Here is a 130,495-nt window from a genome sequence, read left to right as displayed (position 1 = left end):
AGATAAATCATATGGTTTAGAATAACAGAAAGATAAATCATATGGTTTAAATAAACAGAAAGAAACATGGTAGCTTGCTGCTAACTTTTTTGAATAATCTAAATTAGCAGGAATATCATTATTTATTTATGTAAGCGAATATATATAACATTGCCATGGCCACCAAAATTTTGTTTTTCAGAATCGTTACCGTAAGATAACAAAACAAACAAAACATAACTTCATAAATTTAGTACCAATATGAAACTTCAAAGCTTTTACCTTCCTATTGCCATCTTCATCTGTGTCTGCATAACATTTGTTTCGGTCACTGATGGTAAAGTTTTTATTATACTCAGTATTTTCTCTGTTCTCTTCTAATAATTCATTTTTTTTTTGGTTTTATATGTAACATATACTGCCTCGATAACTAGGGATATGATAGCAGGTACTAGGTGTAGACTTTGGGTAACAGATCAAAATAATAATCAAATAGCTGGTGATTATAATTACCACGAATGTGATCAACATACACAACTAAACATTACTTTTACTAATACACCTAATTATTGGATTCATGCAGAAGTACAAGGAAGTACCAGGCAAAAAAAAGACCGAGGTAATTTTAATGGAGATATCTGTTATCATATACATGGTGATGTTTTTAGTTGGTGGTTTGATCCAAACTGTCATTAAATTATTTTTCTTAATTATCTTTGTGACAATTTGTATGTATGGGAGCTTACATAACATAGGTTACTTAGTTAGTTTAGTTAGTTTAAATTACATGACTAATAGCCAATTAAATTTTAGTAGTAATCATTTGTTATCATTCTTTTTTTTTATCATTTTATTTTTTATTAATAATCTATTAAAATTATTTTTTAAACTGTTCTATAAATCAACCAAACTTGAAATTAATATATTTTAAAAACTTTTTATTATAAATGGTACTAAATCATCAGAGCAAGTACACTAAGTAATTGTATGAATGATGCAATCGCATCGATTCAAACAATCATTGTATTAGTCTTTTTTTAAGATTAGATATTATAGTCCTTTTGCTTTGGAGTATATAGATAATTATCCAACCCTACTTCATCAGGAAATTTTTTCCACTTAAATCCACATGTCCAATATTTTCCAAATACCCAGTGACGAAACACATGGTATTTTCGACGTAGATCCACAAAATTCTCCGTAGATCCACGTAGAATATATGGGAATCCACATATTTCTGAACTAATGCATCTACCTAAAAATTTCATGATGTTATCAGTACTATGACCATACTCAATAACTATATTATCCAGGTTATCCGACCCAACTGGCCTGACCCAACCTGAAAAAAAATATCAGATCGTTCCTAGAACGGACATTTTTATAAAAAGAGATCAACATTTTGCATGCCGTTTTAAAAAAAATGATGTCATTTTTTTGCAATAACTTTCACTTAAAGACCTTCTACTAGATATATGCCAAGCTCCCCATGGAAATGACCCCTTGTTATATGGAGACTATTCTAAACGGCAGATAAAACTTTTTTAGTAGATGATTATATTGTTACATTTTCCTTAACAAACAATTTGTTGGAAAATAAAATGTTGATAATAGAATTTAAGGAAATATATATCGTGAATATATTATTAAGTATCACACCTTTAAAAATTTTAATAGTTCTCTATTACTATAATAAATTATAAAAAATTCTAAATTCATCTAAATCCTTTTATGTATTTTTATTTCAATTTCTTTCCTATATATTTTTAATATTAAATTTTATTGGCAATTTTTTAATTGCATCTTTATTGAGGAATTGGAATTGATAGATCTTGAACTTTTCTTTTCAATTTTGTAAAGAGTAAAGAATTTAATATTTTCAATCTAATAAATTTAAAAATAATGTAACTGAGGATATATTTATAATGAAAATTGAGCAAGGTATATTTGCATATTGAATATTAATTTTTCAATTACATATTTATGTTATTTTTAAGTTTGATCGGATAGAAATCTGTGAATTCTGGTTTTGATAATTTACTTTTATTATTGTCTTATGAAAAAAATAGTAGTATTAAGTAAATTGTAATTTAATAAAATTATTGGCATAACAATAAGACTTAATGAGATTAAATGTTTGAAATAAAAAAGTAATCAATTCCTATAATACTTAAATCATTCAAAAGCTACTCATCACAAGATCGGAATCTTAAAAGAATCGCTACATTTAAAGAATATCAATTGTTGTTACGCAATTGTTGCACTTGAATCATCCAGACGTCTAACGGATCATCTAATAACTTCTAGTAACATAATACAGTAATCCAATAAACGAACTTTCAGAAGTTTTTGCTTCCATTTATATTTTATTCGTGTTTAGTATTAAATAATAACATGCAGATTGAGTTTGAAACTATGTCCTCAGATTTCCTAAATAAATGCAAGTTATACCTAAACTTTCAATTTATCTAAAATAATACGTATTAGATTAGGATAAAATGTTACAACGAAATATTATATTTTAATGCAATAAATAGTCGGACTAATGAAAAAATCAACATATTATTATACTTCTAAAGCAAAAAAGTTTCATATTTTTTTTTTTTGGATTAATTACTTTGTGCTACACTTAGTAGTATATTAATGATCTCTAATATATTTTTATTGTCATTTATTTTGTGCGTATTTGTTTATGGATATTTATTATTTTATTATATTGTTCTCTTGATTAAAAAGTTTTATTATATAAAAAAATTTATTTTTATTTTTATTTTTTCGCAATAAAATCAAGTATTTTTGTAAATCATTTTTCGTAATTTGAATTCGGGAAATTGCCATCATGTCGAGGCAATATCATGTCGGGAAAAGTTCTTTCCAGGAAAATGTCCATTCAAGAATTTGTCTTGTCGGGAAATTGTTATCGGGAAAAGGTTACATTTGAAAAATAGATGTCGGGAAATCATGCCATACTGAGCTAAGTAGCCTAAGCTTACTTTACTTAAAATTAACTGGATTTTTTTTTGGTATTGGTGGTGTTGTAGATCAAACCATCCGGAACCGACCTTAAACTATCATTTTGATGACCATTTTCGGTCCGAGGTGACCATCGCTATATCGCTATATATTAAGTTGTCTTGAAACCAGGATTCAATACAATAAATAGTATATATTAAAGCTAACATGTATGTGACACTAGACGATGTAATTAGTACCTTGTAAGACAAATTAAGCCTACTTTTAGCAAATTATTCTATCTCATTCAAGGTCTCTCTGGCGCTATGGGCTTTTTATGTAATCAGCAGATTAAGAAACCTTTTTGCTTGAAACTGTCTCATTCATTCCGAAATAATTGCAGAATGAGACTACGCTAAACAATTTTAGGTGATACTCAAAAAATTCAAAAGATGGTATTAAGGTAACACCTGTTATTTTGGTTTTGTTTACCGTATATGTAAAAAAAAGTAACAGCGTAAAGAATATTTATTTGTGTTCCACTTGATTTATTAAAGAAAATTTTTCTTTGTCATTCGTATAACATTCGTATAATTAAAACACAAGGTAACTGCATTAGGCCGATCATTTCGTTGTTTTAGCGTCTTTAATAAAAATAACGGTTTTTCCAATTAAATTTCTTTATTACGATGATGAAAAAAAGCTTTCTAATATAAACTTCTCAAAAAAATTTTTTTACACATTGAATACTTACAACAATTTATTATAACATGGATACTGACCCTATGAAAAAAAATCATCCAATTTTTGTACAATATTTGTTCAAGTCCGTGTGGAAATTGTACAATTATTGCAGATTTTTAGATAAAAATAGCTATGAAGTTTTTCAAAGCATATTAAAAGTATGCAATTTTTGTACAACTTAAATTTAAGATATAGAAAATGTTCAATTTTTGTGTGATTTTTATACAACTTAAATTTAGGATACAGAAAACATTCAATTTTTGTACAATAAAAATTGTGATTATTGTACAACTTGAAAATAGACTTAAATTTAGGATACAGAAAGCAATTTTTGGGTAATCCTACTATACTACTTTCCATCTTACCTGTATGGTTACATTTGACCACTTTTAGGGTCGAATAGACCACTTTTAACCATTACAAATAGATTTTCCTAAGTAAAGTGATTTATGCAGTAAGGTTACATAAAATTCAACTGCATATTTGCTTATAAATGGGCATCTTCTGGACCCATTGGTGAAATTTTTGTATCATCTTGTAACTAAAAAAAAGTCAAAAACTTTTTATTAGGTTACACAATTAGTTCTGACCGGAATTATAATTTGGCCAGAATTATGCGGTAAAAATCAACTCTTAAAATTATATATGATGATCACGTGATCTGATCGTCAAAATAAATATGACGACGCGAAATGTTTTTGTTTATGTTTTTTTAACCTTTTAACTTTTCTTCAACTTTCTTTTAAAATATCAGGTAAGAAAAACTTGTGTTCTTTATCTTTTTATTTTCCTAACTTTTTACATTTTAATGTTACTAACTTGCTTTCTTCACTAACTTCATACTTTTTTTTATTACTAATACTAATAATTTACTTTTTAACACTACTAATTTGCTTTCTTCACTAACTTCATACTTTTTTATTACTAACACTAATAATTTAGTACTTTTTAACACTACTAATTTGCTTTCTTCACTAACTTCATACTTTTTTATTTAATACTAATAATTTACTTACACTAATAATTTACTTTCTTCTTTGATAATACTAATTTACTTTCATGTTACTAACATACTTTATTTATTTTATTTTCTTACAATTTTTTATATTTATGATTATATCAAATTTAGTATTTTATTTATGAAATATTGTGTATATTTTTTATATTTTAAGTCAATAAAAAAAATTCATAATTTCACTTTATAAATTGCCTGTTATTACTGTAAAATTTAACCTATAATTCCTAAAATATGGCCTAAAAAAATTTGGCTCAAATATCACACAATAATTGTATAAATTCAGGTCAAAAATAGGATAATTATTGAATGAATTACCATGCAATAATTGTGTGATTTATTGCAATTTTTAGCACAATTATTGTATGGTCAAATATACAGAAATCGTAGTGAATTTAATTGAATGATTTTTCAACAAAAATCACACAAACTTTTTTCATAGGGTGATTGGTATTTCACTAAATATAACACTAAAATTTCTACTACTCGTAAAGAAATAATTCACGCTACTCTTTACAAAGCATTTTCATTAACAGATTATAACAATAAATTATGTGAACAACATCAATTTAGACAAAATTTAATTCTAGATGATAAAACTCTTACGGAAGATGAAAAATCTGAAACGATAAAAAGATTAGATGAAGGTTATGATTATCTTAAAATACTTTTTAATGAAGGAACAAAAAGATTATGTGAAAATTGTGAAAAAGAATGTTTAGCAACATTTTATTGTGAGAATTGTATGCGAAATTATTTAAAAGCTGATTTCCAAAATTGGACATCTGGAAATGATAATATTGATGCTTTAATACGAAAGTGTCAAGAGGAAACATTTTTTCCAATTTTGGTAGTTGAGTGGATACCATATGATCATTTACAAAATGTTACATATTTAACGAAAGGTGGGTGTTCTGAAATTTATGTAGCTGAATGGATAGAAGGAAGATATATTAAATGGGATGTCAAAGAAAATAAATTAATAAGATCAGGAAAACATAAGGTAATCCTTAAAAAATTAGAAAACATTGAAAGTGCGAACAGAAGTTGGTTTGAAGAGGTAAGTGATCAAAAAAAAACCATAAATTTATTTTTTTGAATAATTAATAAAAATTTTGAAAACATTTATATAGGCGGCATTACATTTGAACATATGTATCAAATGGGTAGAAGTAGCATTATGTTATGGTATAACGCGAAATCCACTAAATGATGCTCATTTTCTTGTAATGTCTTTAATGGATATGGATTTAAGAAAATATTTGCAACAAAATTTTAATAAACTTACGTGGAAGGGAAAGATTTTAATTACAATAAAAATAATTGATGCACTTAATAGTATTCACAACGAGAATGTGGCTCACAGAGATTTGCATTCCGGAAATATATTGTATTCACAATATAATAATTATTGGTATATCAGTGATCTCGGATTTTGTGGTCCTATTGATAAACCACTAGGAAGTATCTATGGTAATCTTCCTTATATGGCACCAGAAGTAATTATTGGAAAAGGGTTTACTCTTGCATCTGATATTTATAGTGTCTCAATGCTTATGTGGGAAATTTCATCCGGTAAACCACCCTTTTATTTTAATAGATATAAGGATTATGATCTGGCAATGAACATTGTAAATGGTATGAGACCAAAGATATTATCAGATACTCCTTTAGAATATAAAAATTTAATGATACAATGTTGGGATGCTGATCCAGTAAAAAGACCTAACGTTAGTAGGCTTTTGCGAAAAATAAGAGAAATTAGTACATTATTTTATCAAAATGAAGGAATAGAAAAACAAATAAATAATAGTAAAAATATAAATAATAATCAATTAAATACCAATTCCAGTGTAAGCTCAAGTTCAATTAATTCTTTTTCTGAAAATCTTAAAAGTAAAATATATAATTTTGAAATTTTATCTGAACCAAGAAATGCTACTGAAGGTAATGAATTTTGCTTTCTTTCATATTCATATTATTTCAAATTTTTATGAAATTTAATAATATTTTATATATTTTGTAGAAGAACTAGAAGGTAATAATAAAAATAAATTATATGCCATAATTAAACTAAATGTAACAAAATGGTTTATTATTAGCGTATCGAAGTGTCCAATTTGATCTTAGTATTCCAGAAAGTAAGTATTTATTAATACAGTATATGCACACTAATTGTTAATATTATTAAAATTTTATTTAATTATTTTAAGTTATTGCATCCAAACAAACGTCTGAACAGAAAAATTCTTTGAAATTAATTGGTAAGAATTTCAAATTTAATAAATATATACTAATAAATTCATGTATAACAAATTTATTTATTAATTTGTTTTTATTGTCTAAAATAGAAGACAAGCCTAAATCTAAAAAGTTATACAATAATAAAGGTAACTAGTACATAATTTTGATTTTAATAATAAATAAAAACTTTATTTCATAATCAATCTTTTTTTCTGTAAATTAATGTAAATTAGTAAATTATGATAATAATGAAGCTGAATTTCAATATATGCAAAGAAATTATATTAGAGACGATGATGATAGTAAGTAAATAATTTTTTTCCTTAATAATATTTATACTTACATAATCTTATTGGATAATAATTATATATAGATGATTATGAAACATATAATTCTTCAAACCTTCATTCAAAGGAACAGGACGAATTAGAAATTCCCGAGATTCTGATGAATTAAACATTAAAATAACGTATTTTTTTCATATAAAATATTTTTTTACTCAATTCTGAAAGTCAGAATAGTATTTATTTTTTTAACTACACACATATTAATAGTTTACTTATATTAATAAATATTTTATTGTAAAATTTATCTCACAATCTTGCAATTATTGAATAATTTTGCTAAATCTATATAACTAAAAAAATTTGTCTGCGAATAAATAATTTGAATTGTGTAACTTGAACATATAATTAAAACGCGTGACATGCCTCCGCCTAATCTATTTATGGTCTCGATCCGTGTGCATTCCAATCAACCAATCCAATTTCAGTTAAAATTTTACAAATTTTTTCTCCCTTTTTTTCTTTCGGTTTAGTTTTTTTTCCAAACCGAAAAATTTGATTTTTCTCATTCTTTTCTCGTTTAGATTTGATTTTTTTTCCCAAACTGAAAAATTATTATTAAATAATCTTATTGTTTCGGTCTTTTAAGACCGATTTTGTTTTATATTATTTTTTTTGAACTTTTTTTTTAGGCCGTATTGTTATTTTTTTAAAAAAAATTTATTTTTTTCACTCTTTTTGGACCGAATTATTGTCCTTTTTTTTCAGATTTTTTTTCGGTACTTATTTTTTTTTTCGGATTCCTTTTTTCTCGGAATTCCCTTTTTTTAAACCGGTTTCTTTCTTTACCTCTCAAATTTTTTTTTTATTTTTTTTTATTCTTAAATAAAGAAATAAAATATTATATTAAATATATTTACAAAATTATTATTTTTTAAAAAAAATGAATATAACATGTAGGAAAATTGACCGACGTTGATAGAAAGATAATTAAGATTTTTTTTAATTAAATTGAACGCTGGATAAATAGTTTGATTTTCAAATTCATAAAAATCAAAAAAAATTGATATTTTTACAATATTTTATAATTAATTAATTGAAAAAATTGTTAATTTAATAATAGATTCTTATAACCAAATCTATATTCAAAAATCTGGTGATTTAATATTTAGAGAATTTTGGATAAAGATTTTAATTCAAATGATTTAGTTAAATTAATAACTTATCGAGTAAAATGAGTATCAAAAGAATAATAATAAGTGAAATGAACAGATTCTAATACATTTAATTTTTCAAATATTTTTCCTAAGTCAGTTATAAGTTTAAGATTGTCGTAATATAAAATAATAAGAAATAATTATAAAAATTTATAATTAATTAATAAAAATATTTGTAGTATTTTCATAATATCAAAGTTTTTTCGAAAATACTTCTAAAAAATTAATCAATTTTTATTGATAATTATTTTTTCACAATTCTTTAATTAATCCGAATTTCATTCTACACTCGTCAAATCATTAATATAAATGGCTACATTATTGCAAATATAATTTTATACATATTATTTTATTATTTTTTGTTAACTAATTATTACCATATTAATTCCCCTAATTAAACAACGCAAAAAAAAACAAAAAAAAACAAAAAGGGGATTATAGCGATTATTATCTAAGGCTATGATTTTATTTCTTTGTTTAAATACCCTAATTAAAAAAATTGTTATTGTTTAATAAATTTTTATTCATCGTAATTTATTAATAATTGTTAAAATTGAAATTATGAAATCATAATAAATTAAATAAAATGAATTGATAAAAAAAAATGAGACAATAATAAATAAGTAGGTAACTCAAATATGAAAAATGATCTTTACATGAAGGATAATTTCATCCATAAATACTATAATTTATAAAAACAAGTTAAAAACAAGCGTTATGATTATAATAAGAATATTTTTGCAAAAAACAAATGATACATCAATTTTTTTAAATGCATTATTTTTGTTTACGACATTAGATATTTTATAACATAATAAAAATATTAATTCACTATAATTCTTTAAGTCCTATCCTTTTCTTTTCATTTGTTGCCAAGTAAGCATTTAAAATTTTAATATCCGAGAATTCCATAGTTGAAATAAAATAACGATATACCGAATTTACTAATTAAAGTCATTATTTATATCGTTGTATTTAAGAAAAAAAATCATCACTTTGAATTCTCATTATATGAATAAATTAAAAAGAAGTCGGATTTAATACAACAAATTATAAATTATATTGTATTATAAATTATATAATCACATTTACAGCTTTGACTGTGTCGTCAACAATTATTCCTTTCTGCACGTGATCTACCACATGAATTTTTATGATCTTGTTGATCGTATTGATGGTAATTTTTAATTTCGTGATTTAATTGTCACTAAATATATTTTATTAGTATTTATTATTTAGATATTAATAGAAAAATACGTTGTGAACGAATTGTTGATGGAAATTACAGCCATTAATTGATGTTATCAATTCATATATTAATAGTTATCAATGAGTTTCACGGCGCAATCTTGAAATAATTATTACTATTATCATAAAACTATTAATATACCTTTTTAACTAACAATAGACTTTTTATTCTAATAATAATAGACTTTTTATTAAATTTTTTTTTTATCCATCTTGTTTAAATATATAACATACGTGAGAATATTAATTTTTGAATGATTATTCATTTGTTCGTGGATAATTATTAATGATTTAAACAATTCCAAATTAAATTATATTTTAACTATTAAAAATTATCATAATAATATTTTATCATTGTTATCAGTTACGCCAACTATAATAAATTCGAGCTACTGTACCCCTTAATTAGTATTTATAAAGAAATCTTACGGTCTTCCATGATGTAATTGATTGCATGATTTTACGTTTTTTTAAATAATAATCAATTTTTAAATAATAATCAATTTTTTTATAATAATCAATTTTTTAAAATAATAATCAGTTTTTTAAAATAATAATCAGTTTTTTAAATAATCATTTTTTTTTTGAAAAAAAAAATTCCCAAGAAAAATATTTTTTTTTTTACAATTTGTCATTTCTCAACTGTTATAACCAATATGAAACTCCAATTTTCAGACACTGAAATACCAGCAATAGATATATTGCAAAATGTTATTCTACGTTTAAATACTGGTAATATTTCGCAAAAAAAAAGCAGGGAACGATTAATTGAAGAACATCAAAAATTAAAGTATTTTTATGATAAAAATAATTATATAGTTCATAACGTTCGCAGTCAACCCAATTTAAGTTTAAATCTTCAACATCGGGTATCCATAGCAAATTTACAAATTGATCATGAATTCCCCGAAAAATTTTTGTTATGTCGAGTGATAACCAAATTTATGAAAATAAGTGCTCTTTTAGCTCTTGTGGAAGATCCAGAGGGTAATGTGGAACGACTTGCTTTATACAATTGGACAAGATTACCAGAAAACAAAGAAGATCAGATGGCTAGTCGACCTATTGATCAATCATTTTTACCAGTAGGCACCAAACTCGTTATCAAAAACTTATCATATAAAGTTGCTGCAGATAGGAACACCATAATTAATTCAAATAATCCTGAAGATATTATTATCATTGATCATAATAATGACAAGTTATTTGGTAACTTAATATGGTCCTCCGACCTATTGGATAAGAAAGAAATTAAAGTAAAGATTGTTGATGAATTCCGTCGTCATGGGAATGATTATTTTGCTTCAAAGGATTACTCGGCAGCTATTGATGAGTATTCAGGTGGCATCGAATTGAATCCACAAAATGTCACATTGTTAGCCAACCGAGCAGAGGCATATCTGCGATTATTTCAATTTTATAATGCTCTAAATGATACAGAAGTTGTTCTTAAATATGAACCTAGTCATTTAAAAGCAGCTTTTCGCAAAGGTAAAGCTCTTTGTGGTCTTAAACGTTATGAAGAAGCCATTATTACACTTCAAGATTTGCATCAAAGTATAAAATCCAGTACAAATGATAGTATCTCTTCAATTAAGCAGAGTATAGAACAATTACTGAAACAAGCGGAAATTTTAGCTTCTGAAAATAAAAATGGGCAATATGATTATATAAGTATTCTCGATGAGTGTTGTGAAAGAGCTGAAATTAGAAAAGATAGTAAAGGTAATGACGAATGGGTCCATGAGGTAGGAGCAAGATTGGATCATGCTGATTTTTTATGCGAAGATATTGAAATTCGTTTGGTAGAAGGAAAAGGAAGAGGATGGGTTGCAAAACGGGATATTCCTGAAAATGCTTTATTGATGGTCTCTAAGGCATTTAGTATAGTATATAATCATGAAGTCCTTGGGTACTCTACGAAGAATAATATTCAAAATGACCTATATTCTGAGGAATTAATATACCGCATTACGCAGAAACTTATGGAAGAACCTTATCATTGTCAAGAAGTGTACAAACTTTACAATAGCTTAAATTTAGATAAAATTGACATGAACCCGGCAAATGTTGATATAATTGGAGGTATTGTCAGTTATAATTCTTTTAGTTTGGATGGCATTATAGTTGGAAATTCTAATTTGAGTGGTGAAGGATTATGGATTATGCCATCTTATTTTAATCATTCATGTGTTGATGATAATGTTACACAATATTTTCTTGGAGATTTAATGTTTATACGATCTCTTAGACCTATTTTACAAGGCGAAGAACTACTTCTTAATTACAGAAGAGGTGCACATGACTATGAGAACCGATCAATGTTTCTTAAATCAGTTGGTATAGATTGTCAATGTCGAGTTTGTAAGTTGGATAAATCTGAAACACCAGAGACGGCACATAAAAGAGCACAATTACTTAATACTGTTGAAAAATTACTCGAACTTGTAGCAGATGAACCTGAACCTGATCCTTCTCTTATTAAAAAATTAGAAAAGACTATTTTTGAATTACACAATCTTAGAAAAGAACATCCAGGACTTGAATTTGATACATTAGAACCCAGTAGAAGTCTATCAATTGCTTATCGTAAAAATGGAAACCTAAGAAAGGCAATTTCTATCCTAGAAGAGGTTTACAATTCATATAAAAATGTTTATCTAGGAATCATTAATTGGATTGTCCTTGATATCGTGTTATATTGCGTTAATCTCGAGCAGATGGAAAAAGCAAGAAAATGGGTTGACATATTATTGAAGAGGTCAGCAGTACCTTTATTAGGCAAATTTAAGGATGAAGATAAATGGAAAAAAGAAGCACTTTATTTGACGGAAAAAACTGTTCCATATATGGATTTGGTTATTAAAATTTTGTATAATAATAAAAATACAAAAAAAAATAGTGAAAAATAGTTTATAAGTAGTAATTAACAACACCATAAGTATCAAATAGTAAATTAGTAACAACAGTATATACAGTAAAACAATATAAGCAGTAATAACAACATTTTATCAATTATGTTCCTATTTTAAATAAATAAATGCAATATAAAATTTAGCAAGTATTATTAGTGCTTATTTAATTGCTTAAGTGACTTTTCATATTTTTAAATCGTAAGATAAAGTTTTTGGATATTAAATAAATACTGACGTTTTATTATGAAAAATCACGAAAATTGGATGATGAATTGACAATTTGGAGAATATATATTACCGTATAGCGCTGCATATAGTACCCGGTACTATTCAAGAAAGTCCGCTTAGATTGAATAGTACCCGGGGGGTACTATTAAAAGGGGGTATATTGGAAGGGGGTACATTTGATTTTATTACAATTAGATTAGTTTTTCAAGTCGGAATATGATTAGTATCCGGGTACTATTCAAAATCGAATTTTGATTAGTACCGGGGTATTTTTCAAAAATACCCGAATGTGAATCCCTGTAAAAAAAAAAATGTCCGGAAATTGTAGCTAAAAACATCCGGAAAATGTCCGTGTGTCCGGAAAACGTCCAGAAAATTGCAATATTCCGGGCACTTTCTGGACGCTGGGTCTAAACCCTCCTAGACATTTTCTGGACATTTTCTGGAAAATGGAAATTTTCCAACGTCCGGAATATTGCAATATTCCGGACATATTCCAGACAAATAAACATTTTCCGGACGTTTTTAGCTACAATTTCCGGACATTCTTTTTTTATTAGGAATTTGAATAATACCCCGGTACTATTTGAAGGGGTACTATTACAAGGGGGTACTATTACAAGGGGGTACTGTATGCAGCGCTATACGGTATTCCTATTTCAGACAATCAGGCAGGCTTGTACGATTGAAACAATAATATTTGGTAAGGTCAATAGAATTTTTGGTATTATAATGTAATAAACTTACGAAAATTAAATAATTTGTTCTTTTAATACTTCTTATAGAATTCCACTACTAGTAGAAAACACATTATTATAAAATTATAAAATTAAAGCAAAAAAACATCTTACAGTATTATTGGTTAATAATAAGTTTCATTTTTTACATATTACTTAAATCCATAATGATGATTAATATTTTTCAATAATTTTTTACGCTCCTTTACCTACGCTTTAAAGCATTAATTTTGGAAAAAATAATTTAATGTAGCTGTACATATAAAATGTTATTAAAACTGGTGTTTAATTATATGTGACAAGTGGCACGCGTCAGTAATTAAAGAGGAGAAAGGAGTTTATTTCTTCAAATTTTGAAGCAAAATTATGAAGGAGAAATACAATTTTCTATAACTTAAAACATAATCACTGTGATATTTTAATCATTAATATAATATTATATTTAAATATTTTGTTGAATAAATCTTTAATAATTGTTTTTTCCTTGAATTGTTTTATTATCTTATTCATATTCCTTATCAAAATTTTTTTTTCTTCAAGACCTTTTCGATCTATTTATATTATTTACTAACTTCATTGTTTTGTGATTTCTTTTTCTAAATGATACTTTATTAAAAATAGATTGTTTATAAGGGTCAAATATATCATCGGTCAAGACTTATAATTTTAAATATCAAAAATTCATTTTTTAATTTTTAAATTCCATGTGAACAAAGCCACGGTACAAAACATCAAAATTAAGTAAGTAATAATTCACGTGTTTGAAATTATTTACTTATTGCAGAACATTTCTAAAATAGAATTCCATTCCGCTGTACCACATACTTATGCAGTTACGCAACATCATGCATGACTACAGAATTCTTTGCATGATACGATTGTTACGTAGAATTCTCGCAAATATTTCTTAGAAAATCGTATTCCCATAGAAGACTTCTAGAAATTGTGTATAGAATTCGAAAAAAAGAATTTCTTGCTTAATTATTAAATTTAAAACGTATATATTAGACAACAGTTTTCCTTGACTCAAATTAAAAAACTCATTTTTTTTTATAAAAAAAAAACATGGAACAACTAACAAACTATAAACATAAAATTGACTTTTTATTATCGAGCAATACATCTTTAATTCAACCAACACAATCCATTGTTAAATCAAAATATAAAAAAATTAAATGCACCGAATGTAATAATACAAGGAAACCTTCAGATGAAAGTCATCAGATTTGTCATGTTTGTTACAAAATAAAGAGGGTATACAAGTACGGCTCAAGTGGAAACAAAATTATTGATGATTTTATCAGATATACACAAATTAATCTTGTTAAAAAAAACGGTAAAATGGAATATGTTCCTTATAAACAATTCATAAATATAGAATTTATTGCTGAAGGAGGTTTTAGTAAAATTTATAAAGCTACTTGGATTGATGGCCCGGTTATGGATTATAGTAAAAAAAGAAATATTCGTTCCCAAAATTATACAGTTGTTCTCAAAAAAATTAATGGTTCTAAAAACATCACATCTAAGGAGTTGAACGAGGTATAGTACATATTATGCTGTTTTAATCGACAATCCTTACCATTAATGAGATTCATAAATTAATAAGCTTTCTTCATTTTACTAGCTCAAGGTATTTTATGATATTTATAAGAAAGGTCATGAATATTATAGTTTGCAAATTTGCAATTACTTCGGAATTACTCAAGATCCTGATTCTCAAGATATCATGATTATCATGCCATATTATGATTCAGGTGATTTGGTACATTACATCACCAAAGATTTTTTTAATATTAACTGGGAAAAAAAGCTAGATAACTTATTAGATATAGTAGCTGGACTTAAACGAATACATCAATTAAATATTATTCACAGGGATTTTCATAGCGGGAATATCTTTTTTAATAAACAAACCGATCATTTTATTAGTGACAAAACAACAATAGGTGATCTTGGTATAAGTAAATCTGCAACTGAATCTGGAGATGATAATGAGAATTATGGTATTATTCCTTATATGGCTCCAGAGATTTTGCAAAGACAAAAATATACTAAAGCTTCAGACATATATAGTTTTGGAATGATTATGTGGGAGTTGATGACAGGTAGAAGACCTTTTTGGGATCGAAATCATGATACAGAACTTATTATTGATATTTGTGATGGTTTACGACCACCAATTGTCACAAATGCACCTGAAGGTTATATTAAATTAATGAAAGAATGCTGGCATTCTAATCCAAGTAAAAGACCAACAGCTACTGATATATGCGTGAGATTTAGTAGAATGCGTTCCAAGGAAAGAAATTTAAATTGGAAAAACAACCAAACTGTAATCATGATAGAGTCATCAGATATTGGACCTGTTCCAAAAAATAATCCAGGTGCCATTTATAAGAGTAGACCTTTAAGTGCCATGATTAGTTCTGCAATGTCTTTAAGGAGTTCAAAAAGTCAATCTATTAATTTAGAAAAATTAAAAAGAAGAGTTGAAGATGATTTAATTGAAGATAATAATGAATATGGTATGATATTTGTCGATTGCAAATAAATGTAATTAGTTGATAAACTTCAGTAAATCATTGTCTACTAATTATTTAGGTCGAAGTATTAAAAGAGAAAAATTATATGAAAATGAAGGTAATTACTTTTTGTAAATACATATCAAATTCATAATTTAACAAAATTATGTACATATTCTTTAGATTATCTTACAGAAGAAATCAACTTAGACATTGATGTAAATTTTAATAATAATGGTATGTAAAAATATTTTTAAATATACTATAAATGAAATCCTTAGTCAATATTATATGCCTAATATGTAATATTTTTAATTTAAATGTAGGATATATTACAAAGGAAATTAATTTCGATATTGATACTTTAAATTATCAAAATTTTAATAAAATTAATTTTTCTTTTTAATTATTGTCACTATTGACAATTGGTTAGTATATAATATCAAGTATTATGGTAAATTTATCAATTATAGTCTTACTTAAATTTATAACATAGTCTATTTATATTTTGGTTTTTTTTTGGTTTAAAACATGTATTGATTTTATTGTATCTTTTCTTTAAAATTTTTCTTTATTATATTTAAGAAATGAATTTATTTATAGCACTCATTATCTAAAAATTTTCACAGATTATTTAATAATGATAAATGAAGAAATTTCTTTTGGAAAAAAATGCGTGAACAGATTAAATCTAACATATGAACTAGATGAGCTAAATCAAAACTTTATGTAATTCATATGATTATTAAAAAGTAAAGGAATTATTTACATCCGAGTGCATCATTATTTAAAGATTATATCAAATGATTTTTACATTCCGATATTATCCAAGAATTTATTTGTAAGTTTCCAATAAACTTCGAAGTTGGTTATTTTACAAATTTGGGACTTGAATAAAAATTTGGACTAAAATACTGTCAAATATTTATTTAATTTGACATGACGGGCTAAGCCACAACAGATTTTGACTGTGCCAAGTGATCGACAAAACCTTAATGATTATTAACGACGTTAGTGACGTTACACACGGAAATCATCATTCCGAAAATTAATATAAATCGGGCTTAATAATAATAAAATATGATACACAAATACCCTTTTTGTTTTTCTTTCTTCGTTTACAATGTCATGTTCAAAAATATTTTCAGGAGATTTACCTGAATTAACATATGGAATTATAAAATATTTACAAAATGATTTTTTAACTTTACATTCATGCATTTTAGTTAACAGATTATGGTGTCGATTAACGATTCCATTATTATGGGAAAATCCATTTTCAATTCCTACAAAAAATTATAAATTTATTGAAATTTATTTACAAAATTTAAATGATAATGATTTTAAAACAAATTTAAACATATATAAAATTAATGATAATTTATTTTATTTAAATACACTTTTTAATTATACTAGTTTTATAAAAGATATAAATTTATTGAAGGTTATTACTTCTGTTGGGAAATGGTTTGAAGATTCTGTTAGGACTTTAAAACCCGGAAATAGATATTTTTTACAAAATTTAGATATACTTTCCGAATCTAATTTTAAAAGATTAATTTATATATCATTATTTAAAACATTCATTGAAAATGAAGTAAATTTAAATACTCTTAACATTGATATCTTCACTATTTATAGTTATGAACCATATTATGATGATATTATTGTATTAATTTTACAAAATTCAAATTTCATTCATAATATTAAAAATTTAAACCTTTATTTTGGTAGTAGCTCACCTAATATCTTATATCATAACAATAGTACTAGTGAATATAAATTACTTAAAAGTCAAATATTACAAGTAATTTATTTACATCAAAATCTTAAGAAAATTTTATTGGATAATAATAGTTTCCCTTATTATCAATCATTATTTTTATTAAAAGAATATAATTGTTCAAATACTTTAAATACGATCATACTACATCAAGTTAATTTTAATGGTATAATCAATTTAGACAAAATATTTGAACAATTAAATGTTTTAGAATCTGTTCATATCACTTATTGTTATTCTTTAAATAGTAACTTTATTCAACAAATTATTAATTTAACTAAACCATTTAAATTAAAGTCTTTATTTATAGAAGAGAGATTACAAATCAATTTATTAGAATTATTATTACAAAAATCTGGTGATTATTTGGAAAATTTCATTGTATTTGGATTCGATTATGATTTATCATCAAGACGACAATTATTAGAATTAATTACTAAATATTGTAATAATATCAAATTTCTTGGTTTATATGGATTTGTAAATCAGATTACTCATCTAGTATCAAATTTAATTGAAAGTATTAACCATAATCTTAATTATCTTTCAATTCACATCAAAGAAATTTATCAATTTAATTATAATGTTGATTATACTTCAACTATATTACAAAATTTAGGACAAATTCTCCCTTCTAAACTAGAATATTTAAGTTTATCTCTTTCTATTAAAAAAAGTGATTTTAAAATATTCTTAGAAAATTCTCAAAATATTTTTATTAATAGATTGTTAATAATGCAAAAAGGTAATGATGATATTTTATATTATATAAAGGAATTTATTATGAAAGAAAAAAGAGTCAAATATTTGGCTATTAAGAATTTTGGAAATATAGATTTGTCTACTTTAGAAGATGAAGTGAATGAATTTATGTTATATAATATTAAAGTTCTAAATTTTTGTGAATTATATTTAGCTATTAGAGCTTATGAATTCGTAAAGAATATTGATTATTATTTATAAATTACAATATTTGTAATCATTGTAATATTTGTAAATTATTACAATAAAATTATTTATTTATTTATTTTATCTATTATTGATATTTTATTGAGAAATACATGACAATTTTATAAATTTAAAAATTGAAATCCACTTTTAAGCTTCTTGAATTTTTTTAAAATAAAAACTAATGGTAGTATAACGCTATATTTGAAAAAGAATTGAATAATTATGGATCAATTAACAAATTATAAATATAAAAATTACTTTAAATAATACATTTTTAAATCAGTAACAAATACCGTCTATAATTGAGAAATGTAGCTAAATAATTAAAATGATTTTTATTAGAATCTAACTAAAATAAATTAGACTAATTATAAAACAGATATTGATAAGTAACAAATTTATCAAGTTAAATCTACTTAATTATCAAGTATTAATGATTTCTGTTTTAGTTTTAGTTAAATTAAAATTTATATTGACGCGAAGGTATTGTAAATAAATATTATACGTAAATAGATAACGTGCTTCGTGAATTTATATTTTAGGAGGGTGATTGTGAAATTTATACATTAAACTGAAATCATAATTCCCATTTGAAATGGATTTGCTACTTGATATTTCCTATATCAGTGCACTAAGTTATTATCATTTAGAAAACTATATAAAGTAATTTTGATATTTATTTAGATGCTTCATTATTCCTTTTTGATAAGCCAACGTCCGTCAACTTGATGGAATTTGATGAACCAATACATTACAAGAACGCTATTATAATGTATAAACAAAAGTTAAACTTTCATAGAACAGTCATGTTGCTTAATATTAAAAAAAAATATTACTAGGTCTCGATGAACTATTTTTTCGTCATATAGTCATAATATATTCTAAATTGTATTTATTATTCCAAGTAAGTTTATGGAAAGTTTTATTCAAATAGTCTCGAAAAGTGTCGCCATCAGCGTACTCCATTACCAATAAATGATTTTTTGTTTGTTCAAATAAAAATATCTAAAAAATTTTGTATACGTTAAAGTTTTCTATAGTAAAAATATGTCATTTTATAAAATTATTCAAAAAAAGATAATTTATCCTATAATAAATTATTTCAAATTCAATTCACCGTTTTAAAATTACGTCAGATGTTTTCATATTGAAATTTTCATATTGAAATAAACTGCAATTTATTGCAAGAATATAAAGGCTACGCCAATTTTTTTTTATTTTTCTGGAAAATCACACGTTAAGTTTTAATTAAAGGTAATTTGTTTTGAGAAAGAAGACTCGTATTGACTGCTATATTGAACATGTATTGTACGAATATAATATATTACTTCTCATTTATGTAATAAAGCCTGTATTAATAATAAATGTCATATACTCATCATTTATTCTAGAAATAAATGGATGTGGAAATAAAGTTTTTCAATATGAAAGTAGATTCGGATACATAAACAGTTTTTTATTAGAACTAATAGAAAAAATATTTATCACATTTCTCGTTATAACTCTTTATACTGATGAAAAATCATGTTTTAAAATTTTAAATAAGAAAATTATTATTATTAATATTAATAGATTATAGGCCGGAGAAAGCCAAATATAGTTGATTCTGGAAGATTTGCGACATTATAATGAGAATAAAAATGTGTGGATAAAGGTTTGTCGGTAAGAGGGTCACTGGCGAAACAATCAATGAAATCCTGATTGTGAAGGAATTGATGATTAATGGCATGTGAAGATCCCATGGTGTCAAATTGGTCGTTGAAGTCACAAAGTAAAACGACTTCAATTTTGTCTTTCTGGACAGTTTAAGTCGGTTAAGAAGTTCCGTTTGAGTATTAGGAAATTCCGTCTTATTTTCAAGAGAGTATGGCGGTAGGCGACAATTATCCTCCATTTAAGTGAGGTAATGTACAAATCGAGAGAGAGGATGCGACCGTTCTATGGGTCGACGTTTTGGACTTAGCGGGCTAAAAAATTGATTAAATACGCCATTAAGTTAGATGTCAATCATCCGACCAGATCAGACATAGATCGACTACGTCTCTTGACTGAATACATCATAATTTAATTCTGCACAAAAACTATGTCGATCATTTGGCTGGTTATAAATTCAAACATTTGGATACGATCTGCAAAAAAAACTTTATTTTCCGTTTCATTCATTATGTCAGATAATAAATTTTTACCAAAATTATCACAAAATTTACTCGAAATTTTAGGTGATGAAGAATTTTATGATGTTACAATAGAAGTTGGCAATGACCCTTATGTTAAAATTTTTCGTGCTCATATGGTCATTTTAAACTATCGTTCCTCTTATTTGAGAAAAATTTTATCAACAAATAAAAAGAAGAATGATGGAACGATTGGAACGTTAACACATATTAAATTATCAAATATTTCACCCGAAATTTTCCAAATAATTTTAAAGTAAGAACAGATTAAATTATAAATATTTATTTTAATATATAGTTTAAAAAAAACAATTTTTCTTTTTTTTTTTTAGGTATATTTATGGAGGAAAACTTTCCTTGGAAGAATTTGATGCTTCCTACATTGTTAAAATTTTGGTTGCTGCCAGTGAACTAAGTCTTCAGGAACTAATACCCCATACACAATCATTTTTGATTAATAACCAAGCAGACTGGATTGAACAAAATTTTATTCAAATATATCAAACTAGCTTTGAGAGTGATTCTTTCTTAGAACTTCAAAAGTTTTGTACGGAATTAATTTCTAAACAATCAGAAAAAATTTTTAATTCACCCGATTTTACTTCAATTTCAGAGAAAACTTTGATTTCTCTTATTCAACATGATGATCTTCAAATGAATGGAATTCAAGTCTGGGAACATGTTCTTAAATGGGGACTTGCTCAAAATCCCGATCTTCCTTCTGATCCTGCAAACTTTTCAAAAGATGATTTCAATGTTTTAAAGAATACCTTACAACAATGTATTTCTTTTATTAAGTTCTTTACTTTGTCCTCTAAAGAATTTATGGACAAGGTTTTACCTTATAAGAAAGTTTTACCAAAGGAATTATATAAGGAATTATTGAAAATTTTTTTGAATCATGATTATAGGCCAGTCGAACTTAAACCGATCAAAACAATCAGTTCAGAGAGCGTTAATTCAATAGTCAATTCAAACAAGCAGGCCGAATTTACTCCAAAAGTTGGTTCAATAAGTATAGATTCGATAATTATTAAAATTCAACATGCTGAATTAATCTCAAAATGGATTGATAGATTAGAAATTACAGATAAGGCAGAAAATTTGTACGAATTTAAATTGATTTATCGTGGATCTCGTGATGGATTTAATGCTTATAGATTTCATGATTATTGCGATAACAAATCTCATACTATAGCAATTTTAAAAGTGAAAGACAGAGATGAAATTCTTGGAGGATATAATCCGATTGAATGGAAGTCTGAGGGCTTTGGCGTTACTAACGATAGTTTTATATTTTCCTTTAAGAACAATGAAAATATTGAAGATTATCTTCTAAGTAGAGTGAAAGATAAAGAGCATGCCATAAATTATTCGGGGTTATTTGGTCCATCATTTGGTGAAAGTGATCTTACATTATTAGGAGTAACTTGCTATATATTTGATGGTAAAACATTTAATAAGTGTTATTGTAAAAAGTCATCCTATGAAAGATTTATCAGAAATTCTGAAGATGAGTTTTTAATAGAAGAATATGAAATATTTCAGATTAATATTTAAATATATGTTTTTTGTTTAAACTTGTTTTGACTTATTGGTATAATTCTTTTCTTCTTACATTCTTATAAATCTATTAGTCTAATTCCTATTACTAAGAAGTTTAGCTTAATAAATTGCGAAGCTTAAATTAATTATCACAATATACCATTATTGACATATAAGCCGAAATTTTCGTTCTACTTTTATCCTTTTATCTTTATTTTTTTCTAAAATAAATAAATAAGTAAATAAATAAAATAATAAAAATAAAAATAACGTAAATTTCAATGATTAATATCGATACCTTATAATTTACTTCATGTCCTTCCATCATCAGTTCTCTAGTCGATTTATCCCCTAAAAGTAACAATAATTAAAACAATTGCTTCCAAGCTGGTAAATCAAAAATGACAGAACCTATTCAGAATTATTATATTCCCACCCGTTATAAGATTTAAAATACAATTTTCACTATCATTAGATTATATCTAGCATTTTTTAAATTCTTCATATTTTCACATGATTGGATTATACCTCCAAGAATCTTGTCAACTGTTCTTCACTTAGTAAAATTGTTGCATCAGGATTAAATCCATCACGAGATCACGAAACATTAATCTGAATTCATGCAAAAAGCTTAATTTTAAAGAATTTAGTTTGAAGATTTTGATTTTAATGATTTTGAACTTTTATAATTATCCATTTTAAAATTAATTCAACATTTTGATTCGAAATAATTTTTGAATCAAAATTTCTTAGAAGGTTAATCTCGATCTTTTGAAGCCCGGATGATCTAAAGCCACACAAATTTGATTTTTCGGTTCACATCACCCGGCCGGGTCAGTTTTTGTAAAACTTCGAAAAAAATTTTATAATATGATTGTTTGTTATAAAATTTGCCAGGTGGATTTTTTTAAAACTGAAAATTTTTTTCAACGTACGTGAACCGAAAACTCAAATTAAACAACGAATATTTTAACCATTTTTAGATATAGAATAAGCGAGCGACAATATCATGCTTACCTAATTATTTATTAGTAGCAATACAAATTCACAGTTTCTTCTTTCATATTCAAAATGTATAAGTTAACTGTAGAAGGGATAACATACAGAAATAATTAAATAACAATTAACCGGTCTATTTATTTGAATTATTAAAAAAAAAATACTTGGATGGAGGCTTTATTCATAGGAGTGGGATAAATTAATTAAAATTATTTCTTTAATTAGAAAATTGCGTATTGGATTAGATTAGTGTCAGAAAAAAATGCTATATAATAAATTGTTTATAATTTTTAACATATATTCATCTATGTATATTAAACTACTAGTAATAGCATTAATTCGAAATAAAAATAATAAAATTCTAAGTTCCGGATATTACGTCGTAAACTGTATGCTAATAATTTTTTTATTTAAAAAAAAAAAAGGTTACTTTGTGAAATTAATAATTTTGAATTTATAAATTGATAAGCTTGTTGAAGAGTTCGTTTTAGTTTGTTAATAGTTTTATCATTTATCTTAATTCAATTTACTGTATATTTTTAATTTGTGAGCGAGACTTGCGATATTTTTGCCAGAATATTTGCTAATCTCTTGACAATTCCTATCTCCTAAATTATATATTCGGTAAACTGAGCTATTCAATACGCCATTAAGTTAGATGGTAATCACCAGAACTGCGGAAACGGGTCAGTCATAGATCGACTACGTCTCTTGACTGAATTAATAGAAAGGTCAGGTCCTAGTTATTTACTTAGAATGAGCTAAAAAAAAAAAAAATCATGTAGATCGTTTCCATTTGTGGATAATGCCGACCGGCATTACATAATTCCGGCCCTGAAGAAATTCGTAGAGCTAATAGTAAATGTGTGCCGATCTTCCCTGACCTATAATACTGTATATTAACTCGGGGTTCCAGTAAAGTAAATATAGTAAGGTAATGAGATTTGATAGTCAAAAAAACTATGTCGATCGTATGTGATACAGTCATACAGTAATATATTTGTATTCTTATAAATTCAAACATTCGGATACGATCTGCAAAAAAAAACTTTATTTTCTGTTTCATTCATTATGTCGGATAATAAATTTTTACCAAAATTATCACAAAATTTACTCGAAATTTTGAATGATGAAGAATATTATGATGTTACAATAGAAGTTGGTAATGACCCTTATGTTAAAATTTTTCGCGCTCATATGGTTATTTTGAACTATCGTTCTCTTTATTTGAGAAGAATTTTGTCAACAAATAAAAAGAAGAATGACGAAACGTTAACACATATTAAATTAACAAATATTTCACCTGAAATTTTCCAAATAATTTTGAAGTAAGAACGGATTAAATTATAATTACTTAATTTAATATATAGTTTACATATTTTGTGATTATTTCATTAAAAAAAATAATTTTTCTTTTTTTTTAGGTATATTTATGGAGGAAAACTTTCTTTGGAAGAATATGATGCCTCGCACGTTGTTAAAATTATGGTTGCTGCCAGTGAACTAAGTCTTCAGGAGCTAATACCCCATTCGCAATCATTTTTGATTGATAACCAAGCAAACTGGATTGAACAAAATTTTATTTCAATATATCAAACTAGTTTTGAGAGTGATTCTTTCTTAGAACTTCAAAAGTTTTGTACGGAATTAATATCTAAACAACCGGAAAAATTTTTAATTTACCCGATTTTACTTCAATTTCAGAGAAAACTTTGATTTCTCTTCTTCGACACGATAATCTTCAAATGAATGGAATTCAAGCCTGGGAACACGTTCTTAAATGGGGACTTGCTCAAAATCCTGAACTCCCTTCTGATCCTGCAAACTTTTCAAAAGATGATTTCAATGTTTTAAAGAATACCATACAACAATGTATTCCTTTTATTAAATTCTTTACTTTGTCCTCTAAAGAATTTCTGGGTAAAGTTTTACCTTATAAGAAAATTTTACCCAAGGAATTATATAAGGAATTATTGAAAATTTTTTTGAATCATGATTATAGGCCAGACGAACTTCAAATGATCAAAACAATCAGTTCAGAGAGCGTTAGTAATTCAACAGCCAATTCAAACAAGCAGGTCGAATTTACTCCAAAAGTTGATTCAATAAGTATAGATTCGATAATTATTAAAACTCAACATTCTGAATTAATCTCAAAATGGATTGATAGATTAGAAATTACAGATAAGGCAGAAAATTCGTACGAATTTAAATTGATTTATCGTGGATCTCGTGATGGATTTAATGCTCCTAGATTTCATGATTTTTGCGATAACAAATCTCATACTATAGCAATTTTAAAAGTAAAAGACAGTCATGAAATTCTTGGAGGATATAATCCGATTGAATGGAAGTCTGAGGGCTTGGGCGTTACTAATGATAGTTTTATATTTTCCTTTATGAACAATGAAAATGTTGAAGGTTATCTTCTAAGTAGAGTGATGGATAAAAAGCATGCCATAAATTATAAGAAGAAATTGGGTCCATCATTTGGTTATGGTGATCTTATATTATTGGGAAAAACTTGCTATGTATCTGATGGTAAAAAATTTAATAAGTGTTATTGTAAACAGTCATCCTATGAAAAACCTATCAGAAAATCTGAAGATAAGTTTTTTATAGAAGACTATGAAGTATTTCAGATTAATAGTTTTTGACTTATTAGTAGTATGATTGTTCTCCTTAGTCTAATTTCTATTACTAAAAAATTTAAGCTTGATTAAGTATTCCAATATACCATTATGACATATAAGTCGAAGTTTTCGTTCTACTTTTGTCTTTATTCTTTTCTAAATAAATGAATAAATAAAATAATAAAAATAAAAATAAAAATAACGTTTATTTCAAAAAAAAAATACCTTATAATTTACTTCATGTCTTACTATCACCAGTTCTCTAGTCAATTTATCCCCTAAAATAACAATAGTTAAACAATTGCTTCCTGGCCGGTGGGTCGGAAATGACAGAACGTATTCTATTCCCACCCGTTATACGATTTAAAACACAATTTTCACTATCATTAGACTATATCTAGCATTTTTTTAAATGATTCATGATTGGATTATGCCCTCCAAGAATCTTGTCACTGTTCTTCAGTTCACTTTAAAATTGTTGCATCAGGATTAAATCCATCACGAGATCACGAGGAATTAATTTGAATAACTTAATTTTAAAGAATTTAATTTCGAAGATTTTGATTTTAATTATTTTAATTATTTTGAAACTTCATAATTATTCATTTTAAAATTAATTCGACATTTTGATTTGAAATAATTTAATTTTTGAATCAAAATTTTAATCTCGACCATTTGAAGCTCGGATGATATAAAATTGAGATCCAAAAAAAATTAGTATACAAGGACCCCGAAATATACATAAAAGGTCGAGTTTGCGTATAATGAGTCAAAAAAATCATGTAGATCATTCCTTTTATGGATAATCCCAGCCAAAATAATATTTCCTAATTTAGATAATGGCTGAAATTATCGTAATTCCGGCCCTGAAAGAATGCGTATTTTGGACCACTTCTGGACCTGACCTCTACATATATATTTCGGGGTCCTAGTATACATATAAAATTTCTCGAGTAAAATTTCTCTATCAAGGGAATACAGTCGTCCTCCCATATAGTCACCCCCTGTATAATCACAACTCCCTTATAAGCACATTTACATTAATCCCAAGTTACTAATAAACTTATTAAAAAACCTTCCCTTTAATCACATCATATATAATTTTTATAGTCACACCATTTTTTTATGGTCCCGAAGGGTGTGATTATATGGGAGGATGACTGTATATCGTTCAAGAAGTTAAATATCACTTTATTGAAATCATTCTTTGTATTTTGAGCGAATCATCAATTTGAACAAATTGAAAAGAGATCTCGTGATATTAATTAACTGGTTCACTTGATATTCGAATATTTTTGAAATTTTGGGAAGAATCATTTTTTGAGGACTCGTTTGATAATTCTAATTACCGTATAATGTTGTTTTATTCAACTCGTTTTTTTTTTATTTTTAAATCAAAAAGTTTGTAAAATGAATAATCAATTTCTGAAGACCAAATTCATCGCCGTCACTGATCAAGAGAAACTTTCTTTGAAGGAAAGTGATCTTTCATTTCAACTTAAAATTCTTTTTGATTTCACGCCTCATTGAGTTTATTCTAAAAAAAAAGTAAAAATCGATATTTCAAATTGATCGCACAGACGATTTACTTTGTACTAAAAAAAATTATTAAACGATTAAAAACGCCTTTACTTATGTCGTTAAGATTATTTGAAAGTTTTTTAACAGAATTTATATATATTTTTAATATTCGATTATTTATTTGATCATTACAATATAGTTAAATTATAAAATAAATATATCAATATGATCATAGCATACCAGAACCAGCCAACTTCAGTTCACGTGATCTACAATATATAATCATCGTTACCCCCGTGTTCATTCATTGCTTTCTAAAGCTTTTTATTACTTATATGTATGTACTTTTACTATTTACATACTTTGTTATGCCTAATAAAACTAGAACGTCTGCATAATCCTATTTGGCAACATATGCCCGTTTATTAATCGGTGCTCCCAATAATTTTTCTTTGTTAAATTTACTGTGTTATTATTAAATTTTTTCTGTTGTTCATTACTGGTAATCTGTCCGAATATCCAATTATTATGGCTCTTTTATGCTCAGTAAAAATCCTGTGATTATTTTATCACCCGATTATGAAGGGTGGTTACATGAAGAGGCTTGAAGCGCCATACTTTTCAAAAATCCGATTTGGAGTATTTTTACCCTGGATGTATCCAGGTGATCATCCGGGATTATTGAATTTCGTAACATTACCCTGGATGATCATTCGGGATTTAATATTTCGCTTTGTATCTGACAACTATTACATATGCCCTGTTTGATTTGTGTATCACATTACTAATTTAGTGTGATTTTGGTTAATATAGTTATTTAACGGGATAATTAACCAAATTATAGAGATTTTAGAGATTTCCAAAGGATGAGAGTTTAATATTAAATTTTTTTCAATAATTTCAAAACTTGACGAATATGCGGATCTTGAATTTGTTGTAGAATATTGCATCATACTAACAACGAATGCCAAGATTTCATATTCTTTTTTACTGTCAATTAGGTTAGTTTGTCGATCATTTTGTTAAATTAACCGTTAACTATACAGTATGACGATCATAAGGACGTTAATTAACTAGGGTTAATTAACTAAAATACCTTTATTCCATAAATACCCGACATTGAAAAAACAAATATAAAAACCACTGATAAAAAACGTCTCTGACCCACCCATAAAAAAAAAAATTACATTAAAAACAAAATTACATTTCTTTTTACATTTCTTAAACTCGTAAAATTTGTACTTTTTTTTTTAAAAGAAACAAAAAAAAAATTTATAATAATTTATAATAATCATGACACATTTTTCTCAAGATTCTCAAAATTTCCAAGGTTATAATGAAAATTTGACCGAACTTATTTCAAGTCCTTTTGAAAATAATAATAATAACGACAATATTGTTACAACTAATCCAAACTTCTTTAATGATTCTTTTCACGAAAACGAACATACTGTTTCTGTTCCTTTAACACATTATGTTACGCCAAAATTTCAATCAACATCTCGTACGATTTCTCAACAAAAAAATGTTCCATTTATGTATCAAAAATTTCAAAGAATTTCTAATTCTATTTTGATATTTGAAGAAAATGCTAAAAGACAACTTGAACAATTATATGAATTAAAGAATCATTTAAATCAATTGAAACAATTTCTTAACACACAACAACAACATTCTATGCCTCGTCGTATAAACCGTATAAACCGAAACCGTGATTATCGAACTCATCCTTATTTGAATGAACGTCAATTAGTCACTTCTCACATATCAACTGCTACAGAAATTGACTGTCATTATGATAATAATGAATTAAATTTTATGAATGAACAAAATATTTTATCAAATAGTTTTTGTCCTCAACAAGTGAATGTTCCTGCTGCAGTTAACTTTTCTGAAAATAGTGAAATTTTAACTAGTCCTCAAAATTTTGAATTTTATGACAATAATTATAATGTTCATGAAATCTAGAAAATTTGTAAATTTCATAATATATACTGTATGTTATTAACAATTATTTTTTTTCTTATTTATAGTTCACTATATTGCTTATTATTTTATACCTTTATTTTTTATTGTGTATTTTATTTTACTTTTTATTATTTTCATTATTGATAAAATAATGGCATGTAGTTACGCTTATATTTAAGTAAATAAAGATGAGTCAGGTGCTGCGCTTGCAGTAAATTTCGATAACGCCAAATATCATTCTAAATTGAGTATTTACAAGTGTTAAAAATTAAATATATTTCATTATATGAACCAAATGAATCTATTTTCTATTTTAAGTATAAATCGAATTTAAGTATCAAAAGCGGGACAGCAAAAAAAAAAGAAACGCATGCGATGATGTTTTTATAAAAAATTTCAAGTTTTTAAATATTTCTTCGATTTGTTATGAGATAAAGTCTTTTTTGAAAAACATTGAGAAATTTTTTTCAAGGATATACGGACCAATAAAATTTATTGAAATATTACATCTGTTCAACTTTTCTGAATCGAACAATAAGTGCGTGACCAAAGTCACGCAGACACGTGATTTGTAACGATACGGTTCTAATACGGCGACGCAAATTAATACAATTTGCTCCCCGCTGTTCCGTACTGGGTTCTGGGAAAGATGGATTTCTCTAGTGAGGGTCCGCTCCGTTATGGTTTGGATGAAGTTTTATGTTGCCCGCTTCTTTTATTCTTTGGAATTGTGTAGTGACTTTTCATTGTAATTTTCCTGCTTTACATAAATAAAATAAATAAAACAAATATAAAATAAATGAATACAAATTGCGATGACGTTTCTAAAATACAGATAAATCAGTGATTTCAGAATCTGTGTCTAGAATAAAGAAAAATTTACATAATGTTTCTTCAAATATCAACGAGAAGGTGGGATTTTAACGATTTTACAGTTTATAAAATATAGATTCTCCCTCACATGCCTTAGTCATTTGGAAGTAGCGTCAAATGGATTGACACGCTTTTCTTAAAAATTTAGTAATTATACACTAAATAAGACTAAATGATAACAATCATTTTCATAGAGTAAAAAAAATAATTTATTGATAATATAATATGTTTCTGATCCATTATTTATGATAAATAAAAAATTAAACTTTCTATAAACATTTAAAAAATTAAAATTAGATATCAAAATCATATTCCTGGGTAATATATTCTGCAAATATAAATTAAGAACGTTAGGTTAAAATTTAATATTAAAAAATTACTATAGTCAGTATATATTTACATACCATCAGTACTTAATTTCATATCAATATCTAATTCGATGAATTTTGTAAAATAATCTAAAGAAAAATGAAAAATTATACGTTAATTTTAATTAAATCAAGTTATGAAATTGATATATTATCAAAAAAAAATTATTACCATTATTTTCATTTTCATACAATTTTTTTCTTTTAATACTTTGACCTAAATAAATTTTAATTAATAAATATTGACATCCTAAAATCTTATTATAAAATTGTAAATAAAATCATACCATCATCATTATTATCTTCAAATTTTCGTTTGACTTTTTCTAAGTTAATAGATTGACTTCTTGAACTCCTTAAAGACATTGCAGAATTAATCATACCACTTAAAGGCCTGCTCTTATAAATGGCACCTGGATTATATTTTGGTACAGGTCCAATATCTGATGATTCTATAATTTTAGTTGGATTCTGATTTTTACTATTTTGTTCTTCATTTCTAACCAATATACAAATTCTTTTATATATATCATTGGCTGTCGGTCTTTTACATGGATCAGAATTCCAACATTCTTTCATTAATTCAATATATCCTTCAGGTGCATTTGTTACGATTGGTGGTCGCAATCCATCACGTATTTTAGTTATAAGGTTTGTATCATGATGTTCATCCCAAAAAGGTCTTCTACCTGTCATAAACTCCCACATGATCATTCCAAAACTATATATATCAGAAGCTTTAGTATATTTTTGTCCTTGAAAAATCTCTGGTGCCATATAAGTAATAATACCATATTTCACATTATTATCATCTGTAGATTCAGTAGCAGATTTACTTAACCCTAAATCACCTATTACTACATTATACGACGGGTTACTTGTAAAAAAAATATTTCCACTATGTAAATCTCTGTGAATAATATTTACACTATGGATATTAATAAGTCCATTCGCGATACATGTTAAATCATGTAATTTATTAGACCATTTAATGTTATAAAAATCATTACTTAGGTAATGTATTAAATTACCTAATTCATAATATTGCATAATAATCATAAAATCTTGTGTATTCACATCTTGAGTAATACCAAAATAATTACAAATGTAACTATTAAGCGGAATTTCTTGGTAAGATATCTTATTACTTCTACGCTTAACCTGATAATTGTTATGCTGTGAATTCCAATTTGTGTAAAAATCATAATATACCTTAAGCTAAAATAAAAAAAAGTTATGTTATTAATTATCTACGATTTATTTTAACATATTATTTTACGTTACCTCATTCAATTCCTTAGACGTAATGTTTTTAGAATCATTGATTTTTTTGAGAACTACTGTATAATTAGGTTTGCGAGAAATATTATCACTCTTACGTTCAACATTATCCCAATTAATCGGACCATCAACCCAAGTTGCTTTATAAATTTTGCTAAATCCTCCCTCAGCAATAAATTCTATATTTTTGAATTGTTCATAGGGAACAAACTCCAATTTTCCTTCCTTCCTGACCAAATTGACTTGTGTAAATCTGATGAAATCATCGATAATTTTGTTTCCACTCGGTTTAAATAATGTCTTCATTTTGTAACAAACGTGACAAATCTGGTGAGTTTCATCTAAACGTGACCTTCTTTTATTACATTCATTACATTTCTCTTTTTTATACTTTGATTTGACTATAGTTTGCGTTGGTTGAAATGAAGATGTATCATTTGATGTTAAAAAGTCAATTTTATGATTATGATTTGTTAATTGGTTCATAATTTTTTATCTATTAATTTATTTGTTTATTTTTGAATATATTTAAAAGAAACAGCTTCTATATATATACGTTTTTATAATAAAAAATTGAACAATGAATTCTTTTACAAAATTAAAAAAAAATCTGCGTATAATACCCGATAGAAGTTTCTAATGTTTTGATACAAAATGGATCCTACATTGTTTATAAAATTGATTTTTTTAATGCCTAATATGGTTAAAGTATGTTTCCAAATGACATTTCGATTTTTATTGTACATTCCGTACAGAATTCTTAGAACTTATCAAAATGGGACTTGCATTGTGTTACGTTAAAGTTTCACAAACCTACAACAATATTAACCGATCTTAAAATACCGATAATAATTAAACAATAAAATAATATTAAATTCTTTCATAATAATTCTTGGAGATATATTTTATATTTCAAGAAAAAATTTCTATTAAAAGAATATATATATTAAAAGTTTGGAAGAAAATTTTAATGATTTGATTTTTTTTTTTTGAAGTCTGAAAAAGGAATAGTTAATTTATAAATATGTGATATATAACGTAATTATTAATTGTCAATTACGCCAAACGTATTTTATACAAACAAATTATTAAATTATTTCAAGTAAAAAATAATTTTTATAAATTTATAATTAATGGGTTTATGCTATAAAAATATTACGCTGTGCAAAAAAAAAAAAATATTCAAATTTATTATACTTTATGTATGGTGAACAAATATATTTTTAATTACGATATACTATTTTTAAACTATCATTATTATCTCTCAACATGGTTCTAATGATATCGAATTTTCATACTTATTTTTTTAAGCATGGACTCTCCTCTAAGACCATTTGACTGAGATTGAATGTACTGTAGAAATAAATTGTACAGTATATTAAATGCGATCAGATGCTATGTGTTTGAAATTAACGAGAGTGCTTAATTTGAGTATAATAGTTGTTATGACAGCAAATATAAAATTCTTAAAATTTTTTAAGAACAAACGAAAAAAGTTATTGATCAACTATATCATGATTTACCATGCAGTTCGTGCAGCCACTTATTCTAAAAAAGTAATACAAGAAATTGCAAATTAACGAAACAAACATTATCAAAAAATTATTAGTAAAAACCAAGGAGTGCATAGAAAAATAAAGTTTTGACAAAATAGTAATGAATTTTATTTGATCATAGACAATTTGTTGAGATTTTTGTTTGACTACAGCACAATATTTGGGGCTCATAATTAGAATAATACTTTACCAATTTTGCAATGACCCGTAATCCAATTATATTCATTATATTCCTTATTATTTTTCTATTGCGTTTACTGTGTATATTATATATTCGTACTGTAATAAACCTAAAATAATCTAAACAAGATAAAAAAAACGTTAGTATGATTTGCACCATACTCCATAAAAAAAAGCTTCCAGAAAAGTGTCAATATCATGCTACCAATAGTTCACCCTAGAACTAGTACAATACACTGTATAATCCTATGGCAAACCACTGATATCATGACACCAACCATAAGAGCCAGGTACATAGGCTAACCCTCTTAAGGGGAAGCCAGTTTCTCTTATATCTTACTCCTCAGCTTTTTTTATCCGTAAACCAGTATCATTAAAACTATGCAAGCAGGGAGCGCAAGCTTACCTTAATAAATAAAGAAGTATGTTATCTTATATTAGAAGTCATTGATTTATTCCATATAAAGACCTAAAATAATCTAAACAAGATAAAAAAAACGTTAGTATGATTTGCACCATACTCCATAAAAAAAAGCTTCCAGAAAAGTGTCAATATCATTCTACCAGTGGTTCACCCTAGAACAATACACTGTATAATCCTATGGCAAATCACTGATATCATGACACCAACCATAAGAGCCAGGTACATAGGCTAACCCTCTTAAGGGAAAGCCAGTTTCTCTTATATCTTACTCCTCAGCTTTTTTTATCCGTAAACCAGTATCATTAAAACTATGCAAGCAGGGAGCGCAAGCTTACCTTAATAAATAAAGAAGTATGTTATCTTATATTAGAAGTCATTGATTTATTCCATATAAAGACCTAAAATAATCTAAACAAGATAAAAAAAACGTTAGTATGATTTGCACCATACTCCATAAAAAAAAGCTTCCAGAAAAGTGTCAATATCATGCTACCAGTGGTTCACCCTAGAACAATACACTGTATAATCCTATGGCAAACCACTGATATCATGACACCAACCATAAGAGCCAGGTACATAGGCTAACCCTCTTAAGGGAAAGCCAGTTTCTCTTATATCTTACTCCTCAGCTTTTTTTATCCGTAAACCAGTATCATTAAAACTATGCAAGCAGGGAGCGCAAGCTTACCTTAATAAATAAAGATGTATGTTATCTTATATTAAAAGTCATTGATTTATTCCACATAAAGACCTAAAATAATCTAAACAAGATAAAAAAAAACGTTAGTATGATTTGCACCATACTCCATAAAAAAAAGCTTCCAGAAAAGTGTCAATATCATGCTACCAGTGGTTCACCCTAGAACAATACACTGTATAATCCTATGGCAAACCACTGATATCATGATACCAACCATAAGAGCCAGGTACATAGGCTAACCCTCTTAAGGGAAAGCCAGTTTCTCTTATATCTTACTCCTCAGCTTTTTTTATCCGTAAACCAGTATCATTAAAACTATGCAAGCAGGGAGCGCAAGCTTACCTTAATAAATAAAGATGTATGTTATCTTATATTAAAAGTCATTGATTTATTCCACATAAAGACCTAAAATAATCTAAACAAGATAAAAAAAAACGTTAGTATGATTTGCACCATACTCCATAAAAAAAAGCTTCCAGAAAAGTGTCAATATCATGCTACCAGTGGTTCACCCTAGAACAATACACTGTATAATCCTATGGCAAACCACTGATATCATGACACCAACCATAAGAGCCAGGTACATAGGCTAACCCTCTTAAGGGAAAGCCAGTTTCTCTTATATCTTACTCCTCAGCTTTTTTTATCCGTAAACCAGTATCATTAAAACTATGCAAGCAGGGAGCGCAAGCTTACCTTAATAAATAAAGATTATTTTTTTATTTTCAACTTCAGTAATGCTAAACTTCCAAAGTTAATAATTTTTTAAAGAGTAAAATAATAAAATACATAATATAATGTGTATTTTAAAGAAGGAAAGAAGTGTGTAATTTTAAAGAAAGAGAAGGTGTATTTTATAAAAAAAAGAAAGGGCATATTTTTTAAAGAAAGAAAGAAGGGTGTATTTTTTTTAAAAAAAAAGAAGTGAGAGAAGGGTGTATTTTTTTTTAAAAAAAAAGAGTGAGGGTATATATATACTTTTAAAAAACCCTTTCAGATATATAGTGACTAATAATCTTGTTATACTTCTTTAGGGAGTTTGGTTACAATATTACATCATTTTTTCCCATAAGCTTATGAAAGTTGGCGTTGGCGTTATAATTACATAATTATTTACAAAACGCGTCAATGATTAATCAATAGTTATTGTAGTTATCGAAAATATCACGCGTTTTTAGATAATCTAGATAATCTGTTAAAAGTCAGACTAGTATTATCTGATAGCTTAGCATCAGTAGCATCAGCAATATTAGTCATTTTTTTTTTATGGAAAGATCACGTCATTTTGACTTTTTTTTTAGACCTAATAAAAAACAATATACGTATGTTTAATAATGAGTCATATTTATAAAAAAACAAGTGCTGCGTATTGAGATCAAAAGAAATAGTTAATTATTAAAAAATGCAGTTTATAATATGTTCTCACATAATTTTATCCATAATAAAAAAAATTTTTTGTATGACGAGATTTAATTTTATTAAATTTACATGTATGACTCACTGTATAATTCATTTATTGATGTGACGCCAGATATTTTTTTTTGAAATTCATGTTTAAAGAATTCATTCAATGAATATGTTTCCAAAAGACGATTTTTAATTTCTTGTAGATTAGTAATTATCACTTTAAGACAACGCGAACGAAAGTCGGCAAGAAATTTGGTGGCATCATCTTCATTGGAAACTCATTTGATATAATATATACTTGCAATATTTCAAAAGCGGAATGGGTTTTAAGAGCTTTTGCAAGTTTTTTAAATGTTTATTTATTATTATTGGGGATAGATATCGGAAGGTCAATATTTAATTTACATAATTTCAAAACATCTCTTTCTTGATATTATTAATTAAACATATTGACTCATTCTTCAGGAATAACGGTCCCATTATATCTTGAAATTGACTCGACGTTGTACAACTAATTAATTGGTCATGGCCAGTCGCTGAGGTGCGGTAATTTAGTAAATTCATTCAAGTGTACTCGATCTTGAATGATAAATATTATTTATTAAGGGAAATAATAATTATAATGTACCCAGAGATCAATATCATCAGCAGTAAACATTCGCCAAGATATTTAGAAAAGTTTTTTATATTTTTTTCGTGTACTGTTATTTTATGCTCGGCAATATGGAAGAATGGTCCATTATTATACATTAATGAGGAATGGAAAAGGGACTCTTATAAAAGTTTTGTATTAAAATGTTTAGATACTAATGAATTTTTCAGCAAGGTAAGACAATTATTTATAAGTTTAATTTAAATACTTCAAATAAATAAACATTTATGCTTATCAATATATTTAAACTAACATTTATAATTCAGTTATCGTGCCGGTTATCGCTTTACTTTTAGTATCTGGTGTGGAATGGTAGTAAATATGCCATCATTTCTTTAATTTTCCTCCACTCGGATTTTTTTGGAACGGCTTCGCCTTTTAAAGCACTTGGTATCATCTTGATTATTCGCAACAACATGTACACAAGTAAACAAATGTATACACCGTTTTCCCACACATTACGACGAGGATTTGTTTGGATGAATAACTTGGAATCTCTTGGTTTTAGTTACAACTTTATATTATACTAGTTTTCAGTCCTTTAATGATAATGGACATCCTTTTGAATCACAGTAAATTTGATTGGGCGAAAGCAAAGATGAATGAAATATAGGTAAAATTATATTAATATACTACACATAATTTATTTCTTGTACATGTTGTTTATTAAACCTGTTTTTAAATATATAAATTGTTTATCTATCTATTTATTTATTTTTAAGTAACAAAAAGAGGCTATTAATTACGCGTGATCAAGGCCTTCCGGACAACGAATAAAAAAAAAATAATTTTTTTTTAAATGAAATTAAAATTCAAAAGTGTCAAACGTTATATACCGGGGGAAAAAATTAGATTTTTCTAAACAGAGATAACATAGTTTGGTGAGAAAAAATTATAAATATTCAAAAAAAATTTCATTTGTACCGTAAAATAGATAAATAATAAATAATAATATAAAAATTCAAAACAATATTCGTTTAGAAACGTATTTTAATGAGAAAAATGTGTTAAATAATATTTAATTCATCAATAGAATTGTATGAGATGACTTTTAAGGATAAATAACCGAAGATCCGTTTTCATAAGGTTTATGTTGAATTAGATTGATGATTAGTAAAGTATTATATAATTGATTATCAAGTTACGGCCATGCCATGCACAGTGGAAAGTGCCGAATTGATGGCCCAGTCAGTACTACGGTTGGGTACAGCGTGGGAATATTGAGTACTGTAACTCTCTTTTTTCTTTACAATTTACGAAGCACCGAAAATTTTGGAAAATTTTTAAAGATTTCAGAAATAAAGATAACGCTTCTGAATTGAATGTAAAATTTGATTTATAACCCACAAATTAAAACATTCGGGACGGGAAATTATCAGAGAAACTTACAATATAAAAATTTTTATCTGTTTTATATCTATTTAATAATAATTTATCAAACTGTTACGTAATCACAAATAATTAAATTCGTCAAAAAAAAAAAATTATAAAAGCATTTTCAGATAAGTAGTTTTTTAATATAATAGTATTTTTCCTTCACTAGTTATAATATAGCGAAAAAATATCATCAAAAATTACATATTCAATAAAAAACCAATAAAATAAAAGTCGATATACCGAACACGTGGTTCAATAACAAAAGTTCGGTATATAATAAAAGTTCGGTATGTAAATTTTTTTATATGCCGAACTCCATTGTAAATAGATGGATCACGTGATTAAGAATATTAATTTCGGTCAGAATTAAGATTTTAAATCATCCACCAAGATCAGCGTACCAGTAATTAAATTATGGGATTATAAATGGTAAAACAGTAAACATTATATTTGAGCTTTATATAATATTAGGGATATCAAGATTTTTTAAACACTATGAAATTGGTTTTAAGGTAAGAGAGTTCGGTTCGTTATACAGTATCGTAATGAAAAAAAATCAATAATCATTTTCCCCGTATAACGTTATGCCTCGTATCAGATGACGATTAGCTGGCTAATATATAATGCTTTTAGTTAGTCTGCATTAGTCATCCGGTAACGGCACAACGAATTTTGATATTTTAAATTTTACAGTTCACAGTACAGCTTATATTTACCGTCAAGTTCAATGTATCTCTCACTATTGTGAATATGTATAACTTTTAAAAGTGTCATTCAACGAAGTTGCTATAAAAGCAAAAATAATAAATTTTGAAAGATATTTTTTAAGAAAAATTTGAGAGATACTTTTAAACACATTTTAAACACATTTTAAACACATTATGACTAATAAAAAAATTCATGTAAATAATAAAAAAAAGTGCATAAATAAATGTTGATAACTTTTGATACAATAGCACATCATACATATATTTAATTCTTTTACGAAATTTTTTTTTTTCGTAAGAACATAATTTTAACCAATTTAATAAAATTTAATAAAATGAATTCATAAGGACTTTTTTTAGCAAGGGGGAAATAATGTTACACACGCACAAATATGATTAAAAAACGGGTTAAAAAAATTTTTTATCCTTATACAAATCAAGTAATCTATATCAATTTCCATTTTTTATTTTCTTTTTTAATTTATAATTTATGCATGTAATAATTATAAAATAAACCAAATGACCGGTCGATAATAGAAATCCAAGAATAAAAAATAAATTAAATAAAAATGCACGTACATATTAAATTTCCTAAATTAATAATAATTTCTCAAAAAAAAAAAAATGATATTGTGGTTCTTTTATTATTAATTAAAGGATTTTGTTATTTTATTTTATTTTTTATTTCTCAAAAATGAACAAAGTTTACAGTAAAAGTTACAAAGAAACTATATAGTAGAACATACTAGAACCCAAAAAAACTGATAACCAAGCCGACAAGGATTTTGTCAAAAAATAAAATACTTTGAAACTTGAATACCCGATCCAATGAAAATTTCACGTGATTAAATCTGTTTTTGGAAATTCATTTTGTGCACTATGAAAATTTCGTAACAGGTGAGACAAAATTAAAAAAAATGTTTGTTACAATAAAACTGAATGAACCATTACAAAAAAAAAAATATTACTTGACAGAAAAAAATTTTTTCCATAAATCTGATAATCAGATCTCATAATATAAATATATTCTTTGAGGGTATAATCCGATCATATGGGAACCTAATATTTTTTTTTCAAACAAGTTTAATGGTGAGACTTTTCTTTTAAGGTAATATTAAAATTATAATTTTAAATCTTGTGAATAATAAGAAAAGCATGCAAAATAAATATTTTACATCATGAAAACTTTAAATTATAAAGAACTTAAATATGTAAATATCAAACATCTTATTAATATATACAGTATATAGAGAGATACATATAATAATATAGTATACTGTATATGTAGAGTATATATAAATTATCATCACTTTTGATATCATATATATATATTACATGAATGAATATATAAACCGAAAAAAAAAATTAAATATCATTTGTATAGAAAACATAGGAAACAAAAAAGCCGAAATTCAAAAATAATAATTATATGTAACATTTTTGGCGTACCAAACTTAAAATCCTGTTTCTTTTTCCAATAAAATGTTTGGTACTTGTGCCAATCGTAATTATTATTAATAATTGTAACCCGGTCGCTGATCCCAATAAGATTTTTTTTTTTAATAACTAGATATATGCTGTATAACCAATAAATTGAATGAATACTTTTTAGTTCACAAAGAACCTAAACGAAAATTCCTTGTATTCAATGAAACATTAGAATATTTATATTTATTTGTGTTATTTTAACTTAAACTAGGAATGAAAAAAATTTTAGCACGTTTGTCGTGATACAATTTAGCGACGATCATTTTTACGCAGTATAAAAAAAAACGCCCATGAAAATTTAAAATTTGGATTGAACCAATTAAATAAGGTTAAAATTTTTTTTTTAATAATTATAATTTGAAATAAAGTTATCCTTAATTACATTTTTTGTAACCCACACGAATAATTTTATATGAACTTAAAAATGAGGACGATCACAATTATCTAATTTGATAATTATAAAAAATTCTATTATTCTTATTATTCTCTTTTTTTTTTATTATTCTTCTTTATAATAAATAATAATAATAATAATTTTTTACTTCGAAAAAAAGAATAATAGTGTAATCAAAATTTTGATATTTTTGTACGAGATGAAATTTGATCGACAGAATAAAGTTTCATAATTTTGGAAAAAAAAAATATATTAAATACCGTGAAACGTCACATAAAAAAGTATATTCATAATGCATTATCGGTCCGAACGGATTAACGGGAAAGTTAGCGATAACCGATTAAAATGATTGTATAACAAAAATTATAATTTCAATAAAGTACACAACATGATTCTTATCCAAATATAAAAAAGAACTCGGAAAAAAAAAACAATAACAAATAAGTGACATGAGACGATTAGTAAACAATATTAACGAATTTTTTTTTATTTTAAACGCCATATTTTTTTATCAACAAAACAAAAAAGAAAAACTTTCTTTTTTTTTTTGATTAAATTTATTGAGTACAATATTTATAATATTTATTTATTTATTAAAAGATGAAATCATTTAAAAAGATATTTAATTCTAATAACGAAGATGAAAATAATTCAACGATGGAAAAACGAAATTTATGGAAGAGTCCTAATATTAATTATCAGGTAAAAAAAATTAAATTTATTAATTATCGACTTTGTATAATTAACATGTAATTAATTAATATTATAATTAATATTATAATACAGTACCACGTTTCATCTAAATCAGATAATATCTCCGAGTCACATAGAGAACCCGTTTTTATAAATGACTTAAAGAAAAGAAAAGAAGTATATGGAATATGTGGAGAATGTAATAAACCAGGTACTGGAAGAAATTGGTGTCAACCTTGTAATGCTAATAGATTTACGGAAAACTTTGGAAATTGGACCAGTGGAAATAAAGATATTGACGAATTAATACAACAATCACAACTTAATGCTGTATATTATACAAAATGTTTGGAATGGATTCCTTTTGAAAAATTTGAAAATGTTACTTATGTAACCAGAGGTGGTTTTAGTAAAATTTATTCGGCCGATTGGTCCGAAGGTTATATTCATTATTGGGATATTGAAAATCAAAGATGGGATAGATTTTCAAATACAAAAGTTGCTTTAAAAAGTTTAGATAACTCTTCTGAAATAAGTACCGACTTTTTAAATGAGGTAATTAACATAAATGAATTTTATATGGTAAATTATTAATTTTTTTTTTATTTTTTTTTTACTAATATTAATTATTCATTTAGTAAAAAATAAAAAATTAATTTTTATTATTATAATTATTATTATTATTATATATTATTATTACTTTATTAATAAATTTTTATTTTTTTATTTTTATTTTTAGATAAAATCTTATATTTCGGATGATTTTTCGCACGTTATTCCATGTTTTGGAATAACTCAAGATCCTAGTACTAAAGATTATATGATCGTTTTATTTTATTGTCAATCCGGAAATTTAAGAAATTGTTTAAATAAATCTGTAGAATATACTTCAAAAATTGAAATTTTGTCAAACATGGCAAATGGGCTTTCAAATATTCATAATTCTGGAAAAGTTCATAAAGATTTTCATTCCGGTAATATATTATTCGCTAATATTTATAACGTATTTATTAGTGATTTAGGAATGTGTCAACCAGCAAATAATGAAATTAAATTACCTAAAAAAGGTATTTATGGAGTATTACCTTATATGGCACCAGAAATTTTACGTGGTGGTCAATATGAAAAATCAGCTGATATTTATTCATTTGGAATAATAATGAATGAATATATATCAGAAGAAATTCCTTATAATGATATACCTCATGATAATAATTTGGCTATTAAAATATGTGAAGGACTTAGACCAAAAATTTCTGATGATACTCCAAAATTAATTTCTGAATTAATCGTTGAATGTTGGGATGCTAAACCAGAAAATAGACCAACTGCTAAAAAAATATGTAAAAAATTACAAGGATGGAGAGATGAAGCTATGGATAGGACCGGTGATATTTATACTCAAATAAAAGAATGTGAAAAAATTAGGGATAATAAAACTGTCCCTGAAAATATTCAAATACATCCTCAAGCAATTTATACTAGTAGACTTTTAAGTTTCGAAAATCTTCCTGAACCAGTAAATTCAAATGAATAATTTTTAGCAGGTGATTTTTTTTTTACTTTCATTTAATAAATACGTAAAATATTAAATATAAATTTATTACTTGTAGATCTTCCGATTCTTCCGTCGAGGATGGATTTTTAAATTTTTAATATATATAAATTCTTATTTCATTTTTTATACTTACGGTATCTATAAAAAAAAATTATTTAATTATCATAACATGTAATAGTTTTTAAAAAAAAAAAAAAAAAAAAATCTTATTTTATATCTAGGATATTGCCGTCGATCACAAACGTTGTTTTTTAAATCACATGTAATGATCGATGGTGTTAAATTACGTATCAAAATTCAAAAGTCGTAAAACAAATAAATATCTCCTTTATAATAATAATAATTAATCCTTGATTTATTATACGTAACAATGCATACATATTGACGGTTTTACACGATCACATCATATATTTTTATTTCGATCAGAGTTCATTTTTAAGTGATTAAAGTAATAGTCGATTAAAATTGGAACCATATAAAGAAATTTTTATCGATTATTTGTTTATACTTTTAAGTAAAATTTTTATATGTTAAATAAATAACCATAATTTTTATTTATATTGATTATTATAAATAGAGTTTTTGAATAAAAAAATAACTGGTTAAATTAAATATCTTCGATTACGAAAGCTGGTGATCTTAATTTCAGCCAAAAACTAATATCATTTCGAGTCGGTTTAATTAGCCGGTTATCTCAAACTGTCTAAACTGTCTAAACTGTCTAAACTTATTTAATTTTATAAATTTTATATCATTTCTTATTGGTTAAACAAACCGATTTTAATTCCGATTGACCGAAATTAATATAATTTCGGTCCGAATTAATAAGTTTGACCGGTTTAATGACTTTAATATCGGCCATGCGAGAAATGTATGTTCGCGTGAATTATATTTTATATTTTAATAAAGAAAAGGAAATATTAGTATATTATAAAAATTTATATATACAAAGACGTTAAAAAATTCTATATTAAAACTTTTTTTTATTAATTATAGCGCTATGTGACGGCGAAGGTACATTTGTACATTTGTTCTGAAAATAATTAAAGCGCTATGTGATGGCGAAGGTACATTTGTACATTTGTTCTGAAATAATATATTTAATTAAAGCGCTTCGTGATATGTGATGGCGAAGTACATTTGATTTGTCGTTCAATGTAAGTAAAATTAATTTTTTAAAATTATTTTTCATAAATTAAACCAATTTAAACTTTAAAGTATTTAAATGATTTTTTATTTTCTGTGCTACGCAAAAGTAAAGAAAAAAGATTTTTTTATTTCTATGCTGCGCAAAAGTAAAGAAAAAAGATTTTTTTATTTTCTATGCTGCGCAAAAGTAGAGTAAAAAGATTTTTTTATTTTTTATGCCTGTGCAAAAGTAAAGTAAAAAGATTTTTTTATTTTCTATGCTGCGCAAAGTAAAGTAAAAAGATTTTTTTATTTTCTATGCTGCGCAAAGTAAAGTAAAAGGATTTTTTTATTTTCTATGCTACGCAAAAGTAAAGTAAAAGGACTTTTTTATTTTTTATGCTGCGCAAAGTAAAGTAAAAGGATTTTTTATTTTCTATGCTACGCAAAAGTAAAGTAAAAGGACTTTTTTATTTTTTATGCTGCGCAAAGTAAAGTAAAAGGATTTTTTTTCTATGCTGCGCAAAATATGGCGTATCATTTAAAAAATTTCATTTCACAAAATAAAATGCAATAACGTACAATACCTGAAATATAAGGCAATTTAACGAATATTCTTTAATTTATGCCACAGTTTATAATAGTCAATTTTTATTTTATTTTATTTTACTTTTATCACATTCAAGAAATTTTATTCATTTTAAACATTCTTATTCGAGAAAATATTTTTTTTTCCTTGTTTTATAATTCGGCCGAATAATAAAAAGGGAGCAGTAACTTCTATTAAGAAACAACTTTAAATACAATCACCATAATAGTTAAATTTATAAAACTTGCCCTTTGTTACATTTGTTACAAAAAGACAAGGGGGTTTTTTAAATAACGTCACGCCACTTCAAATGACGTCACTTCAACTGACGTAACTTCAAATAACATCACTTCAAACAACGTCACTTCGAATAACGTGATTTCACGTGACTTTATGATCTGTTTGTATTTGTATTTCAAACCTTTGGTCATATCTTTGGTGCTTCATATGTCAAACTATAACGTTTTAAAAATATAAATTTGGTTAACTGTATAAAAATTGTTGGTATTGTCATTACTTTTTCGGTTTTTCTTTACGTTACACCCAAAAAAATCAATGAAACGTACCGTGTACTATTTATAAAAGAAAGGATTTGATATTCTTTGATATTGTTATCATGATTTATAAATCACTTTTTTTTTAATAACCGAACAAAATTCATTTCAAATACTTTCTTGGAAATAATAAATTTCTAATTTGAGTCGATTTTAAAACAATAATATTAATTTTGTTACTTTATAGAATTATCTTTTTTGTACGATAAATTTAAAAATATATCAATGATGATTTTGAAAATATGTTAAAAGCGATGTGTAACATAAAGAAGTTATTTAAACACACTTTCAACTTGCTCGAATTTTTTTTTTTTTTTTTCATAAATATACTACACTATCTATTTACTTGATAAAAATTCTTTTTATAAGCAATGGATAAATGCTACGTATGCAAAAAACTTACTAAAACCCACTGTGCAAAATGCCGAAAAACTCATTATTGCTCTAAAGAATGTCAAAAAAAAGACTGGAAAGAGCATAAAAAGTCATGTAATAATAAATTACCAGTCGTTAAAATTAACGAAATTATCGATGAATCCGATGATAAAATTATTGATGAATCCGATGATGAAGAAATTACCGAATTTATCCGTGAATCTGATGATGATGATGAGGAGGATGATGATGATTTCACAGAATTATTATTTAATCTTATGTTACTTAAGCATCCCGAATTATTAATTAATCATATGTACCGTAAGCATTTAGAAGGTTCGAAAGTACCTGATTTTGGAAAAGAATATGCCACGAAATATCCAAATGAAACGAAACGATTACAACTTCTTAACCGTTCTAGATCATTAATAATAGAAAATCAAGATGTCGATAAATATTTAAATCTTAATGTTAACGGAGGACTTTTTCACACTTTGAAAAGATGGAATGAATATTCAAAAGAACTTATAAAATTTATTTCGTCTCCAAGAAAAATTGGTGACATTTTCACTGAAAAAGTAAAAAAATCATTTGATGAATTCGAAGGCAAATATGCTCAAAGTTTTAGTAATACTCCAAAACAAAGTATGACGTTTGATCAAGGAAAAGTTCATGTTGCTGTAGGTTTTGTAGATTTGGATTTTCTTTTACGAGCTAGAATTGAGAAAACTATGAATTCTGTAAATGAACCAAATAAATTTATTGGTTATGAAGGATCGATTTATGCGGTAGCAAAAACCAATGTTATTAAAGAAATGATGATAGGAAAAGCACCAATTCGATCGATCATTGAAGTTTGGTTTTCTAGTGTATGGACAAAGAAGACTTTAAAATATTTTGAGGATGCTGTCAATAAAGTCTTGAAATATAAAGATGCGCCAAATAATGGTCCTCCTAACCCCACGAAAAATGAGCTTCACCCAAAAGTTAGATCATTAATTTCTCACTGGAGTAAATCTGTTAAATCACCGAAATCTCGACAAGAAGCACATAAACTTTGGGCAGAAGCCTTTGATTCTGGAGATAGTATATTTTACCTTGTTACCAATCTTGTCGAACCACGAGATCGTATACAAGCTACACGTCATATCCTTACTGGCGAGTTTCCTCTCATGGATGATCAACAACAAAAAAATCTAATTGCAAGTATTACAATGTTTAATTGCAATAACGGAATTTCTCCACATTCAACAAGTGAATTTATGTTTGAAATGATGCCATCGGATCCCATTCTAGCTGGAAATAATCGGAAAATCACTCCCTTCCTGAAAGCGATATATAATTTTCTTGAAGACTCAATCACAAAAATTTGCAATTGGCTATCTCCACCTGCAAGAAAAACTGAATCGATTGAAATTTATCTGCATTATCAATCCGTTAATAATGATAATCCTGCATTACATGCTTCGATTCGTCAATTGGACCCATGGACAATGTCTTGGAGCAATATTTGCGATTTCTTTAATGTACATGATTTTCACAAGTTACTTCGAGCATGTTCAGGCGAGGATACAGTTCACTTGGTAATTTCGAAGAATTGGATTACAGAAACCTATGGCGCACATATTATGGATTATAATGTCGAACTTCGTCGTAAGATTTATGCCAAAGGACAAAATATCATTTCGATGAGTAAAATTATTTCAGACATGGCTGGGTATTTCCGATATGATAAAATTACCACGCATCCGTATAATATTGCAGATATAGGTGCGAAAATTTTGGTGGAGGATAAATGGAAAAATCATTTTTTTAAAGGGCAGGATATGAAAGTTGGAAAACTTTCACTCGTTCCGTTTTCCCATACACATAAAATTCATACGTACTTGGATATGTATTTTACATATAATAAAAAAATTAACGCTTATACTAATTATTGTTAATTAATTTCATATACTATAACTACTCATTTTGGTTGTATTTTTACCATACAATATATACATATATATATATCATATTCATAGTATTTATTTTATTTATCATGTATTTCATATATTTTAACATAAGTTTTATCACGAATATTAATTAAACTGTATAAATAAATTTATTATTATATTTTATATTTTTTTTTCTCGTTAAAAATAATATTTCCTTGTCAAATTTTATTTGTCTTAAAAAGTATTTTTCCCGAATTACGGTATATTGAATACAGTAATTTGTTATGATAAATTGTGTATCTGAGCTAACCGATTATAGTTGAGTATTTTTTAGTTTATTGTCCGAAGCGGAGTGGAGGACTTTTTTTTATCTTTATTTTTATGACGCAGAAAAACAAAGTTATAGTACAAATTATAAGGACAAAAAATACATTAAGCCGACAACACTATCAACCAAATCGCAAACCCGGCGAACCCGAGTAGACGATGATTTAGGAGTGGAGGATTACATTCTACAATGTTCGTCTGTCCCACACGTGACTTACATACACGTGATATATACATACTATTTAAGCTTAATACTTTTTATACAATTTCGAGAATTAAGCTTTATTAAACTTTAGTTTAACCTTCAAGATGTATATAATAAATTTAGTTGTTTTTTAATTATTTCTTCATGTAATTTAAGATCCATTAATAATAAACAAAAAAATATAATAAATGAATAAATATATCTTGATATCTTGTGTAATTTATTTTCGTTATTAAAATCTTAAAATAATAAATTAAAATATCGCAGATTTCGGATAACCTGAAAATATTTCATGAACTAACAACTTGTTCGAAACTCTTAGTGCTACGAATTTGATCGTAGTGTTGATAATCTCAATTTTTTACAAAAATTGAAGTTTTACTTTTTATCTTTTTATCTCGGAATTGAGTAATTATTTAATCCGGATCGAAACGCTATTTACTATAACCAACTTAGCATATTAACGGTATCTTGACCGATTAACCGCCTTAATCGGTTAATTAATCGATCGGTGTATTTAAAGTTTCTGATATTTATTAATGTTTATTAGAAAATAATTCATCCATTACTATTTATCCGATAAATAAACTGAAGAAATAAATTCTGTGAATACGATAAAATGATATATTTATATAAATTAATAAAATTTATTACCAATAAATGAAAAAATATACTTATACTAAAAATCAAATTAATTATATTATAAAATAAAAAGTAATTATTTGTAAATCTGAAAAATTTCATATTCTTCTATAGAAAAATGATCTTCAGTTTTTCTGATCTGCTTTTCATAAGAAATTTTTTTACAATGACTAGTACGATCATTAAAAGAACGTTTAGAACCACCATAAATTTGAAGATCCTCTTGACCAAATGATGGACCATGTATAAAATTATTATCTATAGCGTACTTTTTATTTTTAACACGACTTAATATATGATTTTTAATATCTTTCATATTATTATTATTAAAAGAAAATATAAAACTATCTTTAGTTTCACTATATATATTATATATTTTAAATTGCCACATAATTGGATTATAACCTCCAAGAATTTCATTACTATCTTTTAATTTAATAATTGATATAGTATTAGATTGATTATCACAAAATTCATGAAATTTTTCAGGTGTAAAACCATCACGAGATCCACGAAGAATTAATTTGAATTCATATAAATTTTTTAATTCATCAGTAATTTCTAATTTATCAATCCATTTTGAGATTAATTCAACATGTTGATTGGTAATAATTTTTGAATCAATACTTTTCTTCTTATTGTTATTATTATTATTAGAATCGATTTTTTTGATCGTTTTGATTGTCTGTTGTTGTTCTGATTTTTTATTTGATTTACTATGATCATGATCCAAAAAGTATTTAATTAAATTATCTTGTAAATCTTCAGGAATAATCTTTCTATATGGAAACACCTTACTTACGAATTCTTTAGAAGTAAAATCAGTAAATTTAATAAAAGGAATAAATTGTTGTAAAGTATTTTTTAAAGTAATAAAATCATCATTTGAATAATTTGAAGGATCTGAAGATAATCCAGGATTCTGAGCAATACCCCATTTAAGTACATTTTCCCAGATTTGAACTTCATTAATTTTACGATCATCAAGTTGAATAAGAGAGATTAATATTTTTTCTGAAATTGAAGTGAAATCAGGTGAATTAAAAATTTTTTCTGGTTGTTTAGAAATTAATTTTGTACAAAATTTTTGAAGATCCAAAAAAGAATCATTTTCGAAACTAGTTTGATATATTAAATTAAAATTTTGTTCTAAATATGATGTTTTATTTCTAATTAAAAATAATTGTAAATAAGGAATAAGGTCTTGAAGATTTAATTCATTAGCAGCAACCAAAATTTTAATAATATCTAAAATATCATATTCTTTCAAAACAAGTTTTCCACCATAAATATACCTAAAAAAAAAAATAAAAATTAATTATAAAAAGAAAATAAAAAAAAATAATCTTAAATAACTTGTTTATTAAAAAAAATGAGTTTTTAATACCTTAAAATTATTTGAAAAATTTCGGGTAAAATATTTGGTAATTTTATATGAGTTAAAGTTCCATCATTTTTCTTTTTATTAGTTGATAAAATTCTTCTCAAATAAGGAGAACGATAATTTAATATAACCATATGAGCACGAAATACTTTTACGTAAGGATCGTTACCAACTTCAATTGTAACATCATAATATTCGTCGTCATCTAAAATTTCGAGTAAATTTTGTGATAATTTTGATAAAAATTTACTGGCCATTATAATAATCAAAAAAAAAAAAAATGATAAAAATGAGAAAGAAATATTTTTTTTTTAAAGTGAATAATATTTTTGACGAAATAATTTGTATGGTATTTATTATACTGGTGTGCTTAATAATGGTACGATAACTAATGTGTCACAAAATTGTCACATCGAATCATTATTAAGCATAAACGCCCATTATCATATTTGATTAATAACTAAACTTTTTATACTTTTCATACTTTTCATACTTTTCATACTTTTCATATTAAATCAAACGCGTAATTCTCAATATTCTTCTCATTCAGAATATAATTAATTAATTTTACAGTATCACTTAGTATTTAAAATATAATCATATTTTTATAATAAAATTAATAAAATTGTATTTATAAACGTGCTCGTGTCGTATTATAAACCAATTAGGAATAAATTATAGTCAGATCGTTCCAAATTGGGAATGGAACGTTTCGGTAACTGGCGGAACCGGAATAACCGATTCGGATTTATCCGATTCTTACAAAGTCGGTTCCTAATAATTATAAAGTTTAATATCCTAAATATTTTTTTACACGATTATTTTAAAGAAATCGGCAAGCTCAATTTGTTTGTCATGAGATAATTAAAGGTTTAATAACTAACTGCTAACGTTTCTAATAAATGAATAAAAGATATGTCGTCAAGTAAGACTTTTAAAAAGTGTTGTAAACGAAGAAGGAAAGGCGTTCAGTTATACGATTAGTAGATTTCAATAAATTAGATATCTGATATAGGGAGTTAAATAGAAATATTCAGAGACGAGTAAAAAATTTAATAATATATGAGTACATAATCCTTTTCGATAGAAATGTAAGAATTTCGTCAGCATTCTATTTAAATCATGTGCAAAACTGATGATCGTTACGCTTTTCGCCGGTCAAATTTATTTTATTTAAATTTTATAGCATTATTGTATTATGTAAATTTATGAGAAAGAAAAGATGCCTTAATAGGTTTTACTAATTTGAGTAAATATAAATTTGGATTAAAAATAGAAACATGCGGTTCAAAAAAATAAACTTTAAATTAAATTATCTTGTTAGACCGTTCTAATATAATTGTTTGTTTAACGTCCAGGGGGAAAAGAACAGCCTTTGCATATATTAATGTTGCACAAATTTGTAAAATGGCTTGCAAATCATTAATATATAGGGAACCAATTATAATTAAAGACTTCTATTAATTGTTACAATTTATAAAAATATAATACATAACCATAAACAGGATAATAATTATTCTAATCCGTAGTAAAATAAATTTTTTGTTTTTTTTCTTTGTCTTCCTATGCACGCTCAATATTACATAATCCTGATCGACAAAATCATAAATCTCGATAAGTTTAAATCCAAAAACATAGAATGTCAAAGATGAAACAAACCTACGACAGTTTGACAGTTCCATTATTACATGCACTATAAATCGTTTGATGCATATACATATCAATTTTGTAATATTCCGTTCAAAATGTTTGAATAATTTTTTATAAAGTTATATAATGTTTTGATTGATAAATTCCTATTATTTGGCATACGCTTCATCTTCAACTTAAGTCTTAAGCACTCCTTTTACAATTTCTTTTTAATCATGAAGTCCTACTTAAAATGAAAGAAATCAAATAACAAATGTATTGTTAAAAAATTATCAATAAACAAACAAATAAATAAAATAAATTAATATATAAATAAATTCAACGTAAGATCACTGTTTATTTTTTGAACATGACATTTTGTATTAGTTTTGCCGCAGAATCTCTCAGCTTTAATAAAATTGATTGTCAATTATTTCTTATTTTCGTTAAACAAATAGTTGTACATACGATTTCCTTGTATTTTTTTAAAAAAATGGCGCAGTACATTGCGATTTGACGAAGAAATGAAACAAAATATTAATATAAAAAAAGTCTTTGTTGAAAAATATATATAATGGATATAAATTTATTAATATCAAAATTCGAATTCGTGTTAAAGAAATTGGATATATTTTTTAAATTTTAACATAATAAAAAAATTATTAGAAACTTTCAAACCCTTACACATTATATACTTTAAACCCTAACATATAAATTTTTATAAAAAAAAAATGGAGGATTCACTTCAAGGTGTACTTCGTGATTTCTACAATAAACTTAATAAAACAGAGAAATTACTCTTATACACATGCATAACTGACTTGGCGGGTTACACGTTTTTACTAATGTCATTTTTAATTTTGTCGGGAAAATTTTTAATAAATTTTGTGGTCATTTTATTAATTTTTTTCCCAATAATTTCTGGCATTACGATGGTAAGTGTATATAATTGTATAAATTTGTTATTAATAAAATATCTTTAATTTATTTATTTTTAACATTTCTATCTACTTTATAGTTTTATAGCAAAACTATATTGCATGGGATTGCGTTTATTTGCGTTCATTCATTTCCAATAATTATGGGGGTGTCTATCTTTTATACACAAGATAACGTCTGTTCTGATATACCTAAAGATTGCATTTTTCCAAAAGGTTCAATATATTATATATCCGCTGTCCTTTTGCTTTCCTTTTTATTAATTGTCACGGCTTTTTATTGTCTGATCTTGTATCATCTCTGGGCAAGAAAGTAAGTCACTTTAATATTTTATATATTTGATATTTAGTAATTTAAACTAATAAAAATTTATACAAATAAATTAGATTATGGCCCTTGAGACATGAATATCCGTACACAAAAAGAGAAGATATTATAGGTAAGTTTCTAATTTTTTTTTTTATAGATTCTTTTATCAAATTCTAATATTCATTTTTTATTATTATTTAGAAATGGATTCTGTGTATCAATTACAGTTTCCTATTTTTCATGCTAAAATAATGATGATAAGTTTATGGTCAATTTTTTATACAATTCTAATTTGGGGTATGGGTATATTAGGACGCATTTTACGTAAATTGGGAATTGCCAGTTATCTTATTCCATTGAATATTTTTGTTTTATTTTATACATATTCGATGTTGAAAGGTGTAAGTATTATATATTATATAATTTTTAATAATAATAACTGAATGTTTATTTATCAATAAAATTCTTATGTACTATATATAAATATTTTTAGGTTAGAGACGAATCAAGACGGTTGATGTTTATTTTATATATTGGAAATATTTGTCAAGCTATATTATTGTATCTTGGAACAATTGATTATTGTCATGTTATATTACATAAATCAGTACGATATTGTTTTAAATACAGCCCATTTTTTGATACATTTTTTGTTATATCAGTAATATCATGGATATTATTGATTTTATCAATATTGAATTCAATTAGATGTCAAGGAAATTTTAAGAAAGGTCTTGGATTTTATTGTAAGTAAATTTTTTATTTTATAATTGCTATTAATAAATTTTATTTTTAATAATTTTTTTTTTATAGTAAGATATGAACCAACTCCAGATGAATTCAAAGTTGAAAATACATTAAAAAAAAGAGAATCGACCTCTGCTGATTTTGATTTATGATTTACTAATTCAGAGAGGAGCGAAAGTTCAACCGTTCAAGACATGATGGTACAAAATGTCCCGTTCGCGTATAACATTCCTTGATAAAGAAACCATGATTAGCATGATATATTTTCGATTTTCGTCACGTGCTCCGAACTTAACGGTCGTTTATTTTACAAATACTTTAAACAAACATTTTTAATTTGAAATCAACATTTCGCAACATATATTATATTTTTCTTGAATTAGAATATCATGTAAAAACAAGTCAATAAATTTAATAATTTTTCATTTTATTATACATTTGAACAAGTAAATAAATACAATTTTGAGCAATTGGTAAAAAGGTAGGGAATCGGAAACATTATTAGATGAAGAGCGAGTCTTTGATGATGATGTTTTTGAGCGATCTGTAGAAAACCTGCAGAAACACTTGTTGAGACACAATTCCATCCTCCTGCTCCAACTCAAATTCCTTAAATTATTATATTATCATTATTATCACGTGATTAGAGACCATTTCATCGACAAATAGTGTTAGTTATGCAAAGAAGTTAGAATAAATTAGTATCTTATGCTTCACTTTTATGACGATTGGAATAATTTTTATTATTTTTTAGAGCTCGAGCCATATAAAACGTTGAATTAGAATTTTTCATTACATGACAGCACAACCGCTCCCTTTTTCGGCAGGTTTTTCAGTGGCCTCAGCGGTAGGTGTTTAGAGACATGTAATTGGGTTCATTTTTTTTAGGAAAGTTAGTTTGTTAAAATTTTTGAATTGTTCGATAATTTTATTTGATAATATTTTTGAATTTTTTTTCAAATGGTTTTTTTTTGCTGGAAAAAATTAAACATTGCAAACTAGTTATTTTATACTTTTTTCAAGTTCATAATTTACTGCGCATGTACATATTTAAGTGCATGTCTCCATGTGTTTCTTGAACCATGACGATCTTATTGCGCTTTGTTGATACAATCTTATTTTCTCTATATATATATTGTAACTACGAATATATTTGATTTGAAATGTTTTGTTCTTGACCTGTGCGGGTCTGATTTGAATATTTTACAAGGGGGTCGACAAGTCCGATACTTTTTACGGCGAAATAAAAGGAGTATTTTTCCTTATTTAACAATAAAGTGATATATAGAAATAGGCGATAATGATTATTTAATTTTTTTTTCAATATCGTACAGCTAATTATTATTATTATGTATTAAGGATTAAGGATTTGAAATTTTAATAATAAATTTTCGTACTCATATTATCAACTTGATATAGATATTGAAGTTTATTCGTTACATGAAATCTCGATGATTAAAAATAAATAAAAATAAAATTGTTGTTCATTGTTGTTAATTATTAACATTTTTGTTTTTATTTTTTATCATTATTTCGATTGAATCAAAAAAAAACAGATTTAGAAACATGAATAATATTAAACGTAAAATATGATTTTTTTTTCATTTTTTTTTTCATTTTTTGTTATTTTGCTAGTCTTTTTAAATAGTTTTAATACCTTAATTTTGTCAATAATATTTGTCTTGATTATAAATTTCATATAATCAATATTCAGATATCACACCCCAGCCAAATGATCGACATAGTTTCTAAGCTAAGTGGGCGTGCACTACATCCTAGCTTATAAACTGCCCATGGGCCAGATTAGCCCACGAGATCTGATTGGTCCAAACAACTTACCAACATTTAATTACAAATAAGGCAATTTTATAACTTTTGACCGGATATTTACTTATAAACTCATCGTCAAGGATTGCATTAATGTACATTTTGTACCACCTTGTAACTATAAAAAAGGCAAAAAAATTTTCAAGGTTACACATTAATTTGGCCAGAATTAAGATAATTTCGCCCAGCAAAATTTGGCCGGAATTATAAAAACGGACATTAATGTCCGTTTTTGTAAATTTGGTCAGCATTATAAATGCAAATATTATAAATTGCATTAATTTATCATAATCCAGTGATCATAGAAAAAATAAATTATAACTTATTAGCTTTATCTCATCAAGACATGTTAAATTGTTAAATTGTGGTTTCTATCATCAATAGATGGAAAGTTATTGGCATTTGGAAATATTTAAGAATACAAAAAAATTCTTTTCAAACAATGTAAATATCTTATTATTTATTAATTCTAAAGGTATAAAACTCCTACCATTTAATACATCTCAATACAATCCAACAAGCTGTGTATTATTTTTTTACAATTACTTGATGACAAGTTAATGCAATTTAACTTTTAGCAATTTGGTATATTTTAACCAAAAAAAAATTTTTTTATTGTATTTAGATATCCAATAAAAATCAGTTGTTTTTATAATTTATTTGATATATAAAAGTATATGAATATCATGTTTTATAAATATTATATGAAAATTTTGTAAAGAAAAATATATAAAAATTTATAATTGATATAATTACTATAATTTATTATTTTAATTGCAATAAAGTTTATTTAATGTAAATTAATTATTTAATAAATTATATATTTATAAACATGTTTGTTTAATGCAATTGCAATTTAAGTTATTTAACATTTAAAAAATGATTTTTTGTTTTTATTTTTTACTATTAAATACAAATTATTTCAAAATTGCCAGAAAATTAAATTTTTTAATTATTATTTAAAAATTATGCTATTAAATAAAACATTAATTTTTTGTTTTTTATTTACTTTTTTTATTAGATCTAAAAATTGTCAGAAATTTAAATCCTTCAATTATTAATACATTACATATTTATGGAAGTTAAATAACATACTTATTTAATGTAATTTAGCAATTAACATTGATTAATTTTGATTTTATTAATTTTTTTTTTATTTGATAAAATTAAATGATTTGGCTCATTTAATTATTAATACATTACATATTTATGGAAGTTAAATAAATATACTTATTTATTAATCTATTTAATGTAATTTAGCAATTAACATTTTATTTTGATTTTATTTATTTTTTTTATTGATCCAAATTATTTAAAAATTAATAGAAAATTAAATGATTTATTTGGCTCTTTTAATTATTAATATATTATATATTTATAGAAGTTAAATAAACATACTTATTTAATTTATTTAATGTAATTTAGCAATTAACATTGATTTTATTTTAATTTTATTTTATTTTTTTATTTGATCTAAATTATTTAAAATTTGATAGAAAATTAAAGGATTTGATTCTTAATTATTAGTACATTATATATTTATAGAAGTTAGATAAACATACCTATTTAATAATAGAATTTAATATTTAAAATTATTTTTATTAATATAAAACTTAATTTTTGTTTTGTTTTTATTTACAGTATTTATTTATTTATTTTTTTTATTTTTTTTTTATTAGATACAAAATATTTTAAATATTGTTAGAACAAAATCATTTATTAAAAAAATTTATTGCAGTAAATGTTTATCAGTACATTTCGCAAATCCAAATTTTTTTTAATAAATGATTTTGTTAATCCAATTTCTAACAATATTTAAAATAATTTGTATCTAATGAAAAATAAATAAATAATAAATACTGTAAATAAAAACAAAACAAAAATTAATTTCATATTAATAAAATAATTTAAATATTAAATTCCATTAAATAGGTATGTTTATTTAACTTCTATAGATATAATAATATACTAATAATTAAAAGAATCAAATCATTTAATTTTCTAATAATATTTAAAATAAATTATATCTAATTAAAAAAAAGAATAAAACTCAATGGCCTATTAATAAAATAATTTTTCAATTGCTAAATTGCATTATTTATGTAACTTTTATGCATATGTAATGTACTAATAATAATTAAAGAATCTAATTTTTTAACAATTATTAAAATAATTTGCATCTAATAATAAAAAAAATATTTTAATTAATAAAATAATTTTAAATACCAAATTAAATTAAATACTAATATGTTTATTATGTAACTTTCACATATATTTAATTTACTATTAAATACTAGGTATATTTATATATAAAACTTCCACATATATTTAATATACTAATAATTGAAAAATCCAATTTTTTGGCAATTTTTAAAAATAAAAAAACCAAAAAGTCAATATTTTTTAAATAAACCAATTTTTTAAATGCCAAATAGCATTAAATAAATAGTATATTTATATAACATTATCTACAAAAATAGTATATAATGAATTGGATAATCAAATAATTTATTTATATATTCTTAATGTAATATATATATTATATTAAAGTAAACTTCCATAAATAGTATGTGATGTATTATTTTATAACAATTAGAATAATAAATTAAATTATTAATTAATTATATCAATTATAAATTTTTGTAAATTTTCTTTACAAAATTTTCGTATAATATTTATAAAACACAATGTTCATATAACTTTTATATATTAAATAAATAATAAAACAATATCTAGTATTTTGATTTAAAAAAAAACAAATGTCTATTATCTGATTAAATATTTACATTAATTTGCTAAAAGCTAAACTGCTTTAGCTTGAAATCAAGTAATTACAAATAGAAAGATAAAATATATATAGCTTGTTGAATTGTTTTTTTGATATATTTTAAATGGTAGCAGTTTTATACCTTTAGGATTAATAAATAAATAATAAAATATTAACATTTTCTTGAATAATTTTTTATATTTTTAAATATTTATAAATGCTAATAACTTTTATTTATTGATAATAGAAATATGAAATTACCACTATTTAGCATATTTTTATGAGACAAAGCCAACAAAATATAATTTATTTATTTATGATTACTGAATGATTAGTTAAAATATTTACATTCATAATGCTGGCCAAATTTACAAAAACGGACATAAATGTCCATTTTTATAATTCTGGCGCAAACGGACATTTATGTCCGTTTTATAATTCCGTCCAAATTTTACTGGGCGAAATTATATTAATTCTGGCCAAATTAATGTGTAACCTTGAAAATTTTTTTGCCTTTTTTATAGTTACAAGGTGGTACAAAATGTACATTAATGCAATCCTTGACGATGAGTTTATAAGTAAATATCCGGTCAAAAGTTATAAAATTGCCTTATTTGTAATTAAATGTTGGTAAGTTGTTTGGACCAATCAGATCTCGTGGGCTAATCTGGGCCCATGGGCAGTTTATAAGCTAGGATGTAGTGCACGCCCACTTAGCTTAGAAACTATGTCGATCATTTGGCTGGGGTGAGATATAAAATGCACTATCCTTTAAAGTATAATGATTTACATTAGCGAATAAATTTAATCAAAATTACATTAAAAATGAAAAAAATTAATAATATTATCCCTAAATAATAAAAAAGTATCCGTAGCACCCAATTGTTTCATTTATCAATAAAATATGAAAAAACAATTTTTCGGGATATATTATAATTATATTGTACAAATAGTAAATCAGCATCTCGCGCATCAGTAATTCAATGATACTAAACTTAGCAACTTATAATATACAAATGTTAACACATATCTCTGATTCATATCTATTATATTATGTGAGATCCATTATTAAATAAGAGTAACATAAGGAATATTCCAAAAATTACCACCTATATGATGAGGTTTTTAACCACAAAAAAGAAATATCATAAATGATTCGATATAATATCAAATATACGTTGCATTAATTTATACGAAATAGTAATAAGTGAGATTCACATTGAATTAGTAATTTAACACTAGGAAACGAAACTGTTGAAGTACTGTACCGACATCGTCACGACTAGGGGTGGCAATGGTTACGATCATAACCGTTTAACCGACCATTTAACCGCCATTTAACCGACCGTTTGACCAACCATTTAACATTTGGCTGACCATTTTTAACCATTTGACCGACAATTTAACCAATTATTTAAGTAAAATGGTATAACTGACCATTTAACCGACCATTTAACCAATTTTTAACTGACCATAACTGACCATTTAAATTGCTATAACCAATTATAACCGACCATAACTGACCGTTGCCATCCCTAGTCATGATGTCACATGCCAGACGGACATCTGGGCATTCGTGTAGAATCGTATAGTCATATACTGTATAACTAATTTGATATATAGTATTTCAGACATTTAAAATTTCTATGATCCGGTTTCATTTGTAACAAAAATGGTCATCAGTTATATATTTACAAAATCTATTTTAGGGATTGGACCCCAGGTGGTAATAATTTCCACCCGGGTGGAGGCAGGTGGGTCAACCCGTCAGGTCAACCTGGCAGATTACCCGTCAGGACACCTGTTTAGTCAACTGTTGTTGATTAAATTTTTTTATTGATCAATGTAAACCATTTAAAAGTTCCCGTTTAGTATTAATTATTAATAAATTAGTAAAATGATAAAGTTACATTTATCTTTAAAACATGATATTCATTGTTATTTGTTAAAAAAAATAGTTTATATTGTAAAGCTTGGAGTTAATGATATTTGAAATATCATAAATTTGTCTTTTTTTGATCATAATAAAGCTATTATATAACAAAAGAAATCAATATATAATATAAATGTTTTACAAGTTTTAAAATAAATAGTAATTTTTATATGAATTACGGGTGGGTAGCGGGTGGGTTGACGGGTTGGGTTGACCCGACATTCACCCGGGTGACCCACGGGTCCATCTGCCAGGCGACCCGGGTAGAGATTTTTTTAGACGGGTCCAATCTCTAATCTATTTAAGTTGTGATGTTAACTCACATGATATGTATCATCGATTACCTTAAGCATACTAGGTAATCTGTACAAAAATAAATAGCTCGCATTTCTTATGCTGCAGTGCAATTCATAAGACTTGTATTATTAAATGATTAAACCACTATTGTAGAGTCGATTCGATAAAATTGCTGTTAATAATATTTGGTCATAGTTCACGTGAGTATCGCGTAGATGAATCATGACATCATCAGTTCTTATCACGTGGGATAACTTTAACTTACTATTTAGTAAATGACAGTATGTCAAATAATAAACTTTCTGAAGAACATTTAAAAATATTGCTAGAACTAGGAATGAAAAAGATTGAGAGAGAGATCAAGAAAAGCATTTACTAGAATGGAATTAAAGAAGTAGACAGAAGAGGGAGAACCGTATTCAGAAGACGAACCTTTAGGTACGTTTAATCATTTACTAGCAAGTCTATCTACCTCCCTAGCATTCCTACTAACGAAGCCCGTGAGATAGCAAATCAGCTGTTATAAGACTTTTTATATGAACCGACAGATGTAACTCGTCTGTTGACAATGGAGAAGAACAAAGGAATGGAAGCTTATACCCCAGTAAGGAACAAAAACTGGAAAGGAAGGCTCACCTTCTGCTTTCACCAGAAATATCACTACTGGAACCACATATATGATATTGTATTTATTATTGCTATAGACGAATAGTATTGTGTGTAATGATTTTAGAATTTTTCCTTTATTGGTAAATTTCGTCATTAAGGAAGTTTATTGGAAAATTATAAATAAATTCTTGAGTGATATCAGAATGTGGAAATTGATATAATCTTTAAATAAAGATAATAAAGATGTGCTCTGTGTAATGAGAATTAATAATATTAATAAAGTTTTGATTTAGACTCATTTAGTTCATATGTTAAATTTATGTGTTTACGCATTTTTTCCAAAAGAAATTTCTTCATTATTTAAAAATTTTCACTGATTATTTAAATAATGATAATGAGCGCTATAAATATATTTATTTTCTTAAATATGATAAAGAAAAATTTTGAAGAAAAGATACAAATAAAATCAATTCATGTTTTAACCAAAAAAAAAACAAAATATAAATATACTATGATATAAATTTAAGACTATAAATAATAAATACCAATTGTTATTAGTGACAACAATTAAAAAGAAAAATTAATTTTATTAAAATTTTGATAATTTAAAGTATCAATATCGAAATCAATTTCTTTAGTAATATATCCTACATTTAAATTAAAGATATACATATTAGGCATATAATATTAACTAAGAGTTTCATTCACAGTATACATAAAGTGTGTATGCATACCATTATTATTAAAATTTACATCAATATCTAAGTCGATTTCTGCTGTAAGATAATCTAAAGAATATTTACATAATTTTATTAAATTAAATTATGAATTTGATATATATTTACGAAAAAGTAATTACCTTCATTTTCATATAATTTTTCTCTTTTAATACTTCGACCTAAATAATTAGTAAACAATGATTTACTAAAGTTTATCAACTAATTACATTTATTTGCAATTGACAAATATCATACCATATTCATTATAATCTTCAATTAAATCATTTTCAACTCTTCTTTTTAATTTTTCTAAATTAATAGATTGACTTCTTGAACTCTTTAAAGACATTGCAGAACTAATCATGGCACTTAAAGGTCTACTTTTATAAATGGCACCTGGATTATTTTTTGGAACAGGACCAATATCTGATGATTCTATAATTTCAATTCCATTACCCGATATATTACGAAGTTTGTCCCACATTTTATAAGTTGTGGGTCTTTTACTTGGATCAGAATGCCAGCATTTTTTCATTAATTTAATATAACCTTCAGGCGCATTTGTGACAATTGGTGGTCGTAAACCATCACAAATATCAATAATAAGTTCTGTATCATGAATTCGATCCCAAAAAGGTCTTCTACCTGTCATAAACTCCCACATAATCATTCCAAAACTATATATATCTGAAGCTTTATTATATTTTTGTCTTTGCAAAATCTCTGGAGCCATATAAGGGATAATACCATAATTCTCATTATCATCTCCAGATTCAGTGGCAGATTTACTTATACCAAGATCACCTATTAGTACCTCCTGATAAATAAATTTATTTCTTTGTCTATTAAAAAAGATATTTCCACTATGAAAATCCCTGTGAATAATATTTGAATCATGTATTTGATAAAGTCCGAGTGCTGTAATCCTTAATTTATTTAGTTTGTTATTCCAGTTAATATTAAAAAAATCTTTGGTGATGTAATGTACCAAATCACCTGAATCATAATATGGCATAATAATTATGATATCTTGAGATTTAGGATCTTGAGTAATTCCGAAGTAATTGCCAATATTAGAACTATAACTTTTTTTATAAATATCATAAAATACCTTGAGCTAGTAAAATGAAGAAAGCTTATTAATTTATTAATCTCATTAATGGTAAGGATTGTCGATTAAAACAGCATAATATGTACTATACCTCGTTCAACTCCTTAGATGTGATGTTTTTGGAATCATTAATTTTTTTGAGAACAACTGTATAATTTTGGGAACGAATATTTCTTTTGTTACTATAATTAATAACTGGACCATCAATCCAAGTAGCTTTATAAATTTTACTAAAACCTCCTTCAGCAATAAATTCTATATTTTTAAATTGTTCATAAGGAACATATTCCAATTTTCCATAACGATTAACAAGATTAATTTGTGTATATCTGATAAAATCATCAATAATTTTGTTTCCACTTGAGCCGTACTTGTATACCCTCTTTATTTTGTAACAAACATGACAAATCTGATGACTTTCATCTGAAGGTTTCCTTTCTTTATTACATTCGGTGCAGTAAATTTTTTTGTATTTTGATTTAACAATGGATTGTGTTGGTTGGATTAAAGATGTATTGTTCGATAATAAAAGGTCAATTTTATGTTTATAGTTTGTTAGTTGTTCCATGTTTTTTTTATAAAAAAAAATTATTTAATTTGAGTCAAGGAAAATTGTTGTCTAATATATACGTTTTAAATTTAATAATTAAGCAAGGAATTTTTTTCGAATTCTATACACAATTTCTAGAAGTCTTCTATGAGAATACGATTTTCTAAGAAATGTTTGCGAGAATTCTATGTAACAATCGTAGAATTCTATAGTCATACATGATACTGCATAACTGCACACAGCTGATTAGGATTATATTTTTAGAAATATTCTAAATCATTTCAAACACGTGAATTGTTACTTAAAAAATTACTTAATGTATGAATTTTTGATATTTAAAATTATATTAAAAAAGTCTTTAAAACTGCGCTTTTTATAATTAATTAAAGCAAATATTTTAAGTATTAATTCATAATAAAGATATGAAGATAAGAAATTGTTTATTGTCAATACATGATTTACGAGACTATAAAAATAATGGATTAATAATAAGTAGAAAAACATGTTATGTCATAATCAAAGCTAAAAGTAATTTGTACATATATAAATAAAAAAAAAATGCACTTTTTTTATTTGAATTAATACGAGCGAATTTATTTTAAAATCACTTGAACCTGCTAATTATTACATTTTTATCATTATATCCAATTTAAAATGTTTACAACATTATCTTTTTGTTTTTGAAAATCATGAATTTGTCAGAGAAAAAAAAAACAACAATAATTTGAAAAGGATTCAGGAAGTAAAAAAAGTGAACCAAATTTTAATTCGAAAAATTACGTGCTTATTTCGTTAAAAAGGTAGTTCCGCCAATGTTCCGCTTATTCTGCAAATTCATCTATAATCTCCTCCGAGAACATAGTACTATGAATGATATCGGTATCGGTATCATCAATATCATCTATAAAATGGTATTTTATTTAATTAATGAAAGAATCAAATAATTATAACTTAAAAAATTTTTAAACTCACCAGAGATAATTTCATGAATTTTATTGTTAAAGGAAAATCTTTTAATCTGAAATACTTCACAATCTTCTATAGAAAATTTATCTATAGATTGTCTAATTTGTTTTTTATAAGATGATTTTTTACAATAATTAACATAATTATCAAAAGTATGTTCAGTTCCTCCAAATATTATAAGGTCACCGTTACCAAATGATGGACCGTAACGAGAATAATAAGTAACAGCTTGCTTTTCATTCTGTACTCGACTTAGAATATAATTTCTATCCATAAAAGAGAATATAAAACTATCTTTAGAATGTCCAAAGCCAGAATCAGTTTTCCATTCAATTGGATTATAACCTCCAAGAATTTCATTACTATCTTTCACTTTAATAAATGACATAGTACGAAATTTATCATCACAAATTTCATGAAATTGTTTAGGAGTAAATCCATCACGAGATGCACGAAAAATTAAGTTGAATTCGTATAAATTTTTCATCTTGTCCGTAATTTCTAATTTATCAATCCATTTTGATATTAATTCAATATGATCAATTGTAATAATTTTTGAATCAAAATTATTTGAAGCAAATCTTTTAATTATTTGAAAATCAGTTGGTTTATAATCACTATTCAAAAAAAGCTTTAATAACTCTATATGTAATTCTTCGGGTAAAACATCTCTAAAAGGAAGTACATTATCCAAAAATTCTTTTGAGGATAAGTAAAAAAATTTAACAAAAGGAATACAATCTTTTAAAGTATCTTTTAATACATAGAAATCATCCTTTGAAAATTTTGTGATATCGGAAGGAAGTTCCGAATTATGAGAAAGTCCCCATTTAATAATATGATTCCAAATTTGAACTACACTCATTTTAAGATTTTCATGTTGAATAAGAGATATTAAAGATTTTTCTGAAATCGAAGATAAATTTAATAATTTGAACGCATTATCTGGATTTTTGGATAAGAATTTAACACAATATTTTTGAAGTTCAGGAAAGGAATCATTCTCAAAGCATGTTTCAAATACTAAATTAAAATTTTGTTCCATCCATTTTACATTTTTATTGATCAAAAAGGATTGTAATAGGGGAACTAATTCCTGAAGACCTAGTTCACTGACAGCAACCAAGACTTTAATGATATTTGAAGTATCATTAATTTCCAAATCAAGTTTTCCGCCATAAATATATCTAAAAAAAAAAAAAAAAAGTTTGCAAAATTAAAAATGTTCTTTATAAACGATTAATAGCTTTTTTTTTTGACTTAAATTTTGCCTAATAAAACAATTAATTTACCTTAAGACTATTTCAAAAATTTCAGGTAAAATATTTGGTAATTTAATATGCGCCAAATTTTCATCTTCACTTTCCTTTTTATTGGCTAACAAAATTTTTCGTAAATAAGGAGAACGACAACTTAAAATAACCATATGAGCACGAAATATTTTTACGTCTGTGTCATTGCCAACTTCAATTGTAATATCATAATATTCGTCATTATCAAGAGTATTAAGTAAACTTTGGGATAATAAACTTGATAAATTTGATGTAAACTTAAGAGAAGACATAATTTTTAAAAAGACTAATTTTTTTTTTTTGTCTTTTTTGTCTAAAAAAAGAAAAAATTTTTATTTTATTCACAGGTACAACATTTTTTTTTGACCAATAAGTTTGGTCATCAATCATCGTGTAACAAATATAATACATAGCCCATGCGAATTTGGCATGACCTCTGATCATCATGATCATCAGCTGATCAGCCAACAAAATTTATCGTCTCGAACGATTCGATTTTGTTACTGTATTTACATTCCAAATTCCACGAGAACATTCCAGATAATTATTTCTATCATGTAAAATCTTTCTTTTATTTTTTTTTAAAAAAAAAAATTTACATTTCGAAAAAGCCTTTTGTAATTTTTTATATAAAAAAGTATATATAAAATTGATAATTTTAGTTTATCGTATATTTGTTCAAATTTTTAATACTGTTCGAATATTGATTTAATCACAAAGCTATAAATTTTTTAAGAATGTAGTTCTTTTAATGGAAAAATGTATTATTAACGGCGTAATTCTTATGAAATATTTAAAAATTCATAGCAACTGAACTTTATATTTTAGGTATATTTATGATGAAAAATGAATTTGATAATTCAATATAATTAAAGTACTAATGAACTTAGTCTTCAGGAAAAAATCATCTATTTACGATTATTTTTGTTAAAATAAAGCAATGATTCTTCCTTGGAAATTCGAGAATGTTTATACTGATTTAATTACAAATATGATTCAACTCAATTTCAGAAAAACTTTTGATCATAATATTCGTGCGGTAATTCTTCTTATGAAAAGTGATTAGAGATAACTTTAATGTAAAAGAATGTGAAGTATTTCAATATAACAAATTGTACTGGATTTTTTAATTTATTATTTCAGATAAAATTATGTATTTATTTAACGCATAAAAGGAAATAATTTTGTAAATAAGGATATGAATATAAATTAACGTTACTAAAATTTACAGAGCTATTTAAGTTAATAGGCCAATTAATAATTGATTTCATATTGATTATAATGTTCGAATACTATTTGTTCTTAAAGTTATATAACTAACTTTTAATAAAATTAACAATTTTAAAATTATTATTTCCAAGGAGAATTCAAATAAATAATATAACATTAGCGAATAATTTGAAATTATTCAAGATCCTATTTATTATGATATTAGTATAATTTAGATGGACACATTAAATAAATAAAATAATTTTAATATATATACATTTTTAATAATCCATAATATTTGTGCAGTACTTAATAATATTTATCCATAAATATAGGAATACTTTTTCGAAAAAATACATAATAAATTATATATATAAAAACAATTTGGGAATAAGTAACTGCAGCTTAATTTATAGTAAATATTATTTCATGTATGATTTCAAAAATTTTTTTTAAGACCACTATTAGATATAGTAGTTTTTGGTAGACGACTTTTTTGTCATGATATCCAAATAACCTGATTTAAGATATTTTGAAATGATCTTATAAGAAATAATCATATTTTGGCAGTGCGGGCCAGAGATATGTTGATATCAATTTTTTAACAAATATTTTAATCTTGATATGTGCAATAAGTCGTACAATTTATATAGAATTTTTAATATTAACCTGTTAATTAACGTTAATTAACTGGGTAAAATTCCTTGATTAACCAGTTTCTGTCAACATCAGCAGGATCAATATTGAGACTGTGAAGGTAAGGATTGTTTGAACGTTCATACAAATTTTCAATTACTGTACATGTATTATTTTAAAAAATAATTAGAATTATATTTATCTTTTTATTATATATGAAAGATTTAAAAAATAAAGCAATATCTTACAAAGCACTGCATCAGCAGGAAAACTTTCCCAATTAACAAAATGCTAACAATTTAAAACATCTGTCAGTACTAAAAGTTAATAATACAAATATAACATTAATATTCACGCAATAATTTTTCTTAAATCTCGTCCTTAAATTCTATCTTTTCAAATTTAATATTATTTAAATTTCCTATTAATTTATTATTTGCTGTTATTTTTACTTTATTTAGAGTTTAAAATATTGAAAAAGTTTCTGAAATTATATTTAGCAAGTCTAAATATTTTTTTTTAAAACAAGAGATACATAAGACGGTGATAAAGTATTTTGAGGTTTGTATATAAATCACTCTAAGATGAGATAACTTATTAATATAAAATAATATCAAAAATTTTGAAAGTTATCATAAATAAATAAGCCTATTTTTCATGATAAAGATGTCTGAATGCAGGCGTCAAGAATTAGAATATGATTTAAAGGTTAAGAATACAAGAAAGTTTCTTTGATTAGTTTTCCAAAAATTATAGCATATCTTAATAAATAAAAAAAATAAAAAAATAAATAAGTATAATTAATTACAGTATATGTAAAAAAAATTTCAAAAAGAATGCTGGGATTCTGATCCAAGTAAAAGACCAACAGCTGATGATATATATAAGAGAGTTGAAAATATGCAATTGGAAGAAAGTCGAAATCACAATAAAAAAAATCCAACTGAAATTATAAAATCATCAGATATTGGACCTGTGCCAAAAAATAATCCAGATGCCATTTATAAGAGCAGACCTTTAAGTGCCATGATTAATTCTGCAATGTCTTTAAAGAGTTCAAGAAGTCAATCTATTAATTTAGAAAAATTAAAAAGAAGATTTGAGGGATGATTTAACTGAAGATAATAATGATGGTATGATAATTATTGTAAATTACAAATAAATGTAATTGATAAAACTTTAGTAAATAATTGTTTACTAATTATTTAGGTCGAAGTATTAAAAGAAAAAAATTATATGAAAATGAGGGTAATTACTTTTTCGTAAATATATATTAAATTCATGATTTAATTTTAATAAAATTGTTTATATATTCTTTAGATTACCTTACAGAAGAAATCAACTTAGACATTGATGTAAATTTTAATAATAATGGTATGTAAACATATTTTTAAATATACTGTAAATGAAAATCCTTAGTCAATATTACAAACCTAATTTCTTTAATTTAAATGTAGAATATATTACCAATGAAATTGATTTCGATATTGATATCATACTTTAAATTATCAAAATTTATAAAGTAATTTTTCTTTTTAAATATGATTTTTGACACTATTAATAATTGGTAACATCAAGTATTATGGCAAATTCATTTATTATTTGTATACTATATCATAGTATATATTTATATTTCTGGTTTAAAACATGTATTGATTTTTTATTGATTTTTTTTTTCAAAATTTTCTTTATCATATTTAAGAAATTAAATATAATATATAGAAATCATTATTGTTATTCCAACAATCAGTGGAAATTTTAATGTTTAGAAAATAACGAAATTTCTTTTGAAAAAATGCAATAAATACACAAAAATAACTTATGAACTAAATGAGTCAAATCAAAGCTATATTAATAATTTTATGATTGACTTCGTTAAAAAGTAAAAGGATTTTTTTACACTGTTATTTAAAGTTTATTTAAATGATTTCCACATTCTGATATCATCTAAGAATTTATTTGTAATAAACTTGAAGAAATCGTAATTGGTTATTGATCTCTAATATAAAATATTCCTTAAATTTGCCAATAAAGGAAGTGCTAAAATCTTTACATACTTTCAACCATCTATAATAATAATAAATTAAATATGTTTAAATTTATCCATAGTAATCTCTAATCATTTATCAATCCACATTGAGATTAATTAAGCATGTTTATTTGTGATAATGTTTTAAATCTATTACTTTTGGTATTAATAATTTCTTTTATTATCTGCTGCTTAGAACTGTTACTTGGATTATCTAAAAGTATTTGATCAAAAAGTTTTTACATCAGGGTTTTTATCATCTTCAATAGTAAATCATAATATTCAATTATTCATAACATATACCCTATAAAAAAATTGGATACGTTTTTTATAAAGTTTTTATATGATTTTTTTCCTTAGAAATAACGTATCATAATAGGATACGGAAAAATGCACAATTCCGTATCACTAAAAATATGGTTTGGATACGGAATTTGCACGGGATTCATATGGAATTTACATGATTTGATCACTGATTTTATCACGAAATTTATACGATTTGGTCACTGAATTTTACTATTTGTATTACAGTTTACTATAATTGTATTTTCATAAATCTAATTTTACTTTATTAAATTAAATAAAAAATAAAAAATAAACAAAATACAAATACATTATGAAAATTCCCTCCTTATTAAAACCACCTATTGCAACCAAAATTATCTATAAGTTCAGGTTCATTTGGAGTCAAATAACCTAAAAAAACAAAAAAAAAAGAAACATAAGAACGTCTAACTTAATTGGAAACAAAACCCCCTCATATAGTATCTGCAATCATCTAAGTCACCAAAGGTTAGCATTCCTACAAAAAAAGAAAGAGAACTCCAGAATGTCTGACCTACATAAAAGAAAAGAATTATGAAGTGTCTGATGAAAAAGAAACCAAAACAACAAAATAAATCCAAACTAACCTACAAAAAAAGAAGACTCCGAAGCAACAAAACTGTAACAACTTACAAAAGAAAAGAATCTGAACCCAACTTACAAAAAATTTGAACTGACCTAAAAAAAGAAAAAATCCTGAACCTATGGAAAGCCGTCCTTGACAAAAGGTTGATGTCCAAACATCATGAAATATAATATTTAGACATCATGATGGTATGTCTAGACATCATGTTTGATATATGTAGGATGATGTTTGTACATTATTTAACATGATGTGAAAGACATCAACCGACATGATGTCTAGACATCATGCTGATCAAATTACCAAATATAGTATATTTATGAGTTACACAAAATAAAATTTACTATATTTGGTAACATGATGTCTAAGACATCATGTCGGTTGATGCTTGAGTATCATGTTGAATGATGTACAAACATTATTCTACATATATCAAACATGATGTCTAGACATTATCCAACATGATGTCTGGATATCAACCTTTTGTCAAGGACGGCTTTCCATATGAACCATCCTACAAAAAGGAAAGGACTCCCAAACTGATCTACAAAAAAGAAAAAAGAAAACTGAATCTTCTTACAAAAAAAAAAATCTGCTGGCCTATGAAATAAAAAAAAGGATAAATATAAATAAAAAAGAAAAGGGATAAATCAAAAAAAAATATTTTTTTAAAAAGAGAGGTAACGAAGGTAGGAAAGTTAAAAAATATTTTTTTTTAAAGGGAGGACGTCAAAGTTGGAAAAATAAAAAATTTTTTATAGAGGAAATAGAAATAGGAAGAAGAAAATTTTTTTAAAAAAAAAGAAGAGTGGGAATAAAAGAATAAAATCAAAAAATTTTTTTTTTTAAAAGGGGGTGATGAAGAAAGAAGAAAATTTTAGAAAAAATAACAAAAATAAGACAAGAGAAAAGAGAAAAAAAAGGAAAGACAGAAAGGAAGATCGGAAGATCAAACTCATCAAAGTAAGGGTTTATATAAAAAACAAAAAACGTATCATAACAAATCAATAAACAATCATGTGATCTCGTGTTATGATACGGGATTTTTGTAAAATTATCTTCTAAAAATATTAAGTTTAAAAATTCCGTATACATTCATTTTTTCCGTATACATTAGTTTTTTTAAAAAATGTTCAAAAATGAATTGCTTATTAAATATACGGAATTTGCATACGGAATCTATAGAAACGTACATAAAATGTATACAAAACATATCCTTTCCGTATACATATTTCTTATAGGGATAGTATATATAATATTCAATTACTTAAGTTTTGTACAAATTGTATTATTTAATTATTACCCAACTAAAACACAATTCTTATTATTAAAGTAAATAATACCTTCAATAATTTCATGAATTTTCATTTCAACTTACATTAATTATTTTATCAGGATTTATTAGTTATTATAACTTAAGGAAAATTAAAATTTTAAAATTTTGAATAATTTTTTTTTTAATAAAAGAAATAAATCATTTCAAAATAAATCAATATCTTATAGCAAAACAAACTATATTAATTTATTACATATTCACACCAAGATATTATTAATATTGAAATATTTAGGCTTTAATAAGTTTTCATTTTTCCAATGTTCATTTTTCTGTAAAAAAAAAATAATAAATAAAAAATATTGTTAATTTGAATCAATTTAATAAGTAAAAAGAAAGAAAGAATAAGTTAAAAATAACTTGCAAAATTTTCCAAACGTTTTGAAAAATAAAGTTTTAAATTTTCCCATTTATCCAAAATTGATAAACATGCTATATTATTCATATTTTCATAAATTATTAGTACTAATATTTATTAATATAAATGAAAATAAAGCAAAGCCTTACCAAGTGTTGTCATGCAAGTGCAATAAAGAGCAGAAAGCGTAACTAAAACAGAACCTAACATTCATTAACGTTAATAAGTATTATAATAATAAAAAAAATAATAAAGATCATCAATATAACTACACACTTGATATTTCATATTCTCTATTGATGATTTTTAATGAATTTCGGTTCACTTCATTAATTTCTTTTCTTAAGTCTTGTTCTATTTTATTTCTTAAATTTTGTCCTATTTCTTCTCTCACATTATTAATTTCTTCTCCTAAATTTTGACCTATTTCTTGTCTCACATTATTAATTTCTTTTCTTAACATTACTTGACACACATTATTAATTTCTTCTCCTAAATTTTTCTCCATTTCTTGTCTCACATTATTAATTTCTTCTCTCAATTTTTGTCCCATTTCATTTAAATTTCGTTCCAGATCATAAATCTTTTTTCTTGAATATCCTAGACCACTAGGAGGTTGGTATGTTGAATATTTTCTGAAACCGGGAGATTGAAAATTCATCAACTTAAATTCTTTCCCTAGATTACCAGGAGGTTGGAATGTCGAATATTTTTTGAAACCAGAAGGTTGGAACGTTGAATGCTTTTTGAGACCATATCTAATTAATCTTATATGTCCAAACATTTTGTTAAATAGGATAAAAAGATTATAGAAAAACTGTGACCGTATAATCATATGTGTTTTTAGGTATATATATTATACAATGATGTAAAATAAGTCATGATTATGTCATTAAATATGATTATGTCATTCGATATAATTGTCACAAATGTTAAAAATATAATTATCACCATGTATTAATGACAATTTTGATATCATGATATATACTGTACATTTGATTAATTTATTCAATTATTCAGTACAAGAAAAATATTAACACATTTTTAAACACTATAAGAATTCAGTTATGTTATATTGTAAAATTTAATCATGAACAATTAGCCCAATCCTCACCAGAGAAGGTTTATGGTAAACATCTAAAAACATGGTATTAGACTATTAAGAATAAAAATTAGAATTTAATATTTGATACATTATTTAAGTAACATATTCGCGTTTAAATATTTATACGTAATTTCTGATTTCTCAAAAGTTCGTTTTCGTTACAGTAGCTTTGCTTTATTTCTAAGCTTTATTGAGCTGAATTTAATCTTAGCCGTTGGATAATTTAACATCCTTCAATTTAACTGGAAAGAAAATATCTAACTATTTTTTAAGTACTAAGAGATGAAAAATTAGAATTTTCGTAATGATAATAGACTTTTTCGATTTAAGAATTTTATATCACTTTTTATTTGCTTTTTTTCTATACTTTTCCATTTTTAGAGTTTATCATCAATTAACTGATTTTTAAATGTTTGAAATTCTCCGAAACCATATTTATTAAGTTTAATCATTTTGTAAATAAAATGAATTATTTGTTAATATAACGAAAAAGTGAGTAGCGAATAAAACGATCTAATAATTCGAAATCAGGATTCAGGTCAACTAGAGTTAATTGGAGAAACTAGAATAGGTTTCGTGTTAATAAGATCAATAATTGATTTAATATTAGAACATAATGTTCTCTTTTTTAGAAGTTTTTAAATGGGTTTAATTTTTTTTTTATTTTTGATATTATCTATATAGTAGATAACGAAATCCCTTAATCTCCTAATTTAGTAGTACAGTATTCTTGTCTTGCAAAATCATCCCGAGCGATTAATTAGATCGAAATCACGTTTATGAAGTTACACTTTGAAGTTACACTGTACAAATAAAACAATCAAAATCTCCTTGTGATCATCTCTAAAAATAGAAGGGATAATTAATTCAAATTTCCATATAAATTAACGTTGATATGTCAGAATTTTCCAATTTGGAAATATTATTTTCTGCTTTGTCTGATTAATAAAAAAAAAATTCCGTCTTCCCTTTTCACAAAAAAAAAAAGTCTCATATATCTTTAAGAAGAATAATAGAGAATTTTAACAATTAAAAATCAGGTCTCATGATTCATTTATTGTCCACATTTGGTAATAATTAAAAAGCTTATTATTAAACTCTGATTCGAACCCGACTTTGAATGAAATTATTTTAAGAACAAAAAATCTCGCCAACATTATTACTTGGCGTCTAAATAATTAACATTCAAAATGTTTGGTTATTGTGCAGCTAATGAAATGTCACTAAAAGTTGAAAAGGAATTTCTAATATTAGTTATTTTTTTCCATACTAATCGTACGTTAAACAAAATTCAATTTTTATAATTATAATTATTTGACAGCTGATTCAATCCATTCAATTCATCTCAATTCCTTTTATATCTGTGTAATAACCAAAGATAATAATAGTGCTTTTATGATTTGTCAAAAAGAAAAAGAGAATATGAAGATCGAAAAGAAATCAATAAAACATAAAGAGGAGTAATTTATCAAAATTCTCTGACATAACAAATTTTTTTATTATCAATTAAAAACCTATGGCAGAAACTAATGAGAGTGATCGTGTAAGTATTAATTATTTATTAGTTATGATTTCTTATTACTACGTCAACTCATTATTATTTCTTTAATTTCGTATTTCTTCAGGTACTGAGCCAAAACTTCGCCTTGCTGTCGAGATACTTATGACAGATGATAAATATGTTAAATATGTCGAACAACGTAACTTATTCTTGAGAGGAATTGCTCTCATTCGACAAAAAAAATTCTTCGGATCTTACCAAATCGCTGGGATATATGGGTTACCTTACGAGGTGTTTTGGGTACTTATAACAGAAAGTCCTGGAATCAATTGAGGGTGGTTATTGTCGTCATGGTGATATTTTGTTTCCAACTTGACATCGAACCTATATCATGTTCTAGAACAATGTATTTATTTATAATGAAGCAAAGGTTATTGTTATAATACTATATATAATGTTTATAAAGTAGTAAATGATTGATCTCTTCGCTTCTTTCTTTTTTTAATTGATAGTTATCAAAATGATTCAAGCAAGATATGTAAAAGCTCTCGAAGATCTTCGATTTCCATACTTGAACCTTTCCACCCTTGCTCATGGTATACCATTATTCTTTTTTGATGAGACCGTTCGTGTAGCCGCTGATACTGAAAAAGATAATTCTAAAAGATACTCGGAATTTCAAATCCGTTAAGAGCTTACACACTCTCAAAAACCTTGGAACAATGTCCCTTGTGGGTGACTAAAGTAAATGATCAAAAATAATTGATAAAATAGAATAACGAATATCGATCTCAATACTCTTATACTGTATTTCTCATATCCTAGGAAATCCTACTCAAAGACCGTACGTTCCAAAAGTTGGCGCACCTTATACTCCCGAAGGATTTGCTACAAACAGGCATCTGAGTGAGAACTACCTTAGCAAAGCTGATGAAACAAGCTGCTTAAACATGATAAAGATTGCTCAACATCTTTTCACCCTAATATTTATCAAATCTTCCTTGTTAAAAACTAGTGAAAATTCAGTAATCATTGATGGACCAGAGATATAAACTTAAATGGAAATTTTGCATCCGTAGAGGTTGTTCATGATGCTTTACATTCTGCAGTTGGTGATGTCAATGTTGGTCATATGGAATATCCAGATGTTGCAGCTTTTGGTCCAATATTCTTTTACATCATTGCAATGTTGATCGTCTTTGTTGCTATTGGCAATCATGTCATCCAGATGTTTGGATTGAAGAGGATGATCAAACAAGCAGAACTTTTAATTATGTTCCAAGAGAAAAAAAATTGGTGTTGACACTGATTTGATTCCTTTTAAAAAAAGTGATACCGAATTTTTGAATTCAAATGATGTTAGGTATTCGTTTCTTATAAACTACAAGTATATAAATCGGTTATACTGAAGGAGAATTGTTAAAGCAAATACTCGATTATTACCGTCCAAACAGATATCTGTAAGTTTTTTTTTGTAATTAATACTATTTTTTTTTCTTGTGAAAAAATAAAACACTAAATTTTTTCTTAAAACCATAGTTTAACTCATTGGCAAGATCGGATTAGAGTCAAAAAAAATTATCTTGGATATCCGTTTACAATTCGTGTCTTTTTTGACGATCCGAATGCAAACTCATCCACGACTACTTCTTCACAAAATTATGTTGGCAGTATGTATATCTTTACGCGTGATAAAGTTACTCTTTGTAAAAACTGTAAAGAAATTCTGATATGGTTATGAATTGCGCATTGGAAATGACTTTAGAATCTATGCAACGCCCTGACGTCCTGAGAAATTAACCATGATCCTGTTTCTAAACTAGACGGTAATCAAGTTACTTTGGAATCTTGATCAAATAGGTCTTGAATTGGCGGATTGAGTATACATTCATTAATCATGTCGAAATTACGGGTATCTCACTTCCAAGTCGGTCTTTGAAAATTTATTTATTTTTTTCTCGTACTCAAATAGTTTAAATATTTTTATCGGTTAAAACTTATAAGGGATAAAAAGAAAAAAAATTTTTTTTTTTCTTATTGACCTATTTTGGAACTAAATTGGAAGTTTTATTATTAATGACCTTTTTTTATTTGAAGTTATTATTGTTTATTTAATAAAATTTTCATAATTTCTGAAATGATATAAAATATTATATTTATATATCACAATAATATTCATTCACTTGAATGTGATTTAAAAATAAAAAAATTTTCAATAATGATGTTCCTTTAAAATGAGAATAATCTTTTGAACATAATAAATTCAGCGTAATTCATAAAGATTTAAAGTCTCAAATATTATTAAATTATGATGATAAAAATTATCAATTTTAAAATTAATAAATTTATTAATTTGAAATATTAACATTAAAGAAAGACATATATAACAAAAATAATAATCCATAATAATGATTATATTTTTTATATTTTGATTTTCAGGATCTCGTGTAATTCCAAAATATGTACTAAATACAATTAGTTTTTGAACATTACGTAAATTATTTTTATTATACTGTCTTTCCCATTTTGCATAATAATTATAAAATATCTTTAGCTATATAAGAAATTTATTTTATATTACTGTATTAATTAATACATAATTTAAATACTGTATGTATGTATTTAACCTCGTTTAATTCTCTAGATGTGATGTTTTTAGAATTAAGTTCTTTGAGAGCAACTGTATAATTAGTTTACGATGAGGTTGAATTTCATAATTCCATTCAATAATTGGACCCATCAATCCAAGTAGCTTTATAAACTTTACTAAATCCTCCTTTAGAAAAAAATACTCTATTTTTAAATTGATTAAAGGAACAAATTCCATTTTTCCTTCTTTTTTAATAAGATTAGTTTGTGTAAATCTAATGAAATCATCGATAATTTTGTTTCCACTTGGTTTAAATATTTTCTTCATTTGATAACAAATACGACAAATCTGATGACTTTCATATAAAGGTTTCCTTCTTTTTTTACATTCATTACATTTCTCTTTTATGTTCTGGTTTATTGAGTTGATCGGCTTATTAAGGATATGTTATTTGATAGTAAGTGGTCAGTTTTATTGTCCGGAGCGTAGCGAAGGACTATTTATTGTACGGAACTAGATAAATTTGCAGTACCGGTTTAACCCATGTATTTTTCCTTCCTTCCACCTACGTCACTATAATTTAGCCCCTGCTTATTTCCTTTTATGTTTGTATCACATTTTTTGTAACGCTTTATTTTTAGCAACACATTTTGTGTAACCATTTATATATGTATGTAAACGTATTAAGCGACGGACCCTCAACGGTTTCCGTTTTCCTAGTGTTTATGATTTGTTGAACGATTCATTAATTATTTAATTCTTTTTTTTTTTGAGAGAGAGCGAGAAACTACCCAATTTCTGAAGTAAACCATTAAATAAGAAATTTTTTTTATAATTAAAAAAATATTTCTGCGGATAATCTCAAAATTTATTTATTACTAACTAAGATGTAGCCCGTCGCGATGCGCCGGGGATGAGAGTAATAATAAACAACATAATTTATATTTTTATTTGCCATGCAGTGTGAATAGGTTTAGTTTTTTACTATTATTATGATGGTATTAGTAGGAATAAATATAATAAATTACACAATTTATATGATTATACAAATAACAATGAATTGTGTGCAAGTGTTATACAGTATATGAAATATTATTATTAAATGGAAATTTTATTTAATATGAAAGAAATGTTTCAGTACTACGAAATTTATGATTTATTTATACATTTACAAAGATAATTTTGTATAAGTAGTTTATTGTTACATTGTTACAAAAAATCTTTTTTTTTTATCTTAAAAAATTTTATTGTAGCATTAAAAAAAATTACATCTTCTGCTGAAAAAAAAATACATAAATATTGTTATTATATCTCAAGAAATTCATTATAGCAATCTATTGTTATAGAAAAAAAATTATCTCACTAATTAATATGAAAAAAAATTCTGAAAAACTATTGTCATGAGTAATAACCATGACGCCGCAGCATTGATCCAAACCTAAATGGTGAAAGAATGTATCTAGGAAAAAAAAATTCAGTTTGAAAAGCCAAACTGAAAAAGGAAAAGGGGAAAAATTTTCAGATTGGAGAAAAAGCCAATCGGAAAAAAACAGAAAAAAAAATAATAAAAAAAATTTTGAAAAATAAAAATGAAAAAAAAAATTGAAAAAAAAACCGAAAAGGAAAAAGAAAGAAAAAATAACAAAAAAATTTGAAAGAAAAAGAAAAAAAAATGAAAAAAAAATTGTGGGAAAAGAAAAAGGTTAAAGAAAAAAATCGGTTTAAAAAAGGGAAATTTTCAAAAAAAAAAGGGAATCCGAAAAAAAATAAGTACCGAAAAAAAGAAATAATATAAAAAAAAATCAGTCTTGAAAGACTGAAACAATAAGATTATTTAATATAAAAAAAATAATAATAGTTTTTCGGTTTGGGGAAAAAAGTCCAAATCTAAACGGGGAAAGAATAGAAAAAACAAAAAAAAATTTCAGTTTGAAAAAAAACTGAAAAAGAAAAAAAAATGAAAAATTTTTAAAAAAAGAAAAGAAAAAAGAAAAGAAAAAGATGTTACGAGAGAGAAAAGAGGAAATATGAAAAAAAAGAAAGAACTGAAAGTAAAAGATCAGTTCAAGAAAAAAAACAAAGGGGGAACAGAAAAAATTTAGATTGGTTCGAAAGAAAAAATTCTGATTAATAAAATTCATTAACCGGAATTGGATTAGATGTACAACATGACTTGCCGTCAAATTTTCTAACTTTAAAAACGTAAGAGCAGCCGCAGTTGTATTATGCAAGATTCGATTAATCGCGATTAGTCGATTCTATAATCGATTCTCAAAATTAGAATCGATTCCTATCCCTAATCCGCTCTTTCACCTGGTTCATGCTTCCAGCATTTTATTTAAATAAAGTAAAAAAAAAAATTTTAAATCTTCTTCATTGTTAATTTAATTTTTAATTTATAATAGTACTTTATTATACTTACTTTTATAAAGAGCAACGAATTTATCATTTGTATTCCCTATAAAAAAATTGGATACGTTTTTTATAAAGTTTTTATACGATTTTTTTTCCTTAGAAATAACGTATCATAATAGGATACGGAAAAATGCACAATTCCGTATCACTAAAAATATGGTTTGGATACGGAATTTATATGGAATTTACATGATTTGATCACTGATTTTATCACGAAATTTATACGATTTGGTCACTGAATTTACTATTTGTATTACAGTTTACTATAATTGTATTTACATAAATCTAATTTCACTTTATTAAATTAAATAAAAAATAAAAAATAAACAAAGTACAAATACATTATGAAAATTCCCTCCTTATTAAAACCATCAGGTTCATTTGGAGTCAAACAACCTAAAAGAACAAAAAAAAAATTGGAAACAAAACCCCCCTCATATAGTATCTGCAATCGTCCAAGTCACCAAAGGTCAGCATTCCTACAAAAAAAGAAAGAGAACTCCAGAATGTCTGACCTACATAAAAGAAAGAATTATGAGGCGTCTAATGAAAAAGAAACCAAAACAACAAAATAAATCCAAAACTGACCTACAAAAAAAGAAGACTCTGAAGCAACAAAACTGAAACAACCTACAAAAAGAAAAGAATCTGAACCCAACCTACAAAAAAACAAGAAAATTTGAACTGACCTAAAAAACGAAAAAAAATCCTGAATCATCCTACAAAAAGAAAAGGACTCCCAAACTGATCAACAAAAAAGAAAAAAGAAACTGAATATTCTCACAAAAAAAATCTGCTGGCCTATGAAATTAAATATAAATAAAGAAGAAAGGGGAATAAAGAATAAACCAAAAAAAATATTATTTTAAAAAGAGGGATAACGAAGTTAGGAAAGTTAAAAAAAAATTTTTTTTTAAAGGGAGGACGTCAAAGTTAGAAAAATAAAAATTTTTTTATAAAGAGGAAATAGAAAAATTTTTTTTAAAAAAAAGGAGAGTGGGAATAAAAGAAACAATTTTTTTTTAAGGGAGTGACGAAAAAAAATTTTTTTTCAAAGGAGAGTGACGAAAAAAAAATTTTTTTCAAAGGAGAGTGACGAAAAAAAAATTTTTTTTAAAGTGAGGTACGAAAAAAAAAAATTTGTTTTTAAAAGGGGGTGACGAAGTAAGAAGAAAAATTTAGAAAAAATAACAAAAATAAGACAAGAGAAAGAGAAAGGAAAGGAAAGACAGAAAGGAAAATCGGAAGATCAAACTCATCAAAGTAAGGGTTTATATAAAAACAAAAAACGTATCATAACAAAACAATAAACAATCATGTGATCTCGTGTTATGATACGGAATTTTTGTAAAATTATCTCTAAATATATTAACCGTTAAGTTTAAAAATTCCGTATACATTCCGCATGATTAATTTTTTCCGTATACATTTTCTTATACATTAGTTTTTTCAAAAATTAATTGCTTATTAAATATACGGAATTTGTATACGGAATCTATAGAAACGTACGTAAAATGTATACAAAACGTATCCTTTCCGTATACATATTTCTTATAGGGATTTGAAATAGAGTTTTCTCTTTTACCGTTAAGAATATCAGACTTAATTTTAAAAATTTCAAAAAGATCGTTATTTTTTGTTTCAAAATCGAAAGGTGGTTTTACCACTTGTTAATTCCCAGAATATTACGAATTTTTCGGTTAAAAGACACGAATGAATCCATATAAGATATTACACCCGTATCAGTATTACTATCGGATCCGCCCTTTTATAAATGAACGTCCAAAATCTGCAAATTTGATTGTATCTTTTTTGAATTAAAATATTATTAGGATGTTAAAAAAAAAGAATATGTTAATTAGATACTAATAAATATAAAAGAAATATAAGATAAAATTAATACATTATACTTACAAGGTCTCCGTGTATAATTCCCTTATCAATATGTAACCATGAAGTCGCACTTGAAATTTCTTTGGCAAACTTTAATTGGCTCTCTTATTTAAAGGTTATAATGTTATCTCTTAAATATTTTCCTAATGTTCCACTTTCAAGTACGAGTGAATAATTTATTTCATCTAAAGTATGAAAAAAAACATATAAACAAAATACTTTTGGAAAAAAAAAGTCATTACAAATAAATTAAATTATTTTACCTTTTAATTTAGTAACTCCATAAAATTGAATTATATTTGGATAAAGATTAACCATTCCAGTTAAATGATTCTAGAAAAAAAAAAATTAATAAATTTAATAAATTTAAAATTAAATAATAATATCAAACGGCATCAGCAAACACACCTCGTTAATAATTTCTTCGTTATTGGAGTTTCCGACGAATTTTTTGATTGTGAAAATTGATGTACTTTTCCAACATACATTATTAACCAAGGTGGAAACCAAGATGGATGCTCCAGAAGAAATCTTATTAAGAATCTTAAAACTTGAGGATCATAATAATAAATTATTTGTTGATACAGTATCTTTATCTTTGTTGGTATGACGCTCTTCGAGAAGCAGCTATTACACAGTATGAATTCAGAATAATTAATAAGAGATGGCGCAACGAATACATTATCCCCAAGTTCCCAGCTCGGGTTCCATGTAATGACGCATGGGTCCGGATGATTACAAATAATTACAAATCAAAAAATTCCAGAGGACCCGGTTCACCGGGAGCATAGCGAACATGCTTTATATCACTTTGACGATCATTTGCCGATCACAAGTTTCATTTTATTAAAAAATGATTAAATTATGTAAAAGTGCAAGGCAAAGTAAATGCCTAAATAAGAAAAAAATAAAATATGCCACCTTTTATTGTTGTATAACTTTAGATTAAATAATTTATATAATTTTTAATTTTTATATGCAAAATTATTAATATGTGATAATTTGAAGTTTCGGGATAAAAATTGAAGGCCGAAGCCGAATACGCAAAGCTGAAACTTGAAATTTTGCATGAACATTCCTTTTATTATATATAATCTGTAAAAAAAATAATGCAAGGTTTCGACCCATAATGCAGGTTTTTTGCTTATAGAGAAATTAGCCAATTATTTGTTATTATTATATTTCTAATAAAAAAGATTATTTACATCATTAAAGATAATGAAAAACTTTTAGTTGAAGATGAAGATGATAATAGTTTAAGTGAAGATAATAATGATGAGAATATTGAAAATAATTTAGAAATAATAGAAAGTAATATAGATAATCTGTTTGAAATATTATACTAAACATGGTTAAATTATTAGTACTATAATATAATTATTAGTATTTGTATTAATTTTTATGTTTTTAATTAAAATTAAAATTCTGTGAAGTTATTTGTAAATTTTAAACATTTATTATATTTATTATTGTGTAAAATTGATCTGTCACGACATTTGTATTATGTGATAAGATCAAATAAATGATCGGCAAATGATCGGCAAATTTGTGATAAAATAGAGATGTTCGCTATGCTGTTCACCGGCCAGAATCAATGCGTGTGATTTTAAAATAAAATTTGAATAAAACGATACTATAAATGGATAATATTTTTTCCCCGCATATTGCGACTTATTTTCATTAGTTTCCAAATGATGTTGAGAAACTGTGTACAACAGTCGATAATGCACTATTATAATATGATATTACATATCGGATACGACAACCAAAGCATCAACGTGAAAATAGGGAATTAAATAGTTATCCTGTATACCACTTGTTTATACTCATTTTTTCCAATCCGAATTGAACAGATAATTAATTTTTTTGTATTACGCAATGGAATTTTACATATAAAGTTTTAAATGTTTTTCTATAATTTCTATTGAGTTTTATTAATACAATTAATAAACCATTATATTCCATATATATTTTTTTTTAAAAAAAAAAGTTACGCTAAAAAAGTAATTGTTTCAGATTTATTCAATAAAAATTGATCAACATAAAAAAATTATTTCTTTGTTTCTGAACTAAACTAATAAAGGTAATTTTACACATTGACATGAAGTCTTTAACCTTCCTAATTTCATTATGATATTCATAATTGCATACATTATAACTGATAACTTCTACTAATCGTTAATAAAATTCATTCGTTAACCAGTAAAAAAAAAAAAAAAAAATTCATAATTGTATATATTAAAATGTATTTGGCGTAATTTCAATCTTTGACAATTTTACTTTATGTAGTTTCATTCACATACAATGCAATACTATCCAGTGTTCGAAAATGGTAACGTTTTACCAAGGCGTAAATGATGATAACATGTTCTTGATTATTTTCAGTAATTTCTTTAAAGTGAAAATAACTAAAAGTAAGAATTTCATAATATAAGAAACTAAATAATAATAATCATATGTTTGTCAATTGCAACTACCATCAATAACATGCAAAATATTAAAACGTTCCTTTATTCATTGGATATTATCAATGAATCGTAATTAAGGATGTTAAAGTCCCTTTAGGTTATATAAGGCACAAACAACCTGATTTCTTTTCTTTTCTTTTTTTAAATTATTGTTCAACGCTCTTCTTTACTCTCGAAGGCAACTCAATAATATCATTCTAGGAAAAAAAAAATTCTTATCTATAAATTAATAGACTTCATTCGAAATGAAGATAGTTCTTATTATTACAATCGTTCTTGCTACTTTTTGTGTGGTAAAAGCCTTACCCCAAGCTGCTTCGCCAGGTTCACCAGCTTCACCCCCTCAAATTTCAATTAATGACTATCCACCTGCTGATGAAGTACCAGACACTAATCACCCTCAAGTCCAAGCATGGTTAAAAGAAATAGATCTATCAAATGTTCCAAACCTTCCAATTTCAAATGGTGGTGTAATTATTACTCATCAAGCTCCTAAATGTGATCCTCCGACTGTAATTAAACCAGATCAAGGTTCTTGGACTTGCCAAAAATTCACTGCAAAAGACGATGTTATATTTTGTCCAAATGTTGGTGAATGGGGACTAACATATGACGACGGGCCATCAGAGTCAACACCCAAGTTATTAGCCAATTTGAGTGAGCTTAATATTAAAGCTACATTTTTTGTAATAGGAAGCCATGTTATCAATAATCCACAAATTCTCAAATCTGCTTATGATTCTGGTATGGTTATCTCCCCTGTTCTTTCTAAAATTTTTACTCAATCGAATAACTAAAAAAAAATTTAAATAATTAATTATAATAAAAATTTAGGTCATAATATCGCAGTACACACTTGGTCTCATCCGGCACTTACCTCCCTTCCGAATGAAACCATCGTTGCTGAATTAAAATGGACTATGAAGGTTCACATTTTTTATTAAATTTCTTGTTATGTATCAAAATTTTTAATATAATTTTTGAATTTTAATATTTAATATAATTCCTATTTCTTTATCCAGGCTATTAAAGAAGTTATTGGTGTTACTCCTCTATATATGCGACCTCCATACGGTGATACTGATAATCGTGTTCGTGCTATTGCTCATGCTGTTGGTTTGAAAAGTATGTTAAAAATATTTGAATATATATATCACTTCTTTTCAAATATAAACCTATTTTTTATTATTTTTGTAGCCGTCATTTGGACTCTAAATTTCGATAGTAATGATTGGGGTCTTACTTCCAACCCTCCTACTCAGACAGACGACTCTGTTCTAAATACCTTTGATTCTTGGATGAAAAATTTCACTACAATGGGAAATGGGTTCATTTCTCTCGAACATGATTTTGCTCCAAAAACTGTTGACGTTGCAATTCAAATTATTAATAAAGCTGCTAAAGTACCAAATTTGAAGATTATGACTGTACCTCAATGTATTGGTGATAATAACCCTTACTCAACTTAGTATATTTTTATTTAATTTATAAGGAAAAACATTCGTTAATGTTCGTTTATTTTCGTCAATTTTAATACTACACTAAGATTTATATTTATCGGAATTTTGTGTCACAATCATCATAACTAAGAAAGTCAAAATCTTCACTTTCTAATTTTTCTATCGTTTCAATTTCTGTTCTTTCAATTTTTCAATTTTAAAATTATTTGATAAATTTAAAAGTTCAATATTATTAATTTCCAAAATTACTTGACGAATATTCGATCTTTCATCTGGTTCATGTTGCCCAATATTCTGTTTAAATAAATTAAATTTAAATTTACGGTAAAAAAAAAAATTTTTTTTTAAATTATTGCGTAAAGTTATACTTACTTTTATAAAGCGCAACAAATTTAAAATTTGTGCCCAAAATAGGTTTTTCTCTTATAACTTTAAGGATATCAAACTAAATTTCAATAATTTCCAAACGATTATTATTTTTTTGTTTCAAAATCAAAAGTGATTTACGACTTGTCAATTCCCAGAATATTACTCCCAAACTATATATATATCTGATTTTTCGGTTAAGACATATAAATGATTTTAAGTTTCAAAAAATTTAGGATTCATAAAATGTATTACACCCTACACATTTAGTATTACTATCTGAAAAACCGACTGCTCTGATTAATCGTAATAATATTTATTTAGAATTAATCAACATAAAACAAATTTTTTCTCTGTTTCTGAACTAAACTAATAAAGGTAATTTTATACATTGATATGAAGTCTTTAACCTTATTTCATTATGATATCGTACATTAACATGTATTTGGCGTAATTTTTCCGTTTTTTCATAGTTTGTAGTTTCATTTACATGTTGTTCATTTGGTCAAAGGAAATCGTGACGACGTGAAGGTGCTTGAGTCACGTGATTCCTTAACAATATCTCGATTATTTTTAACGCGCATAAAAAAAATTCTGTGGTGTTACAGACATCCAAGCAGTTCACGTTTCCTGCTTAATGACTTAATTTTATTAATAATATTTTCATTTTTATTAGGAATATAAATGAAATAATTGCGTAATATATGATACATCAATTGTTCAACAACAACAGTTAAAAAATCTAATAAAAAGCGAATACGATCATATTCTTAAAGAGTCATCCGGATTCAATCCGGATCCTGACAGCTCATCCGGATTATAATCTGAATCAACGGATCCATGGATCCATCCCATCCGATTTTAAGCTATCCGGATTTTTCCTAATCCGAATTTTAACGAAGAGGTTATCAGTCATGACTTATGACGGTTCATGAGAAAATTTTCGAAATGGCGAGATCGGCAGCCTAGGATAACCATCCGGATTCACTAACGGATCCATCCGTCTAAAAATGTAGGATACGGATATCCGAATTCAATCCGGATTGGCCGGATTACGGATTGGAAAACTAAATTTCATATTTAAATAAAGTTTTAATACATTCTGTTATAACAAATATGAAGAAAATAATACTTTTGTATATAGATATGAAATAAATTAATAAAAAAAAAAAGAAAAATTAAATCAAATTATTTCGTTTATGGTATCGCATATTTTAATGATCATAATGCTTATATAGATTTCTTCTATAATTTTTTTTCAATATGACAAAATTGAAATATGACGATATCTACAATATGAACAATCAATCATAAACAAACAAAATTGCATGAATTCGAAATGAGGAAATATTTTTTATTTTTTTAGAATATTATATATTTTAATTAATGTAAGAAGTTTCTTTATTAAGTTTTAAAGTTTTCTAAAAGAATATGATTTTTTTAGTCATTCTTGCATTCCAGAAAAGTCATTCTTTTAATAAAAAAATTTTTTCATTTGATATTTAATAAAAAGATTTTATTTCAGTATTTTTTTTCGATAATTTCGATAATAAAATAAAGGGGGTTGCAATTTAACATGGGAAAAAAACTAATTTGCCACATCATCTGAAATTTTGCGTAACATGCGTTAAAAATTTATTTTATTTTTTTTTTATGATTTATGAAAAAATATATAAAAGCCATCGATTCATAGGTGGGCGTTATACTCTTAGATTTAGGATCTACGAATCTCCACTCTAAGCCATGTTCGATCACCTGATGTACACGTACCTACTATAAATAGTAGACATTATGATTGGATTATGATCACGTGAACGAACATGACTTAGCTTCCCCGATCGGCACCATTTACACGATTATGCAAATGTAGTTATACCTACTGGGTAGCAAATTTTTATGTATTTATTTATCCGTTGATTATACTATAATGGACTGATTAACAGAAACGATAGATAAACTTATAGATTTGCTAATACAAAATGGAGTGGATGCAAAGAAAATTATAAAAGAGGATTTGATTGATCTCCCAATGTTTCAAAGAGTCAAAGATACTAATGAATTTTGTTTTATAGATATGATAAAAGGAATTTTCCCTCTAAGTTTATCAAGAATTATACTTTTTTTTGTAGGAGTTTCTAAAGAAAAATTAGCTCAAACGATTGGTATAGAAATTTTAAATTTTATTTTTACAAAAGTTAATTCAGGTGTTTGGAAAAGAAGATGTGAAGCAATGAAGCAAACAGAAAAATCCTTGGGAATTTCAAAGATGGATAAAAAGAAACCTGACTCTATTTTTACGAAAGAAAAAGAAAAAGAACTGCAATCAAAAAGATATTTGGGAAATTATCCGTTATTTGAGGGATTAATTAGCGTTAAGGAGCATATATTATTTGGTAAAGAAATCCTGGGTTTTATGGGGTATGTGATCCGGGTGGTTAAATTTTTTGTATATAGTTCTTGTTCTTTCCGTTACCTTTAAAGGTGCGGAGTTTAGTCCTTTTTAGTAATTTTAACTTAACTCAGTTGTCGTTGGTAGTCTTTTATGTATTTAATTTTCTACTAAGTCTTGTTGTAAGGTTTGTAGTCCCATATAGTTTTACTATCTGACCTTGTACCTACAACTTCACATCCTGTAATTCTCAATCTATATCAATAAAATATGCGCTATGCGCACGTGAACTGAAAAAAAAAAAAATACTATAATGGACTGATTTGAAAATTTGAGTAATTCAGAAAGATTGCATTTTCCAAATGAGAAAAACTTTCTTTTAATTTATTTGTAATCTCAATATTATTTGTCAAGTGTAATAGTAATAGTTCCGAAGCTTTTTAAAATTTAATTATTTTTTTAAAATAAAAATCTAATAATTGACACGGTATGACTACTACGAATTGATAGAAGATTTATTATTTATTTATTTTTTTTTTTATTTATCGTGCGAAAATCACTGCCAACCGAAATGTATTGTTTATGAGTTACATTGCATTGAAACAATAAATTATTCTATCAAAAAAATTATATACGTTGTAATAGTCCAAGAAATAATAGTTTTCTCTATACATAGTGTTAAATCTCCACATTTTTTATCGTTTTATCGGGTCATCGTGTCCTAGGACATCGCTGTAGTAGGTGAAAGGTAACGAAAAAAGTAATTGAGAGATAACAACGATATGATATATTATTATTTAGTTTGTACATGGTTTTTAATACTGAGACTACCATCCCGTTTATTTAATATAATAATATTATCGCTAGAATGATTCAACTTAGATTTAGAATTTTTTTCTTTTTTAGGAATTTCATTAAGAATCCATTCCTCAAGTTTTTCAACGTAATAATCTAACCCTACTCGTTGCTTATTACCAGGCGTTGTGATTCGTACACAAAATGAAATAACCGAGAAGCTTAAACCATTCTTTGAAACCTTCGTATGCGTTCAGAGTTGTACGAAGTGACGACCCTAATTACTATATTAATTAGAGTTGGCGCAAGTATTTTGCGATTTGCATTATTGGTTCCTTATTATGTAAAAATTTCGTTAATAAATCTTTTGCTGCGCCATAAAAAACATTTAAATAGCGGGATTTGCTTGTTGTGGCGCAGTTTTCTCGGTCAATAATTTCAACCAATTCTTTATTTATCGACTGGCTGATGTTTCGGGTTTCTAATAAACTTTTGAACAATGAATTTTTTAATTTAACCGGAATTAAAGGAGATGAAAGTGAATATAATTTATATAATTTCAGAACTATAAAATAAAAGAAACGAAAAAGGAAAAAAGGGGAAAAGAGAAAATAATGAAATAATAATAAATGTGGTTTTTATGTAAATTCGGATAAATAGTGTGTTCAAATGGATAATATTTTTTTTACTAGGACATCAAAATTACGACTATTATGACTTATTAACATATTTTCCAAAAGTGTACTGCTAAAAAAATTGAAGATATCCTGCACGATCATATGAAAGTGTGCATTAAAATATACACAAGATTAACTGTCCAAAATTGCGATACATACTGATACATACTTCACAATAGAAATGAGGAAATTTTATTTGTTCGTTAACGATCATAAAATTATTAAAATCTTATTACCAATAAAATCAGTTATTTATGAATCTTTTTTAATCGTAATAAAATTTAAAATTAATCTTGACAAAATAAAGGGCGACTGTTGAATTAACCTTATCTGATTATGATATGCATGATGGTCTAAATATTTGGTTCTTTTAAATATTTGGCGTAATTTTCCCATTTATAAACATACACCGCAATACTAATCATTTAACCATTTATTTACAATATGCATAAAACATTTGACATTTTTTCATTGCAAAATGTAAACGGTAACGTCAAATGATCAAATGTTATTTTTGTCATTACTCTCTTAGCAATAAATTATATATTTGTATTACTGTTATAGATGTTTTGTAAAATTTATATTACTAGTATTTAAATAATAAATTATTATAATATAGTAACTGATAGGAGAAATTCCATTGAATCTTTTGAAGAGGCGTGAAAAAAGGTAAAAATTTTGTAATTGGGCTCTAAAGTGATGTTTATATAAATTATATTTTGAATTTCTTTTCAACATAATATTCGGTAAATTGAAATCATTATACTCGATAATTAACGAAATGAAATGGAAAAATATTCATTTGAAAAGCCACATTATTAAGGGCAGGCATAAGTGTATTTAGTGAGTTCAATATACACATGGCAATTCATCATCAAAATATAATATTACGGATCATTACGCGTTACTGTGTCTAATAAAATATGAATTAATTAATTATTTGATTATAATAAACATTAAATTCATGGTGTTCAAGTTTTGTACTGGTTTTGTGACAAATAGAATTATTGTAATTATAATGAATATAATTTTTCATTTGACGTTATTCCGATTTATGATTAAGTTTATTTCTTAAATAAAGTTGTTTATATAAATTACTAAGTAAATCTATAAAATAAAAATTTAATATAGAAGGATTAATTTGTTAAAAAAACATCCTCCTGTAATAAACTAGCGTTGATGGAACGGATTAGACGTCACAAAGTGAAAAGGTTTAATTATTTTTTTCTTTTCTTGTACAAATTTTTTGAAACACTCTTTGTTAAAAAAAATTGGTTGGTAAAAACAAACTTGCATAATTATTTTTTCATATACTTTTCGGGTACATTATCAAATTGTTGTATTTATCCATTGGGAAAAATACACTTTAGCGAAAAATAATTATTGTGATTTCGTCATTTTCACGTGATAATGCATTTTATCGCGTATGGGTGACAGATTACAACGTTGCACTGCGTTGTTATTTCAACTGTTGTAATACTAAAAAATAAACAAAAAGATTTAGCCCATTGAAAAAATGATCATGATTGTGGAAAAAATATTATCCGTGTGTAGCACCAGGTTTTATATAAAAACCACCATTTACCATTATTTCTAATATTTCTTTTCTTTTTTCTCATTTCTTTTATTCTAGTCAATATTTTGCTTTTGAATAGGTCTAAAAATTATATTCACTTTTATCTCTTTAATTGTTAAATTAAAAAAATTTATTACGAAAAATTATTAGAAACTCGAAACATCAGCCCGTTGATAAATAAAGTATTGTTTTTAAAATCATCGACCAAGAAACTGCGCCACAACAAAAAAAAAGGAAAAGAGCCCGCTATTTAAATGGTTTTTTTTTTATGACGCAGCAAAAGATTTTGTTCAATTGACCGAGTACAATGACTACAAATCGCAAAATCGCAAATCGCAAATAATACTTTAGCTGCGCCAACTCTTATTAATATAGTAAATCGATTTTTATATTGTAACAGCTGCGTCTCGAGGTGTGTCATACCAACAGGCTAAAGATATTATTGGATGACGAGGTATCACAAATAATCTATTATTATGATCCTCAGGGCTTTAAGGTTCTCGATAAGATTTCTTCTGGAGCATCCGCCTTAGTTTATAATGTATGTTGGAAAAATACATCAAAGTTCGCAATTAAAAAATTTGTCGGAAATTCTAATAAAGAAGCCATTATTAATGAGGTATATTACTAATATAATTTAATATTGTTATTTAAATAAATTTTTAAATTCGTCAATTTATTTTTCCAGATTCATTTAACGGGATTGGTTAATCTTCATCCAAATATTATTCAATTTTATGGAGTTACGAAATTAAATGGTAAATAATTTATTTAATTATTTATAATACCTTTTTTTTATGTGAATATTTTGTTCACGTGTTTTTTGATACTTTAGATGAAATAAATTATTCGCTTGTACTTGAATATGCAGAAGGTGGGACATTAAGAAAATATTTAAGAGATAATACTATAATTTTTAAATGGGAGAGCCAATTAAAGTTTGCTAAAGAAATTTCAAGTGGTATTTCATGGTTACATGTTGATAAGGGAATTATACACGGAAACCTTGTAAGTACAATGTATTTATATAAAAAATTTATTTAAATATTATATATCTAATATGCATTCAACACATTTTTTTACTTTAAGCATCCCGAAAATATCTTAATACAAAAAGATACAATAAAATTAGCAGATTTCGGACGTTCATGTCTAAATGGATCAGTTAGTAATACTGAAGTACGAGGTGTAATACCTTATATGGATCCTAAATTTTTTGAACCTCAAAATCGTTCGTATGGCTTAACTGAAAAATCCGATATATATAGTTTAGGAGTAATATTCTGGGAATTAACAAGTCGTAAATCACCTTTCGATTTTGAAACAAAAAGTAATGATCTTTTTGAAATTTTTAAAATTAAGTGTGATATTTTTAACAATAAAAGAGAAAAACCTATTTCAGGCACAAATTATAAATTTGTTACGCTTTATAGAAGTAAGTATCACATTTCTCAATTGTTTTTAATAAAAAACTTGTTTTATTTGCTTTAATTTCAACTTCTATTTAAATAGAATGTTGGCAACATGAACCAGATGAAAGACCAGATATTCATCAAGTAATTTCGGAAATTAATAATACTGAATTTATAAATGTATCAAATACTTTTAATTTTGAAGAAATTGAAACAACTGATAATTTAATTGAAGAAGATTTTGGTTTACCAAGCAATGATAGTTATGACATAAATTCTGATAAATATAAATTTTAGATAGGTTCATCTTTTTTTTTCAAAATTCTTTATATTTCGTATTATTTGTAATTTTGTAAGAACATTAATGAACGTTATTCCCTTATAAGATATAAAAATTACAGTAATATCCAAAGAATGAAAGAACATTTAATATTTATAAACGTGCGTTGTTGATAACTATAAGAAAGAATTCGAACTAGTTGTAGTTGACAACATATTATAGCGTAATAAATTTACATAAATAAAATAACAACCGAATATTTATTACAGAAAGAGCAGGAAAAAATTACGATGTATTTTGACTAAAAATTTTTTTACAACATATAGATTTTTTTTTTTTAAGTACTGTACTTAATGCAGAAAAGTTTGATAATTTTTTATTTATTTACTATTTTCGAATGTTTTATAAATTCATTTTTACTCAAAGAAAATTATGAAAACTACTTTTATAAGAGCGGCATTTATACCTTAGTTTAATGTATTAACCCGGCCACCTTATGTAGAACGAAACATTCGAAACAAGTATTGTTGAATAAGAATTAACTTGCATATTATTAATTTCTAGGAAGCGGAAATAGTTTGGATGTCCGTAATATCATCACAGAATGTGTTAAGCAATCACGTGACTAACACACTAAATCATTGGTAAACACTACTGTCTAAACGAACTTCTATTTCGAAAAATGGCTAAATGATCAGACCATTTCGGACATTTAGTACTGCAGTGTAAGTAAAAAAATCTATGGGAAAAATGGAAAGAATCGGAGTTTATGTATTAATTCCGAGTTCAAATAATAAACTTTATTAAGATCGTTAAGAGCAAATTAATTTTACATGGTTTTACAATATATCACTGATGCGTGACAAGATTAATCGCGGGATTAAAAAAAGAAAGAAATTTATTAATCTTTTTAGTTTACTTTCGGATCGTGATTGCGTTTTTGAATAACTGCAAAAAAAAGGAGTGGTATACGTACTATACAGGCTGCTGTTTTGGTTGTACATGCATTATGGTGCAACTTTATAATGTTTCTCAACATTATTGGAGAAAAAAGAAAATAAGGCGTAGTTTTGTAACACGACAGTAATTGCGGAAAAAGTATTATCCGTTTGTAGCGCAATTCTATAAAACTACATTTCAATGTTTTTTCTTTTCTCTTTCCGTTTTTTTTTAATTCTTTGGTCAATATTCTAGGTTTAAAAATTATATTCACTTTCATTTCTTTGAATTTGGATATAAATAAGTCTTTCTTTGTTTTTTATTCTGGCTAACTTAAAAAATTTTATTACTCAAATATAAATATTTTAAAAAAAAACCAAAATCTCGAGACAGTGAAGCACCAGTACCAGTTGATAAAATTTTAAAAAAATACTTAGTTTGTTTATCGAGAATACTGCGCCACAACAAAAAGAGGATATTTAAATGGTTTTTTTTTTCTGACGCAGCAAAAGATTTTGTTACAGGGCAAAATGCAGATCACACTTTGGCTGCGCCAACTCTAATTAATATAGTAATTCGAATCATTATATTATAACAGTTGCATCTCGAAGTGTGTCATAAAAACAGGCTCAAGATATTATTGGATGACGATGTATCACAAATAGTATATTATTATGATCCTCAAGGCTTTAAGATTCTCGATAAGATTTCTTCTGGAGCATCCGTCTTGGTTTATAATGTATGTTGGAAAGATACATCAAAGTTCGTAATTAAAAAGTTTATCGGAAATTCTAATAAAGAAGCCATTATTAATGAGGTATGAGATATGTTACTATTATAATTTGATATTGTTATTTAAATAAATTTTTAAAATTCGTGTATTTGTTTTTCCAGATTCATTTAACGGGAATGGTTAATCTTCATCCAAATATAATTCAATTTTATGGAGTTACGAAATTAAATGGTAAATAATTTATTTTTAAAATTATTATAATACCTTTTTTTTCTGTGAATATTTTGTTCACGTGTTTTTTGATATTTTAGATCAAATAAATTATTCGCTTGTACTTGAATATGCAGAAGGTGGAACATTAGGAAAATATTTAAAAGATAATACTATAACTTTTAAATGGGAGAGCCAATTAAAGTTTGCTAAAGAAATTTCAAGTGCGATTTCATGGTTACATGTTGATAAGGAAATCATACACGGAGACCTTGTAAGTATACTGTATTAATTTTATCTTATAATTCTTTTATATTTAACACGAATTAACACATTCTTTTTTATCAGCATCCTAATAATATCTTAATACAAAAAGATACAATAAAACTAGCAGATTTCGGACGTTCATGTCTAAAAGGATCAGTTAGTGATACTGAAGTACGAGGTGTAATACCTTATATGGATCCTAAATTTTTTGAAACTCAAAATCATTCATATGTCTTAACCGAAAAATCCGACATATACAGTTTGGGAGTATTACTCTGGGAATTAACAAGTTGTAAAACACCTTTTGATTTTGAAACAAATAATAATAATTATTTGGAAATTATTGAAATTAAGTCTGGTATCTTTAATGGTAAAAGAGAAAAACCTATTTCAGGTACAAATTATAACTTTGTTACGCTTTATAAAAGTAAGTATCACATTACTCAATAATTTTAAAAGATTTTTTTTTTATTCTAAGTTTAATTTTTAATTTTAACTTTAATTAAATAGAATGTTGGCAACATGAACCAGATGAAAGACCAGATATTCGTCAAGTAATTTCAGAAATTAATAATATTGAAAATATATCAAATAATTTTAAAATTGAAAAAATCGAAAAAACAGAAATCGTAACAACAGAAAAATTAGAAAATGAAGATGTTGACTTGCCAAGTTGTGATGATTGTGACATAAATTCCGATAAATATAATTCTTAGATTATTATAAAAAAATTCTGTATTATTCGTAATTTTATACGAACATTATTCCTTCATAAAATAAATAAAAAGATTAATTTATTTATTGATAATTTTCAATGAATAAAAGAATATTTAATATTTTATATATAACTCTGTGTTGTTGTTACTTCTCGTAAAAATTTGTTGCGTCGTAAAATTTATTATTATTATATAAGTACAACCGAAGAATTTATTACAGAGAAGTAAAAATTATGATAACCTTGATGTTTTAAACACTTTTCTTTACAACATATCAATTACTTATGCAGCAATGCATAAAGTTTTAAAAATCATTTTAGAATTTTCACCTAAAAAATCCTTAAATTTTAATATTTTCGAATGGTTTATAAATTCATTTTTACTATTATAGAAACTACTTTTATAGGGGCAGCGCCTATACCTTAGTTTGACGTATTAATACGGTCATCTTATGTAATATGTAGAACACGAGCTATTATTGTCGAATAAAAATTTCTGATATAGTGGTATTAAGCAGGTATAAACTAGGAAACGCGAACCGTTTGTATATAACTTAAATTTTTTATGTTAAAAATAATCGCAAATACGTTAAGAAATCATATGATTCTCTCTTATAAAATCATCATTACGCCTTGGTAAAACGTTGCAATTTTTCTTTGATCCAAAATGAACTTCTATTTCGAAAAATGGCTAAATGATCAGACCATTTCAAACATTTAGTACTGCAGTGTAAGTAAAAATCTATGGGAAAATAGAAAATTACGCCAAAATATTATTTGAACTCGGAATTAATACATAAACTCCGATTCTTTCAATATAAATGCATGATTGCATGAACATTTGTATTAAAGATCGTTAAGAGCAAATTAATTTTACATGGTTCTACAATATATCACTGATGAGTGACAAGATTAATCGCGGGATTAAAAAAAGAAAGAAATTTATTAATCTTTTCAGTTTACTTTCGGATCGTGATTGCGTTTTTGAATAACTGCAAAAAGGAGTGGTATACGTACTACATGCATTATGGTGCAACTTTATAATGTTTCTCAACATTATTGGGGAAACAAAGAAAATAAGGCGTAGTTTTGTAACACGACAGTAATTGCGGAAAAAGTATTATCCGTTTGTAGCGCAATTCTATATAAAAACTACATTTAATATTATTTCAATGTTTTTCTTTCCTCTTTCCGTTTTTTTATTTCTTGGTCAATATTTTAGGTTTAAAAATTATATTCACCATTTCTTTGAACTTGAATATAAGTCTTTCTTTGTTTTTTATTCTGGTTATCTTAAAAAATTTATTACTCAAATATTTTTAAAAAAAGCAAAATCTCGAGGCAGTGAAGCACCAGTACTAGTTGATAAAAAAATTTAAAGAAATAATTAGTTTGTTTATCGAGAATACTGCGCCACAACAAAAAGAGGGAAAGAGCCGATATTTAAATGGTTTTTTTTTTCTGGCGCAGCAAAAGATTTTGTTGCAAATAACCTAGTTTACATATACAACAATGCAATGCAGATTAATGCAGATCAGATCAAACAATGCAAAATATACTTTTGCTGCGCCAACTCTAATATTATTTTAGTAATTCGAATCATTATATTATAACAGCTGCATCTCGAAGTGTGTCATAAAAACAGGCTCAAGATATTATTGGATGGCGAGGTATCACAAATAGTATATCATTATGATCCTCAAGGCTTTAAGATTCTCGATAAAATTTCTTCTGGAGCATCCGTCTTGGTTTATAATGTATGTTGGAAAGATACATCAAAGTTCGCAATTAAAAAATTTATCGGAAATTCTAAAGAAAAAGCCATTATTAATGAGGTATGAGATATGTTACTAATATAATTTGATTATTGTTATTTAAATAAATTTTTAAAATTCGTGTATTTGTTTTTCTAGATTCATTTAACGGGATTGGTTAATCTTCATCCAAATATAATTCAATTTTATGGAGTTACGAAATTAAATGGTAAATAATTTATTTAATTATTATAATACCTTTTTTTTATGTGAATATTTCGTTCACGTGTTTTTTAATACTTTAGATCAAATAAATTATTCGCTTGTACTTGAATATGCAGAAGGTGGAACATTAGGAAAATATTTAAAAGATAATACTATAACTTTTAAATGGGAGAGCCAATTAAAATTTGCTAAAGAAATTTCAAGTGCGATTTCATGGTTACATGTTGATAAGGAAATCGTACACGGAGACCTTGTAAGTATACTGTATAAGTATTATTTTATAATTCTTTTACATTTAACACGAATTAATACATTCTTTTTTTATCAGCATCCTAATAATATATTAATACAAAAAGATACAATAAAACTAGCAGATTTCGGACGTTCATATCTAAAAGGATCAGTTAGTGATACTGAAGTACGAGGTGTAATACCTTATATGGATCCTAATTTTTTTGAAACTCAAAATCATTCATATGTCTTAACCGAAAAATCAGACATATACAGTTTGGGAGTATTGCTCTGGGAATTAACAAGTTGTAAATCACCTTTTGATTTTGAAACAAAAAATAATAATTATTTGGAAATTATTGAAATTAAGTCTGATATCCTTAATGGTAAAAGAGAAAAACCTATTTCAGGTACAAATTATAACTTTGTTACGCTTTATAAAAGTAAGTATCACATTAATCAATAATTTTTAAAAGATTTTTTTTTTTTATTCTAAGTTTAATTTTTAATTTTAACTTTATTTAAATAGAATGTTGGCAACATGAACCAGATGAAAGACCAGATATTCGTCAAGTAATTTCAGAAATTAATAATATTGAAAATATATCAAATAATTTTAAAATTGAAAAAATCGAAAAAACGGAAATCGTAACAACAGAAAAATTAGAAAATGAAGATGTTGACTTTCCAAGCTGTGATGATTGTGACATAAATTCCGATAAATATAATTCTTAGATTATTATGTTTTTTTTTAAAAAAAAATTCTGTATTATTTGTAATTTTATACGAAAATTTAACGAACATTATTCCTTCATAAAATAAATAAAAAAATTGAAGATTACGATTTATTTATTGATAATTTCTTATGAATAAAAGAATATTTAATATTTTATATATACTGTAACTGTGTGTTGTTGTTACTTCTCGTAAGAAATTTCTGGTATAGTGGTATTAAACAGGTATAACTAGGAGACGCGAACCGTTTGTATGTAACTGAAATTTTTTATGCTAAAAATAATCGAGAACACGTTATAAATCATATGACTCTCTCTTATAAAATCATCATTACGCCTTGGTAAAACGTTGCAATTTTCTTTGATCTAAATGAACTTCTATTTCCGGCGAAAAATGGTTAAATTTCGAATATTTAGTACTGCAGTGTAAGTAAAGAATCTGCATATCAACCAATCAAAATTTAGACGCCACACTATAGATCACGAGCCCAACTTTTGTTGGTTTATACGTTGATTGCTAAAAAAAAAATTTGAGAATCGTGAACGTGTATTATTCGTTATTAATCATACAGTATATAAAAAAAACGTCTTGTGACCCTCTATGAAATATTAGACGTGTCAAGCACACTTAACCTGTTCCAGGGGTTTACCCTTAAATTTCACGTTATTTTTTATCTATCTTTAATCTAACACAGCCACTACTACTTTCCTTTTCGAATTTGGTATAAAGGTTGGAGATCAAACCTGAAACAGCAAAAAATTTTTACATTTACTCAATAATTCAGTAAAAGACCTCTATGTTTTAGAGGGAAATTCAAAAAAATTCACAAACTGGAAAGACTAAAAATCCAGAAACAACAAAGCCAAAAGGTATGATTTGTTTTAAATAAATATTTTATTAATTAATAATTTTTATTTTAAATGATAATCAAGGACGCATTTCAAAAAAATGAATTAAAAGTGGGACTGAAACCACTAGACCTTCTAAAAGGGCTGCATTAACATCTCGTCAACAAAATACATCTCAGGCTAATGAAGAAGAAAAGAAAAATAATCCTCAAGGTTTGGCTAAATACAACATTTTTTTATTAAAAATTTAATGATTATCCTCAAATAGAAAATAATTCAGGAAAGAAAACGATCCTATAAATTTGTTACATTTGGAAAGTTTGTGCGAAATTCCTTTAATTATATTTTTTTTTGTTTAATAAATATTTTATATATTAAGTTATGATAAAAAAAACAATTCAGGTAAAGAAGATGATAATTCTATTGATACGCCAACTTCTTCTTCAGGTTTGTTACTTTTTTTCGAGAAAATTAAATTTAATTATTTAATAGGTAGCAAATGTCCTTTTTGTTCGGAATTTATCTTAAAAATCATTAAATATTAAATAATTAACAAATTTAATTTTATAATCCCTACACAAGAAGATCGCAAATTATTTTGGAAACAAGAAGAAAATAATTTTTAATATATTACTTTATTCTTTCTTAAAATAGTTCGGCCTATTCTTAGTTTATAAGGGGATAGTTTTGGGAAGTCTGATTTATTAGATAAGAATGGTTGTATGGTAGCAAGAAGTATATTGTATGAAAGTGTATAGCGTACTATTGCATTTAATTATTAAAAAGTTATTGTTCTTATTATCCGTAAAAATGATGAAAATTAGTTAGAAAATAAAATTTGGTATCGTGCAAAATTTTCTTAAGTGAATAATGAAAAATTCGGTTGAATTTTTATTATAAGCTAATACATACTCGTGCGAATTTTTTCTTCGAATAAAAATAATAAAAATGTTTAAAGTATCGTGTGGGCCAATCAAATTCTGAGGGGTACAAGTTAAGAATCTGTACCCCCAGGTGCAGTAATTATTATTAATAATAATAATTATTTTATAACAAAGTCATTATTTTATAACAAAGTAACTATTTTATAACGAAGTAATTATTTTATAACAAAGTAATTATTTTATAATAATTAGTACATTTGAGAACGATTTTTTTATTTTTTTTTTGATCGATTTTAAGGAGTAAGAAAAAAATTGATTTTCTTTCGCGTTAAATACGTTTAACAATCAAAATATATAAATGTACCAAAAATAGAACAATAGCAATTTAAGACAATCAAATCGCTATTTTGCTATTGTTTAAATTAGAATAAATTGACACAAGGTTTACATAATTGCTTCCACAAAATCCGAAAAATTTTTAAGATGAAAAATACAATACCTCTTTCTCATTTATTATCCTTACTTTTAATATTACCTAGAGGTTTCGTTTTGCTTATTTACAACCTCCTTCCCTTAGACCCAGTCATTCACATATACCTGTATATACTTTTTTTAAAAAAACGATGCCTGAGTTAGATCATTTTAGTACTGAAGTACAAGAACAGATCCTTAAATGGAATCATAACATATTTGGCGAAACTCAAGCAAACCATGATGATCCGACTTTAATAATCATCGAGTGGAGTGAGATCAACTTAGCTAATCGTAATCTTGATAAGAACGTAATGATTACACGTATGTTTGATAAAAATAATTCAATTCTGTTCATTTTCTTTCTTTGTCTTTCATAAATCTGTTCATTTTCTTTTTCTGTCTTTCATAATTTCCAATTTCTGAATTAGGTATTCGTAATGCGCACAATGAATTAAGACCTTTTCCCAATGCCGCCCTGCCTTCCGTGTCAATTTTTTTCATCGTTACTCACCCTGATAACTCTATGGATGTTGCGGTCAACGTTGCTTATGGCAACAACGGATTTCAGACTAATTATCGGATACCAAATGCACCTTCTCTTGGAAGAATATTTTCGGTCAGAGCCACCAGAAAAGATGCTTTTGAAGTCACTGAATTCCCCAACGTATTCTAATATTGTATATGAGAAAGATTATCATGTAAATGGGGAGTAAATCTTATATGTTGTCGTTAGTTTTTTCTCAGTTTGGCCAACCAATTTTCATTTTTCGAGTTTCGAATAGTGATTTTTATTTTATAAGTAACATTACAATATACGTTTGTTTTACTTTGTTATGAAAAATATATTGCTAAATTATTATGGTCTTGATAATTAATTATGAGTAAAAGAAGATTACATAGACTAAAGTGGCGCAAAATAGTAAGCATAACATAATTAACATATGATCTGTACGTACAGTAAATCAAATGATTTAGTTCCCTGAACACGTTAACGACATATATTTATTTGTATTACATGAAATCAAAAAACTCGGTTGTACAGACATTATTAATTTTGTCGCACAAATGTATTCTTTGGGAGAGATGATCGTCACTCTGAAGTAAAAATTACCTTTTTGACCCTCCTCGTGTTATTTTTTTGACCCGCATATACTGTATTACATATAGGAGGGTCAAAAAAAGATGTCATACAAGGTCAAAAAGATAATTTTTGCCACTCTGAAATACTTTTGCATCTGAACCATGAATAATCCGGACTTATGACACTATAATCTCCTATTTTATACTGTGACATGTGTAAACAGTTCCCAAAATAGATTGAAAATATAATGATGTATCGTCAATATGCCATCTCTCAGCTGTTTTATTGTAGGCACGTCATATGAAGCTACAATTTCGAAAAAGAAGATACTATTGATGTTCTTAGAGAGAAAATTAAGGTAAACAAAGATTATGAAGTTGATGAACAAGATGAATTTACTATATGGAAAATAAATCTTCTTAAAAGAGAGTATCGAAAGAAGGCAGGAAGCCAGGACTCGTTAGAGGCTATATACCATTTAATATGGGCATTAAGGAGTACTAGGCGGTGAAGAGTTAGGGCGAAAATAAAAGAAATTTCCTATCAAGTTAATAAAGGATATTACCGCGTAGCCATTCAAATTCTACCGAAGCTTGACAGATACGTGTTCGTTGATGATTCTAATTTATTCATTGAAGGTAAATTTGCAGTCGGAACCAGAGAAATGTTAGGTTGCAGTTCATCAAGGGGCCCTCAATTAGAAGAATTTCGTATAGGCCGTATATGCCATGGTAGATACTACGCTAGGACACGCCATTGAATCTGTTGTATCGATGTATCCTCGGTATTCTGATATTAGTAGCCGGCGATGGAGACTACTACCCGCATATAATGCCGTCCTTGCACTACAACTGGAAAGTCGAAGTATAGTTCTAAACAAGGCATAGATAAATCTATGTTATTGAAGTGGCGCGTACTGAAAATTATTGCCGTTTTCAAAATGGTTGATGCTATTATGTTTGGATGAAAAAAAAATGAAAACCGAAAACCGGATGAAAACCGGATAAATAATGGACGAAAACCGGACGGATATTGGTATTCGAATATTTAATTATAAATAAATAGCATCAACCATTTTGAAAACGGCTATAAATCAAAGGAGAGAGAGATTGGAAGAAAATTCGGCAGATGAAGATAAGGTCGACAAATCAAGATCCAGCTCAATGGAATCTCGGAAAGAGGAGCAAACTCAGATAAAGATTTCGTCAAAAGAAGTCACAGAATTTATAACAGACGATAATAAAGAAAGTCAAATGACAAACCGCCGAGTATAACGCATGCACCAGATAAACGAATAAAAGAGGAAGGAAAAACAAAGAGAAGTAAATATAATAATCCTGTTGCTGCGAGAAGAGATGAAATTAATACAAGAGAAAATTAGAGAATCGTTTTATCAGTCTATGGAAATGTCACGTTTTAAAAAAGGTATTTTTCTCATGTTCTATCGTAAGAAAAGAGTAAAACATAAAAAGTGGATTCTTATTTAATGAAAACTTGATTTTTTTTAGGATTCGACTTGCATCTTTAACTTAAAAAGATTCTGGATAACGTAAAACCTCGATTAATGATTTCCTATTATAACGTTTTTCGATTTTGGATTCTGATGTAACATTTCCATAGTCGATATACAGTATATTATATTGTTTGAAGCTTGTATAGGAACAGTCTATGGACACCAAATTTATTAAGCAAATTGCAGCTTATACTTATTGAAACAAGTGTCCAGACGATCATTTTAAAACCAAGTATTAACTTTTTTGTTTTTTTCGTAGATTTAAGAAAGATCTTTCAAGATTAAATCGATTCTGAGAAGGCTTTGATCTTATGTTATACTTTCTGCATTGAATCGAATGAAAAAAAAAAGTGATTTCTGGATTCCTTTGGAATCGTTTCCTTTCCAGAGAACAAAGAAAATGAAATCAAAGATTTCCCTTCATAGACTGATAGAGTATTCGGATCATCAGCTACATCGAGACGTCAAGAAGATAATTTTCTGATAAACGATGACAAACTATTTCAAAGAATGTTTATAAGCGAAAATAAAAATCACTTCTGATGCCAATCAACGCAATCATGTAACGCAATCATTTAAGAATGATTATCTTTTTTTTTCTTTTTTTTTACGTTCCTGAGAAGTTCAAGGAAGGGATAAAAAATTCTATAAATATAACAGACTGGAGATATTAAAAATAGATGTTGGCTTGAGATTAATTAATCATATTATTTTGACGTGTAATTTCACGTCTATTTTGATTTAGTGTAAAATTTACTTTATTAAAAAAAAAATATCAGTCTGGAATTCTTCATGATATACGTAAGAAAAGACTATTTTATTACTCGTTATATACTTGAAATTCAGATTTTTTCTGTGTTTTAAATGCATCTAGTGATTCGAAACGTTGTCTAGTACTTGGTTTTATTGATGATATATATATTCTCTTGTTCTTACTTTATGGGATGAAAAAAAGAGAAATGACATTTATATAGACTACTATTTCCCAACCATATTATTATACAGTATACAAATTATAGCGCGATTCGTTTCATGAAAATATATACATTTATATTACTGTAGATGAATAATCTCCTTAATATACGTTTTGGCCATACCGACATAATTCTAAGACAAGTTCCACTTAATTTTCGTTACGAAGAGGTTTGAAAAGAAATAAAAGAAATTCAGTTCATTCTGACGAGCTCAAATTTATAATTTTTTATGGATCCATTCTTCATGTTACTTTCAATGATGTTGATATTATTCACAAAACATCCATCCTAAATATTAAGGTAGATGAAACTGGAAAATAGGATTTGATTGATCTCAGGTAAAGACGCAAAATAGGAACTCAATCCAGAACTTAAATAGTGTTCCTAGTTTTATTCCCGTTTTTTTGAGAATTTTTACTAAAATTATTTTCACCAAAAAAAGATTGATCGAAAAAATTATTTCAATCAATATTTTGCATTACAGAAGAAACCAGAATTTCTGATTCATCGGACTACAGATAGTTAGCCAAGGGGAGCACGCATAATTTCCCCCTAGCAACCATTTAGCATATACCAAATCACAAAAAAATAATTTTGATCATAAAGTTCTGGTCGCAAAAAATTATTTTCTCCATTTTTTTAGTCGTAAAAAAAATCTTTTCCATCAAAAATTTACATTAACAGTCTATAAATGTGATTCAAAGCTTCGAGACATTAATAAACATTTACAACAAAAATTTTACTTAACACTGTGGACTTATATGCTCTACAACATATAATCTTAAATTGAGTATAAAAAGAGATTCATTCTTTACGCTGAAAATAAATTATCTAAAAAAAAAAGATCGATGAGTCGATAGGAAGATATCAAGCATCGACACAATTAATTAAAGTCTACATACATTATATTTTTATTCAATAAAAAAATAATTTGTGTAAAGTTACAAATAATATGAATTTATGTCAACCATCACAACTTGGTCATCATAATTTCTGTTATTTCAATTTCTTCAAAATTAAAATTATTTGTCACATTTATCATAGATTCAGTATTAAAATTACTTGATGAATGTCCGGTCTTTTATATGGTTCGTGTTGCCAACTTTCCATTTGAATAAAGCAAAAATTAATAAACTTACGATAAGAAAAGATTTTTTTAGAGTCATTGCGTAGTGTTATACTTACTTTTATAGAGTGCAACAAGATTATAATTTGTGCCTGAAAGAGGTTTTTCTCTTTTACCGTTAAGGATATCAGATTTAATTTTAAAAATTTCAAAAAGATCATTACTTTTTGTTTCAAAATCAAAAAGTGATTTACGACTTATTAATTCCCAGAATAATACTAATAATACTATTATATATCGAATTTTTCGGTTAACTGTTAAGTTTACGAACAATTTTGAGTTTCAAAAAATTTAGGATTTATATAACTTTGATTGGTATAATTTCGTTGAACATGTCTTCTTAAGTTGACAGGATTAGAACATATCCCTTAAACCGTAACTAAAAAAAATAAAATACCGAAAAATACATGAACTTCCGTCAATGATAAACTCTGATTGTCTATCAAATGTTGGTTAAATTTTTTTAAATCATGTTAACCTCCATAAAAGATGATATTCCTTTTTGGATTTGATGTATAGATGCATACTCCGGGATTATAGATATCGATTATTCTAGAGATGCACCTTTGGTATGACACAATCCATTACTCTATGTTTCATTGTTTTACTATAGATGGAAGGTTAAAGCAGATCACTTGATGACAAATGGCCAAATTACAAATGATTGATCATTTGTAAGCTGTATTTCTGCCGATTTTGTTATACAGTATTTATAATTATAATCATGATAAAATTCAAGGAAACAATTATGAATATTAGTAATTTCTCACGATTATTATATCATTTTAATTTTTCCTTTTTTTCTTTTTCTTTTTTTTTTTTTTAAAGATAAATATATATAATAAAATGGTACTAAAATCTTTTGTTGTAAAAAAAAGTATACAAATAATAAAAATCTTAATCCAAAATTCGAAATGAGTTCACAATTCAAAACTGTAACTATTGCTGGAGGCACGGGTACTTTAGGTTATCATATTGTTGAGGCCTTTTTGAACGATGGATCTTATAATGTGAAGGTTCTTCGAAGGAAACCTAAAACCGAAAATGAGAAAGCTAAATTATTAGCTTCTAAGGGCGCAGAAATTATATATGCAGATTACGATCAAAAAGATGAACTAGTTGAAGTTCTTAAAGGGACAGACGTCGTAATCAGTGTTTTAAGTTATAAAAATACGAATCTTTACGAAAGTCAGGTTCCATTGTTGGTTGCTGCCAAAGAAGCCTCTGTGAAGAGGTTCATCCCATCCGAATTTGGTAGCGAGTTTAAGTATGGTATTTTTTTATTTTTTTTTTGTTAATTCATGTTGATGATAAAATTAAAGAATTTTTTTTTCTTAATATTAATAATAGAGTCGGAGTTCATCCAACTCCAGACAATAAAATCAAATTTGAAGAAGAATTAATAAATAGTGGACTTGAATACACGATTATCTTTAATGGATTATTCCAAGAATACCTTAGCTTTATTGGATTTGATGCCAAGAATAAAAAAGCTACGTTCTACGCGGATGGCAATAAAAAGTTACATACTACTTCTTTGTCTGATGTTGGCAAATATACCGTAGAGACGCTTAAAATGCCGGAAGCTCGTAATGCTGTTATTAAAGTAGCTGGGGCTACCTTGTCATTAAATGAGTACCTTCAAAAGTTTGAAGAAGTTTCTGGTGAGCATTACAGTACATCTTTTTTTTCTAACGCAACTTTATTTAAAAATGTTGGACTAATAATTATACATTTATGAAGGCTCAAAATGGGAAGTTGTTGTAGATGAAGAAGTAAAACATAGATACAAAAACAAGGTCGAACCAATTCCTTCTCCTGAAGAAAATTTCAAGGCCACCCTTGTGCAAAACGAACAATATAAAGATTTAGATAATGATAAATTTAGTTTTACTCCTCGTCCAGTGACCGAAGTTATCGAAAAAATCGTGAAACAGGATGCATAATTTTTTTAGAAATTTCACGACGACATGCTTTCTATTTTAATTAAATTATTATTTTTTGTATCGTCAGAATTAACGTGCGTTATTTGTATCCAAAATTCTACCTGAACCTATTTTTTTTTTTTTAAATAAACAAAATTTAAATAACTTCTCACGAATATATAGCAGTGAATCTCTTAATATATTGATGCATTCTTTTAGGCTTACAGATTTAAGAATTTTGAAATAGATCTTCCAAAATAAAAATGTTTAGCACGTAAATTAACGATTAGGCCACACAAATTCAATTTTTCGGTTCACGTAACATTGAAATTTAAAATCGACCCGGGGACCCGGGGTTTATTGTTTATTAGTAAAAAAAGTTTATATATAAAATCGTGACATTTGATTGGTTGACTTTTAAAAGGGAGGAATTTATTTTCGCTCTAGAAGTTCTCAGCCGCGTGATAAATTTACCCGCCAATAAAATTACGTCCTGATCACGTGATAAACTTTTTATATATAAACTTTTTTTTATTGAAATTTGAAAAAGTGACCCGGCCGGGTGAAGTGAACCGAAAATTCGAATTTGTGTGGCCTTAACATCAACTCCCGGATTTGTACTTTTACGAAATCGGAGGTCACAAGATTACCGTGTATGCGACACGTTTAATTATAATATAACTTTAAAACGTCAAGATTGAACCATAAATTATTAAGTATTTCTGATATTTTCACTCCGTACTTGCAATAATTCCATTTCCCTAGTTTAAATAGAAATATATATTATTAAGTAAGTTAATCTGAGTCCGTTTAATGTTTGCCTTATAGTTTTATGAAATTGATATTATACGATTTGAATAAACATATCATTATATTTCGTAAAGCCATAATTAAAAAGATCGTAATTACTCTCACCAGTTATTGTAATCGTGTAACAATTTATACAACTGATAGTTTCTAGTTAAATTATTTCGCAAGTGTTAGTGAAGATTCTATTTGTATTCGATAATATAACAGTAGAAATTAAAATCACGATCAGATATAATTTCTTACATATTTTGAATATCGTCCAACCTTGCTTTTTTACTTTGTCAAGTCGTCATAACATTATAATATGTAAGTCCCATATGTATACAGTTATTATAGCATGTAATTTTTATACACAGAATATCCTATTCAAGTTAAACTACAAATATTATACATAATATATCGTAGAATTAAAATATAAAATCGCATCTTATCATAGTGATATACTGTACATCATCAGTTACGGTATATATGGTATAACTCACAGGATGAATATTACATTAATTGTTCACCATGCAAATAAAGTTGGATAATAATTTGAAGTGCATCAATCCATCAACCATTTAATATGAACTTAAGGAACCATAACTTTTATGAATATTTTATTTGATCTATTAAAAATGAATCCAAACTGTAAGAGGATTTGATTATGAGTTCGTACAATTTTTTTAAAAAACATTTTTTTTTTTAGCAAATTTTTTTACCCTCATTATTTTTAATTAAGTCAATCCTAATTATTTGCAGCGAAAATACATAAGTTATTTTATATATTATAAATGAAAACAGAAATAATCATATTGTAAATTAGAAACTTTCATTTTATCAAAAAAATTCGCATAAAAGTTCGAATATATATGACTCAATAATTTAAATCTACAAATAATTCAAATAATTCAACGAGAGAGTTATTATTTATACATTATGTACAGTATATTTTGATGATATTTAAATTTCAAGAATTTATTCCGTTAGTCTTACTCTTCTACATTTTGTCTATTATAGAAGTTCATTACGAACGAATGGGCAAAATTCTGAGGGCACGTGGTATTATGGCGTCCATAGTCTCCACGATCCTCACAAACCATTGTAGAAATAGTTAAAGCAAAAAAGCACGAGTCATTATATCACCAAAAAAAAATCGCAGTACTTTTATCACATGATTCCGATGACCACCCATCTACGCGTCAGATAAAAGGTCCTTATTTATCTTTTTTTGTGGTTTAAAAATTGACAATATTTTTTATTGCCATAGAATAATACTTTTTTTTAACTAAACGATAACCAACTGATTATTATATCATACTTGAATCAATCATTCTTTCATAACCATGTATCTAATTTAATTTAATTATTAATTTTTTTTTATTAAAAAAATGGAGCTTAATCAATTATTCAAATCGTGTTAACATAAACTTATATATTTTATTATTAATTAATTAATTAGTTAATAAGATTACTTTATTATATATATACTAGCTTCTTTTAATAATAATAAAAAATATTATTTTTGTTTTAATTTAAAGGATCAGATAGGAAGTTTAAAATTTATTTTTTTTTTTATTTAATTTACAATAATACAATTATTATGATTTTTAAAATAATTGATTTTTTTTTTAATAACTTTTATTAATAATTTGAAACATTAATCATACAATGATTTAATATTCCATTATAGGTATTATATTTTTGTATGTAACGTGACGTCGTGACGTGACTATCAAAAATCATCGTATTTAAAATAAAAATTTCCCAAAAAAAAAAATTAATTATAATAATTAATAAGCAAAAATATGATTACCCATTCCTCAAATTACAACTTTTATGTTAAAAGGTTTTAGCTAATGGATTAGCGAACTATATGACTGAATCTGATCATTTCGATATTAGCGTTAATTTTATGCATTATTGTGGAAAAAATGACAATTCAACGCCCAACTTATAGTAGCCATTTTAAAAAAAAAATATTAATAATCTCATAGTCGTTTATACGCCATCTGCTATTGTTTCTTTCCTCACGATTAGGGTTTTTTTAATAAGTTTATTAGTAACTTGAGCTAACGTAAATGTGCTATTTTGGTGACTATAGAAGGGATAAAGTATAGGTTATTTTTATATGGAGTATCATACATTCAAGGTAAAATGCATAAATATTAAATTGGTTAATTACTTAATAACAACATTATTTGATTACAGTATTATAAATATTTTTAAAATATTTAATAATATACATTATCATTTACAACACTATACAAAAAAGTGTAAAGTAGTTAATAATAGTGGACTAAGTATATTGCTAACAGGATTTATAATGAAGAATATCATCTCACTTTCACTTTGCAAATCACACAATTGTTGAAATTATCAACAAAGGTAAAGAAAGATAGATTATAATTTGAAGTGTATCGATTCCATTGTCGAGAATTTAAACATGAACTTAACTTTATGAATGTTTCATTTGATATATCACCAGGTTGTAAGAGGAAAATCTTTTTTGCTAAAGAAAAAATTACACGAACTCAGAATCTAAATACTGTTCTTTTTTCTAATAATCATTGGGTGTAGTACTGCGGTGGACAATACACAGTTGAATTAGGTTCTGTAATGTATCACGTATGACAATAAAGATACAATTAATTTTCAACGAGAGTTTATCATTTGCACATTATATTCTTTGAATTCCGAGAAGTTTTCAGTAGTTCATTATGAAAGAATTCTAATGATTAAGAAAAGATGTCAGAATATAAGTAAATGACGTGCGTTGAGATCAACAGGGCAAAAAGCAGGGGCGAACTATGATTTGTCAGCGTCAGATACTTATAAAAAATGACACGCGGCAGGTGTAAATCCTGTCATAATACAACCCATTGTGAAATAGTAAAAGCTTTTTAAGTCCAAATTAAAATTAATAATATAAAATTCTAGTTACTTCTGTGATTTAAATTAAATTTTTTAACACTTTTATGGTAAAATTTCCGTTAACTTATGCATTATTGCAAAATAATTTCGTTATCCGAATATATCCTGATATCTACGGATATTTGGATATCCGTATGAACTCTAAAATGACGATCAACGCCCGACTTTTTACATTTATAGTATCCGTATTAGTAATAATAGTTTTTTTTTTGTACACGATAAAATGCGATAAATTACATTAAAATTTTTTTTTTAAAAATTTCTAGAAAAGAAAAATTATACAACTCAATTAAAAAATGAGCTCACAATTTAAGACCGTAGCTATTGCTGGAGGTACGGGTACTTTAGGTTATCATATTGCTGAGGCTTTCTTGAACGATGGATCTTATAATTTGAAGATTCTTCGAAGAAAACCAGAAACTGAAAATGAGAAAGCTAAATTGTTAGCTTCTAAGGGTGCGGAAATTGTATATGCGGATTACGATCAAAAAGATGATTTAGTCAAAGTACTTAAAGGAACAGATGTTTTTGTCAGTGCTGTAAATGGTACCTCATTATACGATACTCAGGTTCCACTATTGGCTGCTGCTAAAGAAGCTTCTGTGAAGAGGTTCATCCCATCCGAATTTGGTGGCGAGTTTAATAAGTACGTTTGTTTTATTTATGCATATTGATTATAAACTATAAATTATTTATTACTAATTTTTTTTTTTTTATATGAAGAATTGGAGTTAATCCTCTCATTGATGGTAAAATCAAATTTCGAGAAGAAGTTGTTAAAAGTGGGCTTGAATACACGTTCATCTTTACTGGATTATTTCAAGAATTTCTTGGCTGGTTTGGATTTGACGTCAAGAATAAAAAAGCTACGTTCTACGCGGATGGCAATAAAAAGTTACATACCACTTCTTTGTCTGATGTTGGCAAATATACCGTAGAGACGCTTAAAATGCCGGAAGCTCGTAATGCTGTTATTAAAGTAGCTGGGGCTACCTTGTCATTAAATGAGTACCTTCAAAAGTTTGAAGAAGTTTCTGGTGAGCATTACAGTACATCTTTTTTTTCTAACGCAATTTTATTTAAAAATGTTGGGCTAATAATTATACATTCATGAAGGCTCAAAATGGGAAGTAGTTGTAGATGAAGAAGTAAAACATAGATACAAAAACAAGGTCGAACCAATTCCTTCTCCTGAAGAAAACTTCAAGGCCACCCTTGTGCAAAACGAACAATATAAAGATTTAGATAATGATAAATTTAGTTTTACTCCTCGTCCAGTCACCGAAGTTATCGAAAAAATCGTGAAACAAGAGGCATAATTTTTTAGAAATTTTATAACGACATGTTTTCTATTTTAATTAAATTATTATTTTTTTTATTATTAGAATTAACGTTATTTGTATCCAAATTCTGAACATATTTTATATGAATAAACATTATGAATATTTGATAATATTGGTGCATTTTTTTTTTCTTGATGTTTGTCCTTTTAGGCTAATATATTTAAGACTGGACTATAAATTATAAATTTTCATTCAAGATTTCTAAACTTTTATTTTCATTAATAATCGTCATATATCATAACAATCACCGCGCATGTAATATGCAAATCATTTTCATATTAAAAAAAATTCGTGTAACCATATTTGAGTCACTTCATTTTATGATAAACCGTCAATTTTAATATGTAACTCCCATACAAATTAAGTAATTTGATAGAACATCATGTGCTTTACTAGTCTCTGAAGTTAATTTTCCATTTTTGAAATTTTTTTTTCTCTTCGCATATACAAGAAGTTTACGTTAAAAAATGAACTTTTTTGAGATCCTTTTAAAAGTTTGGATAAATATATAGTTTTAATAGCAAAAATATATGTAATTTTGCAAGAGAAAAATGATTTTCTAAGGGTTTAATGGTAGTTATTCAGGTAGTTTTTGTATAAACACAAAAAAATTGATTTTTTAATAAAAAAAAGAATTTTTACTTTAATAAATTTTAATGAGAATCCTTTAACTAATAATAAATATTTTATTTTTAGGTGTAACTTTTCAAAAGAAACAGCTTTTATTAAGTTAATAAGGTCGGTCACCCAATAAGATTTTTGTTTATTATTGAATTTATCAAATTTTCTCTATTTTTTAATATGAAATAATGATAAAATTTTATTTATTATAGGAAAAAGGAAGGGAAGAGTATTATTAGATTTATTTTTGAATAATATATTTTTTTTTAAATTAAAAAAAAACTACAAAATTTTCATTATTTTTAGTAAATCCACTTTTGTCCAATCATGTTTTAATATTAGATTCCTATTTATTTCATCACGAAATTTTTTTTATTTTAATATTCAAATTGTTTTTTAAATTAGAAAATAGTTTGTTTTGTAATTAAAACCATTGAAATAATAAAGAATTTATAATACTATTATACAAATATAATGAAAAAAAGGGAAATTTTTCTTTATAGATTCTGGGTTTATTTGAAAATTTATTAGAGTTAATATTTTTTTAAGCTTTTTTTTTGTTATAAAATTATATAAAATACTTTCTGTCTTAATTTGGAGTTTTAAATTATTTACTATATTTGACAAATTTCAAGTTTTTCTCATTATTCCTTATTTTTAGCAAATAAAATGTACCAACTTCTAGTTAAGATCCACCTTAAAAAACAAAAAGTATTTGAAAAAATTTTTCAACACACTCTTAGATGTTGTCAAGAAGTATTATTTTCTATATTTAGTTTGAAAGTTATTTATATAAATGTAATGTTACATTTGAACTGCATTTTTCAATTTTTATAAAATTTAGGCCGGCATTATAAAATTGGCCGGAATTAAGCAAAATTTGGCCAGAATTATGGATTCGAAAATCATCAATTTTAACCAATAAAATTTATTTTAGCCGATTTTGATCTACATACATAAATTATATAATTAATAACTATACGGCACCATAATTTTTAATATGGCTATCATAATAAGAAAAATTTGCCCTTAAATTTTATTACATGCGCAGTGATTGATAAGGTTCATTAAAGGATTGCTAATCAAATATTAATATTTCGCTTTTGGACTACAATGATTTTGGCCGTTTCCTATTTTAAATAAACTTACAGAAATACTAATTATAAACTAACCATTGTTAATCCCGAAGTAATGGTTAAATTATGGAATCTGTAATTTAAGAAACGTAGGTTCAGTTCCTGGGATGAGCGAATAATTTGGGAATTACACGAACATCCATCACCTCGCGCGCATAGTCCTTCGGACTAATAAGCTAAATTAAAATAATACTTTATTGTCACTATTCGATTTAGAATAAATAATATACGACAAAACATTTAATTTTCGTAAAAAAAGATCAATTACTGTTAGTAGTATATTTATGAATAATTTACGAATTTCGTATATTGTATTTGATGATTAAGTAATAAATCTTATTTGCCCAATTATATTGTAATGATGTTTATTGCTTTGATTATTTTCATTTTCTCGTTTAAATGGAAATCGAAGACTTATTTTACCAACAAATACATTGCGTCGTGAAAATCATGATATTCCACAGAGACTCCGTGAAATAATTGGTTTTTATCTCACGGTATCCGTACCATAAAGCCTTTTAATAAATATACTTATTTTGATAGACTTTTTTATTCCAATATTGATAGACTTTTACCCATCTTTTTAAATAAACACCACCCGTGAGAATATCAATATCCGCAACCAATTTAGTGAAATATCAAATATAATTTACTACTAATACTAAATAATTCACAGCCTTAGACGCTAATTATATAAAATACATAAAATTATCTTGCTCTTATCTTCTAATTTAAGACTTTTTTATCTATCTCTAGTATAAAATTCATGTAGAAGTTTAAAAAAAATTTCAATAGTAAGACGTGGCTATAATAATTAATTATAAATTAAAACCATAACCAATTTATTGCTACATTTAATAAACATTTAGTAATAAATGATAAATATATCAATTCTAATTTGGGTTAATTTTTTTATTTCCTATTTAATTTAACACTTGATATATATCGGGATAAAAAAAAATTTTTTTTGAAATAATTATACTTTTAGTTTTGATACTACTGATAATTTGGCACGTTCAATCGAAGTAAATTTAACAAATAATTTTATCAAAAATTAAGTATTTCGTTCAAGAATAAAAATAAATTCTAGTAAACATAATAAACATAATTTTCATTTTTTATTAAATAATTATATGTGACTTTTTGTGGTAATATCTTCAAGCTTTATAATTTTATTCCTGTTTCATTCTTTTATCAGTAACTTTGCAAAACCAGAATAAGTCCTTGACTTACTTTTAAATGGACACTTTTAGCTTTCTCAATCTTTGATTACGTCATAACATGTTCCTGTTCATTATTAATCCATTATTTTTAGTCTCGTAAGTCATAAATCATTGTATTGACACAAAAAATTTCTCGTCTTAATATTTTTATTATGAATTAATGCTCCACTTACTAATAATGAGAAGAGCAGTTTTAAAAAGATTTTTTTTAAAAGATAATTTCGTCAGTAATAATTCACGTGTTTACAATGATTATCGTAGAATATTTCTAAAAATATAATCTCATTCAGCTGTGCCGCATATGCAGTTACGCAGCATCATGTGTGACTATAGAATTCTTTGCATATAGAATTCTCGCCAGTATTTCTTAGAAAGTTGTATTCCCATCAATAACTTCTAGAAATTGTGTATAGAATTCGAAAAAAAGAATTCCCTTGTTTAAATTATTAAATTTAAAAAAGTATATATTAGACAGCAGTTTTCCTTGATTCAATTAATTATTTTTATAAAAAAAAAAACATGGAACAACCAACAAACTATAAACATAAAATTGACTCGAACAATACATTTTTAATTCAACCAACACAACCCATTGTTAAATCAAAATATAAAAAAAGTAAATGTCCCGAATGTAATAAAAGAAGGAAACCTTTAGATGAAAGTCATCAGATTTGTCACGTTTGTTACAAAATAAAGATGGCATATAATTACGGTTTAAGCGGAAATAAAATTATTGATGATTTTATCAGATATACACAAATTAATCTTGTTAATAAAAACGGGAAAATGGAATATGTTCCTTACGAACAATTTAAAAATATAGAATTTATTGCTGAAGGAGGTTTTAGTAAAATTTATAAAGCTACTTGGATTGATGGCCCAGTTATTAGTTATAAATGTAAAAAAGTTATTCGTTCCGAAAATTATACAGTTGTCCTCAAAAAAATTAATGATTCTAAAAACATCACATCTAAGGAGTTGAACGAGGTATAGTACATAGTATGCTATTTTAATCCATTAATGATATTAATAAATAATAAGCTTCTTCATTTTAGCTCAAGGTGTTTTATGACTTTTCTTCAAGAGCTAGTAATAGTTTATTTAAATCGGCCAATGTTGGCGTATATTTTGGAGTTACTCAAGATCCTAATTCTCAAGATATCATGATTATCATGCCATATTATGATTCAGGTGATTTGATACATTACATCACTAAAGATTTTTTTAATATTAATTGGAGTACAAAGCGGGATAACTTAATGAGTATAGCACGTGGACTTAAAGAAATACATGAATTAAACATTATTCATAGGGATTTTCACAGTGGAAATATTTTTTTTAATAGAAAAAGAAATAAATTTTTTTATAAGGAGGTACTAGTAGGTGATCTTGGTATAAGTAAATCTGCAACTGAATCTGGAGATGATAATGAGAATTATGGTATTATTCCTTATATGGCTCCAGAGATTTTTCAAAGACAAAAATATAATAAAGCTTCAGATATATATAGTTTTGGAATGATTATGTGGGAGTTGATGACAGGTAGAAGACCTTTTTGGGATCGAAATCATGATACAGAACTTATTATTGATATTTGTGATGGTTTACGACCACCAATTGTCACAAATGCACCTGAAGGTTATATTGAATTGATGAAAGAATGCTGGCATTCTGATCCAAGTAAAAGACCGACAGCTAATCATATATATAACAAACTTTGCAATATAACGGGTGTTAGAACTGAAATCATAGAATCATCAGATATTGGACCTGTTCCAAAAAATAATCCAGGTGCCATTTATAAGAGTAGACCTTTAAGTGCCATGATTAGTTCTGCAATGTCTTTAAGGAGTTCAAAAAGTCAATCTATTAATTTAGAAAAATTAAAAAGAAGAGTTGAAGATGATTTAATTGAAGATAATAATGAATATGGTATGATATTTGTCGATTGCAAATAAATGTAATTAGTTGATAAACTTCAGTAAATCATTGTCTACTAATTATTTAGGTCGAAGTATTAAAAGAGAAAAATTATATAAAAGTGAAGGTAATTACTTTTTCGTAAATATATATCAAATTCATGATTTAATTTAATAAAATTGTTTATATATTCTTTAGATTATCTTACAAAAGAAATCGACTTAGATATTGATGTGAATTTTGATAATAATGGTATGAAAACATATTTTTATTTATTCTGTAAATGAAAACCCTTAGTTAAATATTGCAAACCTAATTTCTTTATTCAAATGTAGGGTATATTACCAATGAAATTGATTTTGATATTGATACTCTAAAATAGTTTAAATTATCAAAATTTATAAAAGTAATTTTTCTTTTTAAATTTTAAATACACTATTAATAATTGGTTGTATAACATCAAGTATTATGGCAAATTCATTTATTATTTGTAGTCATTTAAATTTATATCATAGTATATATTTATTTATTTTTCGGTTTTTTTGGGTTATTGATTTTTTATTGTGTCTTTTTCTTTCAAAATTTTTCTTTATCATATTTAAAGAACTAAATATAATTTATAACTCATTATCATTATTCCAATAATCAGTGAAAATTTTGATGATTAGATATTACGAAATTTCTTCATAAATACACAATGAACTAAATGGGTCAAATCAAAAGCTTTATTAATAATTCTCATTTTACAACGTAATTTGTATGATTGGACACCGTTAAAAAGTAAAGGAATTATTTGCATCCGAGTACATCTTTATTTAAAGATTATATCAAATGAATCCACATTCCGATATTATCCAAGAATTTATTTGTAATTTTCCAATAAACTTTGAAGAAATTATTGACCTCTAATATAAATAACAAAATTTTCCAATATTAAAGGAAAAATGCTAAAATCTTTACATACAATTCAATTCATCTATATACAATATGTTTTAAATTTATTATAATCTAATCCACTTTGATATTGATTTGTGGTCTTTACCAACTTCATAGTAATATCATAATATTTGAGTGAGCTTTGTGATACTTTAATATCACATTATTGCTGGAACAATTTCCTATGGTTGCAACATCGTTGTTAGTAAATATTAAATAAAAGATTAATATTTTTGAAAAAAAAGTAAAAAGTTTCACATCCATTTCATTTGTACTATATATGCCCTATGAAAAAAAATCATCCAATTTTTGTACAATATTTGTTCAAGTCCGTGTGGAAATTGTACAATTATTGCAGATTTTTGGATAAAAATAGCTATGAAGCTTTTCAAAGCATATTAAAAGTATGCAATTTTTGTACAACTTAAATTTAAGATATAGAAAATGTTCAATTTTTGTGTGATTTTTATACAACTTAAATTTAGGATACAGAAAACATTCAATTTTTGTACAATAAAAATTGTGATTATTGTACAACTTGAAAATAGACTTAAATTTAGGATACAGAAAGCAATTTTTGGGTAATCCTACTATACTACTTTCCATCTTACCTGTATGGTTACATTTGACCACTTTTAGGGTCGAATAGACCACTTTTAACCATTACAAATAGATTTTCCTAAGTAAAGTGATTTATGCAGTAAGGTTACATAAAATTCAACTGCATATTTGCTTATAAATGGGCATCTTCTGGACCCATTGGTGAAATTTTTGTATCATCTTGTAACTAAAAAAAAGTCAAAAACTTTTTATTAGGTTACACAATTAGTTCTGACCGGAATTATAATTTGGCCAGAATTATGCGGTAAAAATCAACTCTTAAAATTATATATGTTGATCACGTGATCTGATCGTCAAAATAAATATGACGACGCGAAATGTTTTTGTTTATGTTTTTTTTAACCTTTTAACTTTTCTTCAACTTTCTTTTAAAATATCAGGTAAGAAAAACTCGTGTTCTTTATCTTTTTATTTTCCTAACTTTTTACATTTTAATGTTACTAACTTGCTTTCTTCACTAACTTCATACTTTTTTTTATTACTAATACTAATAATTTACTTTTTAACACTACTAATTTGCTTTCTTCACTAACTTCATACTTTTTTATTACTAACACTAATAATTTATTAGTACTTTTTAACACTACTAATTTGCTTTCTTCACTAACTTCATACTTTTTTATTTAATACTAATAATTTACTTACACTAATAATTTACTTTCTTCTTTGATAATACTAATTTACTTTCATGTTACTAACATACTTTATTTTATTTTATTTTCTTACAAATTTTTATATTTATGATTATATCAAATTTAGTATTTTATTTATGAAATATTGTGTATATTTTTTATATTTTAAGTCAATAAAAAAAATTCATAATTTCACTTTATAAATTGCCTGTTATTACTGTAAAATTTAACCTATAATTCCTAAAATATGGCCTAAAAAAATTTGGCTCAAAAATCACACAATAATTGTATAAATTCAGGTCAAAAATAGGATAATTATTGAATGAATTACCATGCAATAATTGTGTGATTTATTGCAATTTTTAGCACAATTATTGTATGGTCAAATATACAGAAATCGTAGTGAATTTAATTGAATGATTTTTCAACAAAAATCACACAGACTTTTTTCATAGGGATGTAATAGAACGTTTCTTCTCATGTTAGACTATTTTTAATTTCAAATGAAACCTTTTTAAAATTATTACTTTTAAATTATTACTTTTATTATTTCCTTTTAATAATTGCTATATACTTTAATATTTAAATATTTCTTTTAATATTATTTTAATAACTTTTTCATTTTACTCATTAAATATACATATTAAGGCTTCTGCTCTTATTATTTCCTGCAAAGACTTTGGAATTGTAAGTCGTCAGTTGTGTGATTATTTAATATATTTAAAAATAAATATATTACAAAAAAGTTAATCATATTTAATGATTATGTATTACCTAAATAGCAACCAGTTCCCACTGATGATAATTTTTCTTTGACTTTAATTATTTTTTTAAGTGGATTTGAAAGTCTGCACCTAATAGTATATAAATAAAAATTCAATAAAACTTTTAAATTAATCATAAAAATTCGATCCTGTCCAATTAAATTTAATTAAAGTTAACATCAATGCTTGCTTATGTTTGTAATATTAATCGTAAATAAAAAAAAAATGTTACGACTGGTCTTTTCGATCTTATCGCGAGAGCCTAACGTATTTATATGTGGCGCAGGTTGATGATGTATTGCAGAAAAAATGAGATCGTAGAAAAAAAGATAAAAAGTTATCTTTTAGATTTAGTCGCAAAAAATAATTACGTAATAAATTCATTAATTACTGTTTGTACGAAAAAAATACAATATTGCATTTAAATATTAAAAAACGTATATAAATATTAAAATACGCACACTTTCACTACAGAATATACTGTATACATATTGCGTTAAATTTCGCGGATTTAACCTTTGACAACGTTAAAAAATATGAACTCTCATGCATTTAAATAATATTTTTCTTTTTTTTAAAAAAAAATATGAAAATTAGAGCCAGTATTTACTTGAAAAATTAAATATTTGAAATTTGACCAAAGATATTTTAATGATTCATTGTAAAAAATATAAAATAGTTAAAAAAAAAAGGAAAAATAAATAAACAACTTATTTTTAGTTATTTATTCATTCATTTCTCGTTTATTTTTTTTATTTATTTTCATTATTATTCATTTTTTTTTTAAAAAAAAAACAAAAGGCCAGTCTTTAATATTTAACACCAACATTTTCAGCAAAAAATTTGATAGAGATTTCAAAAACTTCATCAACCCTTTTTTTAATTAATTCATCATTAAGATTTCCACGAGAACCTGCAAATCCATGTTTCATATCATTAAATCGGTTTTGAATATTCTTATCAGCGAATGGTTTATCTTTCATAGCATCAATAAAAGGTTGCTAAATCAATAAAAACATTTTTTTAGTAAAAATAAAAATAAAAACAAAATAAAAAATTAAAATGAGATTATTTATTAAACTCACGCTATCAACATCTCCGGCTGCAGGTAAGAATGCAATAGGACATTGAGATTTTTCAAATTTTTCTGGTGGTTGAATTCCAGGAGCATAATGGATTAAAACACAAGCATCAAAATCTTTAATTGAACAAAGAACTGAACCAAGAATTCCACCCCAACAAAATCCTGTAAATCCAAAATTTTCAACACCATATTCTGAACGAAAATATTCAATAACTTTTAAAGTATCCTCTACGTTTTTTTCCGTTGGATAATTCTCCTTGAGAAACTTGATTATACCTTGAAGTCTACACATTTTAAAAGTTGTATTAAATTATAAAAAAAAATTAAATAGAAATATTATATATTTACCCTCCTTCAAAAGATTCACTTGTTTGTCCACGAAAATAATCTGGAAGTAAAGCAAGAAACCCAGCTTTCGCTAAAATATCACAATATTGTTTTAGATTTGGATGAAATCCGTAAATATCGTAAGAAACAATGATTGCTTTTTTGAAAGGTTTCGATTTATTTTCTGGTATTGAAACATAAACATCAAAATCGGCAACTTTCACTGTATTTCCAATAGGTTCATAATCACTTTTAACTGGAGGAATATCATGACAAGTTATTTCCGACATGATTTTAACTATTATAATAGTTGAAAGAAAATTTTTTAATCCACGATCACGGTCGATTATTAATAATAAAATTTTTGTATCAACTTTGTGCGACAAAATTTTTAAAACCTTATTAAAATCCGTTAATTGGGATCAACATAGTTTAATTCGGTAAAACCTTTGTTAATTTACTATATGGGGTAACATATTTCCGATAAGTGAAATAATCTCTTTTTTTTTGTGTTATTGCACAACGTAAAGTGGTTTTTTTTCTTTTTTTTTAAAAAAAAATCCACCATCATTTAAATAAACTTGTATTGAATATATTAAACGGATGTGAATTTATAATAAACTGCCAAGGAATTATCTTGTCATGAAAGGTTAGTTTATTCCAGTTTTTTGGGGTTGATCAAAAAAATGTTTCACACACACTTTTAAGCAAATATTCAATTCAGTACATACAAACCACGAAGAATTTTCGAATTTTTTTTTTTTTCCAAGAAAAATCTTCACCTACTTACATTAATAATTATTTTTTTTATTATTGCAATTTTCTTATGTAGTGAACAAAAAAATTTTTTTTTCTCGACGATTAAAATTATTGACACTTACTGTATCTAGTTAAGTGAATTTGTAAATCAAGATTAATAATGGATACACAGCCCCAAAAAACTTTTTTTTTTTGCTTACAAAAATCTGATATCATGGTGGGACATAACATAATCCATCTATACGAAAAAACGTTTCGGCACGTGTCTTCTTCATGTGATAGAGATAGAACATGTGATACATGGGAGGAAATATTTAAACTTTACAAATATAAAAACGCTTTCCATGGTATCCCGTACTTAAAACCTAACGCAAGAATAGATGAATCTGCGTATATTAGATGGACCTCTTGTAATTTTCTCCATTCAGGACCTTGGCAATCTCATAGAGATACTCTTCTCTTTAATAGCATAGATGTTTCCATTTATTTTCATGATTTCTCTCATATTAATAGATTAATTCGTCCTATTTAGTTCTTTTTTTTTTATTTTTTCTCTCCTCTTAGCCTTTATACACACCAGGGTGGCGCTGTCGTTGTGGCGGTTTTGTTTACGTTTTGATTTGAATTACTTTAGACTTACTTATAGTTTGTTCCTGTTCATTTTAAACCGAAACTTTTTATTTCTTTTATTGAATGAATGAAAATAAACAATAATATTATAGTAAAAAATTCTCAAAGTAGTAGAAAAGTGGGCGTTTTGAAGCAAAAATTTTTTTGCTTATATGATTACATATCACATGATTACTCCTCTCCTGCGCTGCGGGGAGTTCTCATTTTTGACTCCATAATTTTTTCCGCTTATATGACTACATATCATATGATCTGCGGGGACTACATATCTATTGTGTGACTTTGATATAAAAAAAATGAAAGCCCCTTTTTGCAGTGTTGCCACTGGCATCCCGCCCTCTCACTCATCTGCTTTCATATTATAATATCATTTCCAATTAGTTAATAATTTTCACCGCCGATCGCATAACCTGTATATGATTTCACCCACTCAAAAAAACCAAGTCGCTGAGATAAATTATAATATCTATATACTATTAATATATATTGGATACCAATATATACACGATTACTCATTACATGCCAAAATCGAAATAAATCGAAATTTTTAGTCAAATCTTCACTTCAAATCGAAATAATATTTACAGGTTCCTGGTCATGTGAGATCGATTCATTACAAATCAGAATAATTGCACTTGAGTCGTGTTACATTAAATTCTGTTAAAACCCATCAAAATGACATCACATCACTACTTAAACTCTTAAATATGTCAGAGTCTCAATTTCCACGGTCTCTTTTTCCTCAATTTACCGAAGAAGATTTTAAAGAAGCAAGTGAGAATTTTAAGAGTTACGTGAATTGGACGGAATATGATAAGTGGGTTGAGGCCGGATGTCCGTATGAAGAGCACGACGAAATACTTATGAATCTGAATCTCGAACATAATGGATCTTCTCAAACAAGATCAACTGGTAAGTCTATCTACTATCATTTTCATGTGTATGTTTGGTTAGCCATACTTATAAAATTCTTTTTTAAGGAACCCGACGACATGTTAACGGAAAAAGAGAATACATAAATGAAATTCGCCCTAACGGAAATTCCAGGAAGACAAATCATAAAGTCGGGAAAACAAGCAATGCAACTCCTTCCAATGAAGGAACCAAAATTGCCGTTTGTAAGAAAAGTGAACATTGTAATCAAGGCTCTGGACCAAACAACGTTCTCAACATTAACAGGGTACACGAATCAAATGCTCCTAGATCTACAAAAGGATGATATTCTTAATAAAGTAATCGGCCGTGACGTTATTGAAATAATTAGAGTGTTTAAATTTAATAAAACAAGTGGTCGAATGGAGCTAACTGGATCGAATATTGGCGCATTTAATATCGTACCTAAGGAACTATATATGTACACTATGATCTTGCCACATAATCATTACTCGATGTTAAGACATATAGAAGGAAGGTGGTTTAGGGATTTAGCATATTTTTTAATCATGATTCCTATGCACATTTTCTTAACGTATTCTTTATTAATATTTCTAACAAACCCTAAAGAATTATAATATTTTTTATTATCATAACGCAGTATATATAATTTTTTTTTATACAAATAATAAAGTAAAGACTCGTTTTTACTTTGCTGTATATTTTGTCATGTGACGTAGCGAGTGTGCGACATGTATGTTATTATTTTTCGTACAGAACTTGATATGTACAGTACAATTCTTCAGAAATATCTTGTCAAGATGATTGGTGATCTTTGAATGGTGTTTGACCTTATTAATGTAGAGTAAACGTTGGTCGATTTCCGTGACGAAATCATGTTCCATTCAAGACATATACAGTATAAGGTGAGGCACTGGTTAATGATCCTTTTATCCGCTTTGTACATAATTTATCGAAACTAATAAAATTTAAGCAATTTTACCTCTATACAAAATCAAATCAAAAATTCATGGTCATACTCTTAAATATGAAAATTGTGATCTCCAGCATATGTCCCACGCTTTGAACTAAATAATGGGCTCCCATTAGTCTACACGTTCTTATCCACATATTTAGTTTATTTTTTATTTCCACAAATTCATTGAATTACACGAATTCCTATCATTTCTGCTTTTTTTTTTCTTGTGAACGTAATAAAATCTAATAAATTGATAAACTCATATTTTTTATCATTACCGAATTTATAGAATTCCTTGATTCTAGGAATACATATAGTTCTCTGAATTCTAAGATTTTTTTTTCATGTGTCTGCTGTTGAGTACTCTTTAGATAAATGAGTAACTTGTTATTTCCATCTTTCCACACATACTACGCAACACAACTTAATCAGCTTCCATGTTCTATTAAAAATGATATATGGCGACGTCTCACAACTCGGAAATACTGTATCCGCTAACGATAGAAGAGGCGAGTGGTATTCGTCTTGAAGTGGAAGAATTGTTGAATCGGGGGTAGCTAATTACGCAAAGAAAAAGAAAAAGGATCGTCAGCGACTGAAAACAACAGCTAATACGACCCAGGTATGGATTGATACTTTTAACAGGTTAGTTTTATTCGAACAATCTTTTCCTGAACGAGAAAAAGATATAACTGACCATGAAAATCTGTTGCATCAACATGAAAAAAAATATGTGGAGAAATTGGAACAAGCAAAATTAGAAATTCAGAAAACAATAACCAATCAAGTTTCTTAGTGCTGAATCTCAAACGTTTTCAAGATGAACATAAAAAATTTGTAGATGACTTACGTTCATTAAAGAAAAAATTGGAGGATCAATATAATAACAAAATGTAACGCATTGCACCTCATGAAGCCTCCATAAGCAAATCCATAGAAGAGAAAGACAAAAAAATCACTTTTTCTAAGAAGCTTATTCAGGAGACAAGAAAAACTCTTACATCTGCGGAAAAGTCTATTGCTACTGTATGTTTGAAAACAACAATCAGAGATATTATCTCCGCAAGGGAAGTAATAATTATTACTCTCTACGATTTATTTATTACTTTTGTTCCTAGTCAAGCAAATGATAGTACTATAGAACCGAAAAAATATAGCACTGTCTATGAGTGAGATAGATGGAACAATTTGCGAAGTGATATTGAAACTGACTAGGGATGGCAACGGTCGGTCATGGTCGGTCATCGGTCGGTCATAACCGGTCAAGAACCTTTGACCGACCGACCGACCGTTTGACCGACCGGTCTGACCGACCGGTTAACCGACTGTTTGACCGACTGGTTAACCGATCCTGAAAACGTTTGCGAAACGTAATTTAATTGAAATACTTAATAAAAAACGTTTTCGCAACGTTTTCTATTAAAATAATTAAAAAAACGTTTGCGAAACATTTTTTTTATTAAATTACGTTTCACAAATGTTTTCAGGATTGTCGGTCAAACGGTCGGCTAACCGGTCGGTCAGACCGGTCGGTCAAACGGTTTGTCAGAGGTCTTTGACCGACCGATATCGGTCACGGACCGGTCATAACCGGTTAATGACCGTGACCGTTGCCATCCCTAAAACTGACACAGAATTCGAAAAAAATATACTTTGGAAGATAATCGTTCAGTTCCTACAATAATGAATTAGAAAAATTACATAAAGATGCTATTAAAGCAACTTTCATTGTCTGAAGAGTGCTTTCCGGAGGAACTTCTTAGTTTAACTAATTTATTGTTGCGAGGCATTTTCTTTTGGGTTTGGCCTAGAAATAGCCCTGCTCTGCTGAAATAAGTCACATTTCTTTAGCAATAATTAGACCATATTCAAGAGCTAGTTTAAGTTGCATTTCAAGTACTTTAAGCTCTGCTCAGAACATTCTAAGCATTTTTTTAAATTTTGCTTACGAAACTTATTCTCCATAGTAATCACTTCTCTTTGGACTTGGTAAATCAAAAAAAGGATAATTATGATCTTGCCATTATAATTTACTGTGAACTCGCCCTTCATTATAGGTTCCCATCCAGCCTGATGTTGCCAAGGTACGCCCAATATTAATAATGATTTGTCTTTTCCGTTCTTATCCTTTTCTGTTTTAACAACCAGAAAACCATCTCTAAATGTATTTCGTTTTCCCTTGGCCAATAGTTATAGGTAGGTCATAGATAAGATAGGGATGCCAACGGTCAGTTTCGGTTTTAAAACCGTGGTTTTCAGCTGAAACTGAACTGACTGCAAAACTGACCGATAAAACCGAATTGCTGCAAATTGAATGAACTAATGCTAGAAAGTGTTAATTATAATTTTATTTGATAATATTCCTTAAAGTTTTAATTTTTTTACAATAATAATGTCAATTTTGCGAATTTTTTCAGCGGAATGAAAAATCATGTGATCAACGTATAAAAGATAAATTTTCTTATTATTTCAAAAATAAGAATACTATATATATATATATATAAACACCAAAATCACTGAAACCAAACCGTAACCAAATCGGTAAAACCCGGTTATAATCGGTTATAACTGAACTTTTGACATCCCTAGTCATAGATTGTCCCTACGGTTTTCGCCAAACTAGCAATACCTGTTATTTTATGAGAGCCATTTTTATCTATCGCTTCTTGGAAATATTCTGTGAAATGATTGAAGAATCTGATCCTGTGTCAATCACAGATAAGACGAAAAGTAGTAGAGTAATGCCAGTGTGTTGAGTAAAGTATTGTGATATTTAGCGGTGTGTAACATAAAGGGTGTGAACCATACTCAAGTGATGAATAGACACCCGGCCAAACTGCTGGGCTGAGCTTGGGCCGAGGTGTTTATTTATCACTTGAGTATAATGTCCCATCCACGTTATACTCTACTCAACACTTCCACCATATTCTACTACTATTCGTATCACTCATCAATCACCGCATATAAGATAATTTCTGTGTCTATTTTGCAACAAATCGAAGCCACATCATTTGGAGCCTTAGGATAGCATATGACTGAACTTTACATAATTGTGTCTTATGCAATTGGGAATCTCCTGATCCTTTATAATTTGACGATTGTGCCTTTTGATATGCCTTGATTGCGTGATTTAGTGCTAGATTATTCTGTCTCAATCCTATAGGTTGCCGTTTGTATCTGGCGTCCCCACCAAATACTAGATCAACAGCATGCGTATTTTCTGGTAATTGACCTGTAATTGATAACAAATAAACAAAATATCATATACTTCTGTGACTTGTTTCTATATCTAGGACCCAGAAATATATATAGGGGTCAGGTGATGAAAAAAATTTTTACTACGAGCTGTACGCCTTTTTTCAGGGCCAGAATTACGATAATGTCAGTCAGTTACTATAATAGGAAATAAAATTCTGACTGGAATTATCAAAAATTATCTAAAAAAGGAAAGATTTTCATGATTTAACCTGACCCTTTTATATATATTTCTGGGTCCTCCATATCTTTTCTTTCTCTTCAGGAAAGTAGTTTAGGATATATTGCTCTAAAAGCATGTCTTTTGTGCTAATATATTCTTTGTTGAGATGGAGGAAAATTTCTTGCACAATTTCTTAGGATATTGTGCGACTAATGATCTCGAAATATATCTTAACGTTAATATCCTTTTTTGGTTTCGAGAAATAACTACTCCGTTACCATTCTTAACTCCGTTGTTATTCTTAACTCCATTGTCTTTGGTTTTACTTCGTGAGCCTTGCTCAGTTTTTTTCTTGGTAGATTTCTTTTTTGTTACTTCTTTAACCTCCTTACCATTCTTTTTCACGCTCTTTTTTTTTAACTTTATTGCATCTGTAAGGTTCATTATCCTCGCTATTAGAAGATGTCTCTGTCTCACAGTCTGTCTCATATTCTGTTTCGCTGTCAACATCGCGTGAGCCCAAATAACAACTTTACTATCTGAATCAGAATTTGATTCTTATGTCTCACTTCCTTCAGTTATACTTTCCTCATTTGAAGAATCATAAGTTTGTGCTAATAGAAGACCTGAACAGTGGCGTTTTGTTTTACTTGTCTTTTTACTAGCTTTTTTAGTGGAATATGTCCTTCTATATAGTTTCTTTTGTAATACTCGTATAAATGTCTCATGACCTAATTTTTCGATTTCTTGTTCGATAAACTTAAAGAGTTCACATCCCTTGGTGAACTATTGGGATAACCTAAACGTTCTGCAATAATTTCTAATGCCAAAAAAGCCTCACCGCTACTTATAACTGGTTTCTTTTGTCTTGATGAAATACGTTTTTCTACAATTCGACTAATATGATCATCTTCCGTATAAGTTTTTGGCTATTTATAAGATAATTTAGGTGGTTGTGGATAGGGGTTATATTTTCTTACATATTCAAGCATTTCTCTGCTTCAGCTAATGCTTTTTCAATATTATCCAGTGTGTCATTGTATTTGCCATCATCCGAAGATTATACTAGTTCATGGGATTTAATCCACGAATAAATTGCTGGTCATTTATAATCTCAGCGACCTTACAATTTTATTAATTTTTATTGCGAATTCACTGTCATATTCCCTTACTTGTGTAAGTTGACCAAAATGAGCTAATTGGTTTTTCCAAAATTTTACTATAGTTTTATTATTTTTCGTGTTCAATCGTAGTATAGAAGTACCTAAGCCTGTAAAGTTGCTTACCAATCCAATCTTAATATCAGGTGCAATTATA

At 26.1% G+C, this 130,495-nt stretch overlaps 33 protein-coding genes across 33 annotated transcripts; 24 read left to right on the top strand and 9 right to left on the bottom strand.

Moving 5' to 3' along the window:
- Positions 1–417: 417 nt before the first annotated feature.
- Positions 418–675, top strand: OCT59_021099 (uncharacterized protein; the record flags this gene model as incomplete). The annotated part of the gene is made up of 1 exon (XM_066149621.1): positions 418–675. One exon carries the CDS (start codon positions 418–420, stop codon positions 673–675), a length of 258 nt encoding a protein of 85 aa, XP_065990510.1.
- Positions 676–1,022: 347 nt separating this feature from the next.
- Positions 1,023–1,247, bottom strand: OCT59_021098 (uncharacterized protein; the record flags this gene model as incomplete). Its single annotated transcript, XM_066149620.1, has 1 exon — positions 1,023–1,247. The coding sequence occupies one exon, from the start codon at positions 1,245–1,247 to the stop codon at positions 1,023–1,025; it is 225 nt and encodes a 74-aa protein (XP_065990509.1).
- Positions 1,248–10,339: 9,092 nt separating this feature from the next.
- On the top strand, positions 10,340–12,595 carry OCT59_021097 (uncharacterized protein; the record flags this gene model as incomplete). The annotated part of the gene is made up of 1 exon (XM_025327171.1): positions 10,340–12,595. One exon carries the CDS (start codon positions 10,340–10,342, stop codon positions 12,593–12,595), a length of 2,256 nt encoding a protein of 751 aa, XP_025172613.1.
- Positions 12,596–14,628: 2,033 nt separating this feature from the next.
- OCT59_021096 (uncharacterized protein) lies at positions 14,629–16,494 on the top strand (the record flags this gene model as incomplete). The annotated part of the gene is made up of 5 exons (XM_066149619.1): positions 14,629–15,105; positions 15,191–16,091; positions 16,168–16,206; positions 16,272–16,325; positions 16,415–16,494. The coding sequence occupies 5 exons, from the start codon at positions 14,629–14,631 to the stop codon at positions 16,492–16,494; spliced, it is 1,551 nt and encodes a 516-aa protein (XP_065990508.1).
- Positions 16,495–17,211: 717 nt separating this feature from the next.
- On the top strand, positions 17,212–18,834 carry OCT59_021095 (uncharacterized protein; the record flags this gene model as incomplete). Its single annotated transcript, XM_025327170.1, has 1 exon — positions 17,212–18,834. One exon carries the CDS (start codon positions 17,212–17,214, stop codon positions 18,832–18,834), a length of 1,623 nt encoding a protein of 540 aa, XP_025172611.1.
- Positions 18,835–20,986: 2,152 nt separating this feature from the next.
- OCT59_021094 (uncharacterized protein) lies at positions 20,987–22,556 on the top strand (the record flags this gene model as incomplete). Its single annotated transcript, XM_066149618.1, has 2 exons — positions 20,987–21,252; positions 21,329–22,556. The coding sequence occupies 2 exons, from the start codon at positions 20,987–20,989 to the stop codon at positions 22,554–22,556; spliced, it is 1,494 nt and encodes a 497-aa protein (XP_065990507.1).
- A 2,055-nt stretch (positions 22,557–24,611) lies between these two features.
- OCT59_021093 (uncharacterized protein) lies at positions 24,612–26,385 on the top strand (the record flags this gene model as incomplete). The annotated part of the gene is made up of 3 exons (XM_066149617.1): positions 24,612–24,868; positions 24,965–25,149; positions 25,245–26,385. The coding sequence occupies 3 exons, from the start codon at positions 24,612–24,614 to the stop codon at positions 26,195–26,197; spliced, it is 1,395 nt and encodes a 464-aa protein (XP_065990506.1). The 3' UTR covers positions 26,198–26,385.
- A 2,602-nt stretch (positions 26,386–28,987) lies between these two features.
- OCT59_021092 (uncharacterized protein) lies at positions 28,988–29,662 on the top strand (the record flags this gene model as incomplete). Its single annotated transcript, XM_025330600.2, has 1 exon — positions 28,988–29,662. One exon carries the CDS (start codon positions 28,988–28,990, stop codon positions 29,660–29,662), a length of 675 nt encoding a protein of 224 aa, XP_025172608.2.
- A 1,166-nt stretch (positions 29,663–30,828) lies between these two features.
- Positions 30,829–32,670, bottom strand: OCT59_021091 (uncharacterized protein; the record flags this gene model as incomplete). Its single annotated transcript, XM_066149616.1, has 6 exons — positions 30,829–30,863; positions 30,940–30,993; positions 31,076–31,120; positions 31,191–31,592; positions 31,935–32,121; positions 32,188–32,670. The coding sequence occupies 6 exons, from the start codon at positions 32,668–32,670 to the stop codon at positions 30,829–30,831; spliced, it is 1,206 nt and encodes a 401-aa protein (XP_065990505.1).
- Positions 32,671–41,669: 8,999 nt separating this feature from the next.
- On the top strand, positions 41,670–43,299 carry OCT59_021090 (uncharacterized protein; the record flags this gene model as incomplete). Its single annotated transcript, XM_066149615.1, has 5 exons — positions 41,670–41,771; positions 41,856–41,973; positions 42,280–42,317; positions 42,502–42,736; positions 42,830–43,299. The coding sequence occupies 5 exons, from the start codon at positions 41,670–41,672 to the stop codon at positions 43,297–43,299; spliced, it is 963 nt and encodes a 320-aa protein (XP_065990504.1).
- Positions 43,300–45,962: 2,663 nt separating this feature from the next.
- On the top strand, positions 45,963–47,909 carry OCT59_021089 (uncharacterized protein; the record flags this gene model as incomplete). Its single annotated transcript, XM_025330599.1, has 1 exon — positions 45,963–47,909. The coding sequence occupies one exon, from the start codon at positions 45,963–45,965 to the stop codon at positions 47,907–47,909; it is 1,947 nt and encodes a 648-aa protein (XP_025172606.1).
- A 1,244-nt stretch (positions 47,910–49,153) lies between these two features.
- OCT59_021088 (uncharacterized protein) lies at positions 49,154–50,718 on the bottom strand (the record flags this gene model as incomplete). Its single annotated transcript, XM_025319918.2, has 2 exons — positions 49,154–50,372; positions 50,465–50,718. 2 exons carry the CDS (start codon positions 50,716–50,718, stop codon positions 49,154–49,156), a joined length of 1,473 nt encoding a protein of 490 aa, XP_025172605.2.
- Positions 50,719–53,022: 2,304 nt separating this feature from the next.
- OCT59_021087 (uncharacterized protein) lies at positions 53,023–54,237 on the top strand (the record flags this gene model as incomplete). The annotated part of the gene is made up of 6 exons (XM_066149614.1): positions 53,023–53,025; positions 53,109–53,341; positions 53,416–53,468; positions 53,540–53,739; positions 53,832–54,084; positions 54,152–54,237. 6 exons carry the CDS (start codon positions 53,023–53,025, stop codon positions 54,235–54,237), a joined length of 828 nt encoding a protein of 275 aa, XP_065990503.1.
- Positions 54,238–62,205: 7,968 nt separating this feature from the next.
- OCT59_021086 (uncharacterized protein) lies at positions 62,206–62,721 on the bottom strand (the record flags this gene model as incomplete). Its single annotated transcript, XM_025319917.2, has 3 exons — positions 62,206–62,306; positions 62,378–62,416; positions 62,493–62,721. The coding sequence occupies 3 exons, from the start codon at positions 62,719–62,721 to the stop codon at positions 62,206–62,208; spliced, it is 369 nt and encodes a 122-aa protein (XP_025172603.2).
- Positions 62,722–63,130: 409 nt separating this feature from the next.
- OCT59_021085 (uncharacterized protein) lies at positions 63,131–63,916 on the bottom strand (the record flags this gene model as incomplete). The annotated part of the gene is made up of 3 exons (XM_066149613.1): positions 63,131–63,163; positions 63,226–63,354; positions 63,440–63,916. 3 exons carry the CDS (start codon positions 63,914–63,916, stop codon positions 63,131–63,133), a joined length of 639 nt encoding a protein of 212 aa, XP_065990502.1.
- Positions 63,917–64,719: 803 nt separating this feature from the next.
- On the bottom strand, positions 64,720–66,428 carry OCT59_021084 (uncharacterized protein; the record flags this gene model as incomplete). The annotated part of the gene is made up of 3 exons (XM_066149612.1): positions 64,720–64,799; positions 64,871–66,051; positions 66,157–66,428. 3 exons carry the CDS (start codon positions 66,426–66,428, stop codon positions 64,720–64,722), a joined length of 1,533 nt encoding a protein of 510 aa, XP_065990501.1.
- Positions 66,429–68,901: 2,473 nt separating this feature from the next.
- On the top strand, positions 68,902–69,111 carry OCT59_021083 (uncharacterized protein; the record flags this gene model as incomplete). Its single annotated transcript, XM_025319916.2, has 1 exon — positions 68,902–69,111. One exon carries the CDS (start codon positions 68,902–68,904, stop codon positions 69,109–69,111), a length of 210 nt encoding a protein of 69 aa, XP_025172602.2.
- Positions 69,112–72,619: 3,508 nt separating this feature from the next.
- On the bottom strand, positions 72,620–73,412 carry OCT59_021082 (uncharacterized protein; the record flags this gene model as incomplete). The annotated part of the gene is made up of 3 exons (XM_025327169.1): positions 72,620–72,702; positions 72,778–72,831; positions 72,905–73,412. The coding sequence occupies 3 exons, from the start codon at positions 73,410–73,412 to the stop codon at positions 72,620–72,622; spliced, it is 645 nt and encodes a 214-aa protein (XP_025172601.1).
- A 1,837-nt stretch (positions 73,413–75,249) lies between these two features.
- On the top strand, positions 75,250–75,567 carry OCT59_021081 (uncharacterized protein; the record flags this gene model as incomplete). Its single annotated transcript, XM_025327168.2, has 2 exons — positions 75,250–75,280; positions 75,359–75,567. 2 exons carry the CDS (start codon positions 75,250–75,252, stop codon positions 75,565–75,567), a joined length of 240 nt encoding a protein of 79 aa, XP_025172600.2.
- Positions 75,568–84,845: 9,278 nt separating this feature from the next.
- Positions 84,846–86,069, top strand: OCT59_021080 (uncharacterized protein; the record flags this gene model as incomplete). Its single annotated transcript, XM_025330597.1, has 4 exons — positions 84,846–85,344; positions 85,435–85,526; positions 85,623–85,725; positions 85,798–86,069. 4 exons carry the CDS (start codon positions 84,846–84,848, stop codon positions 86,067–86,069), a joined length of 966 nt encoding a protein of 321 aa, XP_025172598.1.
- Positions 86,070–88,455: 2,386 nt separating this feature from the next.
- OCT59_021079 (uncharacterized protein) lies at positions 88,456–88,920 on the top strand (the record flags this gene model as incomplete). The annotated part of the gene is made up of 2 exons (XM_066149611.1): positions 88,456–88,844; positions 88,908–88,920. 2 exons carry the CDS (start codon positions 88,456–88,458, stop codon positions 88,918–88,920), a joined length of 402 nt encoding a protein of 133 aa, XP_065990500.1.
- Positions 88,921–91,803: 2,883 nt separating this feature from the next.
- OCT59_021078 (uncharacterized protein) lies at positions 91,804–93,710 on the top strand (the record flags this gene model as incomplete). The annotated part of the gene is made up of 6 exons (XM_066149610.1): positions 91,804–91,833; positions 92,264–92,482; positions 92,552–92,621; positions 92,699–92,871; positions 92,953–93,298; positions 93,376–93,710. 6 exons carry the CDS (start codon positions 91,804–91,806, stop codon positions 93,570–93,572), a joined length of 1,035 nt encoding a protein of 344 aa, XP_065990499.1. The 3' UTR covers positions 93,573–93,710.
- A 1,267-nt stretch (positions 93,711–94,977) lies between these two features.
- OCT59_021077 (uncharacterized protein) lies at positions 94,978–96,420 on the top strand (the record flags this gene model as incomplete). Its single annotated transcript, XM_066149609.1, has 6 exons — positions 94,978–94,980; positions 95,093–95,311; positions 95,389–95,458; positions 95,539–95,711; positions 95,786–96,131; positions 96,215–96,420. The coding sequence occupies 6 exons, from the start codon at positions 94,978–94,980 to the stop codon at positions 96,418–96,420; spliced, it is 1,017 nt and encodes a 338-aa protein (XP_065990498.1).
- Positions 96,421–97,866: 1,446 nt separating this feature from the next.
- Positions 97,867–99,364, top strand: OCT59_021076 (uncharacterized protein; the record flags this gene model as incomplete). The annotated part of the gene is made up of 6 exons (XM_066149608.1): positions 97,867–97,869; positions 98,036–98,254; positions 98,333–98,402; positions 98,479–98,651; positions 98,727–99,072; positions 99,159–99,364. The coding sequence occupies 6 exons, from the start codon at positions 97,867–97,869 to the stop codon at positions 99,362–99,364; spliced, it is 1,017 nt and encodes a 338-aa protein (XP_065990497.1).
- A 393-nt stretch (positions 99,365–99,757) lies between these two features.
- OCT59_021075 (uncharacterized protein) lies at positions 99,758–100,889 on the top strand (the record flags this gene model as incomplete). Its single annotated transcript, XM_066149607.1, has 6 exons — positions 99,758–99,789; positions 100,149–100,233; positions 100,297–100,323; positions 100,392–100,425; positions 100,615–100,659; positions 100,867–100,889. The coding sequence occupies 6 exons, from the start codon at positions 99,758–99,760 to the stop codon at positions 100,887–100,889; spliced, it is 246 nt and encodes an 81-aa protein (XP_065990496.1).
- An 830-nt stretch (positions 100,890–101,719) lies between these two features.
- Positions 101,720–102,243, top strand: OCT59_021074 (uncharacterized protein; the record flags this gene model as incomplete). Its single annotated transcript, XM_025330595.2, has 2 exons — positions 101,720–101,891; positions 101,999–102,243. 2 exons carry the CDS (start codon positions 101,720–101,722, stop codon positions 102,241–102,243), a joined length of 417 nt encoding a protein of 138 aa, XP_025172594.1.
- Positions 102,244–103,379: 1,136 nt separating this feature from the next.
- Positions 103,380–103,925, top strand: OCT59_021073 (uncharacterized protein; the record flags this gene model as incomplete). Its single annotated transcript, XM_066149606.1, has 2 exons — positions 103,380–103,515; positions 103,717–103,925. The coding sequence occupies 2 exons, from the start codon at positions 103,380–103,382 to the stop codon at positions 103,923–103,925; spliced, it is 345 nt and encodes a 114-aa protein (XP_065990495.1).
- A 3,206-nt stretch (positions 103,926–107,131) lies between these two features.
- OCT59_021072 (uncharacterized protein) lies at positions 107,132–108,364 on the top strand. The gene is made up of 3 exons (XM_025319913.2): positions 107,132–107,531; positions 107,615–107,928; positions 108,008–108,364. The coding sequence occupies exons 1-3, from the start codon at positions 107,179–107,181 to the stop codon at positions 108,208–108,210; spliced, it is 870 nt and encodes a 289-aa protein (XP_025172593.1). The 5' UTR covers positions 107,132–107,178; the 3' UTR covers positions 108,211–108,364.
- A 3,788-nt stretch (positions 108,365–112,152) lies between these two features.
- OCT59_021071 (uncharacterized protein) lies at positions 112,153–113,374 on the top strand. The gene is made up of 3 exons (XM_025309472.2): positions 112,153–112,558; positions 112,636–112,949; positions 113,029–113,374. The coding sequence occupies exons 1-3, from the start codon at positions 112,209–112,211 to the stop codon at positions 113,229–113,231; spliced, it is 867 nt and encodes a 288-aa protein (XP_025172591.2). The 5' UTR covers positions 112,153–112,208; the 3' UTR covers positions 113,232–113,374.
- Positions 113,375–116,754: 3,380 nt separating this feature from the next.
- OCT59_021070 (uncharacterized protein) lies at positions 116,755–118,537 on the top strand (the record flags this gene model as incomplete). The annotated part of the gene is made up of 6 exons (XM_066149605.1): positions 116,755–117,222; positions 117,291–117,426; positions 117,778–118,167; positions 118,244–118,282; positions 118,354–118,407; positions 118,491–118,537. The coding sequence occupies 6 exons, from the start codon at positions 116,755–116,757 to the stop codon at positions 118,535–118,537; spliced, it is 1,134 nt and encodes a 377-aa protein (XP_065990494.1).
- A 3,197-nt stretch (positions 118,538–121,734) lies between these two features.
- Positions 121,735–122,850, bottom strand: OCT59_021069 (uncharacterized protein). Its single transcript, XM_025319910.2, has 3 exons — positions 122,541–122,850; positions 122,194–122,476; positions 121,735–122,109 (listed from the first exon to the last, which is right to left on the bottom strand). The coding sequence occupies exons 1-3, from the start codon at positions 122,807–122,809 to the stop codon at positions 121,918–121,920; spliced, it is 744 nt and encodes a 247-aa protein (XP_025172589.1). The 5' UTR covers positions 122,810–122,850; the 3' UTR covers positions 121,735–121,917.
- Positions 122,851–124,615: 1,765 nt separating this feature from the next.
- OCT59_021068 (uncharacterized protein) lies at positions 124,616–125,127 on the top strand (the record flags this gene model as incomplete). The annotated part of the gene is made up of 2 exons (XM_025311356.1): positions 124,616–124,820; positions 124,889–125,127. The coding sequence occupies 2 exons, from the start codon at positions 124,616–124,618 to the stop codon at positions 125,125–125,127; spliced, it is 444 nt and encodes a 147-aa protein (XP_025172588.1).
- Positions 125,128–128,741: 3,614 nt separating this feature from the next.
- OCT59_021067 (uncharacterized protein) lies at positions 128,742–130,170 on the bottom strand (the record flags this gene model as incomplete). The annotated part of the gene is made up of 5 exons (XM_066149604.1): positions 128,742–128,992; positions 129,457–129,678; positions 129,748–129,909; positions 130,020–130,107; positions 130,159–130,170. The coding sequence occupies 5 exons, from the start codon at positions 130,168–130,170 to the stop codon at positions 128,742–128,744; spliced, it is 735 nt and encodes a 244-aa protein (XP_065990493.1).
- Positions 130,171–130,495: the final 325 nt, after the last annotated feature.

The sequence above is a fragment of the Rhizophagus irregularis genome, chromosome 3 (assembly GCF_026210795.1).
Source record: "Rhizophagus irregularis chromosome 3, complete sequence".
Taxonomy (NCBI): Eukaryota; Fungi; Glomeromycota; class Glomeromycetes; order Glomerales; family Glomeraceae; genus Rhizophagus; species Rhizophagus irregularis.
This window is presented reverse-complemented; position numbering and strand designations above follow the sequence as displayed.

Excerpts from the sequence above, each read along its gene's own strand:
- OCT59_021069 (XM_025319910.2), bottom strand. The coding sequence starts at position 122,809 with ATGTCGGAAATAACTTGTCATGATATTCCTCCAGTTAAAAGTGATTAT. Across the intron at positions 122,477-122,540 it reads AGTGAATCTTTTGAAGGAGG|ACTTCAAGGTATAATCAAGT; the intron begins GTAAATATATAA and ends TAAAATGTGTAG. Across the intron at positions 122,110-122,193 it reads CAGCCGGAGATGTTGATAGC|CAACCTTTTATTGATGCTAT; the intron begins GTGAGTTTAATA and ends TTATTGATTTAG.
- OCT59_021072 (XM_025319913.2), top strand. The coding sequence starts at position 107,179 with ATGAGTTCACAATTCAAAACTGTAACTATTGCTGGAGGCACGGGTACT. Across the intron at positions 107,532-107,614 it reads GAATTTGGTAGCGAGTTTAA|AGTCGGAGTTCATCCAACTC; the intron begins GTATGGTATTTT and ends TATTAATAATAG. Across the intron at positions 107,929-108,007 it reads AAAGTTTGAAGAAGTTTCTG|GCTCAAAATGGGAAGTTGTT; the intron begins GTGAGCATTACA and ends ACATTTATGAAG.
- OCT59_021071 (XM_025309472.2), top strand. The coding sequence starts at position 112,209 with ATGAGCTCACAATTTAAGACCGTAGCTATTGCTGGAGGTACGGGTACT. Across the intron at positions 112,559-112,635 it reads TTTGGTGGCGAGTTTAATAA|AATTGGAGTTAATCCTCTCA; the intron begins GTACGTTTGTTT and ends TTTTATATGAAG. Across the intron at positions 112,950-113,028 it reads AAAGTTTGAAGAAGTTTCTG|GCTCAAAATGGGAAGTAGTT; the intron begins GTGAGCATTACA and ends ACATTCATGAAG.